At 41.2% G+C, this 144,179-nt stretch overlaps 5 protein-coding genes across 9 annotated transcripts; 2 read left to right on the top strand and 3 right to left on the bottom strand.

The window, feature by feature from the left end:
* Positions 1–4,883: 4,883 nt before the first annotated feature.
* Positions 4,884–30,735, bottom strand: sat2a.1 (spermidine/spermine N1-acetyltransferase family member 2a, tandem duplicate 1). Of its 3 annotated transcripts, none has more exons than XM_080051663.1 (7): positions 28,867–30,735; positions 28,520–28,571; positions 27,806–27,889; positions 19,136–19,237; positions 18,651–18,691; positions 18,343–18,541; positions 4,884–5,034 (listed from the first exon to the last, which is right to left on the bottom strand). In XM_080051663.1, the coding sequence occupies exons 1-6, from the start codon at positions 28,927–28,929 to the stop codon at positions 18,374–18,376; spliced, it is 510 nt and encodes a 169-aa protein (XP_079907789.1). In that variant the 5' UTR covers positions 28,930–30,735; the 3' UTR covers positions 4,884–5,034; positions 18,343–18,373. The 3 variants fall into 3 exon arrangements, with proteins under 3 accessions (XP_079907789.1, XP_079907788.1, XP_079907787.1); XM_080051662.1 differs by lacking the exon at positions 4,884–5,034 and having other exon boundaries at positions 16,598–18,541; positions 28,867–29,097; positions 30,062–30,735; XM_080051661.1 differs by lacking the exon at positions 4,884–5,034 and having other exon boundaries at positions 16,598–18,541.
* Positions 30,736–67,300: 36,565 nt separating this feature from the next.
* LOC307268914 (low density lipoprotein receptor adapter protein 1) lies at positions 67,301–72,833 on the top strand. Its single transcript, XM_080051713.1, has 3 exons — positions 67,301–67,668; positions 69,244–69,960; positions 70,481–72,833. Exons 1-3 carry the CDS (start codon positions 67,653–67,655, stop codon positions 70,558–70,560), a joined length of 813 nt encoding a protein of 270 aa, XP_079907839.1. The 5' UTR covers positions 67,301–67,652; the 3' UTR covers positions 70,561–72,833.
* A 2,561-nt stretch (positions 72,834–75,394) lies between these two features.
* Positions 75,395–80,155, bottom strand: LOC307269296 (uncharacterized protein). Of its 2 annotated transcripts, XM_080052224.1 has the most exons (8): positions 79,969–80,155; positions 79,545–79,616; positions 79,396–79,467; positions 79,036–79,220; positions 78,221–78,284; positions 77,959–78,124; positions 76,216–76,413; positions 75,395–76,066 (listed from the first exon to the last, which is right to left on the bottom strand). In XM_080052224.1, the coding sequence occupies exons 1-8, from the start codon at positions 79,975–79,977 to the stop codon at positions 75,963–75,965; spliced, it is 870 nt and encodes a 289-aa protein (XP_079908350.1). In that variant the 5' UTR covers positions 79,978–80,155; the 3' UTR covers positions 75,395–75,962. The 2 variants fall into 2 exon arrangements, with proteins under 2 accessions (XP_079908350.1, XP_079908351.1); XM_080052225.1 differs by lacking the exons at positions 79,396–79,467; positions 79,545–79,616.
* A 231-nt stretch (positions 80,156–80,386) lies between these two features.
* Positions 80,387–92,660, bottom strand: man2b2 (mannosidase, alpha, class 2B, member 2). 2 transcript variants are annotated; one of them, XM_080052527.1, is made up of 19 exons: positions 92,446–92,660; positions 91,853–91,999; positions 91,128–91,233; positions 90,875–91,047; positions 89,999–90,114; positions 88,641–88,818; positions 87,851–88,049; positions 87,557–87,747; positions 87,313–87,484; positions 86,914–87,050; positions 85,683–85,957; positions 85,339–85,530; positions 85,015–85,258; positions 84,825–84,935; positions 82,434–82,626; positions 81,761–81,907; positions 81,239–81,351; positions 81,010–81,127; positions 80,387–80,893 (listed from the first exon to the last, which is right to left on the bottom strand). In XM_080052527.1, exons 1-19 carry the CDS (start codon positions 92,578–92,580, stop codon positions 80,790–80,792), a joined length of 3,051 nt encoding a protein of 1,016 aa, XP_079908653.1. In that variant the 5' UTR covers positions 92,581–92,660; the 3' UTR covers positions 80,387–80,789. The 2 variants fall into 2 exon arrangements, with proteins under 2 accessions (XP_079908653.1, XP_079908654.1); XM_080052528.1 differs by lacking the exons at positions 91,853–91,999; positions 92,446–92,660 and having other exon boundaries at positions 90,875–91,045; positions 91,128–91,178.
* Positions 92,661–92,940: 280 nt separating this feature from the next.
* Positions 92,941–95,809, top strand: smim20 (small integral membrane protein 20). The gene is made up of 4 exons (XM_080052296.1): positions 92,941–93,325; positions 93,562–93,639; positions 94,376–94,432; positions 95,586–95,809. The coding sequence occupies exons 1-4, from the start codon at positions 93,217–93,219 to the stop codon at positions 95,627–95,629; spliced, it is 288 nt and encodes a 95-aa protein (XP_079908422.1). The 5' UTR covers positions 92,941–93,216; the 3' UTR covers positions 95,630–95,809.
* Positions 95,810–144,179: the final 48,370 nt, after the last annotated feature.

Raw genomic sequence — 144,179 nt, forward strand, 5'->3', positions numbered from 1 at the left:
AGCATATTGGAACTTCTTTTTATATTTAAAAACCAACCCATAAAACAACATAGGGTATATAAAACAAATTAGTATTAAGGCTAAAACTAATTAACTAGTAATGTTTAAAAAATTACATTTGATAACAGTTAATTAATGCTTATCATTATATTAATCAACTGTTGGTTCATGCTTAATTAATGTATTAACTAAGGTTAATATAGGATATTTATAAACATTAAATAATGTATTAATTAATACCTTAGTTAACATGAACATCATTAGTAAATGCTAACTAGACACATTAGTTAACAGTTAACTAATGGTTAGTTAACCCTTATTAAGCATTAACTAACTAAAGGTATCAATTCAGTAGCCCAATTTTCCGACAGCATTCCACTCTCTCCTTATTTGCAGTAAGAGTTTTTTTCCGGCTCTCTGTTTTCTGCTGTTCTGTGAACATTCAGACTGACAAACTCTTCCTCTTGAGTGAAGTCAGCGACGCACTTTTTTCTTTTTTTTTCCCTCAGCTGCTCGCAATCAGTCCGCTTGTGTAAAGTTAGCGGCACAAGATCAGTCCAGTCTGTGCGGAACAGAGTCAAATGACGGTTCAAACGCCCCCTTTCATGGGGACGCGCACAGAGCCTGAAGCTGAAACCCTCGTTCAACATAAGAGGTCGATATCTGCCTTCGTGATACCGGTTAGCTCTGAGCAAGGGTTTGTGTTATGTTGAACCAGATCAAGAAAAGAGAGCAAGGCTCTGTTGAGTTTGCTTCGTAGTATACCCCTCTGAGGGGTGTAGCCTACTACGAAACAAGATTAAGGGCTGAGCAAGGTCTGTTGAGTCTAAAGTCAGAGTTTTCAGTATCACGAAAGGTGTCTCTCTTTTTACCTGGCTAGATCACCGTGGTAACAGAGGCTGCATGGCAAACCTGCCCCGATCAGTTTTTGTTCAGAGTTTGAGCTTAAATTCGGCTCTTTGAGCGCTGCCCTTTAAGACCTGACAATATTGTCTGATTTATGTATCAACATTCTCACTGAGGAAACTCATTAAATCAGTAAACTTATTGATCAATGAGTCAATGAACGGAACCAAGCTGTGACGTTAGGTGTTAAATTAATGTGTTCTCATAATGTTATCTCTTTTGTTTTAAATGATATGCCCCTATATTATGAGGATTACGACCGACTTTTGTATCCAACTTTATTGTACACCAATGGTATTAGTCGTTTTATTTTGTTTTCTGTATTGAAGTGCATTCTGGGTCATTGACCGTTCAATTGTGGGAAAATTGTGTTGATGTTGTGAAAAAGATGTAGAGGTGATTCTTTATCAACATGACAGAAGAGAATGAAACCTCAACATTAGGTTTACAGCAGAGTGAACTGTAACATCGGGCTGCGGCTTTTTGCCACATGCATGCAGTTGTTGATGTAGAAAATATAAAAAAGCCTAGGCCACCGGGGTGAGATTGGTTTTATATTCGACATTCGTCTATTTTCTGGGGTTGTAACTGTAATAGCGTCACGAAAACCTTACCAATTTCCTCCAGAATGGTATTATTATGTACAGAAGACTAAGACTGATATTTCACAGGCTTTATCAACTCACCAAAATCAGCGAGTCTCGCGAAAGATCAAAGAAACCGCGCCGAATATACTTTTTAGTGCCATACGGCAGTGGACTGCTTAGGGACCGTCGCAAAAGTGCAACGTCTTTTTTTTCTATTCTTAATAACTCACTGGAAATTCATCCTATCAACACCAAACCACTTATGTTGTGTTAATGAACTTATTCTGTAGTTCCCACAACCCTTTGTTTTAAAGAAAAACCTTTGAATTTTTTTTAAAGGGGAAAGTATTCAGTGTGTATATTGCATCCATATTTAAGGCTCTTTTTTTCAATAGCTCACTAGTTTTTATAGTTATCAACACCAAACCAACTCTGATGTGTTCATGAACTCACTGTGGAGTTCCCACAGCCCTTTGTTTTCAAGAAAAAACTTTAAAAAAAACTTTAAAGGCAAAAGGAGTCAGATCATATATTTAATCAGTGTTTTTTAACATACAAGGTTGCAATTAATGCTGAACTACCTGATAGGTTGTATGTTTCATGCTTAAAGAAATATTTGCATGCTTGATCTAAATTAACAGCTGCAGATTTGGAAGAAGAAGTCAAAATAAAATTAGAAATGTATGTAAATGAGGCTCACTGTTATTATTCTGTCTAAGAATCTTGTACGTTTTTTAAAGGGAAGAAAGAAGCTGTGAAATCTTCAATGGGAGTTTATGAACACATCAGAAGTGTCTTGGTGTTGATGTCATTAAAAACAAGGGAGCTATTACAAAAATATGATTTAAATATCAATCAACTACACACTAATTACTGCAATATATGCACTGACTACTTCTGCCTGTTTAAAACTCTTTAAAGGTTGTTCTTTAAAAAAGAGGCTGTGGGAACTCCACAGTGAGTTCATGAACACATCAGAGTTGGTTTGGTGTTGATAACTATAAAAACCAGTGAGCTATTGAAAAAAGAGCCTTAAATATGGATTACATATATATGATCTGACTCCTTTTGCCTTTAAAAAAAAAGTTTAGTAACTTTGGCTAGAAGGCTGCAGGCTTTGCAGAGCGGCTGTCTAGCTGATGCCTGCTGGAGCTGCCTTTCTTTACTTCAGACTTCACCGACCGACCCCGTGCTGGTTGCCGATCATGTAAGTAACTTACCAGCTTAGCTGTACATTACATTTTACTGTCATTTTACTGTCTTTAACTAAAGCTATTTAGTTATGCTACTACAGTGTAGTTCACTTGTGGGTGTTGCTAACATTTAGCCCTATTCCCAGTGTTTGAAGCTAACGTAGCTAACGGTGTTATCATAGTAGCCTAATAACACATGTTTATTTTTAGCAGGTCATGCTAGCTACCTTGATGACAATCACACAAAATATGGCCACTGAATTAAAAATTATATTATACCCGAACAGAATATCTCTGTATTACAGCCTTACAGACAGCCTATGCCAGAGTGAATGCTAGTGTTGAGGGCTAATGCGACATTGAGCCTGAACCTCTCATCTCAACCCGGGACACTGGAGGATAGACGATGTGACCTACACATGCAGTAGTTAAAGAACCATGGAGAAGAAAAGGATCAGAGGTATGATGAAGAATCTACTCATGCTAATGTAGTTAAAGATATCATAAACTGCATAGAACTCTCTGCATATTCTATTTGATTGTTTCAGTTAATAAACAAGCACACTGCATTTATTCTTCTCATAAGGACTGTTTTCTTCAGTGTCATCATTGTAAATATATTCAATTTCTTCTTAAAAGCAGAAACAAGGTTTTACTCAAAGACATCTTGAAGCTCATATTCACAATCTCACAAAAGTATTCATACCCCTTGAACCTTTCCACATATGTTGAAATCACACGTACATTTATTTTATTGGGATTTCATGTAATAAACCAACACAGCATTGCTTATAATTGTGATGTGGAATCAAAATGATACATAGTTTTAATTTTTTTTTTAATAAAAACTATAAATAAAAAAACTGAAAAGTGTGGCTTGTAAAATAAGTTCAAGTGGTATGAATACTTTTGCAACCCACTGTAGATCATTTAACAACAGTTAGCCAGGCATATGTGTGTTAACCATAAGCAAACCTTTACCTATTTTCTGTCCCTGTGCTTTTGTTTTGCAGTTATCAAGAACTGGATGAAAAAGTGTTTTGAATACTGACTTCTAACTCTTTAAATAAAGCCTCACATATGTCTATTTATGAATTTTAAAAGATTTTATTTTATTTTTATTTTAATATAATTGAAGTGTAATAAATGATGAAGCATTTTCAAATAGTAGATACAGTATTATTGAAGAATGATGGATATTGAGTTATCTAGTAAGCTGCTTTCCCTCTCAAAGGCAGGGGTATAATATGCCCATACGTAGAGCAGCTTCTAAGGCATAAGGGTTGAGAAACATTTGGTTCAAGGCCTTGATGAAGCGTCCTGCACCTTGGAGGCTCCTGAAGCACCTCGTTCCTGACCTGGAGAAAGTATTATTGTACAGGGACATGCACTGGTACAGCAAAAATGTTTTTCATAGTAAAAGTAATTTAGTTTATGCTCCTTCAGCGAAGGTAAGCCATCACAGAATATAGATAAAGAGATTTGAGAGGTATAATACATTTATTATTTACTGCACACCAATGTTACAAACTGTGACATACAATTTCAACAGCTGTCGTCGTCTGGCACTCTCCACGGGAACACCTGCAAGTACAATATGTTGTTTGTTAATCGTTTATTGTGCATTTATTGAACATACACTATGAGATTAGCATATATATTCATAAGTACCTGATCTGCATCTAAAGTAAGAAAATTAGACAATCAGTGGACACTCCTGGACAACACCTTGAAGACTTCCAAGTTCTGGTACAGTGGGCTGAGCTTCAAGATGTCTTTGAGTAAAACCTTGTTTCTGCTTTTAAGAAGAAATTGAATATATTTACAATGATGACACTGAAGAAAACAGTCCTTATGAGAAGAATAAATGCAGTGTGCTTGTTCACCTAATAAGCTTATTAACTGAAACAATCAAATAGAAACTAAAGCTAATAAGACAGTAAAATGTAATGTACAGCTAAGCTGGTAAGTTACTTACATGATCGGCAATCAGCACAGGGTCGGTGAAGTCTGAAGTAAAGAAAGGCAGCTCCAGCAGGCATCAGCTAGACATAGCCGCTCTGCAAAGCCTGCAGCCTTCTAGCCAAAGTTACTAAACTCTTTTTTGGAGGAATGGACGCTGAAAATGCTGGAATTGTTGGTGACTCGTTTATGATTCACCAAAAACATGGTCCACTGCGGCAAAACAACTCCACGGCAGTTTTAAAAATAATGCATTGACGTTGAGCTCATTCAGTCGTGCCATGTACCGTACCGTCCTGTGTCTCTGGGCATGAGCGGACGCTTGGGACTGCGCTCCTGTGATTGGCTGAAAACGAGGAAGACATCCGATTGGATACAGGTAGTTCCTGGTTGAAAAAAACGCATTTGTGAATCCAGCGACGTCAGGGGAGTCTCATAATTATACACACAAATACAGACCAATTCACACATGAATGCAAGGAAGTTCACAAATTAAAAGCATTTTGTAAATTCAAATGTAACAGTTTGTATATAAATGTAACAACATCCAAACACATTTTTGATGAAAATTGCAAATCTTTTTTAAATTAATATATTTATGGATTTATATTACATTGATTTAAAACAACACATTTGTAAGTGGATCGGAAATGTGTTTGTGAAACTTTTTATTATAGATGGATTTATTTTACATTTTTATGTGACGGTATCCATTTGTGTGTGCATTGAAATGTATTTTTGAGAAGAGAGTCATTTATATATAAATCACAAAATACACTCAACAAAAATATAAACACAACACTTTTGTTTTTGCTCCCATTTTTCATGAGATGGACTTAAAGATCTAAAATTGATAGTGAGCACTTCTGCTTTGCTGAGATAATCCATCCCACCTCACAGGTGTGCCACATCAAGATGCTGATCTGACATCATGATTAGTGCACAGGTGTGCCTTAGACTGTCCACAATAAAAGGCCACCCTGAAATGTGCAGTTTTGTCTCACAGCAAAATGCCACAGATGCCACAAGCATTGAGGGAGCGTGCAATTGGCATGCTGACAGCAGGAATGTCAACCAGATCTGTTGCTCGTGAATTGAATGTTCATTTCTCCACCATAAGCCGTCTCCAGCAACTTCGCACAGCCATTGAAGAGGAGTGGACCAACATTCCACAGGCCACAATTGACAATCTGATAAACTCTATGCGAAGAAGATGTGTTGCACTGCATGAGGCAAATGGTGGTCACACCATATACTGACTGGTTCTGAGTCCCCAGACCCCCAATAAAGCAAAAAAATGCACATTTCAGAGTGGCCTTTTATTGTGGACAGTCTAAGGCACACCTGTGCACTAATCATGATGTCAGATCAGCATCTTGATGTGGCACACCTGTGAGGTGGGATGGATTATCTCAGCAAAGCAGAAGTGCTCACTATCACACATTAAGACAGATTTGTGAACAATGTTTGAGAGAAATGTTACAATTGTGTATCTGGAATTAATTTTAGATCTTTAAGTCCATCTCATGAAAAATGGGAGCAAAAACAAAAGTGTTGCGTTTATATTTTTGTTGAGTGTACAAGTGTGAACCCTTCTCTGTGCATTCATTAATATTGATACTGATTTCACTCCATAGATTTTGGTGAGTTGATCAAGCCTGTGAAATGTCAGTCTTAGTCTTCTGTACACAATAATACCATTCTGGAGGATATTGGTGCGGTTTTCGTGACGCTATTACAGTTAAAACCCCGGAAAATAGACGAATGTCAAATATAAAACCAATTTCACCGCGCCGCCTAGGCCTACTGTATGCAGCGCCACTCTATGCTCTCACCTCAAATGGTTTTACCTGGCGATGTACACACACTGGCTATTAATGAAGCATTCGTTTAACATCACATCCAAATAGCCTATCACTGGAACATCAGGGGAAGATGAGGGCTATTGAATTAGGAATAAACTGTTTGGGACATGACCGACTGGTGACAGCTGTCACAGTTCCAACATCGCTGCAGACTCGCAGGTTAAGCTTCTCACAGTAGATTATATTTGTCCGAAAAATACAGACTAAATGTTTTGTGTGGGCTATTCAATTTGTTGGTATTTGTAAGATGCAAATAAAAGGTTAAATATTGCCCAAATCAAAATTGTCTTCATTTTGATATCGCCCAAAACTATATTGATTTTCCATAGGCAATTCATTAGGGGACAGTGTCAGACTTGAATGACATTCTTACGTGTTGGACTATAGGCCTAGTGCTATAAATAGGCTGTAGCAAAGTAGCGTATTTACAGTCATAGTGCCAATCAATAAGGCTAAATGGTTTAGTGATTAATTCCGCTGAGTTCAACTTTTAATTTCTTTATAATGTTACGTTACGCACTGAGAGAACGATCTGTAAAATAAATGAATTCAGTAATTTTCTGACAGCATTCCACTCTCTTATTTGCAGTAAGTTTTTTCTCAGCTCTCTGTTTTCTGCTGTTCTGTGATAATTCAGAATGACAAACACATCCTCATGAATGAAGTCTGCGACACACTTTTTTTACTCAGCTGCTCGCAAACAGTCCGTTTGAAGTTAGCTGCGCAAGATTCATGTTCGGAAGCGGAGTCCAATGACGCATTCAACGCCCCCTTTCATGGACGCACAGAGCGTGAAGCTGAAACTCCAGTTCAGTTCAACAGGAGGTTGATAACCGCCTTAATGATACCAGTCAGCTCTGATTGAGGGTTTGTGTAATGTTGAACCAGATCAAGAAAAGAGAGCCAGGCTCTGTTGAGTTTGCTTCGTAGTATACCCCTCATGACACTGATGCATGTTGTCTGCTAAATGGGACATTTTCTAACATACGTAGGATTTCAGAATATGACACTGAAAATGTGTAAAAGGTGCTTTTTGTTGACACATTTCATTAACGTGATAATGTGATAACAAATGATTTTGATGTTTTGAATTCACTGGAGGAATTTCATGCTTCGTTGTGGACTGTATTAACCCATAGGGAGCCCTCTATACAATTGGTGAATGAAGTCTAAAAATTAAGATGACTTTTTGGAATCTCAATGTTTCACACAGCAATGGCCACATTTATTTTGAACTATTTCAGAGAGAATCAGACACATTACCACATTAAAACATACATCTCTAACAACGTCAACGCTCGACAATATCATTGAACACGCTGGGAGTATCTCAACATGTGAATGTGGAAATACACGTACATCAACATGGTTGTCTTTTCTACTGTTACAGTGTGTAGTACATCCTGTCCACTAAGATCTGACAAAACATACCAAACATTTAGCTATATTTACATGTCTCCTGTACCCAAAATTGCTCTGGAAAGTCTGATTTATTGCAAAGATTTGGAAAAGAAATACGTGTTGAACTGCCCCGGCATGGGTTTCTTAAACCATATATCAAGTATGAAGTTGTATATATTTATTGCTCTTGGGGCTGGCACTGATGGGAAGTTCCAGAAAAGGGGGGAGTAGTATCTGTTCGTGTTTACTAGGACTCTATATTGATTTTTGGGCTCTGTGAAAGCACCATATAACACACATTAAATGTCTTTTTCCACTTCGGCGAAGCCTTTAGATTTTGCACATCTAAGAATTATTTAGTAAACAAATAATGAAAAGAAATGCAAATTGCAAAAACAAAAGTGGGTGAATGGTTGCTTTTTGTTTAGAGTGAGAAAAAACAAACTAAATACTAGAACTGCAAGCAGTTGTGAACGGGGGCCAAGCCCACGCGACTCGCGATCGGGCGTCGTCGGCCGCTCGCTTCACGGAATCCGGGGATGTAAAGTTTTTGAATATGGGATGTTTGGTTTTGGAGTTATAGACCAAAAGGCAAAAAAATCGCAGAGAAAGATGCTCAAGTGTGTTTTTGGCGCCCCCTTTTGGAGCAATTTAAGGAAAAAGTAGAACCAACCTGAGAACCATAGGACAAACACATGTGTGAAGTTTGGTGTTAATAGGATGAATCGTTATGGATTTAGGAGCAGTTTGGTACAAGGTAGCTAATGTGCAAATCTTGAAAGCGCTACCGCTTGGTCTTCTGATGGTCGTAGAAAAATTCTTTACATAACTTTTGCTCGTGGGAGTCGGTAGAGCATAATGCTTTTGGTTTCGTCCAAATCGGGCGAAAACTGTAGGAGGAGTGTGTTTTGGTGACTGACAGTTTTTGCGATGTAGCGGAAAAAAAATCCCATACCCAAATGGGCGTGGCCTATCTCAAAAGATGCAGCTGACTTGTGGGCATCTGTGGATATAAAGTTTTTGACTGTCGGACTTTCGGTGTGGGAGTTATAGCCCAAAACGCATTTTCCTTTGTTGTAGCGCCACCTAGTGGTCGGCATGTCTGAATTTTTTTGTCTGCGTACCAGGCACGGACCTTGATCTAGTCATGCAAGTGGCATGTCCCAACCCTTTACGGTTTGGGCTGCAGCACCATTTTACATGAGAAACGTTCCAAATTGAAAAATCAAATCTTTAAATCGCTACCATTTGGTCTTCCGATGGTCGTAGAAAAAGTCTTTGACCAACTTTTGCTCGTGGGAGTCGGTAGAGCATAATGCTTTTGGTTTCGTCCAAATCGGGCAAAAACTGTAGGAGGAGTATGTTTCGGTGACTGACACAGTCTTTGCGATGTAGCGAAAAACCTATATATACGCAAATGGGCGTGGCCTATCTCAAAAGATGCAGCGGACTTGTGGGCATCTGTGGATATAAAGTATTTGACTGTCGGACTTTCGGTGCTGAAGTTATAGCCCCAAACGCGTTTTCCTTTGTTGTAGCGCCACCTAGTGGCCGGGATGTTTGCATTTTTTCGTCTGTGTACCAGGCACGGACCTGGATCTAGTCATGCAAGTGGCATGTCCCAGCCCTTTACGGTTTGGGCTGCAGCACCATTTTAAATAAAAATAAGAAGAAATGTTCCATATCGAAAAATCGAATCTTTAAAGCGCTAGCGTTTGGTCTTCCGATGGTCGTAGAAAAAGTCTTTGACCAACTTTTGCTCGTGGGAGTCGGTAGAGCATAATGCATTTGGTTTGGTCCAAATCGGGCGAAAACTGTAGGAGGAGTCAGGGTTTTTCCTGCATTCAAAAAATGTTGGCGTCCGCCAAAGGAATTTTAGCGCCACCCAAAGGAAAATCCTCAGCGCCAAAGTGTTTTTTTTTATAGGCCTATATATATAGATAAATAAATAAAAATCTACTTAAAACGGCTCCAAATGTGTTTCCATTTCCGCGCCATTCCAGTCATATTACTTGCAATCTCAGTTGTAAAAAAATAAATCAGGTCGGGGATAATCGTTATTAAACTATCATTGTTCTGCTCGCCGGGGCATGCAGGCTTATAAATGCAGCAAACCCTTTCAGCCGTGAGCTCCGCTCGGCCCCTCCCTCACCTGATAGTTTCGCTAACGGCTAGTCCAGAGAGTACGAGGGAGATGTTGCGCATTGCCGGGTGTTTTGAAAAACTTCTAGATGACGAGAATAAAGGTAAAACTAATTGTGTTGTCTGAAAACACTTCAGACTCACAACAAACTAAAATAATGTGCAAGATTTGTCACGTGCGGACACGCGAGTAACATTACATACGCGACCGAGAGACAGAGAGAGAGAAAGAAAAGTGATATACGACCTGATCTGCACCTTTAAACATCCCGACCAATTTGTTTATTCACTTTAAGTCGAGTCATAGTGGTCTATGACCAAGCAGTCAATGAATAAAAACACAGGAAGTTTAGAGCTCCTTAACTCCTGCCACCACAACTGTCAACACTACAATGCAACTGCCTATCCAGCCAGCTCCATGACATAAATAAATCATGCCCTTACATTCAATGCTAGCAAAAGACGTGCCCTATCAACACCATTTACAACTGGTTATTTTTATTTTGACATATTTTTATTAAATTATTAAAAATATGTTTCACTTATTTAGCCTATTTCTATTCTCCCTGTTTTCAGTTCAATTAGGCCTTTGTTTAAAGTCCAAAGTCATGCTGTTTTTAGAAAAAAACCTTGTTAAAAGTAAAATAAATGCATAATGTTCTTAAATCAATGATTAACTGTCTTTAATAATCGTGATAACACAATGTGATTACTCAAAATAATCACGATTATGATTTTTTCATAATCGAGCAGCCCTACCTTCTTCCATGGTTTAGATCAATTAGAAACAATTAAAGTATTAAACAGGTAGGCCTAGTCATTATTAGTATTTTGACTTCATATCTACAGGTTGTTTATTGTGATTTCATAAGCGTCAGTGAGCTCCATGGTAACGCAGTGATTGACAGGCTGACTGAAATGCTCTTGAGCTGGACAGAAACTCCCCTCTCCCAACCCCACACCCCTCTTAAAATACACAAACCGTTTGCCTTTACTGTCGCGACCCCAAAAAAAGTCGGTCGCGTACTGACCCCCCAAAGGCCCATTCTGAGCCAGGAAAAACCCTGGGAGTATGTTTTGGTGACTGACACAGTTTTTGCGATGTAGCGAAAAATCCATATATACGCAAATGGGCGTGGCCTATCTCAAAAGATTCAGCTGACTTGTGGGCATCTGTGGATATACAGTTTTTGACTGTCGGACTTTCGGTGTGGAAGTTAAACACGTTTTTCTTTTTTTGTACCGCCACCTAGTGGCCGGCATGTCTGAATTTTTGTGTCTGCGTACCAGGCACGGACCTGAGGGGTATACTACGAAGCAAACTCAACAGAGCCCGGCTCTCTTTTTTTGATCTGGTTCAACATAACACATACCCTCGCTCAGAGCTAACCGGTATCACGAAGGCAGTTATCAACCTCTTATGTTGAACGAGGGTTTCAGCTTCAGGCTCTGTGCGCGTCCCCATGAGAGGGGGCGTTTGACCGTCATTTGACTCTGCTTCCGCACAGACTGGACTGATCTTGTGCCGCTAACTTTACACAAACGGACTGATTGTGAGCAGCTGAGTAAAACAAAAGTGTGTCGCCAACTTCATTCAAGAGGAAGAGTTTGTCAGTCTGAATTATTACAGCAGAAAACAGAGAGCCGAAAAAAACTCTTACTGCAAATAGGCTAAGGAGAGTGGAATGCTGCCAGCATGGAAATTATTTATTTATCTTGCCGATCGTTCTCGCAGTGCGTAACGTGACATTATAAAACAATGAAACGTTGAACTCGGATTTAAACACTATACCATTTAGCCTAATAGGCTATATATAGGCTACTTTGCTATATTTATAGCACTACGCCTATAGTCCCATACTTAAGAATGTAATTTAAGTCTGACACTGTCCCCAAATGAATAGCCTATGGAAAATCATTTAATTTTGGGCCACATCATAATGAATACAATTTTGATTTAGACTATTAGCCTTTTATTTGAATCTTACAAATACCAATAGGCATACATTAAAAAACCTGTAGTCTGGAGGACAAATATGAACTGTGAGAAGCTTAACCTGCGAGTCTGCAACGATGTCCGAACTGTAACAGCTGTCACCTGTCACGTCCCAACTGTAATCGCTACTTATGAAAAGAAAGAAGCCTACAGTGAAATAATGTTGCAAACTGTGATTTTATAGAACGCTTTATTAAGAGCCAGTGTGTGTAGATCGCCAGGTAAAATCATTTGAGGTGAGAGCATAGAGTGGCGCTGCATACAGTAGGCTATAGGTGTGGGCTATTTTACATTTTCAATAACTGTATGCATGTGGCAAAAAGCCCCAGCGCGATGTTACAGTTCACTCTGCTGTAAGCCTAATGTCACGGCTTCGTTTCGTTCATTAACTTACTGATCAATACATTTAGATGTAACAGTTTCCTCAGTAAGAATGTAGCGCTCAGACAATATTGTCAGGTCCGCGCTCTAAGAGCCGAATTTAAGCTCAAACTCTGGAACAAAAACTGCTCTGAGCAGGTTAGCCGTGCAGCCTCTGTTACCACGGTGATCTAGCCAGGTAGAAAGAGAGCCACCTTTCGTGATACTGAAAATTCTGGCTTTAGACCGCTTTAGACTCAACAGAGCTCGCTCAGCCCTTAATCTCGCTTCGTAGTATACCCCTCTGGATCTAGTCATGCAAGTGGCATGTCCCTACCCTTTACGGTTTGGGCTGCAGCACCAGTTTTACGCGGAGAAGAATAATAATCCCAGCAAAAACAATAGGGTTCCCTGCCCAGCAGGGCTATGGAACCGCGTTGCTCTGCAAAACGCGGCCCCAGGCCCGTCTCGGGCTTGGCCCCCTAATAAATAATAAAAATCAAGAAAACAGTGCTAATACCAACATTGTGTTTTGGCTTTGTACTCCACATCTGGAAGTTAACTGACTCTTTGGCTACTGTTGTCACAAGATTATAATATATTTAAAGGGATACAACACCAAAAACTCACTCTTTTCCAACAGTCATACAGGGAAACTAATCTTGGCTTTGCAATGCATAAGGTTATTCAGGATTTTCTGTGCAAGATGATGATTGTTTAATTGTAGCCAATGTCAACAGTTCCTCTAAAAAATGTCACACCACTCACAGACACATTTGCACAGTCCTGCCAGACCTTTCTCATGGCCATATATTCTCAATGTGTCACGCTTGAAGTAGAGAGGTTAGGTTATTTGAACCATTTAACATCGAAAACGGGTCGTAACATGGAAAGAACACATGGGAAAACACAAAAAAACGTGCTTCAGTATCTCTGTCATGTACTATTTAAACATATTGCATTGGACCTATTCCAATACTTAAAACTGCATCCTTGACTATAATCTAAATAACAAGCTCTTTCTTCATAGGTCCATGATGCCACTACGTCCAGAAACGCACACTGCGCGTCATGCAGAAGGGCGTGGCAAGGCTCCCATGATGCGGAAGTAAATGCGGAAGAATTCCATCCTTGATGTTGCGCTGCGTCAATGAGCAGCTTTCATAGAAATGAATGTGCGCCATGTTTCAACGGTTTTCAATCCGCTGTCCATTTCTTTATAGGTCCATGGTCCAGACTACTCTAGAGAGCGAAATAGTCTCCGTAGCGTTCTCTCTTGTGATTGGATATTAATTTTGGGATCCGCCAAAAAGTTTATTTGCCTACTACATGCAGAGCAGCTGACTGAGAGATTGGCTTTATGAAACGCGCACATTATGTAAATCAGGGGTGCCCACTAGGTCGATCTAGTGTGGGTTTTTTCTTTAAAAAATAAAAATTTATTTAATTTTTTTTTTTTACTATGAAAGAGCGAACGAGCCGTGCGAGCATGCGCCGACGTTCGGTGGAGGGAGAGAGGACACCACTTTCTAATTTGACATACAGTACATATCAGTTTGTTAGCCAGTGAGGTAACCAAAGCTAATCCAAGTCAAGGAAGTGGAGAGGCTTCTGCACTGTGACAAATTCTACTATGTAAAATACAGCCAGAGAGAGGAAGACTGTTCAGACAAACAGACCACCACATATTCTAGTGGGACAGAAGTGATCATTGAGAAGGATTTTTTTTGTGACTATAATTCAGATTCAGATTCAGATTCAGAAAATCTTCTATGACGTGGCTCGACATACAAACACGATGATGTAATGATAGGCATTCATACAACAACATTGATTTCTGAGAGCACACACAGTGTGTATAGATCTTAAAACAAGTATAAATTCTGACTTTAAGATAAACCTAAATGCATTTGTGTATATTTCTTGCTCTTCTAGGCTAGGAAGGCTTAAGCAATTAGAATTGCTTAAGCCTTCCTAGCCTATACATAACATCACCACCAACAAAAGAATGTATAACAATTATGATATTGTATCGGACAGTATCGGTATCGACCGATATCCAAAACCCAGAAATCGGAATCGGATCGGAACTAAAAATAGTGGATCGGTGCATCCCTAGGTTCATGCAGTTATGCAAGGTACACCAACTTATATTGTACATTCATTTTCAATATGTTTAAATAAATATGTACAGGCTTGTTTGGTTTGCGGTGCAGAACTTTCACTTTTATTTAAGAAGTATTTTATTTATTGGAGACTTTGGTTGTATGCAGCAGTTTTTTCTTTTCTATACTGGAAAATACCTTTAGGCTGCAATTCTGCAGACATGTTTCCTCTTAACTGAGAACCGTACCGTACAGAACAGAACCGTGACTTAAAAACCGAGGTACGTACCAAACCGTGACTTTTGACCCCTAATAGTAGGTGGTAGCTCACTTTGACTTGGTCATTTTCAAAGTAGCTCACAAGCTGAAAAACAGTGGGCACCCCTGATGTAAATGATCACTGTATGAAGAAAGAGCGATTTAACACTTATATTAACATAAATAAACCGCTTACTTCACCTTTAAGGGGTAAAGTTAGCAAGTAATTATGTTTTTACATAAAATAGATTATTTTTTGTCATGTTAAAGGTTGACTATTCAACATTTTCATTAAAAATGAAGTTATAGTCACACAAAAGTAGTCCCCCCCCCACTGGCTGTATTTGCTTTGTTTTGGTTTCCTCGTTCTCCGTCAGGACATTTCTTGTTGTCAATCAATTGAGCAGTGCAAGTGGATTGTTGAACCCTTAACCAATGACAGCACAAGGGCGATCCACACTGCAGGCGATTCAGCTCATCCAGCTCTCCTGGGGCCTGTTTCAGGTAGCTGGTTTTACATACTCTGGGTTTAATCATACGCTCTGAGTTGGTTAACTCAGAGCGCAGGGTTGATAAGCAACTCTGGGTTTTCGGTTACAGAACAGTGGATCAGCGTTGGGTTAATCAACTCTGAGCGTGTTCACTCTGGGTGGAGCGTGTGCATAAAAGCCATCGTCAATGGATCGCTGATAACATGATTCACCATGGAAACAGAAGAAACAAATGCGTGATCCTCCCACTTCTCCACTTCTCAAAAAAAGAAAAAAAAACTTCTCCGCTCCTCCCACTGGAGTTAGAAATATTAACGAATGAGTTTATGGTAGCCTATGGAGAATAATTAACGGGTATATTGTCACATAACTCTGATCTAATCTCCTCGGCAATTCAGAAAAAAACAGAGCAATCATTTCGCTTCCGTATGAGAAGCCATAGTCTATTTTAAAAAGTTACGCATATCAGCAGTAAAGTAATAAAGCTGGCGCGGCACAGCATTTCTGACAGTGTTTTATATTCGCTGTATTTGGGAAGCTGTAGCCTAATAGCCCACTGTGCAGTAAACAGACTGTCGCTTCTTTTAAATGGGGAGTGAAAGACATTAACGTCTGACACATAAGGTGACAGTTTCCATTGAAGAGCCTGATTGATTTATTATCAGATCCATTTTCCTCAAGTGATCACAGTTTAAATTATTATATAATTATTTATATAATTTTTATATTCATATTAGGCTATAATATGAATATAAAAGGGCTCGTCTGTGACTTTAGGATCGCACAAGTGAACAGTAACAATCGCGTGCAGCCGCAGCGTTACATGAATCCACCTGACATAAATCTGTTCAGTGGCACAGACGTTAAAAAGCATACAATACAAATATGTTTATTAATCTGAATGTAGAGCATGTCACGATGTGTAAGGTGGCCGCCTATATGAACGGACCGAGGGCTGAGAACAAGGCTACTGATCAGATAAATGATCGGTCAAACGTAAAATCATCAGGAAATTATAAAAACATCCCGATGGAGATTTCTGTGGAGTGATTTTGCTTCAAACTGTACAGGGACGCGTGTGACAGTGACACTCCTTCTTCAGTCGGAGCTGCAGCGTAAAGTGAAAACAAACTCAGGGTAGGTCTAACCACCTATCCAGCAGGTTAGACCCACGGCGTATGTTGCCGCAGTAACTGACTCTCGGTTGCATTGAACCTGCTACCTGAAACGGAAAACCCAGAGTTTCCACCAACTCAGAGCGAACAAACTCCGGGTTGCCTCAAAACCAGCTACCTGAAACAGGCCCCTGGAGCAGAGCACAGAGCAGCAGCTTTCAGCTCTCTCTCCACTTCCTTTACTGGGGTTAGCATGGGTTAGCTCAGTGGCTAACACACTGATATGTTCTGTATTTCTAACTGGAAAGAGTCCTCCCTCCAGCAATTTACACCCGGGAGCCCGGCGAAGTAGCAGGGAGGAGCTTGGGTGGAGCTTAGACCTGAGACCATGGACATATTATAAAAAGGACAACATATGAAAACATGGCACCCTTTCATTCCTATGAAACCAACAACCAACACACTCTACTCTTCATCAATACCAATATTTGAGTTTATTTGATTTTTTGTGGAGAGCCTCTGTCACCAGATGTACAGTGGCGCTGAGCAACATCAAGGATAGAATTTCTTCTGCATCATGGGTGCCTAACACACCCCTAGCGCATGACGTTACGGATGTAGAAGTATTCTTGTTTTCTAGCATTGTAAACTAGAAGTCGTAGGCCCCACCCCTCCTCGGGCTAACGGCTAAAACTGAAAATAAAACGGCTAATAAAACGCGTTTTGAAAAGAGAAAACTTTAATTGTATTAGTAAATGGTCTAAAGATAAGTATAAGCCTTTGATGGATATCCAGAAAATGTTTGCGGCGACACATTCCTGTTTGGCGCTTGTATTGGAGGGGTCGTATGAATTAACCACCCGTCCACAGCCAAAAGAACCTCAGTGACAGGCTTGGCCACTCAGCACTGCTGGATTGCGGATTGAAGGCACTGCTCCTGGGGGCCTGCCTGAGGCCAACTCATTTTACAATATAAAATACAGCCAGATAAACACACCAACACATATTCTAATGGGGCAGAAGTGATCATTGAATAGGATTATTTTTTTGGGACTTTATATTCGACCCTTGGTGTGAGGGACTCTACTGTGGAGTCTGTTAAGTTGACGGATGTGATGTTTTATCATTTAGGCCGTCGTATCATTTCATATACGTGTGTGTGTGTGTGTGTGTGTGTGTGTGTGAGTGAGTGAGTGAGTGAGTGAGAGAGAGAGAGAAAGAGAGAGGACATTTTTTTTAAATCGGCTGTGCGTCCCCGTTTGTTGTTAATTGTTTTTGATTTAACAATATATATATATATATTTTTTTTTAAGATATTTTTTTGGCATTTTTATGCTTTATTGACAGTGTAGAGACAGAGTTGAAATGGGGCAGAGAGGGGAGTGACATGCAGAGAACGACTGCGGGCTGGAATCGAACCCGGGTCCGCTGCTGGCCGAGGGACACCCTAAACAATATATAGGTTTAGAGCAATTTGGCTTTCAGAACTCAGTGCCTTCCTACTCACTTACCGAACCACACGTCACTGGCCATTAAGTGTATGTTGAGTATGTTCAGCCAGAAACATAGTAACAAGTTGGCTGTAATCAAAGTTTTTAGGCAAGTTCATGAGTTAATGCCAGCAAATTAGCTAATATTAGCTAACTACAGCTAAACAAACTTAGGCTGACAAAATTTAGCCATTGACTCTAAATGAGGCTGCTTTTGTTTTTTGTGTTTACCTCAATGTGAAGTTGAAGACCCATTGTTACAGATTACAAAATATTTTTTGTAAAAGCGCCACTGTAATTGTAAACTGTGCTAACATGGAAACCCCCAATAGGGGTATTTACAGTAACCAATTTAGACGAGGCTTCATGGACAGTCAGTTATTTTAATAATCTTCTTTTTAAAAAAATGTCACTGTCAAGTTTTGGAATGGGGCCACTGAGTGTTACTCCATCCGTGCACTGTGATCTCACTGTTGCAAAGGTCAAAAGGTCACGTGTTGAGTTAGGGTTGGGCCAGTTTCTCCAGTGCCTCTCCATCGCAGCGCATGTAGTGGTAGCCCATGTTGGCCGTGACATCGAAGCAACCCTGATTGAAGTAAAAGTCCAGAGATGATTTGTTCCAGTCGAGGACGGTGAAGTTGAGCTGGTTGCAGCCGGCGGCCAGGCCAAGCTACGGGACAAAGGAACAAAGGTAGAGAGACACAGACATGAGTACTGCTGTAAACATTTCCATTCCTTAACATGTCACAGTTAAAAAAGTGGATTGATGTTTTGCCCACCTGCGCTACCTTGCTCATAAGTGCCTTACCGATGCCATTCCCTGAAACACAGATAAAAGATATTATTTGAAACTTCGTACCCAAAGAGACTTTATTTTTTTACTAATTACAATTACTCCACCACATCGATGTCTGGGTAAAATAGATTACATTTTCAACATATAGAATATTCTGAACATTAATAAACTTGTATGATAACAATAAGTTAATAATTCTAAACAAAATTAAAACAAAAGAAGTCCATAAGTGAACATCTCAACCAGGTTTTTAGAGACATGCTCACTTTCTACACATTTCTCTTCTAGTAAAAGTGGTTATGATGCAGGAATATTCTGAATATTAATATGTTAACATCCTGTGTGTTCTAGTTCCTTAGAACGGTATGACAGATAATGACGGTATTGAAACCACCTCATACGGTGGTATTCCTTGAAACCGGTTATCATCCCATGCCTTATTGTCAGTCTATTTTTGAGACACTGTACCTCTGAAATCAGGCATCACGTACAGGTCCTCCATATAAACAGCTCTGCCCGACCATGAGCTGTAGGAGTAGAAGTAAAGTGCATAGCCTATCTTTGTATGGCCTGAAAGAGAACAGTCAGAACAATTGAAATAAATACACCAGGAACGAAAAGGAAGTTGGATAAATCAAGTTAAAAAAGCAGCATAAAACTTTTTTATTCATTCTAGTGGTCTTTTCTACTGAATTAGTGACTGCAACTTCAGCAATGAGAAAATGAACTAAAACATCACAATTAAAATGACTCTAAATATACAGTGTGTACACCGATTATGTTATTTTGTATATACAGTCTTATGAAGTTATGGGTGAGGTTTGATAGCATTTTAAAACCCTTAGGTGCTCTTGGGGACGTTTTTGTCCTTTCGCACTTTTTTTACGCTCTTTTTTGTGTATAACTTTGGCTGTGCTTATGTTAACTGAAATATTTTTGGCCAGAGATTTTTTTTTTCAAATATTTTGTTTATTTCTACTCAGCAACTTTGTACCATCTATTATAAAGGCTGTACACTTTTTTGTTCCTCTCAGCTCCCTAAGGACGTTTTTGTCCCCTATTGACTCCCATTCAAAATGGCCTTTTTTCACCAATTTGATCCTGCTGTCATTACAGCATAAAATATTTTTTTCAATGATTTTATGCTTTCATCCTAGACACAAAGCATCAAAATTGATCATTTTCAACACCATCAAAATTTTGAGCCATTTCCCTATATTTGGCATAGGGTTGAATTACAAGCATTTTCCAGGTTTTCGGTCCTGCCCCCCACAGTGCAATAGAAAAAAAAAATTCAACCTAAATGGTGTGAGTGTGTTGGTAGGGATGCTAGTGTGAGGTGCATATGTGTGTATTGAGAAAATATAGTGTGTGTGTTTGTGTACACACAGCCAAACTTTACAAACTCAAACGTGTATGGAAAAAATGGCCCAATTTAAACTTTATTTTTTCAAACCATAGCCATGATGACAAACACATGTAAATTTGATGATATTAGGCAATAATCTAACACTTAAGACACCAAAATTGCTTTTTTAGCCTTATCTAGCTCAATCATTTATTTCCCCAGTTTTTTTTGAGGATCAAATATGCTCCCTAAAACCATTTTTGTACTTTTTTGTAATTTTTTAGAGTTGCAGGCCTAAACATAAGAAATATGAGAAATTAATGGAAAGTGTGGATCCATATGGATACCTTAGGGTTGTGTCTGTGTGTGTGTTGTGAAATTACTGTGTGTGTATGTGTGTGTGTCTTTGTGCGCATGCATATGTGTGCAGCTGTAATGTGCAATTTGTGGGTTTTCAGGTGGCTGCAGGTTTACTTTGTTACTTTGTTGACATCATCAAAGAAACTGGAATTAAAAGGTCAAAAGCAACTAACAATGAATGAATATTTGATATGTATGTGAAGAGGTCAAGTGGGTTGAAAGGTTTTAAAAAAAAATAGAAAAAAATATTACTGTATAATGTTTTTATGGCAGTTTATAGGGAGGTCATGAGAGGGAGTATTTATTTGCATCTGTGACTGCACAAATACTAAACATATATCAAAAGCAGTTTTATTGCAAATCATTAACATATCCTAGAGTCTAATTATCCCACTCAAAAAAATCCACTTTGCATCTATTATATGAGACATTTTTCAATTATTGTGTTTTTTTTAAATAAAAATGGCTCACGTCATCACATAAGCATGCATGTAAAGGGTTAAAAGCAATTACAAATGAATGAATATTTGATATGTATGTGAAGAGGTTAAGTGGGATAAAAGGTTTTAAAAAAAAAAAGTAGAAAAAAATATTAATGTATAATGTTTTTATGGCAGTTTATAGGGAGAGGACGTTTTTGTCCTCTAAGGTCAGGAGAGGGAGTATTTATTTGCATCTGTGACTGCACAAATACTAAACATATATCAAAAGCAGTTTTATTGCAAATCATTAACACATCCTAGAGTCTAATTATCCCACTAAAAAAAATCCACTTTGCATCTATTATATGAGAAATTTTTCAATTATTGTGTTTTTTTTAAATAAAAATGGCTCACGTCATCACATAAACTTGCATGTAAAGGGTTAAAAGCAATTACAAATGAATGAATATTTGATATGTATGTGAAGAGGTCAAGTGGGATAAAAGGTTTGTAAAAAAAAAAGTAGAAAAAAATATTAATGTATAATGTTTTTATGGCAGTTTATAGGGAGAGGACGTTTTTGTCCTCTAAGGTCATGAGAGGGAGTATTTATTTGCATCTGTGACTGCACAAATACTAAACATATATCAAAAGCAGTTTTATTGCAAATCATTAACATATCCTAGAGTCTAATTATCCCACTCAAAAAAATCCACTTTGCATCTATTATATGAGAAATTTTTCAATTATTGTGTTTTTTTTAAATAAAAATGGCTCACGTCATCACATAAACTTGCATGTAAAGGGTTAAAAGCAATTACAAATGAATGAATATTTGATATGTATGTGAAGAGGTTAAGTGGGATAAAAGGTTTTAAAAAAAAAAAGTAGAAAAAAATATTAATGTATAATGTTTTTTTGGCAGTTTATAGGGTGAGGACGTTTTTGTCCTCTAAGGTCATGAGAGGGAGTATTTATTTGCATCTGTGACTGCACAAATACTAAACATATATCAAAAGCAGTTTTATTGCAAATCATTAACACATCCTAGAGTCTAATTATCCCACTCAAAAAAATCCACTTTGCATCTATTATATGAGAAATTTTTCAATTATTGTGTTTTTTTTAAATAAAAATGGCTCACGTCATCACATAAACTTGCATGTAAAGGGTTAAAAGCAATTACAAATGAATGAATATTTGATATGTATGTGAAGAGGTCAAGTGGGATAAAAGGTTTGTAAAAAAAAAAGTAGAAAAAAATATTAATGTATAATGTTTTTATGGCAGTTTATAGGGAGAGGACGTTTTTGTCCTCTAAGGTCATGAGAGGGAGTATTTATTTGCATCTGTGACCGCACAAATACTAAACGTATATCAAAAGCAGTTTTATTGCAAATCATTAACATATCCTAGAGTCTAATTATCCCACTTAAAAAAATCCACTTTGCATCTATTATATGAGAAATTTTTCAATTATTGTGTTTTTTTTAAATAAAAATGGCTCACGTCATCACATAAACTTGCATGTAAAGGGCTAAAAGCAATTACAAATGAATGAATATTTGATATGTATGTGAAGAGGTCAAGTGAGATAAAAGGTTTGTAAAAAAAAAAAGTAGAAAAAAATATTAATGTATAATGTTTTTATGGCAGTTTATAGGGAGAGGACGTTTTTGTCCTCTAAGGTAACCAAGGCGTAGTAAAAGTTAAGGATACCCAAGGGTTAATTGGAATGTTAATGTGCTCCCTTATCAGTCACAGGATTCCAAAGTGTAGTAAATCAAAAGCTCAAACACGCACACCACATGTCTTATGATTTCATCAAAGTCCCACGCATGTGTGTACATGTGTACACGGTAATGGTAGTGCACTCTCAGAACACACACACAAGCGCAAGTTCACACGCATGTATGCATGAAGGAGTCACACGTATGTGTGTGCGTATGTCTGTGCATTCATTCTGACACACATCTTGCATGTGATTTGACAGTCCACTGACAGAGCACAGTGTATACTTTGAGTAACAGTAAAATTATTTATTTGATGAATTCAGGCGTCTCCATATATTATATAAATGTAGTTATTTAATAAAATGATGCACTACTTTCCTTTACTGTACCCAGACAATATCTGTGGAAGCATCAAACCCCGATAATATCAATAGAAAAGCAGCAATTTTCAAAATGTTTCAGATTGAGCACAGCGGAGTGTACCTGTTTCAAACATAATCCATCCTATAAACCCTTTGTGTGCCAAATGGTGACAAGATTGGGTTTTGATATTAAACAGTTTTGTCTGGATTATTTTTCCTGAGTCGTTCCTGCTCACGGAAAACACATGTACCAGCTACTTGTGTCTGGGTGTCGTTGTGAAAAGTATTTGGACCCCATGAAAAAACAGGTTAGGTACCTTTTGTAGCTCTTCTACATTCTTATAAAGAGGACAGGCTAGTTACTCTGTCATTTTCCTGAGTCAACAAAAACAGGTTTAAATTCTCTCTTTCCATAACATACATTTTACTGATAAAGAATTTCCCTTTGGGGACAATAACTTCTAAAGGCTTTGACATAAGTCTTCAGGTTGACACGACCAGCCAGGTCTGACCAGTTTTTCACAAACCTGGCCAATCGACCAACCAGCCCATACATCCACAAATATAAACAGAGATAGTAGTGCAGAGGTAAGATAGTTAATGGGGAGGAAAAACCAGGGTGTACAGATGGGTTTTGAGCCTTGATTTAAAGGCAGAAATGGAGGGGGAATCACATTTGTCAGGTGGCAGTCACAAGCACGGAGCAACTAGTGCGAAGTACATTTCTGAGAGTTGTGCCAGTGGCATGGCTGTATACTCTTGGTCACCAAAAAGAAAGTGTTTGTCTACAGTAGCTCAGAAGAGACTGACATCTCCATTCCACATAACGACACCACTGATGAGAGTTCAGATGGCCAGAAAGATGATGATGGTGACTTTGTCATTGTGAGCTTTGAAGGCAAACCACCTAGATCTGCTAGGCCTTGTTTAAGAAAATTGACCTTCAATCTTTGTAAAATATTCACTTTATTTACTTTAAATAAGCCTTAAATAAGTAATTGTCTTATGGATTTGTCTTGCATTACAGTTTATGAGATATATATCAATGGCACAATTTACCCCATGGTATTCTCTCTTGTGGCACAACTTACACCACACCGGGGGCAAGTTGTGCCACAAGACAACTTTTTTTCTGAAATCTATATTTCTTAAACAGTTTATTCCAGATCCAAAGTTTTTATTGCCAGGGATGCACAGCATCCTGAAATATATGTACATATTTGAGTTGGAGACATAACTGTCAAGGCCTCACTTTAAAATCACTTTGAGTAAAAAGTGGCACAACTTAGGCCACTCTCCCCTACTACAATGAAGCTGACGAGCAGCATTGATACTAGTAAAGCATGGGTAAGGGGGGCACATTGACTGGAGGTTTTCAGGGGCCCGCATTTGCATTGTATATTGTGTATGTATTGTTGTTTTTGCTTTGCATTTGTTTGACTCGACACCATTGTAAATGAGGGTCACCCCTCAATTGATCTCTCGGGTATAAATAAAGGTTAAATGAAATGAAATTACAAAAATTATGTAATCAATAGCTACCAAATAACTTGAATTGTGAATAGTGTATCTCGTAGCTGTTGGGCGGAAAAATTTATATTTATTGTATATTTATTGATTTTAGAAATTGATTTTAAGAAAGCCTACACAGGTGTTCCCAACCTTTTTGTTCCAAGAACCAGCATATTAATTAATTAAAAAAATCCAGGGCCCGGTTGCCAATCTTAATGCCAAAATTTTATTATGCAGCCTAGTATTTTGTACACATTCTTAAACTTATGCTGTACACTGTCGTTAGTTTACAATTTGTTTTTGTTGTTGTATATTATGCAGTAGGTGCAATGAAGGGCAAAAACATTTGACGCTTTACTTGCCTGCCTTTAGAAACATAGAAAATAGGGATTTTATTCCCAAGCAAAAGTATTTTTTTTTCATCCTTCCCCAGAAAAACTTGAGATTCTCATACATTGTTTCCCGCATTCTGGTGAATTACAATAAAATAACACAAAAATCAGTCTTACTTATCATGTTAAACTTTAACCTTAGCTGTTCCAAACAGGGAAAGGACATTTTGCTGACTTTTCATCTTTACTAGATTAGTGCTGCTATCAAACAGTCTTTGGCAACTATGTGTGTTTTCTTTCATGTTACTCAGTGCATTAGTTGACGTGGTGAATCAATCAAGAACCTTATATGACAATATGATAATTGACCGTTATGTTTGTTTTTTATCGTCAAAAGTGAATATGAATTAAATACTGATAATGCAAACCGAGAATATTCTTTTCTCCTCACTGGGAGAAAAAAAAGAGTCCCTTAGCGTTTCCGGTGCGCTCCGACAGCACCGTGCATGTCTGGCAGGGGGAGACTACTGAGCTGAATGTTGCGTCACAGTGCCAGTAATGTTGGGTTGGACATCGCCCTTTCTTTTACCCCAACAGTCCACAATGACGCGGGCCGTGGGGGTTTGCTGTGGCCTGCTTATCGCTGTACTATGGACGTATTACCTGCCACTCCTCACTACTAATGCTGTCCATCAGATACATAGCCAGTTTCCAGAACCAATGAGCTGCTAGGCGATCACAAGGCTTCTGCTCAAAGAAACACTTTTTGATCCATTTATTTTTTTATACATTACAGAGAAAAAAACTAAAATTCACAGAACGAAACATCTTGCTATATCCTGCTATTGTTTATCTTTCCTGCAGCTGATTTTAAAACGATCTTTATTCTATGTTTAGATATCTCCGGGTTGGTCGTTGTTATCATTGTCTCGGACTGGAGTTGTAGTGAGAGAAGATTTTCACAGACGGACGGAAGGACAATGCACGCACACTCACACAAACACACACACACACGCACAAACAGGTAGCCGCTCCTGGTATAGAGTCAAAAAACTGGGGGACAGCATAGAATGGAAAGTTGTAACTGAAAAAGGGCTGTGTGACGGAATGAAAAGGTCCAGTTGTGCAGCAGAGTGTTGCTAATGTTCTCATCACTGTGTTCTAAGGAAAATGCAGCATTTTACTTTGTTATGTAAGAGGTGTGTAAGGAGGGAAAGGTCACATCTGCATGCTGAACCGTTAACGTTAGGTAACGGAACTACTGCTAATAAATGTGTTACCACGAATCTGGTTACTGTTTGACGGCAGGTGTAAAATGCCCAACCTATTGTGTTTTCTCTGACATACTCCTGTGTCTGTCTGTTGTCTGTATATGTACATGACATAATCCTGTGTCTGTCTGTTGTCTGTATATGTACATTTTTGTTTAGTCTTGGAATTCTGAATTGAATTGCCCCCTGGGATAAATCGAGTTCTTGAACTTGAGAAAAAGAGAAGTTGATGAAATAATGCAATCGGCTGCTCACTATACCTACCCAGCGCCAAACAGCAAAAATACTATTATCTAACCATTTGTGAAAGACTGGAGCATTGAGCTGCTTAAGAGACAGATTTTTCCCTCATGATGTGGTGGAGACCAAAATAGAGCTAGATGAGAGAAAATGTAATTCGCCAGGTGGCCAGAAATATTATAAAAATGCAGAAAGCAACCATAAAAGATTAATACATTCCACATTTATACTCCTAAACTATCAGTCTTGGGGTTAAGGACACAATTATAGTATGTAGTAGAGGAACGACTCTCAATACATCCACAACAACCAGTTTAATTTAGCCTAAGCTTTACAAATACTTCATACTAAATACTAATCTGTTTTCTATACTGTATGTTATATGTTCAATAAAAAAAGGAAGTTCATATTATGTTTATATGCTGTTTCTAGGGGTGGGGGGATCCACATTGTGGGCTATTTGCACTGAATTGGAAATTATGATATTTTAGAAAAAATGCACTGAATTACAAGGGTGTAGAAAACAATGAGCTATTGCAGACTAACACACTATGGTTGTAATTAGGCCTTAATTATGTAGTTGGTTGTTGGTGAACTACAGTGAGCATTTTCTATTTTGGAGTATGCTTGGAAATTTGCATTTGAATAAAAGGAGTAAATAATGAAATGGGTAAATACTTCTTGTCGAGTATATAATTCAAAATGTAATAAGAGAAGAGCCTTCCCATGTGTAATTTATATGAAATATATTTATCAATTGAATTTACAGAAATCATGCTAAATCGACAAATGTAAAAGTTATCAGGATATGAAATTACCTATCGGGATAAGAGATTTTGGTCATATCGCCCAGCCCTACCTGACCCAGATCTCTCTAACCAAGCTAACCCAGTCTGAACCGCACTGACCTGAGCCCAGTCGCTCAGTGGAAACGAGGCATTATTTCAGATTGAACACGGGTCTGGAATCAGCGTTGTCATTTCTACATTTTGAAGAGGAGGGATAAACGGACGTAGATCAAATGCCTCTGTACGCAATTGGATAGACCTTCAACCAATCAGACCAATGATTGCGTTTGATTCACTGTCGTCATCGTGTTAAGCCCGCCTCTAGCATGCCTGGGGAAAAAGCCTGTTTGTGATTGGTGCCAGAATCTTTGGAGGAAGTAAACTGGGCCAAACAGGGGACTAGTCTGCAGAGCAAAATCAAGCCTTGGTTCACCCAGGCTAACATTAAGCATGGAATGCTAAAGGCCCGTTCAACTGTAATTTTCATATGATTAGAGAAAAACAGAAATTAAGCGGTTTATCAGCACTGAATTGCATAGTGTAGAAAAAAAGTGCTGGACAAATTAAACCACATTGCACTTCTAGCTACATTACCAACAGGCCATTTCCTTTTACTGAGATGGTAAAACGTACCTGCTTATTGTTGCATTGCTGACCCGAAAAATGCAACAAAGGAGCAGATTATGTCTCCGTGCTACTCCATGCACGACTGCTTACAAGTTTTTCTCATAGATCTAAGTGTAGGTGAACTATTGGTGGTTCTGCCTCACCTTGTTTGGTTCTGTGCTGTTCTGGTACCTCAGCAATGATCCCATGAAAGAAGGGGTTCTTGGAGAATCCATCCTGCTCCAGGTCTGTGTATAGAATACAAATGTTCTGTCACATACTGATGATAGTCTACCCCCCCCCCCCCCTCCTGAAATCATAAGTCACACTTTGCACAAATTCAAACTACTGCGGAAGTTGACTTAACAACCTCAACACAAGAGTCAATTTGGTTGCTTTTGCCCGCATCACAATCTCATTTCTGAATGTCACTGACTTTTTTGCATTGGCGTAAATATCTGGCCAGTGGCCACGAGATACACAGTACAAAGCTACATGATGATCATTTCAACTCAACAAATGTATAAATATGGAAACAGTTAAAAAATAGTCTAAAACAATGGCCTTGGATTTAATTTGAATGTGTAGCATTTTTGTATACTTTACTTTTGTTATACAAAGTGATGTATCCTTACACATAGTAGGCTCGTTTGAGTAGGAGACGTCTAGCTTAGACCTGCACAATTATAATTTGTGATGAAGTGAAATCTTTATACCATTAAGATTAAATCATAGCCTTATTTCCCTTACAACCCTAACCCCTAACCCTACTTTGCATACGAGCCGCAACTGACCTCAAACAAGCCAATAGCTACCAACAAGGAGCTGAACTGCACACTTCTTTCAGCACAGACAACAGTTACAGTTAGAATAGTTACCTTTTTGTGTGATTTTCACATGCTCTGAGATTTTCTCAAACTCAGCCAATTCCTGTGAACACACACAAAATTAAACCGGTTCTTATTTAGGCTACTGTCTTAAATATCACAATTCTTCAAATCGTAATGCAAATCAGTGAGTAGCATACTGAGCTCATGCCCAGCTGTTTCCACTGACTCATTTGACCCTGAATTGCAGATGCATGAACATCATCTGCTCAATAATCTTAAAACAGCAACGTTGTGTAAATGCAGTGGTCTTGTCTACAGTAAACTTGTGACGTCAGCCTCTTCTGAGGAAGAGCGCACGTGTCCTGTTTCTTTATATGTCCATGGTGTCCGCTCACCATGATCATACGCGCGATGTCCTTGCAGTCCTCCACGTTTGCCGCACGAATAGAGTACTCCATTGTGTGTTGGCCGGATTCCGCGATGAGATGGATGTTTACAGTGTGTGTTCGTGGTTCACCACCTTGGATCCTGACCGAGGTCACGTGACGAATAGTCTCGCACAACCAGACCAAACTATAGAGCTGTTAAGCGGAAGTGGCGGAATTACGGGGCATGGGACCTATCGGCTGAAAAAAAATTAATGGGAGTCTATGGAAAGTAATCTACTATTTTCTGGTCCCAGTCATTAAATGCCCTGGATTACATATATGTTTTGTATGGGTCTAAATGATAATTTTTCATGTGAAGAGTTTGACGGTATGTTGTATGATTATTCGTCTGACGGCTTTTGAAAAAATGTAACGAGAAAAAACTACACGTCTTGTCGCCTCTGTGACGCCGACAATCTCCCCACTCGAGAAAGTGAAACTCTCCACATGTCCACTTTTGTAGTGGTTTTCGCCACGCTGAAGACTTTTGTCTTGTCCTTGAATGAAGGCAGTAAAGTGCATTATTGACACAGCCATGTTTCGGAGCTAAACGGGTGCTAGTGGTGGTGACGTATATCATAAGCGTCAAGAGCAGCGAAGAGCTGTAGTCCACAAAAGCGCTCTGCACAAAACCTGACCGTATCCAGCTTCTACTCGCTAAATTGTTCCATTCTTTGCACGAAAAAATACCATCTAAATCCATACAAAACATATGTGTAATCGAAGGCATTTCATGACTGGGACCAGAAAATAATACATTTCTTTCCATTGACTACCGTTGTAATTTTTCGAGCCGAGAGGTCCCATGTCCCGGAAGTAAGGCACTTCCGCTTAACAGCTCTATAGGTAGAAGCATAGACATTATAAAGGATCCTTTATAATGTCTATGGGTAGAAGGTTACGTGACGAGGGACTGAGAGGGCTGTCACTACGCTGGTGCTGGTGCCGTTAAACCGACTCAACCTATGGAGATCTTCTATGACTCAACCTCCCACAAACAGCACGAGAGCGCCCTCCTCCTGGAAGGAAGTCAGCGGAACTAGCCTACTACTCCCCGCGTGGACCATGGCGTGGACTAATCCATGATTACGGATTACAAAGGACTACGGATCATACCATAGAAAGGGTTAACAAAGTGTACTATTACGGTACGTTCCAATACCCGTTCAACAGGCCCTCGTTCACTTTCCCTAGGCACTTGCCCTCGGGGGAATCCCCGCTGCCATCTTAAGTGTCGTTCCAATAGTCTGGAAACTGAAGTGAACTTCGTGAGATAGACCCTCGGAGGGCTGAGTGATCAAGTCAACATGGATGGTCACTCCGAGGTGGATATCACCCACAGTGCATTGCAGTTCGTCTTCTTCTTCTTCTCCTTTTATTTTCCGGTAGACTGTATGCTTTTAGGGACATCGCGGCCACCCGCAGGACAAATATATATATATATATAAATATATTCCAAAACGCCTCAATTAGGCTATCCTATTTCCATACGAACAATCCAGTGAATGTATTGCAGTTTACACATTGCTGCTATAACACCGATGACTGCCAATTAGAGGACTATTTAAAACAAATGTTTTTGGTTGAAAGTATAAATAAGAAAATATGTCGGAGCAAACTATTTACATGTGTAAGTAACAATATCTTGATAATCTGAGTTACCGTGTCGAAATTCAATGTTTGTTATGCTATGGAAATGGCTTTCTGCAACATAGGCTACCTTAGCAGAATGTTATAATTCTGTAATATTTGCATTCAGATTTACCTATGTAACTGACGGTCCATTGCGACTACAAGGGAAAGTGGGCAAGTGGGTTCCATTTAAATCCTCCGCTCCTCCCCCGCCCAGTCTCCCTCCGCTCTCCAAGTTCCCTCCGTGCAACGTATGCTGTTACGTCATGCCAAGGTATGCTGAGGGTAAATGAACAAGGGGAAGTGCAACTACTATTGGAATGCAGGCAGAATGCAGGGCTAGTTTACAAATCCCCTACGGAGCCCCGGAAGGGACATAAGGTGGGGGGGGGGGGGGGATAAATCGAAAGTTAAAACAATCATATTACCTTTTAACAACTGTAAACTTTGCAGAGTAATTGTGAAACCCTTATATTAATGATCCTGATTACAAAATGCTCCCTTATGTTTTAAAAGGTTTCAGTACCCTCATCATTGTGTTCTACTAATTAAGATAAAATAGGTTATTTAAAAAAAATCTGATTTAAATTGTAAAACTGGATTTAAATTAAAAAAAATGAAATGGCCCTAAACAGATAATCCTTCAAACAATGCCTTAAAGGTACACTTCTGATACATTTTCCAACAGACTTAACTGATGCTCTGTGGCCTAAGGGTGGCGCTGTCAGTCAGTCTGTTCAACATTGTGGGAAGGATTATTTGACTTGACCTTATGTGTAGTCCAGTCAAAGACCCCGTTTCCAACTGGCATTAACATGTGGTTTTTGTGATCCGATCAAATGAATACAGCTCTAACTACAGGTGAGAACACTCTCAAGACGCATTGAGATCGGATCACAAAAACCACATTCGGAGGTGGTTTACGTCGCTTGTGTTCGCATTCATTTGGTAGTGGAAACACCAATGTGACTCCTGTCCACTTTAGGGACCTCCTACTCAACTGCTGCCCCCTGCCTGGGCGGAAATACGTTGAAAATGCATCACTGGCGTTCATGCAACCTTTATAGAAGCCTCATGAACGAGTTGCAAATGACTCTGTTTTCATTTCACTGCGTAAATCTGAAAACACGTAAATCGCTGCTATTGACTGGAGAGCTGCAAGGCAACGACTTCCTGTTCTTATCTGCTTAAGAATAAAAGTCAACTCGCGTTTGGGTAGTAACAGGCTTTTAATGTGAAGGCGCACAGGAAATATTCTGTTCGCATACAGTAGCCTATCTTAACTTCATACAGAAAGCCGCCTGTGTATGCTACTGGTGTTGGTGACAAGAGTGTAGCAGACGTTAGAAAAGGCGCCCCGCAAACACACATCTTTCACCAGCCAAAGAGGTGTAATAACTTACTCGCCGAAGAGTTTTTACTTTTATATACTATCTATGATATTTCCTGCATTTGGCGAGAGCCCTCTAAGCAGTGTTGTGCATCGCGCCTCCTTGTCTAAATGAGACAGTAGCATATCTCGTCAACCTAGACAGGTAATTATCTTCGCATGTAATGCATTTTAATAGCAAATGCGATTAAAACTGTGGCACTGTACAGCCCTGTATGTTTACTTGTTTGAACCCCACCGGTTAAAAACACCAATGCAAACGGAAATGATGAACGTGTTGATTTAAATACAGCGCGGGTAAATGGAATCCGATCACAAGTAGACAGAGAAGTCACATTTGAAAATACAAGTGGGAACACACGGACTGAGAGCTGTCCACTTGTAACCAGATTCAAAAAGTCAGATGTTAATGCCAGGTGGAAACAGGGTCAACGTTTCCTCTTGTCCTGATACTCATGTGGTTGTTGAACCCGTGACCTTTCACCTATAGGGCCAGTAAAGATTGTTTGAATCATTTATCTTGGTGCAATTCACAGAGCACTTGTCAGAAGATTCACCTTTTCCATTTGAAGCACTCCATGATTTTACTTCTAGCGTCAACCCCAGTAATTGACAAAAATGTAGACAAAATGACTCTATTGAACACTGTAGGCTACACTGAGACTAGCCTAAACTGTTCCATTAGCCTCTGCACGTATGTGTGGGTGGTGTATTGTTTATGTTGGGTTCTTCAATAAATATAGAGAAGTTTGAAGAGAAGTTCTTTATATGTTAATGTTCACAAAGCATATCTACACGAGGAAACATTCACTCGCTTCTCACATTGACTTAACAGGGAACTAACGTTAACATGCAGTGCGCTAGTCCTACTGCGCATGCTCTGTCTGACAGTCTAATAACTGAATAGACAAACCACGTTGATATCATTACAGGCGGAAGGCTGTTGAATGTATATTCCACAGATGGAGTCAGTACTGGAAAATCTATATTTAATCAAAACTGCAACATGATGACGCAGGGTGTGGATATGTCATCCAACAGTGAACCCAAGATCCTGAAATAAATAAAGATCTCATGAATGTAGAGGGCTTTACACAGGCTTAACTCACAGTGCCTGACCAGTGCCTTGAGGAACAGAGAATGCATAAATGAATGAAGATGTTAAGACATTCATTTCATTTCATTTATTGTTTATTTAGCAGGGACAGTGCACAATATACAATTGAGCCAGATTATAGCCACATGGCTAATTTTCGTCTGTAGTCCCTGGACAGGAGTTGGTGTTAAGCTAAAAACAAAAAGGATTAAAATGAATAATAATACAAGAATTTGATAATACAATTAAAAGGTGCCCAATGTGCAAATATAGGCTCACAATATTGCATGACCAAAAAGGCATATCTAGTTAAAAGAATACACCAAAACAAGATGTATAATAAAGTAAACGTAAAACACCAACATTATCTCATCTTGTAAGATGTTCAAATTTTGACATGTCCTTCCTCCTTGAAGTCTGACAAATTCATTTCCTCATTGAAGGATCCAGGGAATCGGAAAAATTTGAGGACATATAATAAATAATAAATAAGCACCTTTTGGTCACTTTTTGTGACTTTTCAACTCTGAACGTTGTGATACATTCAGTTGCATCGTATACGCAAGAGTTGGCCTAAAAATGCCTTCTTTCAACTCCCAACTACGTTGTGAGACCCATATTATGAAGCTAATCAGCAGCACCTGCGCTCAAGAACCTTTGTGCTTACAAACAAACAAAAAACGTTTAACATTTTTACATCCACAACTCTTCCTAGAATAAAAAGGAAATGACGTACAACCATGATACAGTAGCAATGTACAAATATACCCTGGATAGGACACCCCATTAAATATTCAGTTATTCATTAAAAAAATTTCCAATATCAATGTCTAATCTTGTTTTTATTCATCTCTGGAAAATAAAGTGATCTAATTGCAGGTAAACAGCAAAAAAATTGCATTGTTTTACTCATTAAACAAAAGACATCAACATAAATGCATAATCTAACTGAGGAAAAAGTTAGGACACCCTGCCCCCTAATACCTAGTGTTACCCCCTTTGGCTGAAATAACTTCATTGAGACGCTTCTTGTAACCCTCTACCAGTCTCTGACATTGGTCTAAGGAAAGTTTGCCCCACTCAATGCAGAATGTTTGAACCTGTGTGATGTGTGAGGGGTTTCTTGCATAGAGCCCGTTTCAAGTGACCCCACAGCATCACAATGGGATTGAGTTTGGGCTTTGACTGGGCCATTCCAGGACTCACCATTTCTTAGTTTTCAGCCAGTCCTTGGTCGATTTACTAGTACGTTTAGGGTCATTGTCATGTTGGAGGGTCCAGTTCTGCTTCAGCTTTACTTTTCTGACAGATGGTCTCACATGTTGCTCAAGCACCCTCTGATACACTGTAGAATTCATGATGGATTCTATGATGGTGAGCTGAGCTGGCCAGGTTCTATTGAAGCAAAGCATCCCTAAACCATGGCACTTCCAGTTCCATTCTCCACAGATGGTATGAGGTTATTTTCCTGGAACACTGTATTTGGTGAGCGCCAAACATGCCCTCTGTTCTGGTGTCCAAATAATTCAATTTTAGACTCGTCTGTCAAAAGAACATTATTCCAGAAGTCCTGTTCTTTGTCTACGTTCTCTCTGGCAAACTTCAGTCTGGCCTTAATGTTTCACTTGGAGAGTAAAGGTTTCCTCCTTGCACACCTCCTGTGAAAGTTAAACTTGTGCAGTCTCTTTCTGATTGTAGATGCATGCACTTTCACATCAACAGTGGCCAGAGCCTGCTGTAGGTCCCGTGATGACATTTTAGGGGTTTTGGAGACTTCTTTTAGCATCGTGCGATCTGCTCTCGGGGTGAACTTGCTTGGACGGCCAGACCTGCCCATGTTTGCAGTTGTTTTAAATGTCCTCCAGTTGTGCACTATTTTCCAGACAGTGGAATGGCTCAGGCTGATTTGAAAATATTTTGAGATCTTTTTAAATCCCTTACCAGACTCATAAACTGCAAACATCTTCTTTCTGAAGGCCTCAGACATGCAGTGTTTCCCCCAGCGCTTTATAGCTAAGGCGGCCGCCTTAGCAACGCCAGCCCCCCGCCTTGACTACCAACCACCCCCCCAAAAAAAAAAAAAAAAAAAAATTATTTAATTTTTTTTTTTTTTTTTTTTTTTAAGTGCTGCACAATTAATGTACTAGCAAGCGCGATGTGTACTTATACATGGTCATAACTGCGCGAAAGGCCGCGATTTGCGGTAAAAAGCATGTCTCCAAGCGTTTCTCTATCATCTGCTGTGTCCACGGCTTTGTGCGCGCGACCGTACTGCACCGCGCGACTACGGCATGCACGCGGGAGAGTTAAATGAGCAGAAGCAAACCGACATTTAACTGGTGGTGATAATAAACGCGGTGCAGTTCTATGGGGATATTTAGCTGAACAGAAAGAAGTGCTCTGCAAAGCTAGAACAGTTTAAGACTCCACATCACTGTGGCAACACAACCTATCTATCAGCTCAGACAGCGCAGAGAAAAGTTTGATGAATGCATGAGAGTGATGGCCCAGCCAAGTTTCAGTAAGTGTTTACAGAAGTGCCACACTGTTACTGTCTTTGACCTTTGGAGAAATGTATTTAGTCATTTTAAGGGGAAAACACATTGTATTTATTATTTCAACTATTGAGTTATTTTTCAAACAGCATGCTACTGTAGGCCAAGAAGATTTATTTTCTGAATTTTCAATGCTGCTTTATTTTTACGTTTTAAATTTGGAAATACATGTTAGAAAACGACCAATAAACTCTGTATTTAAAAAGAAATCAAGCAAGTAGGCTAAAAACAACCATTAATGAATTATAGGCTATCGCATCACAATAGGCCTATTGTCCACAATAATCGCACAACAGCCCCCCATCCAAAAAGGAACTTTAAAGTTGAATTTTCACTTTTATGTGCATACACATGTTGAGTGTATGGTCCATTATTTGTATTTAGTGTGTCTGTATAGTATTGCACCAAAACAGTAGAAGTTTTCTTTAATTGTGCTTTGTACTGTCTGCATGTTTGCACATAATTTGTACCTGCACATAGCAAACAAAATTGCACAACTGTAAGGTCAGTGTCTGTTGTATTGAAATTAACAGTTTATTTCTTTACTGCGCATTGGCATCTTTGAGCAAAATACCCCCCAAATTTTCGCCGCGGCGCTAGGCGCCGCGCCTCCAATGACCCAGGGCAGTGACCACCTTGACTAAGCCATTTTCTGGGGGAAACACTGACATGTCTTTTGATCTCACCATGGTGTTCACTCTCACGTCAACAGTCAGGAGCACACCAAACTGAATGTATGAGGTTTAAATAGGGCAAACCTCCTTCAAAATGCTAAGTAACAATGTTCTTATCATGTGCACCTGATGTGATACACATTTTAAGTGGAAAAAATGTTGGGGTGTCCTAATTTATTCCACACCAGAAATTGCATGTTTATTTTATTACATTTTGCAGAAAGTTGCAAACAGTATTTTCTTCAGTTTTACTTGTTTAGTTATATTATTTGAATCTCTCATTATTGTTAAAATTGATATTAAATATCCATTTGTCTAAATATGTTAAAAACGACACGTGTTTTCAAAGGGTGTCCTCATTTTTTCACATGACTGTATACTGTATATAAATATAGTATATTTACAGTGCAACAGAGTTTATGAGCTTCTTCTTGATGCATTTTCTGAGTTGCATCTCTTCTCTTCACATAGCCAGTGAGCTTTAGTTTCAGTTTATCTTCTCTAAAGCTTTGGTTAAAGAATAGTTTGATGATTCTCAGTTGAAACCAGATTACACAAAAGCTGCAGCTGCTTTCACTGTGTGTGAAGTCTGGTTTGAGCTAATAATAAAAGAGGGATTCAGCAGTCAAATATTTCAGAGAGAGGATCACTGCCAATTCTCACACAAAGATTTACCACGTTTACCTCCTTGGTGTTTAAAGCTGTAGTGCGTAACTTCTGTTGTCCCCAGGAATTCTGAGTTATAACAACATCACTGTCTGCACACAGCGGCGGCTCGCCCATAGAGGGCGATAGGGCGACGCCCTCCTTGAGCCATACCAGCAAAAAACAAAAATATAATAATGATAATAATAATGATGATTTTTTATTATTTTTTGTATTTATAATCATAATTTATGATTTCAATACAGTTTTTACCTGCATCTAAGTCTGAATATCATTGTACAATCAGCGTCTGTGTTCTGTACCGTCACTCTGCGGCGATTTCGGGCTGGTTGAAAATCGCACCCAGCGCTCGCATAGACATCAATGTAAAACTTTTATTTTTTCAAACTGCAGGCCTCGCAATGCAATCTCTATGGGTTCCGGGGTTGATCGCCCTAACGTGTTGTCGTCATACGTACAGTAAACAATGAACCAATTACAGAGACTGATACAGTCACATGTCCGGTATGCAGCCCAGAGCGGTCATATTCAAGACCAACACAACTTTATATCAACTCAGGCTAGGCTGGCAAGCTACTTGATCATGTCATTAAAAGGACTAGGTCCTTTCCACACAAAATGTAACCATCAAGCAAGTATCTACCCAGATGGATTGGGGGATTGTATAAACGCGGATTTTCACGGGGCTCGTTTGAACGGATAACAAGGCTAGCAGGATGCTAAGGCGCTAACGCTCTGTTCTGCTGCCGCTGCATGATGATTATGGACTGTTTACTGGCTTTTCATCCATCATGATGGCAGCACAGACACCGCATGGATAACTTCGGGTGACACCCCTATGCATCATCTCTCAGAAAAGGTCAAACAAACATTAAACATCAATCTGCATATGGACGAGCCTGCGCCGTTCAACAGCTGATCCATAGACTGTTTACTCTGACAGCTGCTATCACCGTCCGACATAAACCTCGCCTACCAAGTGCTGTAGACAATAGTAACCCAAACCAATGTGATGATTAGCACTGTTAATGTTGCACATATGCTATGTCAGCATCCATTTTTGTTTAATCAGAACACAACTGTCAAGTCAATCAGATTATTGTGATTAATTGTAGAGCAGGTCTCTTATCTTTTAAAGGAAGCCTATCTGAGGAGCACACTGGTAGATGACAAGTTATCTGTGATGGCCACAGCCGGATAATTAAATAATTTTAGAGCTAAAATAATTTTATTCAAGAAATTAACTAACTTTATGTCCAAAAATACTGTACAGTACAATGCTTGTAATGTTGCCAGAGTGGTTATGCCAGATGAACATGAAAAACAAACTGTTAAATGCAATATGACATTGTCATATTAGCTATCTGATTTAGGTTCATTTTGGGTCATTTTACCCATCATGGCAACAATTGCCCCCCCTGAGATTATTGTCAGGAGCCGCCACTGTCTGCACATCTACATCAAGCATTCGGTAATTGTGTACAGATTGTATACCTTCTGCTCCACACCAGTTTTTTTCTAATCAACAACTTAAACATTTCTTGTGCTCCTCTTGAGACAACTGACACCAGTTTGTAAACCCTGCCAAACTGAGAAATGGGGAGTTTTGTGGAACTGATAGGCTTATTCAACTTTGTGTCAACTCATTTGGCGATGGCTTGAATGTAACCAACATTCATTCATATGAAAAAGTTACACACTAATGTTAATAATAATAACATGATAATATCTATGTGTACCTCGCCACCTTAATTCATTGATTCTCTCCTGAAGTCACAGTATAAAAAAGAAGAATGTGGTTGCTACGGGCTAAAAATACTTTCATGAGAGATTAGTCACAGCACACGACATTCTGGAGAAAGCAGGGTGGGGAGGAACTGAGAAGGGAACAGGGATTTTAGCCAATTTTCTCCTAAAAAGAAAATAAATAAGGCTGCCTGTGTGGTTATTATTAGCTCCAGCAAGACAGTGTGGCTCTTTAAGGGCTGACTATTGGCTTCTTTCATATAAACCACAAGCAGGGAAAAAAAAGCTAAGTGTATTCTCATAGTTTTTCATAAGCAGATTAAGCACCTTCTCCCAGGGACTGCTCATGACGTGCGCGAGAAGCCCCTGACAGGTTTTTACAGAGGTGCTAGAGGACTCGCAGGCGCAGAAACATTGTAGACAATATGAGTCAGGGGATTGTGAGTAAGAATGAGTGGGGCCTCGCACCCTGCTGTGAATATTAACAAATGCTGCTGCTGCTAAAAAAAAAAAGATGTGTGCCAAAGTGAGAGGGTCCATTTGGTAGCGTTAAAAATATATTTTTTGCTGAGTTATTTTTGAACACAGGCTTTTTTTAAAGTTAATTTAACACATTGTCACTGTTTTCTAAACTACAGCTTGTAGTATGGTCCGGAACCAAGCTATATCGTTTCGAGTATAGGGGGGGAAACTGGGCTGGCCTGTTTTTCTTTCTTCAAACCAATCACAATCGTCTTGGGCGGCGCTAAGCCCAGGAAGCCGCAACGTGTCCTTTCAAAATACAGTAGTGCAATTTGGTGCCGACAGCGAGGAAGAGGAGGAAGTTGATGCTGTTATCTAGCGGTAGCGCTATACTAGTTGTCGAAATCCGGTAAGCCAGACTACATACTGGCTAATGTCGGCTCCTTCCTGTTTAGTCTACATTCTGATTGGTCCCTGGGCTCAAAAGCATTTCCACAACAAGGCCGTCAACTACGAATTTATCAATTTAAAAAAAGAAAGAAAGAAAAAAGTAATCACCATTTTTGAAAAAAATGTGCTGTTAAAATAAGTGCCCCCTCCTGTGAATGAACAGGTAGATGGAATAACCTGCTAGGTATTGCTGCCGGTCGCACCTCCTTCGGTGCCCATGGGTCAGCTGCAGAGTCATCAGCCAGGAACATCAACGTTTCGCTCATTTAATCCTGGAACGTCTCCTGGTGGCGGAGCAGTGACAGGGACGTCTCCCTGCCACCCCCTGCAGATGATAGGTGTTATGCCTCGTTTCCACCAAGTAGAGTGGGACAGCTCACTTTTAAGAATCTCGGTGGTGTTTCCACCGCCGACCCTACCCTTACTGGTTGGGCGGGGTTTAGGCTGGACTGTGATAGCTGCCGCCAGAATGTGGGTCAAACTATCGGGCTGTGGAACAACTGTGGTCAAGCCAGCGGTCTCTCGTTTTTGCTTGGTCAAACCAGCCGCTTCTTTATTTATTCCCCCGTGTTGTTGTGAGCACAGAGAAGGCTCGGTGCAACTGATAGAGACAGTGAGTGAACAGCGCTGGCTGCGGCAGCTACGTGACATCGTAGCAGTGGGACACAGTGTAGCCAACTGATTCATTTAATGACGAAGAAAAACACCAAACAATAAACAGTGCTGTGCTCACATTTTCGCCAAAACACAAGACTCTCTTCACTCTAGCCGAGATGACTACACACGGCGGAAATGATTCTTTCGACCAACTGTGGTCAAGCCAGCGGTCTCTTGTTTTTGCTTGGTCAAACCAGCCGCTTCTTTATTTATTCCCCCCGTGTTGTTGTGAGCGTGTATTTACTACTATCTATGGCGTAAACACACAGAGCGCAACTCATAGAGACAGTGAGCGAACAGTGCTGGCTGCGGCAGCTACGTGACTAGCAGTGGGACACAGTGTAACCAACTGATTAATTTGTTGACGAGGAAAAACACCACACAATAAACAGTGCTGTGCTCACATTTTCGCCAAAACACAAGACTCTCTTCACTCTTGCCGAGATGACTACACATGGCGGAAATGATTCTTTTGACCAATCAAATGACGGCAGTGTGTAGCTCCGCCTTTTCGGCACCCTTTCAGGCGGCTAGTACCCCAACGGAGGAGTACTGAGATTAGGAGCGGCTCAGAGCGCTCCGATCCGACCCGCTCTACTCGGTGGAAACGAGGCATTACACTCTGCGACTGTTGTCAGGGTTAGTTGTTCTTTCCCCAGCGCGTGTCATTCCTCCTCAGCCAGAGCCAAAAGCTCCCCTTTTCTGCCTTCTCTGCCAGCTCTTTAGTTGCCTTCTTTATGTTCCCTCCGGTCACCCCTGCGTCTTTCAGAAGGCGTGTGGTTGACAGCCCCACACAGCCTCGGCATCCAACCTCCACTGGATAGATGGTGGTCTTCCAGCCAGCCTCCCGGCACTCAGCAGCCAGCTCTGAGTACTTTGCCTTCTTATGTTCGTATGCGGCCTCCACCCCCTCCTCTGCTGGTACTGTGAGCTCAATGAGGAGCACGGATTATGCACTGGTGGACCACACCACTATGTCGGGGCGGAGAGATGTAGCAGTGATCTTGACCGGGAACCGGAGCTGCCTGTCGAGGTCGACTCTCATGTCCCACTCATCATCTGGGGAAAAAGGCTGAGGTGTTTCTCTTGGCCTGATGTTTCTTCTCCCCCCATCTTCCGTGACAAAGCTGATGTAGTTTTGGTTCTCTGCCGGTGGTACCCTTTTGCTGCCCTGTCGACGTCCCTCTAGCACCTCAGCTATCTTTCTCAGGACCTGGTTGTGGCGCCATCTGTAGCGTCCCTGTTAAAGGAATTATTAAAACCCCAAGTGTTTGAATAAAAGGATTTGAGTCAAGGCAGGCTTCAGAGCAGGTGAAATTTACTTGCGGACAGCAGCAAGGGAATCAACAATGTATCTGGTTGGTACATGGTTGAATACAAAGAAATGAACAGTGTACATGGGATTATATGCAAGAGAAGGTGGTGTGTGCGCAAACACACACTAAGTTTGGTGTGTCCAGCCCTTGTTTTGCTGGCGAAAGCAGAAATGTTTTTAATTAGGTAGATATTCCCAGAAATTCATCTCAGCTGGTGTTATCCTTCATACAATGTCTGATAACAGAATACGGGGGAGTCATGTCTCCTCAACTACTGTGCACATGAATGCGTCATACCTCTGTATGTGCTAAAATCTTATTAGGCAGTTTTCTTCTTCAAGGCTAAACAACAACTTTTGTCTTAGCAAAACACTTTGGAGCTGTTAGTTTACTGGGACAAAGTTCAACAGGCAGAAAGCATGTATTGTGCATTAAAATATTATACAATCATAAGGCAAATTAAATTCTAGTAACAGTCCCTGGGAGAGCGCGATCTTGCAGCTTGACAGAATGTGCTGGAGGCTTGCGTTAGGGGTATTGCAGAGTGTACAGCATTCCTCACTCCCGAACCACTGGTGAATGTTCCGAGGACAGGGAAGCGTGTCGTAGGTTGAGCGGATGAGGAAACTGAGCCTTGCCTGCGGGATCTTCCACAGGTCTGACCAGGTGATGTTTCTGTTGGCAACTCCCTCCCAGGTTGTCCATCTTCCTTGTCGGCCCTGTAAAAATACACCGTAGTTGATCAGCTGGTGTGGGACTGATCCGTACGCATTAGCAAGATCGAGCCTTTATAATGAACTACTTCACCACATCTGTGCATCAAAAGCATTTTGTGATAAGAGCTATTCAACTGATTGACGCTTTCTACTCAGCTTGTCCCAAATAGCTCGCTAGACTACAAGAGAAAACATTTCCATAACTAGTTGGTCTTTCTTTAGCACAATGTTTCATGCTGCAAATGGCTGTAATAACAATACAAAAAAGTATTTATCAGAATGAAACAAATATTTGAAAATGGGCCTCATGATTAAAGGAATTTCCCCAGACAAACCTTTCCTCTTGTCTAGCCTCCTCGTGTTAATACATTAACCCAGAGAAGTTAGCCCAGTCAGACAGAGAGAAAAAGAAAAAAAGGAAATGAGCTCATCAGCAAGCTGACGCAACCCTCCTGTAAAGATAACTACAGGAGAATAAAGCAGACGTGCTGTCATTCCCTCAAATCCACATGGGCCCATTAACCTTCCATATTAGGACATGTGTGTGTAGAAGCGCCCAAGCCGCCAGATGTTGCTTTCCTGTCCGTTGTTTTTTTCCTTCCCACAGCTTCCCTGAGACAGTCACCATCATGTGATTCCTGTGAAGGTTAAATTCTTGAGCCGCTATCTCACTATGGACTCTGGCCTCTATAGAAAATGAAAGAATAACACTGCAGTACAGTGTCGCTAAAGTTAAATTGAGTTGCAGCATTCCATTCCATTCCATTCCAGTCCTATAGTTAGTCCGGTGTGCAAAGACCTTTAAGGACCTTGAGCTCTAATAATCTCTTGTGGGTGCCATATGCCATTTGCGCTATCCATGGTGAAACACCAAAACACACATATCATTGAAATGCCTGTAACATGTAGGCCTACGGACGTATTGATTACCTGAATGATTATCTCTAACCTTTATTTATACAGGTAAATCCCATTGAGACCAAAGACTCTTTTGCAAGGGAGACCTGTTTTCCTTTCCCACGTTACCATTCACACACACATTCGTACACAATTATGGGAGACTTACATCATTTTTATAATATTGTTTGTGTGATATAACCATTTCAGTTGCGTTGGTTTTTAATTTGCAGTTGCTTGTTAAGTTATGTATGACAGTTAACAATGTTGGTGTATTATAATTCGGTAACACTTTACAATAAGGTACACAAAATTGTAGTAGCTACTACATACCTACTACATAGGTTTTTTTTTTTGTGCTACCTATGTGTTAGGTAGCACAAAAAAAAAAACCCCTATGTGTTAGGTAGCACATAGGGGTTTTTTTTTTGTGCTACCTATGTGTTAGGTAGCACAAAAAAAAAAACCTTATGTGTTACCTACTACATAGTTTTTTTTTTGCGCTACCTATGTGTTAGGTAGCACAAAAAAAAAAAACCCTATGTGTTACCTACTACATAGTTTTTTTTTTTTTGCGCTACCTATGTGTTAGGTAGCACAACAAAAAAAAAACCCTATGTGTTAGGTAGCACATAGGGGTTTTTTTTTTGTGCTACCTATGTGTTAGGTAGCACAAAAAAAAAAAACCCTATGTGTTACCTACTACATCATTTTTTTTTTTTTTGCGCTACCTATGTGTTAGGTAGCACAAAAAAAAAACCCTATGTGTTAGGTAGCACATAGGGTTTTTTTTTTGTGCTACCTATGTGTTAGTTAGCACAAAAAAAAAAAACCCTATGTGTTACCTACTACATAGTTTTTTTTTTTTTGCGCTACCTATGTGTTAGGTAGCACAAAAAAAAAACCCTATGTGTTAGGTAGCACATAGGGGTTTTTTTTTTGTGCTACCTATGTGTTAGTTAGCACAAAAAAAAACCCCTATGTGTTACCTACTACATAGTTTTTTTTTTTTTGCGCTACCTATGTGTTAGGTAGCACAAAAAAAAAAAACCCTATGTGTTACCTACTACATAGTTTTTTTTTTTTGCGCTACCTATGTGTTAGGTAGCACAAAAAAAAAAACCCTATGTGTTAGGTAGCACATAGGGTTTTTTTTTTTGTGCTACCTATGTGTTAGGTAGCACAAAAAAAAAAAACCCTATGTGTTACCTACTACATAGTTTTTTTTTTTTTGCGCTACCTATGTGTTAGGTAGCACAAAAAAAAACCTTATGTGTTAGGTAGCACATAGGGTTTTTTTTTTTGTGCTACCTATGTGTTAGTTAGCACAAAAAAAAAAAACCTTATGTGTTACCTACTACATAGTTTTTTTTTTTTTGCGCTACCTATGTGTTAGGTAGCACAAAAAAAAAACCCTATGTGTTAGGTAGCACATAGGGTTTTTTTTTTTGTGCTACCTATGTGTTAGTTAGCACAAAAAAAAACCCCTATGTGTTACCTACTACATAGTTTTTTTTTTTTGCGCTACCTATGTGTTAGGTAGCACAAAAAAAAAAACCCTGTGTTACCTACTACATAGTTTTTTTTTTTTGCGCTACCTATGTGTTAGGTAGCACAAAAAAAAAAAACCCTATGTGTTAGGTAGCACATAGGGTTTTTTTTTTGTGCTACCTATGTGTTAGTTAGCACAAAAAAAAAAAACCCTATGTGTTACCTACTACATAGTTTTTTTTTTGCGCTACCTATGTGTTAGGTAGCACAAAAAAAAAACCCCTATGTGTTAGGTAGCACATAGGGTTTTTTTTTTGTGCTACCTATGTGCTACCTAACACATAGGTAGCGCAAAAAAAAAAAACTATGTAGTAGGTAACACATAGGGGTTTTTTTTTTTTGTGCTAACTAACACATAGGTAGCACAAAAAAAAAACCCTATGTGCTACCTAACACATAGGGTTTTTTTTGTGCTACCTAACACATAGGTAGCGCAAAAAAAAAAAACTATGTAGTAGGTAACACATAGGGTTTTTTTTTTGTGCTAACTAACACATAGGTAGCACAAAAAAAAACCCCTATGTGCTACCTAACACATAGGGTTTTTTTTTTTTGTGCTACCTAACACATAGGTAGCGCAAAAAAAAAAAAACTATGTAGTAGGTAACACATAGGGTTTTTTTTTTTTGTGCTACCTAACACATAGGTAGCGCAAAAAAAAACTATGTAGTAGGTAACACATAGGGTTTTTTTTTTTGTGCTAACTAACACATAGGTAGCACAAAAAAAAAAAACCCTATGTGCTACCTAACACATAGGGTTTTTTTTTTGTGCTACCTAACACATAGGTAGTGTGGTGGAAACAATGTGTTGTCATCGTGGCCGAGGGGCCCATTGTTCCACTACATTTGATATTACTAGAGAGAGAGGAGTCATCTCAACAGGCTTCAGATAGACACGGAGAAGTAGGAGATCGGTCTAAAGGGTACTTTATTCAAAGGTTGACATAACAGGATATCAGCTTAGTAGACAACTTCTACTATAGACACAAAGGTACTTATTCATTTCAAGATCAGATCTTTATCCTACCCTGCCCTACTCTTGACAATTGGGGGTACCGAGTTCCCATAAGCAGCTTTCTTTCCCCGGGCGTAAAAGCCGCCCCCCGCGGGCGCAAAGGCAAAGGCCCCGATCTAGTGAAGGCGGTTGGTTTAAATACACTATCTGTCTGGGTGTGTGTGTGTGTCTGTGTATCTGTGTGTGTGTGTGTGTATGTGTGTGTGTGTGTGTGTGTGTGTGTCTGTGTACGTGTGCATGTGTGTGTGTGTGTCTGTGTGAGTGTGTGTGTGTGTGTGTCTGTGTGTGCATGTGTGTGAGTGAGAGTGTGTGCATGTGTGTGAGTGAGTGAGTGTCTGTGTGAGTGTGTGTGTGTGCGTGCGTGTGTGTGTGTGTGTGTATGTGAGTGTGTGTGTGTGGGGGTGTGTGGGTGTTCGTGTGTGTGTGTGTGTGTGGCTGAGAGTGTAACATTTCTTAATGTCAAATGGCCTATTCGTAGGACAGATATTTCAACATGGGACCGGTGTCTGCTTACTACTCTGCTTGCAACTTTGTGAGCTGTGTCGCAGTTTGTGTGCTGTGTGTGTCAACAGTTGTTGTTGCAGTTTGTAAGGTCACTGTATGACCTGTGACTTTCTTGCCCTAAACTCTCATCAACTCAAAGTTCTGTGTTGACTTCTTTTAATATAAGATAACATAAATATGTTGGAATCCCACAGTAGCGCAAAAAAAAAAAAACTATGTAGTAGGTAACACATAGGGTTTTTTTTTTTGTGCTACCTAACACATAGGTAGCACAAAAAAAAAAAACCCTATGTGCTACCTAACACATAGGGTTTTTTTTTTGTGCTACCTAACACATAGGTAGCGCAAAAAAAAAAAACTATGTAGTAGGTAACACATAGGGGTTTTTTTTTTGTGCTACCTAACACATAGGTAGCACAAAAAAAAAAAACCCTATGTGCTACCTAACACATAGGGTTTTTTTTTTGTGCTACCTAACACATAGGTAGCGCAAAAAAAAAAACTATGTAGTAGGTAACACATAAGGTTTTTTTTTTGTGCTACCTAACACATAGGTAGCACAAAAAAAAAACCCCTATGTGCTACCTAACACATAGGTAGCACAAAAAAAAAAAACCTATGTAGTAGGTATGTAGTAGCTACTACAATTTTGTGTACCTTATTGTAAAGTGTTACCTATAATTCAACTCCAACTTCGTTGCTATATATGTAACCATTTATTTTTATCAAAATTATTGATTGCATTTTTCGTTAATAGTTAAATGGAAGGAATCCGTTTCTTAACCAATAACATTGATTGATAACAATAACATGATAACAGCAATAACATAGAACTGTATTGTTTCTATGATGTAGGCCTAATATGTTGGTGTTATTTGGAGCAACCGTGCAAATTAATTAAGTTCCCAGATCAATACAGTTCTCTTTTTAATTGAACTGCCTGTATGTCCCTTGATTAAAAAAAGTAAATAAGGTATAACAGTGTGTACGTTGGTTACCACATATCATGACATGGTGTAAGTGGCTGCTTGTGTAAGAAAAAGGATTTGAACAAAAAGTGTTACAATAAAAAAGCTTTTATTCATTTAACACACAAAAAAAATATCCCCAACCTCCAACTTTTTTTTTACTTTTGGGGGACAGCTACAAAGGCCATGGAGAGGAGAGAGCAAGTCAGTTTGGCTGAGGCGGAAGAGTGGAAAGGGGGGAAATTAAAGTCAAAGAAGAAGTAGGGAAAGGAATGAGAGGAAGAACAGGGAAATTAATGAACAGTGTGATAAACACAAATGATTACCAATCGTTTTAATTACTGATTTATCAAATGTGCAAAAAAGAGAATCACCGAATAAAGATTAAAGACCTGGATTATATTTTATTTACAGATGTAAACTCAGTTGAAATTACAATTCAGAGTGGGTGAAGGCTGAACGAAAACATCAGAAATCAGAAACAGAAAAATATATTATGCCTTTACCTGCCACTAGGCCCTGGGGCTGAGAGGTTTCGTAGGCCCCCCCGGGCGGCGGTCTTACAATACAGATGCGTTAAAGCCATGTTTGTCAACACCACAATATCTCTATTGATGAAATACAAAATCACTTAAGGTAACATGTACATAAACCCCCTCCTGGTCTAATGACTTTTAATGACCAAACACACATGGTTGGTTACAGTGTTTTTCCAAGTTATTGTGGAGACAGCGGTGGGGACCCAGGACATTCTAGGGGTGTCCGGGGGCATGCCCCCCCGTAAGAAAAATTTGAAACTTTTAAAGTAAAATGCATCAATCTGGTGCACTTTGAGAAGAAAACTAAGTCTAAATCAACTGTGTCCTATGTGAGCTATTTTCTGGAATCATTTGGAGACAGAAATTCCAAAAAGCAGAAACAAAAATAAACAGGTTTAAAAAATCCAGTCAGTCAGCATTCAATTTTTTTTTAAATAATCCCTTATCCCAAAGCTACTTCTGTCTTTGAATTCTTCGTTTTGTTTTTAATGGCTCAACTCAATATAGGCCATTGATCTGCGTTGCCCCGAACAATGTTATTTAAACAAAAATAACAAATTTACTTGTGAATGATAGCCCCCTTGATCTTCATAGGCCAAAAATAATGTGATTTTTTTTCCTTTTTTCTTTAATGCTTCCTTTTTCTTTAAAGGCCCCTGATCTCCGTACACCCCCCTACGAAGATTAGGGGCCTATCATGAGCCAGTCAATAATCTATTGTTTTAAATGACAATGTTCGGGGCCTTCTTAGATCAGGGGCCTATATTGAGACAGTAAAAAAAAATATATATATATATATTTTTTTTTTGAGAGGCCCCTGATCTTCGTAGGCCCTGGGGCTTCAGCCCAGGTAAACCCGTGCATAAAGGCGGCCCTGGATGGGGGTGTTAGTGACTTATAGCAACTGTGCTCGCAAAGACTAAAACCTTTAGCTTACAATGCTACAGAACCAGAATGAGGATTCTACATCCGCTACCAGTCCGCATACGCTTGCTGCCCCCTCTTACTTGATAGGTCGATGGCGCCGCTACGTCATACGGTAGGGCGTGCCAGGCTCTCATGAAAGCAGTATGGCCGCTTCCTTGTTGCTTCTCTGCGCCAATGAGCAGCTTTCATAGGAATGAATGGGCGCCATGTTTCAATACAGTGTCCATTTCTTTATATGTCCATGCTGCCATCAGGGCGCAGATACAAGCTGCCACTTTGCAGAATGAATCGGTTGAAAAAATCATTTAGGCCTGCTGCAATCAGTCTGGTCAATGACCACATACAATTGTGATCTGTTTTTTGTTATACGTTGTCTTATCTGGGGGGTATTTCAAGAAGCGGGTTCAGAGCAACTCAGAGTAATTTACTGCGGCAACATACGCCGTGACTCTAACCTGCTGTGGTCAGACCTACTCTGAGTTTTTTTTTTCACTTAACGCTGCAGCTCGGACTGAAGAAAGAAGCTATATCCCATTCCAGAGACCGTGTTCTATGAAGGCTATAGCTTGTGAAGGCCGATTCGAAGGCCGAACGAGCGTTGTTAAACGGGACGGTCTCCGCAGGTCTCCGTTTACGAGCATTTCCGGTTTGCGTGACAAGCCGTTACCTTGCGTGACGACTCGCCGCTCCTGTGCTGCCTAGCAGCCCTGATTGCTGCCAACGGAAACAGCCTTGTCAACGGAGGAAAAAAGAAAAAAAAGTTGCCTACCAGACGAAAACAAAAAAAAGTACAAGAAATAAAAGAAAAGACAAGAAAAAAAGAAAGGAAGATAAAGTTAAGAAGATGGAGCTGTTTTGTTATTTTTATTTTATGCCATCTCTGAAAAAACCGCAATGAATCTTGGGATATCTTGGGCCGCGAAGGATACATCTTTTGGACCCTTCAAAATCATGAAACGAAGGCTGCATTTCTCGGCCGCATATGAAGGAGCCTTCAAAATGGAACAAGCCTTTGCGCGCCGCTATGACGCAATCGGTCTTCAAATGCAGCCTTCCTAGGCTGCGACCCCTGAATTGGATTCACCCAGTGTCACTTTCACAACACATCCCTGCACAGTTTAAAGCAAAATCACTCCATAGAAATCTCAATCCGGATGTTTTTATCATTTCCTGATGATTTTTCGTTTGATCGATCATTTATCTGATCAGTAGTAGCCTAGTTGCGTGTTGTTCATATAGGCAGCCACCGCGGAGACAGTACCAGGTTAAGATGTTTGAATTTGTAGGAATAAGCTGGGGGTTAGGGCCGTGATCTGGGGGGAAGCTTGCTGGTATGGGGCTCCAGGAGGAGAGCAGTAGGGAAAGTCCAGGGAGCTGACAGGCAGGGGAGTCCGGGGGGAGTGCTGGCTGGCGAGGGCTGGAGCTGGTGGTTGGAGTCAGACCGGGAGAGCTGTGGCAGAGAGAACAGGAGTTAGCAATGACAAAATGCAGATGGAACTGAAACCAGGTAAGTGGCAGGAAAGTAACTGACTGAGCGAGCAAAGTCTACAATCTGGCAGTGTCTGGATGGTTGGGCCAGGTTTATGTAGAGCAGTTGATTGGTGATAGATGGTAGCTGTGGATGCTGGTGCCTGACTCCAACACACCTGACTCCAACCCTGCAATTAAACCAGACACAGACAGGGGCAAAGGGGAAAAAACAACACTAGGGCCAAAGGCCCAGGCAGGATCATAACACTGTGCCACTGAACAAATTTCTGGAGGGAGGCTTTTGACGTGTCTGGTAATACATTTTCAATGACATGCGAGTGGAGAGAGACGCACTACCGTTCTACAGACGTGGCGACAAGTGGCCGCACTAAACTGTTGTTACGTCTGTAACGCAGTTATTGACATGCGAGTGGAGAGAGAGTCTGCAGTTCTACAGACGGAGCGACAAGCGGCCGCACTACAACTAAACTGTCACGTCTGTGCTCCTCTCTCTCACACACACACACGCTCTGGCAGCCTGGCACAGCTGAACAGTGTTTTACTTTTCTCTCCTCAATGAGATGGTGATATTCACCATTCTTCTGTATTCAAGTCAAGATTGTATGATGAACATAAAGCAGCCTGTTTCTTTTGCTGCTTTCTCTTGTAGCGACATGAATCTAATGAGATGAAACAGCTGGAGCATGGCTGTTTGCCCCGTTCCTTCCACCAAACACTAAAGGGAAACCTAGACCTAATCCACAAAGTAGACATTTAAACCAAACCAAACTGAATAACTAATCCACTTATTAACAAATGTTAACAATATGAGTAGATATTTAACAGCAGCGACACAGGGTTGTAAACAAAAGTTGTTTCCATGGTTACCGCACGGCGTTTCCTCGCGGAGCCTCCTATCTCCGCCGGTCCGTGTCGGGTGCACCTGTAGACAGAACGTCTCCTCCCGTCTGAAAACGCCTTTAGATGACTTAACTTTTAATGCCCTTAGTTCATTCTAGAGTTAGCATCCAGTCTGCCCTGGGCTTATGAGGCTATAACGTGCCCAATAAACCACTCGGCCGAGTACGTGGGTACAAAATGAAGTATTAAAAAGGCACTTCCGGTTTAACTGGAATTCCCGGGATCTCCCGGGAGGAGGCTCTTTTTTCCCGGAATTTGAAAAGGGTCAATTCCGGGAATTTTCAGCAACCCTACCCCAAAGTCACAGACGAGCCTCGTTAAATAGCCTTATATGAATATAGAAATAATACAATAAATTAAACTGTGATCACTTGAGGACAAGGGATCTGGTAATAGCCTAAATCAATCAGGCTCTACAATGGAAACTGTTACCTAATGTGTGGATAAGTGGGAGGATCAAGCATTTGTTTATCCTGTTTCCATGGTGAATCATGTTATCAGCGATCCATTGACGATGGCTTTTACGCCTGCACTCAACCCAGAGTGAACACGCTCAGAGTTGATTGACCCAACGCTGATCAGCTGTTCTAATAATAATAATAATAATACATTTTATTTATATAGCGCTCTTCTCTCACTCAGAGCGCTTTACAAAAACAAAACAATAAACAAACAAAAATGTCATGTAGAGTTGGGTTGGTGGGTGAACTAGGGGTAGGCAGAGGAGAAGAGATGGGTCTTGAGTTTGGACTGGAAGATGGTGAGGGACTCAGAGTCACGGATATGTTGGGGGAGGCTGTTCCAGAGCCTGGGAGCTGCCCTGGAGAAAGCTCTGTCACCAAAGCTGCAGAGTTTAGATGTGTGGGTGGAGAGGAGACTGGCTGAGGAGGATCTGAGGGCCCGAGGGGGTTGATAGGGGGAGAGAAGGTCAGTGAGATATGGGGGGGCCAGATGGTTGAGGGCTTTGTAGGTGAGGACCAGGAGTTTGTAATTGATCCGGAAAGAAATGGGGAGCCAGTGGAGCTTTTTGAGGACTGGGGTGATGTGGTTCCACGAGTTGCTGTGAGTGAGGAGACGGGCAGCTGCATTCTGGACACGTTGGAGTCTGTTGATGGAGGTGGTGCTGATGCCGGCGAGGAGTGAATTACAATAGTCAAGGCGGGAGGAGATGAAGGCATGGATGAGTCTTTCAGCAGCATGGGGTGTGAGGGAGGATCTAATCTTTGCAATATTACGGAGGTGATAGAAGGAGGTTTTGACAGTGTGACGGATGTGGGGTTCAAGGGAGAGGGTGGGATCAAAAATTACGCCAAGATTGCGGGCCTGGGGGGAGGGGGAGACCATGGTGCCATCAATAGTGAGTGTGGGGGGGGGGTTGTAAATTTGCTGAGGGTGGATTTGGAGCCAATTAGGAGGAGTTCAGTTTTGTTGCTGTTGAGTTTGAGGAAGTTATTTTTCATCCAGAGTGTAAGGGAAGACAGGCAGGATTCAATGTGGGAGATGGGGGGGTTGTGGGGGGATTTGGTACTGAGGTAAATTTGGGTGTCATCAGCATAGCAGTGGAAGTCCATTGAGAAATGGCGAAGTAACTGACCAAGGGGGAGGAGGTAAATGATGAAGAGGAGGGGGCCGAGTACAGAACCTTGGGGAACACCTTGTGTGACGGTGACTGTAGCAGATGTGTGGTTATGGAGGGAGATGAAGTTAGATCTGTCAGAAAGATAAGAATGAAGCCAGCTGAGTGCAGTACCTTCGATACCGAGGTTGCTGAGTCTGGTGAGCAGGATGGTGTGGTTAACAGTATCGAAGGCTGCACTCAGGTCAAGGAGGATGAGGAAGTTGAGGGAACCAGCATCGGCAGAGGTGAGGAGGTCATTGAAGACTTTAAGGAGAGCGGTTTCTGTGCTGTGGAGAGGACGGAAGCCAGATTGGAGGGATTCAAAAAGGTTATTGGCGTGGAGATGGGATTGGAGTTGTTTGGTGACTATGCGTTCAAGGGTTTTGGAGAGGAAGGGGAGGTTGGAGATTGGGCGGTAGTTACAGAGGGAGGCGGGGTCGAGACCAGGTTTCTTGAGGGTGGGGGTGACAGCAGCAGATTTGAAAGCAGAGGGGACAATTCCATGGGACAGTGAGGAGTTAAAGAGGTTAGTGAGGTAGGGGCAGAGAACGGGGAGGCAGGACTTGAGCAGGGGAGTGGGGAGGGGGTCAAGGGAGCAGGTAGTAGGTTTGGAGGAGCTTATAAGTTTGGAGAGTGCAAGAGGGGTAACCAAGTCAAAGTGGGAGAGACGGCAATGGGGAGGAGGGGTTGGGAGGTCCAGAGAAATAGGTAGGGGAGGGGCCATTGAATGTGCAGGGGGTTCATGTACAGGGAAAAGTGAATGGTTGATGGTGGTGATTTTGTCAGCGAAAAACTGGAGGAATGAGTTACAGAGATCTGGGGAGGAGGTGGAGAGGGTGCTGGTCCGGGGTTTGAGGAGGTTGCTCACTGTGGAGAAGAGGGTTCTGGGGTTTTGGCAGGGGTCAGAGAAGATGGCAGAGAGGTAGGCAGACTTGGCAGCGGTGAGGGCGTCTTTGTAGGCAGTGAGGTGGAGTTTGTAGGCTTGGTGGTGGACTGTGAGTGAAGTTTTTTTGGAGAGTCGTTCAAGTTGGCGGCCAGTCTGTTTCAATTTGCGGAGTGCAGGTGTGAACCAGGGGGAAGAAGTATTAAAGGAGACAGTTTTGGTTTTTAGGGGGGCCAGGGTGTTGAGGGAGGAAGACAGGATATAATTAAGGTGGTTTGTAAGCTCATCAGGTGAGCTGAGGGTTGAGTCCAGGGGGAGGGTGGAGGAGAGCAGGTCACAGAGATGGTGGGGATCAATGGATTTGAGGTTACGGAAGGTGATTTCTCTGAGGGGGCGGGGGCAGGGGGTGGGGGAGAGGATGGTGAACAGTATAAGTTTGTGATCAGAGAGGGGAAAGGGGCATGGGTGAAGGCTGAGTATAGGGAGATTGATGGAGCAGACAAGGTCGAGGATGTGTCCTTTGTCATGGGTTGGGAAGGTGACATGTTGGGTGAGATCGAAATTGTCCAGTACAATGGTGAGTTCAGATGAGAGCTTGGAGGTGGGGGAGTCCATGTGGATATTAATGTCACCGAGTAACAGCAAGCGTGGAGAGAGGGTTAATGCTAATGTGATGAGTTCGGTGAAGTCAGAAAGGAAGGAGGGATTAGGTTTGGGTGGCCTGTAGATGAGGATAACTGTCGTGGAGGAGGGGGCTTTAAAAGCAATGAATTCAAATGATGATACTGAGGGGAGGGTGAGTTCTCTGATCAAATAATTATGTTTGTGGATGACGGCGAGGCCACCGCCACGGCGGCAAGGGCGGGGTTTGGCGATGTAGCTGAAACCAGGGGGAGATGCTTGGTTGAGGGAGAAAAAGTCATTGGGTTGTTGCCAGGTTTCAGTAAGTAATAGGAGGTCCAGATTATTGTCGAGGATGAGTTCATGTATGGCGGGGGCTTTATTGTTGAGTGAGCGGGTGTTGAGGAGGGCAAAGTTGGCACAGCCAGAGGGTGATGGGATAGGGGCAGGCTGGAGAGGTCTGAGGTTAGCCAGGTTAGCTGTGCAGAGGGGCGGAGGGGAGGGGGGGAAACTGGGTGGAGGGGTGGTGGTGGTTGAGTATATAAATGATTGGCCATTTGGTGAAGTGATGTGTGGGTGAGGGGAAAGGACAGCAGTGAAATCCAGTCCATGTTTTCTCTCCTGCCTGGTGAGCTGCTGCCTGACAGAAGCGATGAATGGTCCAATAGCGGCCGCGGGTGAGTCCTGATGACGTGGCAGAGGTGCGACGGAGCTTGCAGGTAACCGGACGAATGGGATGGAGTTTCCGTGCTGGGTCAAAACAAACCCACGGCGGGAGCCTCTGTGGATGTAGCGGCGGCGGCGTAGGAGTCCAAGTTGTTGAATGACTGAGATGGATGATGGGATGAGGTGGTGGTTGAAAAGTCCAAACAGCTGTGCAGGTGAATAGGTGATCATGATGAACCAGGGGAAGAGTCTGACTGAGGGGAGACCATGCGGAGTGAGGAGGATGGATGCGACCAGATGTAGCCGACGGAGCAGCGATCATTAGCCGCCACTCGGTAGCTGAGCGAGGGCGACCCGCTTGCAGTACACAACACAGTGCGATCAGAGAGACCAGGAGGCGGCTGAAGCGGGTGGGACCAACGATGATGGTCAGCAGGCACCCGGAGATTATCCGACTGCCCAGTGTTGGAGGACAGCGGCAGCAGGTGTAGTGGCGTGTGTCGTGTGTGGCGTGTGTGGCTATATGAGCAGTGGCGAGAAGCAGCGAACAATCAGCAGCAGCAACAGCGGCGGCCTCTGCCTACGGTTGGTATGTCCCCTTCAGTTGTCAACACACGAATGGTGTTATGAGATAAAAGTCCCCGTTCAATCATGAAGTAAGCTAGCATCCAATGAATCGTTGTTCCCACACAAGTAGTAATGCCAGCGGATTGAAAAAATATTCCAAGTGAAGCTAATCACACTGTCCGATTAGTTCATGGAAAATAAAATAAATAAAATTAAGTTATTGAAAGTTAAAAAGTTTCAAACAGTTCAAAGTTACCGGCGAGCAGCGGCAGCAAGTTGCCAGCGTTCACTCGTTGCCGTTGTCGTTCTGAAACCGATAACCCAGAGTTGACCATCTCTGAGTTGACCAACTCAGAGCGCAGGATTAAACTCAGAGTTTGTAAACCCTGCTACCTGAAACAGGCCTCAGGGAAACACATGGGAAAAACAACAGAGGAAGGAATGAAAAGGACTTTAATGACAAGACAGGGAGACGCATATGCACAGGTCCTTAAAATAGGACATCACCTACTGTCACCACTGGTGTTTACTTAGCCAACACCCTCTGTGTTCACAGACCAAACACTAAACAGACAGGGCTTAATTCCTGTATTTCCACAAAAACCAGCAGCTTCTGAAATGCATATGTCCTGTATATAAAGTCCAAACACTAGTGATGGGTCGGGCAACACCGATGCGTCGGCGCATGTGTCGAGCTCATAGAGCGAAGCCCCGTGTCGGTGCGCGTATCGCTTTAAGAAAGTCACGTGACGATACAGTTGCAGTATCGTTTGTCGATGCGGCTCGCCGGGCGCGCCAAACTGTGTTTAAAAGGAAGCGCATCTGTGAACGGGATGCTTCTGTGCCAAAACAATCACGCATCATTTCAAACGAAAACCTTGTCTGCAAGCCATAATGGAGCCAGAGAGAAAAATAAAAGTTTCCGCCGTGCGATCTTATATCCGCAAATAAGGTATTTGTTTTTATTTCCTTGTAATTTCATATGGTTCTTCCCAGTTCCCACTTGATCTATCAGAACTCAACACCCCAACTTTCACTACAATATCAAAGATATTCAAACTTTGATTAAGATATGAAATAATACAATATAAAATACAATAAGTTAAATTATATTATTGTATAGCCTATCATGGTCATTAAATCAGTTGAGTCTGTCGTTGGGTTGCCGGTAATGATTTTAAAGATCCAGCAGATGTCAGTATGGAGCAGCACAGTGACACAGTACCGACACAGTATCAATACAGTTTGGTAATGTGTCGAAACGCTTCACGAGGCCTCATCGACCCATCACTACCAAACACACAGAAGCATATACACTACTTTAACATCCTGAGGAAATGACTAGGGTTGCTGAAATTTCCCGAAATGGCCCCTTTTCAAATCCCGGGATTTCAGAGCTCCTCACGGGATTTCCCGGGATTTCCCGTTGAAACCATTATTGCCCTTTAATACTACTTTAATGGGACTAAATCAATGCAAATAGATAAATAAATGCAGCAGAACAATGCTATATTACATCACGTTTTATTTCTACTTAAATAACATGAAGAAAAGCCATTCAAATTAGGCAAAATATTTTCCAGAAGATGCCTATTGAAAACGGTGTTTTTATGAAGAAAATACGAAAAAAATTTCACAGAGGTTCAATATCAAAACATGGCCAAAAAACGGTGTTTGGCGAACAAATGTATTTCAAACAATCTATTTTTATTTCTATGAACGAAATCAGTTTTAATTGAATATTTTCCAAAGGATAGGCAAATAACAAAAAATGCACTACCGATTGCTCTTAACGTGAGAAATAAGACATGACAGAACTAACAGCCTATTCAAACTGACACGCTAAGCAAGATTACTTTCCAGCTTTCCTTTCTTTTACTTTCATGAAGTGTGACTTCAAGAAACACTGCTCAGCCTGTTTCTGAGCTTTGTCACGAACTGACCGCACACCGAGAACGCTCTTTCTTCCACGGACGTCGGCTGTATGGTGGAAAGTGCAGAGTAGAGCTGCTGCAGGTGTTTGGGTCGCTCTTTGGTTGCCTCGAAGAGCGCAAACTCGTTTGAAATTATTTTGTGCAGGTCATTCCCATACCTCTGGTCTGGCTCGGGACATTGCATGCAGTCATTAGCCTCGTTCGACTTGGAGCCGTCTTGCTCAGACCTGCGCAACTATGAAGCCCGTCTTGCTGAGCGCACAACAAAAATGCTGTGCGCTCAGCAAGCCGAGCGTCATAATTGCGCAGGTCTGAGCAAGACGGCGACATCTCTAACGAGGCTAATGACTGCCTGCTGCAGATGTGCAGTAAGGCTCTGGGTCATCGTCTGCTCGCTTGGCTCTGGCTGATACGCATATTCTTGGGTATCATCAGACTCTTCCTCGGACACAGCACTTTCAGTATTGTAGAGGCGCTGGTATTTCGTATGCCTGCCTGTCTAAATAATATTTAAAAATATATCCCCCCTCAAAAAAAACTAAAAAAAAAAAAAAAACGGGAGGACGGGTCCCGCGGCCAATTTCCGGTACTCCCGGACTGACTCATTTCACGGGAATCCCGAAATCCCGGGACCCGTCCAGCAACCCTAGAAATGACCCCTCCCTGAGATGCTTTACTATAACAAGGCATCAAAGCCTTGGCTGCAGCCCAAAGAAATGGGATGTGTACATGAGATTAAGTAGCTTTTTCAGTGGCAAAGAAGCCCTTGTAAACCTCTCTGTGGCTATAAACTCACAATTTATGTCGTAATTTGTAATTACCATGTTAACAAAGTTCAGTTCAGAGATAATGGCTGTTCAAGATGGTTGTATGGGAGAAAAACAACTGACACCCACTCAACTGCCACTTCACCATTATGCCCTCAGGACGCAGGTACAGGTCCCTGTTGTGCAGGAGGGCTCGCTATGGCAAAAGCCTGGTACCTGCAGCCATAGCAGCCCTCAACAAAAGGCCAAGATAAAACACCCCAGTCCCACTCTGTTTATATATTCTGTATGCGTGTTATTTGTTTCTGTCTATTGTCTGTCGGCGTGCGGCCCATAAATGTACCTGTGACATGAAGAAGAATTTCCCCTTGGGGACAATAAAGTCTAAAGTAAAGTAAAGTAAAGTAAAGTAAAAATACGCAAACAGACAAGGTTTAGTCAAATAAACACCTAAATGTATATTTTGGACCTTTTATTAAAGAAGAAGTGTTATGGAACTAAAACGTTAAAAAAATCTAAATTGACCAGTGTCTTTGTCTGAAATGTCTGTCCTTAAGACATTTACTCAGAATTATTTTAGACAAATGTAGACAAATAATAGGAACACCTGACTATGAGGCCAGCAGCTTATATGAAACCATAGTTTCCTGAAAAAGTCATTTGGGAATGGGATAAGGATTAACGTCACTTTCCCTGGAGGAGCTAGCCTGGAAATCCAGACCCACATCTAGAACGATATAGGGTCTGGCCACAATCGATATACCTTCCCAACTTAAGGGGCGGCACCTACACGTGCATTTCAAATACTACTGCACGCAATTGGATAGTACTACGACCAATCAGAGCAATGAACAAGGTGAAGTATTAAGCCCCATTTGTTTAGCGAACAGCGGGGTTAACTGGTAAAGTAAACTTCTGTCGAACGAAGCTGCGCACCATGGGTGATCAGGCCTTTTCTGCTGCTGCCTAAAGACTGTGGAACGACCTCCCTGACCACCTGAGGGCCCCACAGACTACAGCTGTTTTTAAACGAACCATTAAAACGCATCTTTTTAAAAGAGCATTTAGGGGCGCCTTTAGCTCAGTTGGGCGTCCCCCCCATGGGCCTCGGCCAGCAGCGGACCCGGGTTCGATTCCAGCCCGCGGTCGTTCTCTGCATGTCACTCCCCTCTCTGCCCCATTTCAACTCTGTCTCTACACTGTCAATAAAGCATAAAAATGCCCAAAAAATATCTTTAAAAGAGCATTTAGCTAAAATGTCTTTGAGGTTCCCCTTTTAATTGTTTTAAATGCTTTTATTCTCATTGATTTGTTTTTCTTAATTTATTTTACTTCTCTGTAGCACTTTGGGATTCTTGTAATATAAAGTGCTTTACAAATAAAATGTATTATTATTATTATTATTCATACTCTTGGGACAGTGAACAACTATACAAATTTTTGTCCCTGTCCATCCAATAGTTGCTGAAATATTTCTGTTTGGATCAATTGGTGGAAAAACTAAAAAGCCTACACAACAATCTAATCTACCAATGTGCCTAAAAGGTTATATAAGTGACGGTTTCCGTAACTATTATGTCAAGGTAAAAAGTCACAGCATTCTAATTATATCACTGCTTGTAATGGTGCCAACGACAGATTATTACGTCATTTTTCTGCAATGAGACTCTGAGATAGAAAACTGGAATGCTGCCTATTGTTGACAAGCGTACTGTAGCTAACCGTGGATTGTCATTTACACATCAGTAAATGAGAATAAAAGTTGATTTGCAGCTGTTTAGAAAAAGGGAACTGATCATAAAACATTTCTACCGCAAATGGATAATGTAATTTCACATCCTACTGTTTGCTCTGCCTCCAACAATAGCAGCTTCACATTCTTGTTGGAGACGCTGTATGAGAACCAGAAGCTCACCAAAGTATGTGCAACAGTTCAAAGAAACTATGTATTTTATTCCCAACTGTTTTTATAACCTCCCAGTTAGGCTCAGGTATTCACTCTTTTTACTATGAATTTGAAGCTTATCTCATCAACACACTTTTACTTTTCTCTTTTCCATGGTATTGCTCCCTTTTTGTTCAAAGTTAACTCTGTTATATTTGTTCCTTGAAATCCCCAAATTTCCAGCCGCAAAACTGGGAGCTGTGTCACTGTGCCACTTTCCTTTAGTGTGCCTCTTGCCCTGGGCAGAGATTGTCTTTGTTTCCCCCACAATGAGTTCTAATAACCTCCTGAGAGTGTTGAAAACTTGGTTTCTGTCAAGACATTTGAATGAATGTGTGCCAGTTAGTTTTCTGAACGACTGGGTGTGTCTGTCATAAGCCCCTTTTACACAGCCAGTGAAAGCCGGGAATATGCCGGCCTTTCGGCCCTCCGCCCTGCTGTATAAATGCGACAGTTGCGGAACGAGGGAAGAAAGGTGCGAGAGATTGTTCCGGGAATTTTACTACCTCGGGGGGTAGTAAGATTCCCGACACAATCAGTTCCGCCTCTCTGTTTAAATGCTCCAGCTTGTTGTTGCGGAACAGGAGGGCGTTTGACGTTCTATAGTCTATGTTCTAAACATGCGACCATGTTAGCAGTTGAAGGACGTGTGTAACCACGGCGGCCTGATGTCCCGTAAAAATCACCAAATAAAAGGAACGGTGTATAATCTAGCTGATCATAAGGTCCGTTGCTCAATCCAAACCCCCGCGCTTCATTTTGCAGAGTGTATGAGTCTATTTCTGCCCAGGAGAAGTTGTACAATGGGAAAGCTAGGCTAGGCTAAGTAAGGGATAAAGTATAGCGAACGGGTCACTTGCTAGAAATAAAGACCGACAAGCTGAAGCAGGAGCCCGACGCGCAGCGCAGGGCTCTTGTTCAGCTTGAATGTCGACCTAGTAACGGGGGAATAGTCTGCTTGCCCCGCTAGACTGTCTGCTTCAGCTGACTGAAGGCTCCGGCTCAGCTGTTAGCCACAGAGCTACTGTTTTGCTAACACATTCCGCCGCCGCTATTATTATCCTAAGTCTGAGCGTATATCCACACTTCATTTCTGTCTACAGTAACGTGACTTCACACACTGTGTGTATGTGTATGTTTATGTCTGATTGGCAGATCTCTGCCCTCACAAAGAGACTCGCTCACAACCAACCTGTCACACACACACACACACACACACACACACACACACACACACACACACACACACACACACACACACACACACACACACACACACACACACACACACACACACAGAGGTGAAGCGGTCGGATTGATTTAGTCAGTTTGGTTAACTGTCCCAGTGGTGTTGGACTCAGCGCGTAGCGAGATCAACTGGCACATCGTGGGGACAGTAAAATACGGCCCTCTTACTGCAAGCTCCAGCACTTCTGCTCTCAATTCACCGGCCAGTGTTGTTGTAAAGCAGCTGACCGGCGCGGCGCTAAATGTTTACGTCACACCTGACGCTGTTTACAAGCACCTCTTTCATTCCGGAGCGCTGTGTAAAAGGGACTACTGATGCGCCAGCAGGCCGGCGTTGCTTGGTTCTGTGTAAATAACACAGAAGCAAGCAAAGCCGGCATTTTGGAGTGATGTTGTTCCGTCAATATGCCACAATCTCTGTGTAAAAGGGGCTATAGTGGCACACCCGCTGATGTATGGTCTAGAAAAAAGACTCTGAAGCTCTCTGATTTGGATTTAACCTTCTGCTATACAAGCACCGTAATGCTATCAGTAGCCTAAAAGGCCCACAATCACACATACTTATGTTTAACAGATATTGCGTTAATGCTTTAACGTTCAATATCTTGGTTAAGCAAATTGGCGTACATGCTGAAGTTTTTTGGAAGGTATCATATTATGTTCACCTTTGTATTAGGGAATGTAAGCAGCATGCTAACATGAACACAATGTAAAGCTGACGCTAATGGTAATGCCATTAGCTTTATAGGCATTTTATCATAAACAAAATGAATATGGCCTAGCTAGTTTTACTTGAATTTACTTGACTTGAATATCAGGTCATATTCATTTTGTTTAAAGCTCACATATTATGCACTTTGCTGTCAATTTTATATGGTCTAAGTAGTCCCTAATACTTATTTTTTTAGATGTTTGCTGAAAAACCCGTTCAGATCATTTATTGTAGCAAGCCTCTATACCCTGATTGTCCTCTGGTCTCAGGATGACCTATATTTGTGCGATCTGGCTGGCCCCTCCCACCTCTCTGCCGGGCTTTCTTTATATGTCCATGAGGCTCTCTCACCGTCTCTGCCGTGCTCTCGCGATACTAGAGAGACACTGCGTGACTGCGAACAGTGTTTACCCGGAGCTAAGCCATAGCTGGTTGCTTGTCCCAAAGCTAATAGCTATACACCAGTCAGGCAAAACTACCAATAAAAACTATTATTTTAGTTTCACCGTTTAAAAAAAAGCACAGGTAGCTTCCTATCCGTTGTGTTATTAAAAACGAGGCATTATTAGACTGCAAGGGGAAAGCTAAGTTAGTGTATTAGGAGCAGTGGCGTTTTCTCCCGGAGGCCAAGGGAAGCCAGGCTTCCCTGTTTTTTAGGCTGTAGTTGTCATCCAATAAAAACATTTATATTAACAGTTTCGGTAATCTTTGGTGCTGTGTTGCTGTCATTTCTTCCCCATTTCTCTCCTCACGTTGAGCATTTCACAATGCGCGAAACAGCGCCCCTTTACATTTAGATTCTGAAGACGCGGCGAAACACGACACTGCACACTGTATGTCTGCGAGGAAGCCACATGGACATATAAAGAAATGGACACCGTATTGAAACATGGCGCCCATTCATTCCTATGAAAGCTGCTCATAGGCGCAGAGAAGCAACAAGGAAGTATAATCCGGAAATTCCATGCGGCCCAAAGCATTACGTAGCATGGACGTAGTGGCATTATGGACCTATCAAGAAAGAGGGCGGCAAGCGTAGCGGACTGGAGGCGGGTGTCTCGTTCTGTAGCATCTAGCCTGGCGAAAACAAACTGAAAGCCGTTAAAAGCCGTTGGGCTAATAAAACGCTTGAGGTGGCGTTTTGAAATGAGAAAACTTACATTTTAATAGTATATGGTCTAAAGATAAGTATGAGCCTATGATTGATATCCAGAAAAAATGTGCAGAGACACAATCTTGTTCGCTGCTTGTACTGTGTGGACAGGGACATCTGCCTACGGGCCGCATGAAAATAAGCTCCACCCCTTATCATGCAATACCAATGGGTTGGCCACATGTCCATGCTGGCTGCTCGGAGAAGGCAGCATCCTGGGGGCCTGGGAAGCCAAGGGAAGCCAGGCCGAGCTGGCTTCCCTTGGTAAAAAAAAAGAAAAAGAATTGACCAATCAGGTGAGGACACTGCCCTCCTGTGATTGGTCAGGAGGGTGTCAGGAGGGTGCCAAGGGAAGCCACTCGGCCTTTGGCTTCACACCAATCAAATCAAAGCATCATTATCAACGTCACTGAAATTTAACAACAATAACAATAGCGGGAGATTAGCATGTTTGCATTGTTATCATATTAGCAAGAACAGTTATGGAGGGTGGAGATTTTGAGTATTTAGTAACAAATTATTTTACCAAACTGCCAATTGAGAAGCCATTAAAAATCAAATCTGACGGCAGGCCAATGCGTGTGGAGAGAAAGAAAGTTTATCGCACTTTCCGTGAGGAGAACTATGTCTGCACCGAGTGGCTAGCTGGTAGCGGCAAACTTCAGCTAATGGCCTTCCTCTACAAATAGTGAGTAAAATACACACCTTCTCCCGGCGCGGGTTAGCTGTTCCCTTAACTGTCTGTGTAGCTATGTGTGTTGTGTTTTGTGTTATTTTATTGCTAAGTGTGCCTTGATTGCCTGGATTAAGTTGCATTGGTAGGCCTACTGTATATCCACTGAAGTTGTTCGGGGTTGTCTTAAGTAGGCTATAGTGTTGTAATGAATATTTGGCTTAAACGAAAAGGATGTCTCTAAAGTGTGTATGTCAAGCACCTACAACTGATTGTGTGAGTCGTGTCTCACGTGAACGTGAAACTTAAAATAGCCTAAAACGTCCCCTAATTATATTGTGAATGAATTCGAATCTGCATTGGGCATTAAGCGGCTAGTTGTGCATTCCGGTCGGGGTGGGGGGGTGCATTTATAATAAAATGTATAATTTAATAAGACGATAAGGAGGTGTGTGAGTGAGAGAGAGAGTGAGAGAGAGAGTGAGTGAGAGAGAGAGAGAGCGAACGAGTGGTGTCGGACAGATTACAGGCGTGTAAGTCCTGGTAAAGTGACCAGGCGCTATAATAGCTCTTGTAGTTACATTAAATATAAGCTGCGACGTAGCCTACCCTTTTCTGTCCCCCACCTTCCAATAAACATGTAGATTAAAGGTGTTGTCTCACTTGGCTTCCTCAAAAAAAATCCCCACGCCACGCCACTGATTAGGAGCAAAACTTGGTGCTACAACCGAAGCTACATGAGCGCTAACGTTAAAAATAAGACTCAGACGATTTAAACCAGTTAAAACAGTAGCTTCAAAGTGTGATTTCTACAGGAATATATTCCCATCCTTTGTCATGTTAAAAACGAGTCATTTTCAGACTGCTGTGGGGAATATAAACAGCGTGTTATGAGCAAATGCTGGTTGCTTGTCCCAAAGCTAATAGCTATACACCAGTCAGGCAAAACTACCAATAAAAACTATTATTTTAGTTTCACCGTTTAAAAAAAAGCACAGGTAGCTTCCTATCCGTTGTGTTATTAAAAACGAGGCATTAATAGACTGCTGTGGTTAAGATAAATTATTGGAGTATGAGCAAAAGCATTCTGTGTAGGTGTATGTAACATTCAGGCTGTACTAAGGGCATCTTGTCGCTTAGCGGGGAAAACAACATGGCTGTCGCTCGGAAAATTTTCCATCGGATCTCGGGGCCGTGGACCAATAAGAAATGGGGGGTGGGGTTATCATAGACTAGTGCACGGTGGACGTTTCTGGGGGGGGAAGCATGGACATATAAAGAAAATATGGGGATGTGGCTGTGCCGACTATTACGTAATAGTCGGCGAGAATTCTGACTGGAGTATATTGGGGGGAGGGGTGGGGGTTTCAGAAAGGGGGAGATTAAGAAAAGGAGAGATTGTTATTTTTTTAAATATTTTGGCAGTCTCTAGGCACACCGTGGACCCATGGATATGTTAGAACACATTTAAAAAGTGCATTTAGCATAATATGTGACCTTTAAGGCGCGGTGGCGAACGTGGGTCTTAAAAAGAGCAAAGTATTTACAAATTATAATGGAGTAGTTGCCTTATCGCCTTTCATTTCCCAAAAGCAGCAAAGCTGTTTGATTATGTCTTCTGGAATCTTATACCACATATCATGAAAAATCAAAATATCCCCAAGCTGACATTTTTAAAAGTGTCTTGGTTTGTCAAATCAGCATTTCAAACTGTAGTAACTGACTGTAATATAAAAAGTATATCGTACTTTGAAACTAGGAAACTAGGAGAAGCAGCAAATCTGTATAAAATCTGTCATTTCAGCACTAATCGAAAGGCTTCATTTGAATGAATTTTGATCAAACCTAATAATTTTGCATGAACACCACCAGTGACAATGTTTATATTCGTCTTCTTCTTTTCACAAGCCCTGGACACTATGGTTAAGCGTTTCATGTTCCTTTCTACACATACGTGTACAACACTGGGCTGAAGAAACTTTCATTAGCATCAACATTGCGCCATTGCCGACTCTAATGGGGTTCACTGGCCTCACTGCTTCTGAACCGTTTCAAGTGTTTATTCTGGGGGCATTATGAACAGTGGCAGAGGGAAAAGCTTAAACGGTTCCATGTGTGTACGCGTCTGTGTGTGTGTGTGTGTGTGTGTGTGTGTGTGTGTGTGTGTGTGTGGCTGGGTGTGCCTGACGAGGGGAAACAGTAAGGCCCCTGTTTCTTCAGGGTTTGGCCCGACAACAGTTAAGTTCTGGACGTCACACTCGCCTCAGTTCCTCGCGACACACACTGCAACTATTCTTGGGGCAGCGGTGACATAATGGAGCATCTCAGACAGGCATCCACCCTCATACGTATCCTGCAATGGGCAGCAAGAACAGGGTCAGCATCCAAACTGTGGCATAGGCAGGAACACAGCTGCGCTTCTTGTTGGGGCATGTGCCCTCGAGGTACAGGTTAGTCAGTTTGGTTCACCATTCCGTGAATGCAAATGTAGAGTGGGGTATTAAATTGGCCACTGGCGATCCTCTCCATTGTCAACCATGGACGAAACTACTTCAACTATCGCTGCTCTCTACCTGTTGTGTCCCCCGAGATGTGTGGGATACACACTGAATTCAATAAACACACCATCACTCGGAGGTGCAGTTCAGTGAATATCCCCATAGATTTCACTGTGATCTTGCTGCAATAAATGTGTGAAAAGTACGCAGAAATAACACCATCATAATGCCACCTTGTAAAAGGCATAAATTGATGCTTTGTCGGGTGTGTCGACATGACGACAGGCAAACTACTGTTAAAATGCTTGTTCCCTGAATGGAATTCGGAACGATAAGGGCTCGGTGAATATCTTCTTCTGGAAAAGACAGAGATTTCACTGTGATTTCACAGTAAGAAATGGGTTATCTTCAAGGTGTCATATTATGTTCACCTTCGTATTAGGGTGTGTAAGCAGCATGCTAACATGAACACAATGTAAAGCTGACGCTAATGGTAATGCCATTAGCTTTATAGGCATTTTATCATTAACCAAAGTGTTAAGACCTTGAGGAGCAGTGGCAAACTTCTCCTGTCAAACATTGTTCAAACGGACATAACTTTATTTCAACTTTAAAGTTTTACAAAGTTCCAAACATTATCAAATGTTACATTTAAGGGGGCAACTTTATATGAAAAATTATATGGTGTTAATATGTAGCTACTTAAAACACCCATGCCAGTTAAAGTAACAAAAGGTAGGCCAATGGTCAATTGTTATTCACTGTATTTCACTTCACCCCCCCCCCCCCCCCTGCTAACACACCCACCAGCCTCAGTCTTCCTCGCTGCTCGGACGTAAGCGCTCGTCCACGTGTGACGAGCTCGCGCCTACGCGGTTTTAAAACTGTCTTCCGATGTGCAGTCTGATTCACTCACCTCACACAGACAGACCAGCAGAGAGAGAGAGAGAGAGAGAGAGAGCGAGCGCGAGCGAGAGAGAGAGAGAGAGAGAGCGAGCGCGAGCGAGAGAGAGAGAGAGAGAGAGAGAGAGAGAGAGAGAGAGAGAGAGAGAGAGAGAGAGAGAGAGAGAAGAGCATGATTCAGTCCGTACATAAACTAGCTGGCGTCTCACTGCCACTCATGTGCGCAAGAGGAACCCTTGGCTCACGGGAAAAATTGATTTTTTTTAGAAAAATAGAGGAAGCGAAAGAGTGGAGGGCGTCGGTAGGCCTACTTAGTGAACGTGAAGGATAACAGACTTCCACCTGCCCAGCGTGTTTCAATAGAGATCTCGAGACTGCAGTTCAACTGTGGCACACGAGGACATCGTTTGCATGAAACTGTGGCCAGGTAAACGCATCATTGTTTCTTACCTATTCGTTATATCAACTAATCATGATTTCTGACGGTTTCGCGTGAAGTCCTGCGGGAAGCTTTCGAGTCTCGCCGACCCCTACTCTAAAATCTCTATATTCCTGAGACTTTACGCCGCACAGCAACGTATTTAGAGTTTTTGAAGAAAACAATGTGCTCTGCTGGATCATTCGGCTTGAAAAGAAGGACAACATAACCTGCAGTAAAAAGTGCTTTGCAATTGCGTTTTAGGACAGGCGAACCAAACATCTTGCAAATTCTGCCTTACTGGGCACACTGCATAGCACACTCAAAATAAGAAAGGAGGATCCACCTCTTATTTGACATTTTTCAGTACTTTTTTTTACTGTATTTGTATTTTCCTCACATTTAGAATACATCTAATAATAAAGATGGATAATCTCTTTATGATGATAAATCCACTTCCCAGATTAACTTTTTGGACGTGACATGTACTTACTTGTAGCCTATAGATTGAAGGTTGGTTTTAGGCAAATTCATATCACAAGAAGTTCTTTGATGCATCCCGCAAGGCCTTACCTGGAAGTAAATTTGGATCATATTTTGTTTTATTGAGCTTGACCTTGTGGCAGCCAGTTGATGGGGAAAACCAGTTTTGCCAAGTAGCCTTGGTTTAACGCAAATATAGTAAGCTCTGTTGGTGTGTTTCCAAGTTAAAATTGTGTGTCTAATGTCTATGAGTAGCCTTAGTACATGTTTGCAACCCCACACCTGTAACTGTACATGTCCAGGCACTGGCTCAACTAACTTACATCTCTTTCTCCTGTGATGTGACACACTCGCCGAGCATTCTATTGTTTTTGCCGGATGAATATTTAGGAGGGGGATGCAAAGCTATTTCCTGAACACCAGGGGTGGACTAACAATGGCCACCAACTTTGGAACAGTCTGCGGTTCTCTCATCGCAAGTCACTTCTGAGGAGGGAGCTAGGATGTTGACAGAAAGGCAGAGGAAAAAGAAGGGGGGGGGATAAAATGTCTTAACACAATGGCGTACGGGCTGCTCTACAGGGTTTGTAGGATGGAACACAATGGGGGTCCAGAAGTGGAGGTTACATAAGATTTGAGTTAACAAGGTCACAGAGACTTTGAAATGTTCCATTAAGTAATAATACAGTGATATGGGGTGTTGGTAACACTTGGCATGGGGTTGAGCTCAAATAAGGTTATGTACCTGTGACAGCCATGTAATCATGTAATCATGGCTGTCACTTCACTTGTGTGACCTTTTCATGTATTTTTTGGCTTGGTTCCAGATCATCCGTATCATTCTACGCCTCTCTGTGCGGTGACAACAAAGCCAAAGTCAAAACTACTTGTAAATATTTAATGGCTTGGCTGGTGTCTGTGGTGAATGAGTGTTCCTCACTGAGTGCGTCACCTTTGCAACCGATCCTATTTGGTTTGCAGTTTCGAAATAATCCATTTCCTAGCTGTAGACTATTTATCTCCTGACAAAGCTTAAAAGTATGTCTCTGTTAAAATATTCACGCTCTCGTCTCCAACGCCAATGTCTCTCTATCATTTCAGATAAAAGCAGTGGATGCAGCTACGCTCCAGTTGTAGAAGAAAGTCGGGAGAGAGGGAGAGGTTCAGAAGAGGACCAGCTGACCACCGGCAGATACTCCTCGGCTAAGAATTCCCCTAAACCCGGCCCGAAGCGCACCATGTCCCTGGGCACGTTCCACCTCATGCAGACCCTCAAGAACTCTCCAGCTGCACTGCGTCGGCGCTTTGGCCGTGACCGCACAGAGTCCCTGTCCCACGGCGACCCCCTCTTCAAGGTGCACTACCTGGGCACGGAGAAGATCTTCTCCCTGGACCGAGAGCAGGCCCAGGACGCCATCTCCCACCTGCTGGAAGGCATGGCCAAAGGGAAGAAGAAGCTGAGGAAAGATCATGCGCTGGTGGTGCGGCCCAGGTACGTGGAGGTCAAGGAGCTGAGCACGGGCCGGCAGCTCACCAAGACGTACCTTCAAGACATAGCGTACTGCGCCGCAGACGCCAACAGGCCCAATGTCTTCCTGTACATCTGCAAGCACCAGGGCCAGCAGCTGCAGTGCCGCGTCTTCTGGTGCAGCCGGGCGGAGCGGGCGCGCGACATGACAGCCTGCCTGGCACATTCCTTCCAGCGGGCGCTCAGCGACTGGCAGCAGGAGGGCTCGGCCACGCTGCCATTGGGAGAGGCCAGGGGGGAGATGCCACACTCTCCAGCCCTCACCAAGAGCTCTGCCAGTCTGGGAAAAGGTGAGACCATAATATTGCTCTGCCAAATGTTATTTAGAGGTGGAGTCAGTGATTCTGGAGAACTCTTGTTGTCAAAATCACTTTGTCAAAATCAATGAAGATCTCCTCACTATGACTTATGTCTATGCTCTGTAAACTGTTGTGTAAACAAAGGGGGCCCACCATAGCTAGCAACATGCCCGTTTTAAAGAGCCTAGACTGGGTATTAACACTGGATTTCTTTTCAGTGCACACAGTACAAACAGGTAGCTGATAGTGAGGAGATATTAATTGATCTTAACAAAGTGATTTTGACAACAAGCAGTTCCACTAATGAAACACACACATTAACCTCAAGTAAAGGACTAAAGTATGTTAATGTCGTAGTTGTAGTAAATGAAAGGCCTTGTAAGGACCCCGTAGATTTGAGGTTGGCAATCCATTAGGGCTGGTTAGATGTTCATGATTAACATTAAAACACTTCAAGTTTAATTTTCAGCTGTGCTAACACCACCGACTTTTTCCTTTTTCTTTTCCTCAGTTCGTTGGAAGAAGAGGGGCTCTGTGTCCCGCAGCCCACTCTGGGCCATCAGCAGAAGAGGATCGGCCTCCGACAGCTAGAACTGAACCTTTTAACCGTTAACTCCTTTGGAAAAGTGCGGGAACGCATTAACCTGACGACTGGAGCCTGGAGGGCCATAGCACTGACTGGGGAGAGGGAGCGATTACAGAAACAGAGGTGGGGGACACTCCACGTTTAGTATGGACACAAGAAGACTCTTTTGTAAGACAGTAATCAGTGGCCATATGGACTTGAAGGTTTTTTGATGCTACTAAGTTGAGCGTCCGTCGTAGCGCATAGTAACTGTGGACTGGTGCCCTTTGTTGACCGGTCAACAGCTACACAAGGACATGGTTCATTTGAGATGGCTTGTTTGTTTTTAAGAAGCCTACTTGATGCTTAAGCCACAAAAGGTTTTGGGATTGTTGGAAAAGTGACTATTAAATCAAGGACAATGATACCAGCTAGTTGGCAAAATGATCCACAGATGATGATAAAAAACTGGAAAAGACGATGATAGTCTTGATTTTTTGTTTGTTTCAAGGCTGATTTTTATTTAACTTATATTTGTGACTGGCCAGGATAAATCCTTATTTCATTTTTTTAATAACCATGTGGCACTAGCGAGTATTTTACTCTTCCTTATTTTGAAATTTGGATGGACCAAACCACACAATTCGTGTTGAGAGTTTTGGCCCAGATTACATGGATGTCAAGATAAGAGAAACGGAGGGAAAATACAAAATGTTGTGTCATACATAATAGGGTAAAAGTGATTTGTAATCTGTCATACACATGAATGCATTTAGTCATTTGAGCACTTTCTTAATATTCCAACTGTAAAATTTCACATCTGCACACATCAGTTTAAATAAGGTTTATAAGTTACTTAAAGTAGTTACAATCCTCTGATCATAAATGACAAACAAGACTATCAAGGCAAATAATTATTTTATTTTATATGCCTTTCTCATGTAGCCTGGCTCCGCCCGCCCAAATTTCATTTTCCCTTCAGTAGTCAGTCTGGGTGTACAGCGCATTTCCCAGATTCTCCGGAGAATCTACAATCGTCCAATCAGCGAACAGAGCGAGTGGCTGAGAACGCTCCAGTTTCAGTTGAATGCTGCGTTCCTTTATACTCGGAAGAAGGAGATTTCCGACTTGGTAGTTCCGACCTGTCTGTGTTCCAGTGCATCTGCTCGCGAAAGTATGGACGCCTAAAACCTTTCTTGTCCAAATAACTAAACATTAGGCTCTAACAAGTTACTGTTGCCAGGTACCGGTAGATTCATAGACTACAATATGTAGTGAAGTCGGAAATTTCCGAGTTCCCTGTCCAACTGGAACGCACCGTCAAAAGCCGGCTCATGACACACGTGATGCGATTGGTTGGCTAATCCAGAGTGGCACTGGGCAGATCCAATAGTTTTAAACTTCGACAGACACCCGCCTCCAAGTGAGTGAACGTTTGCCAATTACAGCACTTCCAGACCTTCTGTACAAATGAAATGAAGTACGATGGTCTGGTTGGACCAGGCTATTTCTCAAGGGTCCCTCTACCTGGAACTATAGCTGGCATAGTAAAAGCACTACCGCTTTTGTCCAAAGGGGGTGCAAGAATAAACAAAAACTGAAAGTTCTTGGAGCACCTTTTTTAAAGAGGTCAAAAGCTTCCATGAAAGCCCAGCACCTGCATTATAGATGGACCCAAGCAGAGCCTGCACCCTAAAAAATCCCACTCAAAAAAACAATTTGAACCTTCCACTCATGAATTATTTACATGCTTGTGGCAAAAACATCCTGCCGTGACTAGAAGAGTCTGTTTGTGTCCCAACACTGTGAACACTGTGTTCCCAGTTGGGGGGGCAAAATGTTTTGGCAAATCTTCTTAAAGGTTCCAAATTCTCCTCCTCTGGTCTGACCGTGACTCTGCATATTGAGCAGCCAGTCTGCGGTGCGTCTAACTCTGAGCCTCTATTCTTTCACATTGCCAAAGCCATAAAAGGTGTCCCAACTAACTTTGGTTCAAGTGACTGTTGTGGGCATTGATATGTGCAGTATTGCATAACATGCTCAAGTTTCTGTCTTAAGGTTTACAAATGAAAGACTTGATGAGTTGTAGCTGCCTGAGTCTTGTCATTATGTGTTTTCTGACCAAAACTAAGCTATAAAATGTTGCCTTTTTTAACCAAAAAAGGAGTTTTTGACTGACGTGCCACTAGGTTTTTATCAAGTTAAAATGTTTGTACTTGTGGTTTATCTTTTCAATTACAACAGCTCCTCTCTCAATGAAGGGGGGTTTAAGTGCCTGCTATAAGAATATTTGATCAATGTGCTGTTTTTAAGTAGTTGTACATATTTAATTAAATTTATTTTATGAAATATTAAAACTTTTTATACAACACTTTGTTTGTCCGTAGATGTTTTGCTCATACTGCTGTGACACATGTATGCATAATGACCATAGATAGTAAATGATAATGACCTATTGTCTGTGTGTCTGGTTCTCAAGCTGCACGGTGGCACAGAGGAAAAGGCTCCTGGGGGTCATAAAGGCAGCGCAGACAATCACCAGCTGCCCTATTCCCTCTCTGGACGAACTGCACAGCTCCCACTGCCTTATAAAGACAAACTCCATCCTGCAGGACTCATCACAAACGGTTTGAACTACTGCCATCAGGCAGGAGATACAGGTCCATGAAAACAAGAACAAACGGACTAACAACACAGTTTTTACCCAACAGCCATAACCTCACTAAATGTTGCTACCAAAGCAGCTGCGTATCACATTTCTGAATGTGAATGTTTGTGTGGGTGATTGAATATAGTTAACAATTTTTATAGTTTTAATTAATTAATTTATGCATACGTAGGGGAGAACGGGGTAAGTAGGCACACTTTTTACTCTAGTGAGAATTGCTCATCACCAAAACATCTGTCAATAGCCATTCCTACATTAAATTGAAGCTTAAGGTGTTGGCTAGAAATGTGTGTCTCTCTTTTTTTCCAACTTATTGTAATGAAGAAGTAATTTACCATCAAAGACACTCTGACACATTGTGACAACCAACCCCATCAAGGGGTCGGTTGTCACACACTATGGGGTTGTTTGTCACAATGTTATCTTAATGGGAAAAATCTTAAAAAGAAGGCAAGGAGGCAGAACCAAATTTGAATGTTTAATTGCATTGTCAAGTTGACAAATAGGCCTACATAACGTTCTGTAGCCTTGGCAGCTGGTCTAGTTTGGGATGCACTGGGTTGTTTTGATTTTGTTGCCCTTTTTTCTTTTGCTTGCTAGCTGCCTTTTCCTGCTCTATTCTTTCCTTCTCTGGGGTGTCAGTGAGGATACAGCTTGACAATTTCTTTCGTTATTGGGTTCCTTTTCTGGCTGCAGCCTTGAGATAACATGTGACAACCAACCCCCCAAAAAATTTGACGACCAACCCCAACTTGAATTTCTTGCTAGCATCAAGGCCAACAACCATCTGACAACTAATTAGCTTGCTAACCACAATCTAAACTATAGTTTACCCTTCACACTTTCTGAGGGTAACAAGTGTTTTGTTATAAACCCATTGTGTAAAAGCCTAGAAGAAAAATACTGAGAAGCAAAATATTTTGAATTTGACATGAAAAACACAAAACATCCTCTCACCTGAAATGCAGCTGTCTTCCTCCAAGGAAGTCTATGTATGTGACCTCTGATCCCAATTCTGGACCTTTTTTATATCAACATTTCAGAGCTAGCGCGCTCTGGTGGCGAGATATAACGAATGTGACATCCAACCCATGTGACAAATTACCCCGTTCTCCCCTACTACCTGAATGTGAGGTTTTTGCACTGAACAAGGACTGCACTTAATTTCGTTTTACTTGTTACAATGACAAAGATATTCTATTAACCAGCTTTTTAACTTCAGTAGCTCTGACCTTGACAAATGATTTTCATGCTTGAATGTTCCAGTTTTAAAATGTCATATTTTGCCGAAAGAATATCGAATTCCCGTGTGTGTGTGTGTGCGTTTCGTAGAATGGGATTGAACGGTTTTGGGTTTGGGAGGGCGAGCCCGCTCGGAGAGAGGTTTATGTGTCATTTGACTTATTTCCCAGGGCTATTTCAGTGTTTTAACATTTCAAACATAAAAAGAAATCTCCAATACATGTGACTATACCTTCCTGTGTAGTTAATACGCAGATACAGCTCCAGACTAGACTCTGCAGCTTTGAAACAAATGGATTTGTACAGTATGCAGCCTACCAGAGCTGATTCCAGATATTATGTCTACAGGTTGCACAATTTTTTCTTTCTTTTTTTTTTTTACAAATCTGAATAGTGTGACTTTTTCATATAAATGATTATTAGTTACACATTCAAGCCATCGCCAACAAGTTGACAAATTAATTAAGCCTATCGGCTCCACAAAAATTCTGTATTTCTCAGTATGGCAGTGTTTACAAACTGGTGTTACCCCCCGACACTAGCGCAGGGAGCTTAGAAAGAGCCCAAGAAATGTGTCAGTTGTTGATTCATTCTTCAGAAAGAACCTGGACATACAGGAATAAAATCCATGTGCCATCACCAAAGGCTTATCTTGTGTAGATGCACCGACAGTGTTGTTGTAATTACTAACAATTCTTCATGGGAGCAACAGAAGCTACGCACTATAGCTTTAAACACACATCATTAAATTCCAACCAAAAATACCTAAATGTTGCCCTTTTTAAATCTCAACCTAACTGCTTTAATATTATTTATTCTACAAGCCAGTCAAAGTGCATGGAGGGAATATCTCATTTTTATTATATATATATCGCAGAAGAACCCAGACCCATTTCTCCTTTAAGGAAAATTATGGAGGATATAACACAGACCAAGTGGACCACATAGAAAACATTTCTGATGTTTTATTTAACCCTAACCCTACTAGAAGAATAAAACAAATAGCATAAACATAAAACTGGGACCAGCATAGGACAGTAACATTGGGTTTGTTTTATTTACAGATATGCAAAAATAGTTTTGTAATATATTTTACACACATTTTTGTTATTGTGACAAATATGCGGATCAGGATTTCCATGACTATTATAAGGCTAAAGGCCAGATGAGACATATACGTCACAGCGATATTTTCCTAACTTGTTCTATATAAATGTGTTCATGAAATATGGTCAGACTAGGTTAAATGTAATACAAGACACACCTTTAGTAACAAAAAACAACCTTTTTAAAATGAGCTTATTCCTTCACTTGTGTGCACCTGTCACACTGCAAATGTTGGGAAGTCCCATCCTGTCAAAGTCACCTTACCACCACACCAGGATGTTGAGTATATGTCACTTAGGGACTTAATAAGTAAAAGTCAATAATAAAGCTGAATAAGGAAGATTGTACGAGATTTAAAGTGTGTGTTAAGTGGGTGTCACCATGGGTTCTTCTGTGATATAGTCATTCCAGTCATTCCTCTCCAGAGGGACTACTTGCTGAGTTCTGTCTGTGGCGCTGCATCTTCAGAAGAGCCTGGACATGGAGCCGCCTCAGAGGCTTCACCTCCTCTATCACTATGGAAGAGACAAAACATTTTACAGATACCCTCAACAAAGAGTGTAGAGTAGGAGAAAAGGCGGATTATGTCTGATCCTTTTTGTAATGTAGCTGAATAGCACCACCTGCTGGCTTAAGAAAAGCAGCATTCCTGTTTTTTTTCTACCTTTGTCATAATGCAACTCGTCCCGGTTCCCATAGACCACATACATCTCAAGGAAGTTGAGGAGAGCGCCTGTGACAAGGAAGCGCTCCGGGAGGGGAAGGCTTTTAATGTAACGCATGTCCAGGGCGAAAGGGTTAGAGGGAGAGGGAACAGTGCACAGGGACACCAGCTCACTGACAACATCCCATACACGGATACCTGGAGAAAAAAAAAGGCCTCAAAGACAGAAAAGCTTTTCATTCAAAACCTGGAATAAACATTTGTAGAAGTCTGGCAGTTTAGGGGTAATGTTTAGAACTAAAACACCAGGGGCCTCATTTATAAAGCTTGCTGCGCACAAAAACCTTGCGTAGACAGGCAGAATGTGCGGTCAAATGTGCGGTAGCAAACCGGTGGTATTTATAAAAGAATTCTTTGCGGAGAAGTGTGCGTATTCCCACGCCAACTTTTAACCATGCGTAGAGCTTCCGCAAGGTTTTCCTGACTCGGGGAATCAGCGACACTCAATGGCAACACCACGAAATAAAGCTCTGTCATCGAAAAACACACATCCTTGTGAAATGCATGGCACCCAATATATTTAATCAATTACATGTGCGTACCTATTGTTGCGAATATAGGCTACTGTTGTCTATGGTATACAGTAATGATGTAGGTTGATTTACTTATCAAGTAGGTCTATACATGTTTTGGTTATAGTTTTAAATTGAATCTTATAGTTCTACTCTATAATAATATCATATACGTCGGGAGGTGTGTCCGTGAGTGGCCAGCGGGAGAGCAAATAGTCTTTATTTTAGGCTGTGTAAAAAGTAGTTTTGTACAAAATTAAGGGAGGCCAAACATATTAATTAAAACTATATATTTTGTTAGATAAAATCATGTTATTAATTTAGCAAATTATTTTATGCATCTCTTTCCCATAACAATTCACCCTGGAAGTTTAAACTATTGTTGGAAATGTGTTGATCTCACGGAAGGGAAACAATGCTTTGGAATAGACTACAGGCTAATGCATTATTTCACTTCTCACAACACATTTTATATAGGCCTATATATAGTCCTACAGGTTAGCTAAAACGTGATATTTCATACAGTACAAAGTTGGGCAAAACATCTTAACAAATACTATAATGACTGTGCCAATCATGATATGTGATCAGCGCGTGCGTGTGTGTGTTTGTGTGGCAGTTACAGCAACGCATGGCACGGGCTTTCTTCCTTCCCAGTCGCTTTCTTTGCGGCAGGTTGCCTCCTTTTTTTCCTCATGTCAGTCAAAGGTCCGTGCTTATTAAGAGCGTCATCATATTCTGGAGCTATTTAGCATTCGCCATGTATGGTAGATTGTGGGATGAAACTGGGAGGTGTAGTGGGTGGACACGGGGTGGAGATCGTCTGCGCACATTTCACCGCAGGTGGGTAATTATAAAGGGAAGATTGCGTGCAACTGTGCGCCACACAGTTTTATAAATCTCAACTTTTTTTTTGCGCAGCACATTCTTGGCTTTGTGCGAACGCAATGTTTTGGGAAGGTTTCTACGCACACCTTTATAAATGAGGCCCCTGGAGTTTTTTCCACAAACCTAATCCACACACCACATTCTGGTCTCTCTCGCTCTTAGAGATGGTTAACTCCTGAGACATCTGCGTCTGATTTAGCTCATGGAAAACGGTGTAATTATTGAATGGGCGCTGTGAAAGAATAACTTTCTTCTGTTTGGAATGCTGGCATTCTTTCCGTACCTCGCGTCTGCCAGTCTGCGATGGACTTGAGCTTCATGGGCGTGTCCCTGACCATGGAGTCCGTTCCTCCGATGTTGACCAGGCGCTCGTGATTGGAGCGTATCCAGGCGTAGGGCCGGGCGTACCTGACATAGCCAGCCAGTAGGAACAGAGTGCAGTTCACCTCCTAATGAAAGAGGAACAGAGTAGGCGGAGTGTGGGGATTCTAGGGGGGTTAGAGGTGGAAAAGGGCTGTGTCTCAGTGTTAGACGGACACACTTACAGGTACTGCAATCTCTCTTTCACTGGGAGAGGCTGGAAGGAGATGCTCCTCACTGCTGGGCTCCCTAGGGACACAAAGATCAACCACCGTTTCTTTTCAAGGCCCAATTAATTGAGAGTACTGGTGTGTCCCATATAGACAAATGGAAAGAATGGAGGACACAAAAACTAAATTGATATAGAATTCAGTGGATCAACAAATCCTCACATTGTAAAATCAGCAAACACAAAATCTTTGTTTTTTTGCTCGACCAAATGTTAAAAAAATGAGTTGTACGATCAAAATTGCCCCAACAATTCAAAACTTCTCAAAGATTGTAGTTCAACTAGAAACCGTATAAATCAGCTTACCATAAAAACGTATGAGGATGACAGACAACATTTATTTGGACCCCAACCATGTTCTAAACAGTCTGATATATTGGGTTCCACAATTTAACAAGTTTGGACTGAAACACTCTTTTGTGCACTATCCAATCCTCAAAATTAATACAGTGCTTAATCCCAGATCAAATGCATGCTGATGACTCTGAAATGTTCTCTTCTGTTATGTTAAATGAATGGATTATTGTCCTCTCTTGATGTCTTAAGGGTGGAGACAGTGATTCTGGAGAATGATTGTTGTCAAAATCACTTTTTGTCAAAATCAGTGAATATCTCCTCATGATCCACTAGCTGTCCATACTGTGTGTGATGAAAAAAGATCCAGTGTTAATAATGTTGCTAGCTACGGTGAACCCCCTTGTTTTACATATCCTTTGTTTACACGCTAGTTTACAGAGCAGAGAAAAAAAATAAGTAGCATCAATCAGTCACCCTTGGGTCTGTTGTTGCATCTTGGTGTGTGAGTGGGTCTGGGGGTCCCACAGTGGGCATGGTTCCCCGGGGAGGGGAGAGCTGGACTGGCTGTCCAGGCTCGGGGAGCTGCTGATGGGGGAGACCTCGCTGCTGGAGGAGCAGGAGGAGGCTCTGGACACGGCAAAACCCGGGGAATGCCAACCCTGAAGGTAGGGAAGAGTGGGATGGGTCACTGAGGATAATAATATCATGATAAATACAAGAGGAAATGTGTAGGCTTTGCAAGTCAGTCAGTCAAACCAGTAAGCAGCTGTATTTAGGCTACTCAATTTGGGTGATGCACTGTATGTTGTTTTTCCTGTCTCTACTGACACTAACCAGATCCTCGTTAACAACCGTCAGCAGCAGCTCCTCTTTCCCTCTAAGCCAGCCCTGGAAGTATTTAAAGCCCTGCATACAGACACAAGATCAGTTGCAACACATAATTGTGAGTGTAAACCATATTTCTGCATTTTGCATCTGCCAACCTGCAAAGATCCAAGTAGAGCCAGGTCACTGAGGAAGTGCTGCAGCTTCTTCCTCTGCTCCCTCTCTCGTTTCTATTTGGATTGGGGGGGGGGGGGGGGCGTTCAAGTAAATGCAAAATACTAATGCCTTATATCTTCCAGCCACCCTCCTGGTCTAGTATCCTAGCAACACATGCAACGCCTCCGTACAGCATCATGTATGTATATCAACAAAGACGGACACTCGATAAAGGATGCGACAGCACAATGACATTAAACCTGACATACAATATTTTAGACTTAGCATACAATGCATCAGGCCGACTCGCTCTACCACCTGAGCTACAGTCGCCCCAACAGTCAAATTAAACCTGACATACAATACATCAGGCCGACCCGCCTCAAAAATTATCAGAATTATGATCTCATAAAGAAAAAAACTTACACTGCTCATCTTGTTGCAAATTGCAGAGAAAAATCCTCTCCTTGCCAAGTGATCATGACGTCTTATAGTTATTCTACAGGTCGACACCCACACCTTGTCTGTTTGCGCAGGTTTGCTTCTGCTGGAGGCGATAATACAATGTCAGACCGAGGTTTTGTTCTAATCGGGTGTTGCCCTTTTTTTTTCATGTTCACTGTTGCAGCGTGAAGTCGGTTTGGTAATGGTGTATGGAAGCCCCTAGCGGTCATGTTGGCGGACCACCGTTTAAAGCCGCAACCCGACATAAGAGATGAAAACCGGTTGTTGGGGCAGTTCATTAAGTATATTGAACTCAAATTTAAAAACTTTAAACACTTAAAAAAGCTTTTATTTGTCTTGTCACATTTGTTATTTTCACATATGAATGTCATGTAGCCAGGTTAGTTTGCCTGCAGCCAGGCTAAAGTGCACTTTCTCCTCCGTACTGAACATATAAAAACATATCGTAAGATTATTTTCGAGTCACTGAGGCCAATGTGATCAAAAGAATGGGCAACAGTGTTTGGACATTTCCATCAATAATATAATACAAATCCTCAACATCAGAAAGACCTTTACTTTAGAGGGGATTGGCCTGTGTTAGTGAAGTCAGTCACAGTAGGGTTTTATACAGTGATTAAGAAACACTCTTATCAACACATCAGTGCTTTTCAACACATTAGCATGATGTGCAAAGATATCATCAATTAACAGTGCAGTAAAAGGATCATGGTTTTAGAAACAAAAGCATTGTCACATTATAAAGATTGGCTATCTTCACAGAAGACAAAAGATAGCTCAGCCTAAAAGTTCCCGGGCGCAAAGTGAAGGAAAAAGGTCCTGATCTCTTTGGGTGAGATGGTCACAGTGAAGGGATCTTCTCCACAGCTCCTGCTCCTATTCTTGTCTGAGATAAAGAAAAGAAAAAGAATAGAAGAAACTCAGATTTCATAAAATGCAAAACTATGTTTGTTTGAATGTACTATGTTTTTTATTTCCTTTAATTTAAATTTAATTTCTAACTTGTTTCTAAGTAATCTGCAGTCTTCCACTTCCATCTCTGCAGGCTGCTGATATCCCAGGTTCCTGTCAGAGAACGCTCCTCCAGTACTTTTACTTCCCCTATGCCCCGCAGAGCTTCCTGTTTACATCAGCATTCAAACAGAAAAGATGATGTCATTCCTTTTTATAAAAATAATGAAAATCTTTCCTGTTAGAACACTTGGACTTAAAGTTGTATTTCTATGAACACCTTCAGGTTTACGGTGACTGGCATGGAAAGCTCTGTGTCTTGGTCCTCCTCGAAGAGATGCATGATTCTTAACAAGACCCGGTCATAGTCTGGCTCAGGGTGCAAACCCTTACCTAGAAGAATATCATACAAAATAAAAATATATATACACTCACCAGCCACTTCATTACACCTGAAAGTCAGATGGTAGGGTCAGAATTTGACGTAAACATCGTGAAAGCATGGCTCCATCCTGCCGTGCACCATCAACCATGCCACGTTCAAAGTCACTTAAACCCCCTTTCTTCCCCATTCTGATGCTAGGTTTGACTTCAGCATGTTGTCTTGACCACGTCTACATGCCTAAATGCATTGAGTTTCAGCCATGTGATTAGCTATTTGTTTTTATAAGCCATTGAACAGGTGTACCTAATAAAGTGGCCGGTGAGTGTATACACACACATACATATGTATACATCACTCTTTTCAGAATTAGTTTAAAAATATTAAAAGCATGCGCCCAGTATTTTTCTAATAGCTGACCTGAGTGTATGTGGCTGAGGTGAACACCGTGGTTAGAGCTGTAATTCCATCCGGGGATACTGAGGCTGAGCAGGTGGAGGTTTGGTGGCAGAACAACGGAACGCACAGGAGAACTTCCTCTGGGTTCCTTCTCCTGCCACGGCCTCTCTAGAAGAAGTTACAAGAAGAAAACATTAGAACTGCCAAGATAAACCCTTAGAAAGACGCCTTCATTCCCACTACCATTCATTCAGACATAAGAACTCCGGCTAGCCCATTAAGCTTCTTCTTCTCTTGCTTGAATGTGTTTGTGCAGAAACGTCATCATTTGTATTTTTGGGGGGGAAAATCAATCGTCCACTAGGTTGCAGGGTTCCCCGCTTCCCTGCCACATGTTGAAGTGTCCCTGGGCAAGACACTGAACTCTAAATTGCTCCTGTTACATATTGAACCTTTAAATAAAAGATTATGATCCACAAATCCTGATAAACACTATTCCACTTTACACACAGTACTACATTTACATTTTTATCCCGTCAAAATATATTATTTTAATAGGTATTTCTATTCTGTTTTTAGGGAGACATATTGTATGTTCATTATCCGAGTTACCGTCATGGCAGACAAAGTTTTCTGAAACTGAATCTGAAAAAGAAGCCCTATGCATATCTAAAAAATAACATGAAAGCCTCACGTGGTTGGTCTATGGGCATGATGACAGGCCTATGTTGCAGCTCTATTGCCTCCCTCTGGTAAAGCTTGGAGGTGGCGTTGATTGAAGCCAGCATCATCCACAATGTGGGCCTCACCACTGAGCTGTCGTTGAGGGTCAGGTTGTAGTTGAGCGTCCACGGTTGGTCGTTCCAAAGACGGCGATGGAGCATGACCTACAGATGGATTCACAGGATGTTAACATGTGTTACGTTTCTGACTTAAAAAGGTACAGTGTCTAATATCAGAATATTTAGCAACATATAGTGGTGAGATTCTACATTGCAACGCTCCCTTGTTAACCCCTTTCTTTGGGAGAATTTACAGAAGCTGAGGTGACCTTCAAGGATAAGAAGCTAGTTACTAAAGATGGTATCATCCACCACTGATTAAAGTCTTTTAAAAATCTCAGGTGATGAGGTGAAGATGTATTTAGTTATTTATTCTTTAGTACTTATTCTTCGACTTCAAACAGGTGCATTTTCGGCAAACGTCCACTATACAGTGCTGTGTGAAAGTTTGTGAACCCTTTGAGCCTTTTGGAATTTTATTTATTTTAACCATTATTAATTCATTTTTATCAATACCAGTATTTTTTATATGAAATAACAGATGTTTGTTTATCAATTCAACATTTTTCTTTTCCAGAAATCAACTGTTAAAACAGATAAAACAAATTATTTGACAAATTTTGTGAACCCTGAGCTGCATTGCTTAAATGGAGCAGGTAAACACAATCAGATGGGCCAAATTGAGTGATGAAATGGACCAATGTAGTGAGAGATCTTTAGGGAAGAAATTGGGCGCCACTAGATAAAACAGAGATCAAACCAGGTCAGTTTAGGCTCACCAAAGTGAACCCATACAGGTCAGACATGCTAAAAGCAAAATAAATCTCAGAGGATCTCAGGAATAGAGTTATAATGCTGCACATTTGTCTGCGGACAGCTATAAATTAATTAAAAAAAAGTTTGAGCTCCATCGGTCCACCGTGAGGCAAATCATCTACAAATGGAGAGCTTTAAGAGTGACTGAATATATGCCGAGAAGTAGACTTCCTTCAAAAATATCCATAAGCACCACAAAAAAAGTAATTTTTCAGTTAAAAGCCAACCCAAACATTACATCTAGTGATTTGCAGACCTCTCTTGCAGCATCTGGGACAGATGTGCATGGTTCCACAATAAGAATAAGTCAACATGGCTTTCAAGGGAGGGTTGCTGAAGAAGCCTCTACTCTCAAAAAAGAACAAAAGTGCTTGTCACAACTTTGCCAGAGAGCACCAGGAGATACCTGAAGTCTTTTCTGCGGACAGATTTGTCCAAAATTTAACTGTTTGGTCACAACCAAAACCGCCATGTTTGGGCAAAAACGCAACTCTGCCTACCACCAAGAGAACCTTCTCCCAAGTGAAGAACGGTGGTGGCAAATGGTCTGCAAATCTCAGATGTGATGTTTGGGTTGGCTTTTACCTGAAAAATCCCTTTTCTTGTGGCGCTTGAGGATATTGTTGAAGGAAGTCCACTTCTAGGCAGATGTTAAGTCACTCTTAAAGCTCTCCATTTGTAGATGATTTGCCTCACGGTGGACCGATGGAGCTCAAACTTTTTTATATGAATTTATAGCTGTCCCCAGACAAATGTGCAACATCAAAACTCTATTCCTGAGATCCTCTGAGATTTTTTCCCCTTTGAGCATGTCTGACCTGTATGGGTTCAGTTTGGTGGGCCTAAACTGACCTGGTTTTATCTTTGTTTTATCTAGTGCCGCCCAATTTCTTCCCTGAAGATCTCTCATTACATTGGTCTATTTCATCACTCGATTTGGCCCACCTGATTGTGTTTACCTTGCTCGATTTAAGCAATGCAGCTCAGGGTTCACAAACTTTTGCACATACAACATTTGTCAAATAATTTGTTTTATCTGTTTTAACAATTGATTTCTGGAAAAGAAAAATGTTGAATTGATAAACAAACATCTGTTATTTCATATAAAAAATACTAGTATTGATAAAAATGAATTAATAATGGTTAAAATAAATAAAATTCCAAAAGGCTCAAGGGGTTCACAAACTTTCACACTACACTGTATATAAAAAAGCATAGGGCTGTTAAGTTTGTCCCTTCTGTGCTACTTTAGAAACATGGAGGTGCAACATGTCGGCACATTTAACTCCTATGTAGATATAAAAGCTTATTCTAAGGTAATTTAAAAAAGCAATCAAACACTAATTAAGAAGCACTTACACACACTTTTTTATTCTATTTCTACCAAGTCTGTTCTGAAAAATACCCTTATAACTTCGAGACATGGAACTTATAACACAAAACTGAAACAGTAGTGAAACACGATCTTTAAAAACAATGATATATACCTCTAGTTGTCCGTCGGCTTGGCTGGACACACCATGAGCTCTGTTGCTTATCAGCACCAGTCTGCTGAGGTCATCCTCAATGTAGGCCGCCCGTACCATGGGGAAATAGTTCTAAATGCATATTGTATACTAGTTATTACATAATACTTTTATAAATGTCCTAAAGCGTCCACTTTATCCAAAGCCTTACTCTTGCCAAAGTGTTCTTAGTGAACTTCCTATGTGTCCTCTTCATCATCTGATAGCCGTTGTCATCTGTGTACAGGGTCTTGTTGTTCTTGAGCGAGGAGCTGCTGCGTAGCACCACCTCTGTGTTGAGCACAAGGGGCCCCAGTGAATAGGTCTGCTCCAGCCTGTGACACCGCGGCCTGCTCCCAAAGCATTCTGGGACACGGGTGGTGATGGAGTAGGCATAGTCTTTATCGCACTCCTCTCTAGAGTGTGTCAATTAGAAAATGTGTAAAAAACATGTTCGTTCAATAACAGAGCAAAACAACTGGTGACTTATGCCCACCTGTAGAAGTGCTGCCTTATCTCAGTCAAAATCTTGCCGGGGAGGATCTCCATTTCCACAGCCTTGTACGCCCGCACAGCCGAACTGTTAGTGCTGAAGATGTAGTTATCAGAGATGGGCCCCGATTTTACGTGTCCATTTGCGTGGTACTCCCAAAAATCCTGGCTTATCCTTACTTTCCTTTTTTCTTGACTGCAAAGAGCGACAGATAAGTCAGAGTTACAGTATTATTGTGATACTTTGTATTAACAAAATCTAAACTACTTCCTATGTATGGTGAAAATGCTACTTAAGTTTATTAGCACAGGGCATGACATTAGTGATAAAGAGGCTTAACATCTTACAGGTGAGTGATGCTGTGCAGTAGATTTGTATCCTGGTCAAACAATAGCTTGTAACATTCGTTCAAAACAGGCAGTAGCCTCTTGGTTTTCAACACGTCCCGGACATTGCGTCTGTCAAACAGAATCCCTTTGGCCTCATAGGTCCAGCCACACTTGGCCCACACAAAGCAGCGCTTCTCTGAGAATTTCAGTAGGTACTTCCTGTGCTGAAGGCCTCCCAGTTCCACCACCATGAAAAGATCGTAGGTTACATTGGACTGTGCTGACATCTGGATCTGGAACAGACAGAGGAGGTGACATTACAGTGAATTATAGTTATTGAGGATGACTGCTTCTGAAACTGGGGAAGTTCTATTTTTAAATGGCTGATTTTCAATACAAAACAGACTTTTTCCCTATTACTATCATGCTTCTAGTTTCTCGTTTCTCTTATAATAATAATAATAATAATAATAATAATAATAATAATAATAATAATAATAATAATAATAATAATAATAATAATAATACATTTTATTTAAAAGGCGCCTTTCAAGGCTCTCAAGGACACGGTGCCTACAAATCTGGTATACAATCAGAAACAGATACACAAGAAACAATAGAAATAAAGACATTTATAATAAAGTGGACAATGGGCGATGATGATGTGGGAAGAGAAGATCAGGAGGGTTATGCAGATTTGAAAAGGTGAGTCTTGAGCTTTGATTTAAACTGGGATATGGAGTCGGTGTTGTGGATGTCATGGGGTAGTGCATTCCAGAGCAGGGGAGCAGAGCGGCTGAAGGCTATGCTCCCCATCGTGGTGAGAAAAAAGGGGACAGTGAGGTGGCAATTTGAATGAGGTCTGTTAGGTATGTGTGGGCAAGATTATGGATGGCTTTGAAGGTGTAGAGGAGGACCTTAAATTGAATCTCATTTCAATACACTCTTATGAAAGGCGATGCTGATATAATTAGAATAAATCTCAATCTTTCTCAATTCAATACACTCAGGGGTTTTGCTGCTAAAGCCTTTCTTGGTCTGGTATATGACCAGTATCTTATAGTGGCTAATGCTAGCAAACTTTAGATAGATACTGTTGTGAGTCCATTTGCTCTAATTATGAGTCCTCTCTACATAATGCTACTGTTACAATATAATATACTTGATCCTGTAACTACCACATTCAACCATAGTTCAGCTAAGGTTACATGGTTTTTCCTTTAGTTGAAACATTTTAAAAACACACAACCTGTGCAGGCACTGGGTGTCCATCATCATCAAAGACAGCCGCGCTGGGGAAGGTCACAGTGATGTTGATAATAGTGCTGATGTTCCATGCTAACGGGTTGTAAACGATGACATGTTGCTCCAAAGCCTCATGAACACCTGCCATGAGGAGATTTAAGAGAAATGTATTTGAAAAAATTGTTGTAATTTTCAAGCTTATGTTACACAGTAGGTGAAATGACAGTAAGAAAGTATTTGGAAAACTATTCTTTAAAAAAAAAAAAAATCTCTCTCCACGAATTAATGGAGAAAGTTCAGACAAAATCAGCTTTTCTGTTGAAAAACAAAAAGGTGATTAGCTTAGCTTAGCATAAAGAAGGATAGCCGAGGGGAACAGTAAGCTACAGTCCCATGTTCACACTTTTTGGGTGGTAGCGGTTGCCTAAGATGCTGGGGATATGAAGGTTGTGGGGCAGCAGGATGAGTGCAGCCTGAAGCTCCTTAGCCCCCATCATAGCCTCTGTGAGATGCTGCAGGTACATATCCACCACCTTTGGAGACTCAGTGCCAGTGATGCCATCATGGTGCTGGACCTAAAAAACACACACATTGGTAAATTACATTTTGTATTAAAAAATTTAAATATATTATTTTGTGTTCATTACTTCTGACACAGCCCAGCGAAGTGCCCTCAGTTTGTCCAGAGCCCAGTCTTTAGCCACTGGGCCGTCAGAGAAGCTGATTCTGTATCGGGTGAAAAGAGTCTCCGTCGCATGCAGCTGGGAGCTAGCCTGCCTCGCCAGCCCTTTCAGGACGTTTCTGGAGGCGTAAAACCCTGTCCATGCCTGGTACGCTTCTAGGATATAAAGCCACAGACAGTACAATGATACAAGAAGATTGACTTTGGCTCATTTCCTTGTTTTCCAGTGAATATACAGATAAGTGATACCGATTCTCACCACTGGAATATGGTAGAAAATCTTCACTACCGCGACTCTCCCAGACAAGATTTGATTGGTAGATGGCTTGGAAGTATTCACTAAGTGTGGCATACTGGACCGTCAAGCCAAACTCTTTGCTGTTCTGGTTGATGTAATGCATCAGAGGATCCATGTTGTTGAACTGGACGGAGGAGTTGTAGAACTGTTTGTCACAACCCTGAAACGAAAGGAAGATTATTGTTACATTTAATTGCAGGATTCTTAAAGGTGCTGTAAGCGGATTGGTTCTTTTAGCTAACTTCCTGTCAGTTACTGCAGTTAGCAGTCCCCTCGCTCGTCCCTACGTCACCACATTAATGCACTGCGGCCTTCAAGCAGCGAGTTATCTAGCATAATCTCAGATCCATGAGTGTGATAAAACATGATAAAAACCACCAAAACAGAAATTGGGAAGGATTTGTACCTGCTCCGCCATTGTAGGCGCATAAACATTCACCCATCTGTTGCTCTGGCGTGCACCGGCAGTGAGACCATGAGTGAGACGGGTTTCGGTTTGTAGCGTTCTCTCTTGTGATTGGATAAAATTTTTGGAATCCTACAATACGTTTATTTGCCGATTACATGCAGAGCAGCTGACTGAGAGATCGGCTTTATGAAACGTGCACATTATGTAAGTGATCACTGTATGAATATAGAGCGATTTAACACTTATATTAACATAAATAAACCGCTTACTTCACCTTTAACATAAATGATTTAGGCTTTGACACCATATGAGAACAAAACTCACAAGATTCTATCAACTCACCCAGGGCCAAAGCACGTGGCTGGTCCTAAACCACGCAGCCCTCTGCTTGATGTTGGCCACCATAGTCTTGGCGTAGGCGTGAAGTGTCTCCTTGCTGACGGGCAGGCTCATGTTGGGGTAAACTCCATCTTTAGGGGGATTGGGGAACAGGGCAACTCCATTCCAATAGAAACCAGAGCTGAAAAGTAAGAATGTGTAAGAATGATGCGCTGGAACACAGACAGGTCAGAACTCGAAACTACCAAGTCAGAAATTTCCGAGTTCCGAGTATAAAGGAACGCAGCATTCAACTGAAACTGGTGCGCGACTTCGACGTCATTGTTCTCAGTCGCTCCTATCTTCGCTGATTGGACATCCAAAAATCTGGGCGTGCAGGAACAAATGAATGCACCGCAGCCCCAGACTGACTACTGAAGTGAAATGAAAATTGAGCAGAAGTAGGTAGGCGGGCGGTGCCAGGCTAGCAGACATGCAGATAACTGACCCAAATCAGATTGGAACCCAAGTCTGCTGCAAGGCCTGAGCCTCTATTAGGCCTTTCACACCGCCGCAAAATCGGCGCTAGTTCTGGGCTTGTTCGGAGTTAGAGCCAGTGTTTTGGTTTCACACCGCCAGAGAGCCTGCTCCGGGCCGTAAAAACCGGGGGAACTCATACCCCAGGATTGAGCTGGGCTTGATAAGAACTGCTTGCGCCAGCGGCTGGGGGAGGGATTATCCTGACCAACCAGAGCAACTCAAACCTCATGCCCGCCATATTTAAAAACACCGCTACTACGAGACGTAAACATAACATAATTACCGAACGAAGCGATCAAATTGACCGGCGAGAATACGCTGTATGGGTCCTGTTTGCTTAAGAAAGCAAAGCGAGAGCCAACACGTGTAAAAATAAGACGTATTCGCCGCTGTTGTTGTGCTTAAAGCTAGCGGTAGCTTTAGCGTTAGCCACAAGAGCAGCGGCGTCGGGTGACGTACACACACGTTTACAGTGACGTCATGACGTTGCTCTCTTGCCGGCTCCATGGCTGTCTCCGGTCGATGTGAAACCAACCGGTTTATAACTGGGATAAGGCTGTAACCAGTTTTGAACTGACCCCAACACCAGCCTGGAACTGACTCTTGGTTCATTTTGGTGTGAAAGGCCTATAGGGGGACGCCCTAACCCCCTCGAACGTGTTTCTCTAGTATGTCTATTGAATCACACTAATTTTAAGAATATGCATGTGTCTCGAGTAGAATGTAGCTTGCATCTTTGTAGTAGCATGCACTACCACACTAAATATACAGGAGTAGATGCTGAGTTATTGTAGAAATAGGGAACTATACATGAGCCAATAAAGAGTGTGAAGGAGGACTACCTGTTGGAGAATGGCAGGTGTGATGGGGTGCAATAGCTAAACTGGTCCATGGTGTGAGTGAAGATCTGCTGCTTCTCTTTCAGAGAGGGAGAACCTCTCCACACAAACTGGAGTTTCTGTACCAAGATAAGAGATAAACAACATGCAGAGAACGCTTACAGGCATTCTAAAAGGTTAGTTATAAAGATTATGTATTGATAGAGAACGGAAGAGGTAGAGAAGTGTTAATAATGTTAATTGTGTTCATAGTGTTTAAATAGTGTTAATAGCGTTAATAGTAATAGCCTGAGGGAGGACCATGGTCTTGGTTATCTGGGACTGAGTACTGTCCGGCCACTGCATAATTGTCCTGCCGACGCAAACACTATAACTGATTATAGAATATCTATTCATGCATTTCCCTAACATTACATGCTTCTCTGTCTATCTTCCATGATTGGCCGAGTGATCCTTTGGGGGTCCTCTCCCTCTGTGTACCAAGCTGCTGCTCTATTGACTCAGAGTTCTGTGCAGAATCAGCCGTCCTAGGAACGGACTGTCCCCTGCTGCTAGTGCCTCACATCAGCATTAACTCATCGCCCAGCAGGATAGTTCTCTTTTTACTCGCATGCCTGTTCATTCTTTATGTTCATTTTGCTTCTAAGGGTGTAAGGGCAAGGTGTCATACTGTATGGAATGTAAAGCCCACTGAGGTAAATGTCTATTTGTGATATTGGGCTTTACAAATAAAACTGATTTGATTTGATTAAATTACGTTATAAGAACAGCTCCAAAGGAAATGTGTTCTTCGGGTTGATCAAAGCTGACAATGGAAACAGTATTTTCCCTTCAACAGCGGCAGGACCATTTGGACTAGCGTCTTAACTGTGGTCATACCTTGTCTTTCTGCATGGTGTCCTTGAGGTCATAGTCGATGCGGGAGATAAGATGGGCATTGAACCCAGCCAGGGCAAAGAGGACTGGTGTGGTGGCAGAGGCTCCAAATGGATCCACCTGCCAGGAATACTGAGGACGCACCCCAAACGTCTGGTACAGGAAGCCATGTCCCTCTTAAACAACACAGAGACACACTAGAATACATGTCTCTTCTAGCAGACAGGGTCTAGCATTTATAGGCTCGGGACACTACCTGTCATCTGTGATATCTGGTCGTCTAGATCAGTAACAGCCTCGTCGTGCATCACTTGGCCCCCGATGATAAACTCCAGTCGGCCCTCTTCTACAAGCTTTCCCACCTAGCAAGCCAACCAAGCCAGAACATGTTCATTATTCGCTGGAGACACTTTTTTTATACCTGGAGATCAGTTTACTTTTCAAGGAGATAAAACGGCCAACCCAATTACACAAAGGTAATAGGCCCACTGTGTACCGGGGGTTATTTGAAGATGATTTAAAGGTATCAAAAATTGGATACCGCCCAACCATATAGTCTGGTTTGTAAATGAATATGTAAATAGGTATTCCTTTCTAAATAAGTGAATGTCATTGACTCATTGTTTATCAATAAATGGTTCACAAATCTTTGTTCGACTCATTTATTACTGAACCTGCGTCACCATCTGCACCACCACAAGTACATTCTCAACCTGTGGGAAACACTGTTGACTTAGAGGAATGATAAGAAAATAGATCTAGGAAATGAGAAGCAAGTCAGATATGTCCATGATACCACATCCACAATATAACAATAGTAGAATAACAAATAACACACAAAGAAATATGTTAAAACATGTAGGCCTACATCATCATAGCCTACATCGTAACAACAGTGTAATACATGCTGAAAAATTGGATGTGTTGAATGCACAAACAGTAATAGCAAAAAAACAATGCAATATTCAAGTGTCAAGTTACTTGTGTCTTGTGGGAGTCTGTTGCCTCAGTGTCCCACCACAGACGGAAGAACTCCTGCTCCACAGCAATGAACCTGCGCTCTTTTGCCTTGGACAGCTCCTCAGTCACACTACTGTACACGTTGGCAGCATAGGCGTGCATACTATCCTATAGAACAAATATGCACACTTTAATAGGCAAGCCTTTTAATAGATTGTATCCCTTTGATATTTTTTTGGATGTTTTGGATAGTTCATTCATTCGTCTCCTTCTGTAAATTTACTGTTAAATTTCTACTGCTTTTGCTCTTCCTATTTCTGTTTTCATTTCAATGCACTTCATACGGTTTTTGTCTGTCAATCCACTCTTATATATTGTAATTTGTTTTGTATTGTATGTTGCACACATTAATTTTGATGCCTTTTTACACTGTAAAGCACCCTGTAAGGGTCTGTTTTAAGTGCATTTGTAAACATTACTACTTAACTAAAATACACAGGTTCAGTCCACAGTTTAGGGGTGACAGTGGTTCACTGAAATAAACCAGGCTTTGCACTCTATGCATGTAAAGTCTAACACCTGATTCAGAATATGTTGATAGAATAAAAACTTACCTGTACAGTGTACACCCAGCCGACGTCCATGTGACTGTGAGGAATTACAAATGTCTGAATTCGCTCGTCTTCGCCTGTCGCTGCGAGCGTGTCACAACGACAGAGAAAAAACACAAAGACGGCAAAAAACCTCATCTTTCTTTCCAAGAGAAGCGCTTAATTACCTAAATTACTTCTCATCTCAACTCAACTTCCTTATTATTGTTTTGCAGTAGCACGTGACTTCATTTTCTTCTTCTTAATGGCGACTTGCAACCAGATGGAGCATTATCGCCACCTATCTTTGTTATATTTTACCTATATGTTGAGATATTGAGTCAAATTTTTTAAAGATAAGTGAAGTTGTGTCTTAACCTGCTCTTACACCATTTTTCCAGAGCTATTTGTTTAAAAAATAAATGTAAACAAGTACTTATGTCCAAGTGCCTCGCATTCATTTAGTACGGGAGCCCAGAAGCACCAAACCAGATGGACAACGACCAACGACCTGAGATGAGTTCCGAATGTCTCCCACCTGTGGCAAAACCAAACCCCTATGGGCAGAACATCGTCTGTTTGAAGATTTGAAGGTTTTGACACCACTTTTATTTCCATCCCATAGATAGTATATAAAATGCCAACCATGCCAACGACGCAGCTGTTTTGTTATCACGTGGTTTGTGGCGACCTTTGAACCGGAAATAATAATTGTATACACTGTATACATTTGGAGGTGAGAGCCTTAAAGGTCCATGGTGTGAGCTGAGTCTTGCACTCTGATACGTCGTTAACATGTCCAAAAATAGAAGAATAGCGCTGGTATTTGGAGGTTTTGTGACGGCGGTGGCGGCTGCGTTCTACCCCATTTTCTTCTACCCGCTGACGCACACAAACGAGTACAGTAAGTCAATAAGAGTAGGCCTATACATGAGCCATTAACTAGCCTGTAGTTTAATGGAGCTTATCGAACTAAGTTTCTAATAGAATATTTAGCGTGTGTACAGTTTTAATTTACTGTGTAATTTCAGTTTCCCAGTCTTGATCTTGTTAATTTAACTTTATTAACCAAGGGCTAGGTGTTGCCAAAAGACAAAGGAAGGTTGTTGCTCCCATGTTTTTTCTTCTTCTCATATGTAGGCTACTGCGCTGGAGCCTCAAAGTCGGAGAACGTACTTTTTTCATCATGGATTATATCATGCCAGTCTTCTAATGATGGTATGTCTAGTTTTAGCCCTTTCCATATGATTGCCTTCCTAGCAGCTATACTAAGAATTCCAAACGGGTATTTTGTTTGATATTTTGTAGATATTGAATGAAGTAAACCAAAACGTATTCGTCCCAATTAATATTAATTTTAGCCTCAAATACAGATTCTAGCTCTGTGTGGATCTTCTGCCAGAAAGTGAGGATTTTAGGATATTCCCAAAACAAGTGATAGTGATTGCCTTCCACAGAGCCACATTGCCTCCAGCAGCTGGAAGAGCCTGAGTGATGAGAGACTGGACAGGAGTAATGAAGAATCTTCTTAGACTCTTCCAGCCAAACATTCTCCATGAGACTGAGCCTGATATATCTTTAATTGGAAATCACAATATTGTAGCCAAACTTCTTCAGGGATACCTCTTGGTTTCCCTTTCCCATTTCTGTTTTATATAGGTGGTACCTTGCCTGTTTCATATCCTGAATGCCCTTATATATAATCTTGAGATTACTTTAAGCCCAGAGTCTGACCTTTAAGCACTGATAAAGACTTTCATTAAACAATGTTTAACTAACAGCAAACTATTTCTGTGATCACGTACCTGTAGAAACATAAAACAATTCCAATTGTTCAACCCGTGCAGTCTTTTTAAGGTTTGAAAGTGGCTCAATGTGCCCTTACTGAGGCGGCTGGGGTAGCAGGCTACTGCCACGTCTCCTAATGAGTTCACTGTAATCTTCTCTTTGCTAGGCGCAGTCCAGAAAGTGAACCGGACAGGAATCAACCAGGCAGATGTTCAACCTGTGGGTAAGAAGCACATAGTAGATTCATGTAGCATGTGTCAGTCTTTTTGTTTTTGTTTTGAGAGAGATTTTGGAGCTTGCTGAACTTTATTGTCAATTTCTGCAATATGTCGGATATGACAGGAATCGAAAATACAACCCAATACAATTGCGAAAAAAGTTGTTACTTTATGTAAAATTTAACAAAAAAGAATGGGATAATTTCCTAATCCTTTTCGACATGTATTCAATATACAAATATTTGTTTAAACTGATAAACATTATATATTTATATATTAAAAAAAGAAAAAACTCTTAAGTCTTTATATCCAATCAGTGCAATTCTGCTTCCCTTTGTTTTTGTACATTTGCAGCCGTACTTACCAACATAACTTAATTTTTTTTATTAGGGGAGCACCAAATGTAGAGTTTATCAAAATGGAACACTTCTGACTGTCATTCCCTCCAAATATACTAAAGTCGTCCTGAAATGAACCTGTTACGGCTAAGGCCACCCAAAATAAACTTCCTCTAAAACCTGAGCATTTTTTAAAAACAACCTCACAAAACCTGAGGTTTTTCTGAAAAACTGCACAGAATGTCAACGTTTACTAAATGATTTTTCTCTCAGCCTCTGTAGCAGATAGAGACATGAAATAAAAACAATTTAAAAGCTTAAACCCTTGATCTTAACTGTAAATCACTATCTCCGCCCTATAATTCATGGGGATTTTAAATAAACCAATAAAGATCATAAGAACATACAGTATATGAAGAATTATAAAATGTCTTAGCCTCTATAGCAGATGGAGACATGAAATGAAAACCAGTCTCTTCCATTGGCAATAATTCCTCACCTGAATCGCACACTTGTACTTTAGTGAATCAAGTTACATTTCATAAGTTATGTGTCTTAAAAGAGATGAGATCTGATTGATGAGACTTCTCATCACGTCTGAAAGGTAAGAACACGCGAACGTCTCATCAGGTCTTAATGGGTTGAACCTGTTTGGACTTTACTTATTGTCTTATAAGTGTGCCACAATCAGCTTGTACTTCAAGTATGGTAAATGGGAATTTGATTTAATTGCTTGTAATTCAGTACCTTAACACTGATGTAAGGCACATTTACATCCACATTAACAGTTTATTTTGTTGTATTTCTTTCTTTCTTAAAGGTGTGAAGATATGGTCTGATCCATTCAAGCCTGCAGACAAATGAAGAGCAGTGACGGCTAAACCTTCACTAAAGCTGATGAAGACTTTGAACAGAGAACTCCCTTTTTTTGATGAGTGCTTGGTGTGTGCGTGAGTGAATGCTTCCTGGAAAGTGTTTTTCTTTTCTTTTTTTGGTTAGTTGTAAAGTTTAAAATCCTGTGAATAAAACCAAATGCTCTTATAACTTAAATTTCATTCTTTAAATGACTTCTTAATGTGTTATGTATTGTGAAGAATGTGGTAGAAAGAAAGGATTTTCTACTCATCTCCCAAATTGCCATATATGTATGATGACATGCTGCTAGTTCTGTCTTGTCCACAAGGGGGAGCTCTTTGCCTGTTGATTTAAAATGCACTGCTCTGTGTAATGTTTTGCTTGTGCATATTCAATATTTTGGAAAATATTTTGCATTTCCAAAAGCTCTGCCCTGGTATGCAGCCTGTAGGAAATTATATCAAAAATACGATGGTTTGTTTAGCCATCCTATTCACTAGAATCTCTCAGGATATTTGATTTTGATTTTGTCACTATGAGAGGGGTTCAGTAGACAAGGGACAATGTCCAGATATGTGCACTATCATCTTCCATGATGGAAGAGGGAATAAATGAATTAATACTTTATTCCGGACTCAAAGTTCCATATAAAAAGACAATACAAATACATGACAACACAAATTAAAATTAAAATACATACAAGCATCGATTCCAATGTTTCCACAACACAGAGGAGAACCTTGTATCACTCTGTTTAGTGTCAGTGAGTGCAATTATTACTTTGTTTTTTGACTCTAAAAGTCGACACATAAATTTATACATTAAATTCCTCAACACAGCATGAAAGGTGGGGACATTACTAGTCACAAACAAAGAGCTAGCACTTGTCCATCTAGGAAGCTTAAGGAGGATCCTAAACGCATCGTTATACGCTACCTGTAACTTTTTCAGTTTTGCTGTTCTATATTTACACCAGAGGTGAGCTGTGTAAAATGGAGTACAGTAGGCTCTGAAGAGACTAACTTTAACATCATCCGTGCACATATGAAATTTGCGTGCCAATGTATTGGCCTGAGCATAAAGCTTACAGCACTGGCGCTGGACATCATCATCACATAGATCATCAGTGATGATGTGACCTAAATACCGTACCTTCTTAACCACCTCTAGAGTGCGGTCAGACAGTAAGAATGAAGGAAACGTTTGCTTTTGATCCTCCTTAGTTTTAGCAATCATAATAACGCTCTTCTTAGGATTGAACTTGATGTCATATTGAACTCCGTAGCTAGAGCACACTTTAAGCAGTTGCTGTAGCCCAGCACTATATGGAGACATGATGACCAAATCATCAGCGTAAATGAGGTGGTTTATAAGACTGTCTCCCACCATACAACCAGTCTTACATCCGTTAAGCTTCTTAGAAAGATCATCCATATACACATTGAAGAAGACAGGTGACAAGATGCCACCCTGTCTCACCCCATTGGTGACTTGAAAGGGTGCAGATAAACTACTGCCCCATCTAATTTGCATGGTTTGTTGTGTGTACCAGAACTGCAAAATCCTTATCTTGTAAGGTGGAACTCCTCGCTCTTGTAGTTTGGCAAACATCTTACCATGGTTAATCCTATCAAAGGCTTTTGATGCATCTAAGAAGCACATAAACATGGTAGAGTTCTGTCGTCTGTATTTACTTATGACTTCTTTAAGTGCATATATACAATGATCTGTTCCAAGTTTACTTTTAAAACCAAACTGGTTGTCAGTGGTTTCCACATACTCACTAATCCTATCCAAAATAATTATTTCTAAAACTTTAGATAGTATGCTAGCCAGAGCAATTGGCCTGTAGTTATCTATGCTGGAGATTTTCCCAGTTTTGACTTTAATCACTGGCACTAACAATACGGACAACATAGAGTCAGGTAGTATGCCATGCATCAACAAACCAGTAAAACACATAGCAAGCAAGACAGGTATTCTACCACAAGCATGTTTTAGATGTTCTGCTGTTATCTGGTCAAGACCACATGCACAAGAGACAGAGTTGTTCCAGGAAACATCCTTCTGTGTTATCATTTTCCCTGTCATAGACAGAGGCTTTAGTTGTTGCTTAGCTGTTTAATGGCATGTGACTCGGGCTGTGTTTTGCCCATAGGCTGAAAGGACGGGAGCAGAGCTCCACGGTTTTCTTGTTCAAAACCTCGCTCAATGCAATCCAGACTCCATGGTTGCTGTAAAAGCAGGGAATTCCAAAACTAAAAAATTTTCCCCCTGTACTTTTGTGGTTTCCTGACATTGACCAGCACTCTCCTTCCAGAGTTCTGTGCCATCAAAGTCCTTTTGGAGGAAAGCAAAAAACCCACTGCACGGGCCATCAACAGCCACTTTCCTTCTTATCCCCCACCCCCCAATCAACAAGCCCCATTGTTTATGAGAGCTTGTTATTGTTGGGCTAAGTTCAGAAACAAGAGAAAAGTCAAGAGCCCCGGGCAGTGCAGAGGCTTCCAAAGTCAAGAGAGCTAGGGGGTGAGGAGGAGGGGTTGCTTGGTTTGAGGTGGAGTAGAAAAAAAACCAAAAGCAGAATTCCTCTCATACCCCGCTGGTGTTTTCCAGATTCCTCAAGCGACAGCTCCTCTGCCGCGCAACAAGTGAAGTAAGCAAGTAGAGGGGAAGAGAAGCGCATTCTTGAGGGGACACGTCACCTACACACAGAATAGAACAATACTCAGTCTCTGTTAACTTTTTCCTGACAGAGTATGTAACAGGTTGTGCAGCAACGGCCTACGGCTTGCTTCACCTTGCCTCCGATGCTCCTCACATCTTAAAATCTGAACCAGGCTTTTATGGGTCAGTGTGTTCCAGTCCTCTTTATGTGCCCCTTGTCCCATTCAGCTGAATTGGTAGATATACACACATCTCCATAAAACATTCAACATGGGTCACGGCACACTATACACCAACATTGGGTCAACAATGTAGCCCTCCGGAACACTTTTACTATCCCAATATTAACCCATCACACAAATCTCTCCCTGCTATTGAGGAGGTTTGTGTTGTTGTTGTTTTTTCAGAGCGACAGAGGCAAGTCGTCACTCCGAGCTGTTTTGTTTGGCATGTGTTGAAGAGCGGCATTTAATTGGCCAAGGTTTCTCACTAATTGCCATGGGGACAAGGGGTTGACAGACCAGTCACAGGGGTTGGAGTGACACAGCAGAGCTCATGCGGAAAAAGGATGGAATGTACAAACCCGTTCTGTGTCAAGTAAGGTAAACAGCCACAGATGAAGGTGAAGGAACAGGAGATTTAGCAAGCTCCAGAGAGGTTTCTCCATGACACAGTGTCTGGACTTGAATGAAGAGACTTGGCATTCATCTCTATTCATTTTGTGTTATTTTTTATGTTTATTTGCTAAGTGCACATTTAATTTATGCTCACATGTTAACACCCCACTCATGTAAACATCCAACATCAAAGCATGCTATTCAAACATTCATCAAATGTTTATGGATTATTGCTTTGTTACACATTGCCCAAGTGTATGAGACTTTGGGCAGCTGCTGTTTCTGGACCAAAAAATACGACTTTCTAAAGTAAAAGACAGTATTCTGTGTCTGAATGATGCTACACATTTACTGTACTAAAACACTTAGTTTTCTCCCATAAAATAAGCGTCTTTGTTTACTATGAGAGACCGTATAGCTCATGTTTTACCTTACACATACACAAAAACGTATAAAGTTTGTTTTTTAAGATACAAAAAAAGTGTGTGTGATAGCAGAAGGCCTTTCGGTGTTCTGCTGTATTTAGTACCCCTGCCGAGTAGAGTCCAGCAGCAGCCGCAGAGAAAGCAACCCAGACGTGACGTGCTTCTGGTGTGACGGAAATAGTATTTAAAGAAGAACCACACAGCACAACACCAGAAGGCTTTCCGCTCTCGCACACTTTTTTTTTTTTACTGTTAAAGAAATATAGATTTAAGAAAACGTCAGAGGAAAGGGTATGAAAGTGTATGTGTGTTGCGTCATTCAGGAAAGAAAGCAAAGAGTTTCAGCTTAGAGGAACCCAGCGTCCCCACGACACTCCAATGTGGTTGTGGAACTTACTGGAACTCCAAACATCGTGTGTGTGCTTTTGTATTATGGTCATATTTGCCCGAAGCGGGACCACAAATAGATGATTATGGTTTATTCTAGGTTGCATCTCCGTTGCCCAGTCGTGAAGGCATTGCTGCGTGCGGTGTGTTGGTTCTTAGCTGACGCTGAGTGCACAGAGAGCGAATGTTGAAGGGCAGATGATGCAATGAGGGTTTGTCTGCTCTCTCCCTCCCTTTGGCTGGTCAGCTAGACCCTTACCAGGACATTCAGTTAGAAACTGTCTGTGTACTACCTATATTGTACTAAGTGTAGGAGAAAGTTTAAAGGCTTCGCTATTTTAAAGCTCCCCAAAACTGACGTCCGCCTGTAAATAAAAAAATAAACTGTGAAAAAAGACCCTTTCTTTCTTCTGGCTCTTCAAGCAGCCAGTGGATGTGATAAACAACACCTCTGAATGAGGTGAGTAGGAAATTCTCACATGTGGCTTGAAGAGTGCCAAAATCCTGTTCGCTGCTCGTGTCCACATATGGATCTGTAGAAGAAATGTTTAGGCAATTAGTATGGAGTTTAAGGTTGGAAAAAGTTAATAATTCCTCCATCCTCCTAACCCTTTTTTTATTTTTATAATGGGGAGGAAAATCTTTGTTATGGACAGACCTCATCATGACCATCTTTTCCTTTTGTCGTCCTGTGTTCCACTGATTCTGTGGAATCAAAATGTTAAAACCACAATTACCTTACCGATTTGATTAACAGAGTCCTACGAAACCACAGACACACAAACACACACACGTGCAAACACACTGATTGAAATATCATTGTCATCCATGCTAAACACATAGCATTACAGCACTGCTTGTGCACCATACTCCTCGACCGTCAATCATGTAATATAGCAGGTTTCCGTTTTACTGTTCCATTAAATTCTTAAAAAATGTCTTACTGCACTTAAATAGCAGGGCGGCTGTTGGTTTAGGCCGGGTAAATGACAAAGAGGGCCAGAGCTGTAAGCAATCATGCTTCTCTCCCAAACCTCTCAGAAAAGGCAAAGAACAGAGCGGAGCAGAAAGCGAGGGAGATTGATTTATAATGCACCTTAATACGATCTTTTAAACAGCTCTTTTTTTGTATCGATGGGCCAGTTTTCATTCATATTTTTCTTGCTCTGCCCTGAACTCCCCCTCAGTCCGAGGGACTATATCAAAATAAACAGTTCAACCCCACGACGCCGTTTAAAAATTATATTGTAGTGAACAATACAAAAGGAGGGGCGCCCTTAGCTCAGTTGGTAGGGCGTCCCCCCCATGGGCCTCGGCCAGCAGCGGACCCGGGTTCGATTCCAGCCCGCGTTCGTTCTCTGCATGTCACTCCCCTCTCTGCCCCATTTCAACTCTGTCTCTACACTATCAATAAAGCATAAAAATGCCAAAAAACAATACAAAAGGTATGCAGTTTCACAGAGCTGCACAACAGCAGGTCATTCGATAAAGATTGATAAAAAAATTGCAATATGATGATCTAATTTGACATACTGAGGCTTGTTTCAGTTGGACTCAATAACAATGGGCTGAATGATTCTCCGTGTTGAAAATACTCACAATAACCTGCTATTTTCAAGCAGCAAGATGCATCCTATTATCAGTGATAGACACCCAGAGCAAATTAAAGTCAAACCTACATCCTACGGTGGGTGAGCTGCAGTAAAGAATTAAATACTTTTTGAGAGATATTTAGCATCCACCACGGTGCTTGTGATGAGTCATATTCAGTGTGTGTGGGTTTTATTTTAGTGTGAATGGCGTGTGGGTGAAAGGACACTGTCTGCCTATTCGTTCTTCGTAGGTTTACATTAGGGCCTTGTGGATGACAACAGAATATATGACTTGGCCGGGTTGGGAATTTTGGATGCCTTGACAGAACACAGGCTGTCCGCTTTTTGCCAGTTCCTGACACAGAAGGAGGAGGAGGAGGAATTCTGCTCAAGTGTGTGGTTGGTTGGTGTGCGTGTGTGTGTGTGTGTGTGTGTATGTGTGTGTGTGTGCTGGTGGTGGGCCTTTGGGACCTCCATAGGGAGGTGACCCAGAACAATGATAGGTTTACAGCACAGCACTAAGCCATGGAGTCATGTGGCTGAAATCAAACAGAGACCATGGTTTGCTCTGAGCGCTGGAGCAGATTTGATCAGATGGTGCAGAATGATTATAAAGGGTTATCTGTATTTCCGCTAAGGCAAGGGAGAGTCTACTGTATCTGTTCAATGTATTTGCCTTCCTCATGTATTCTCTCAAGGCTCTTAAAAAGAAAAACTGATAGGAATCAATCACTCTCTTGTATTTTTGGAACCGCTACCTTTTTAGATTTTTGGCAGAGAACAATGCGGTAACACTTTACAATAAGGTACACAAAAAAAAACCTATGTAGTAGGTAACAAAAAAAAACCCTATATAGTAGGTAACACAAAAAAAACCCTATGTGTTAGGTTTTTTTTGTGCTACCTAACACATATGTTTTTTTTTGTGGTACCTAACACATAGGGTTTTTTTTGTGTTACCTACTACATAGGTTTTTTTTGTGCTACCTAACACATAGGTAGCACAAAAAAAAACCTGTGTTAGGTAGCACAAAAAAAACCTATGTAGTAGGTAACAAAAAAAAAACCTATATAGTAGGTAACACAAAAAAAAAACCCTGTTAGTTTTTTTTTGTGCTACCTAACACATAGGGTTTTTTTTTGTGCTACCTAACACATAGGGTTTTTTTGTGCCAACTATGTGTTAGGTAGCACAAAAAAAACCTATGTAGTAGGTAACACAAAAAAAAAACCTATGTAGTAGGTAACACAAAAAAAAAACCCTATGTGTTAGGTTTTTTTTTGTGCTACCTAACACATAGGGTTTTTTTTTGTGCTACCTAACACATAGGGGTTATTTTTTTGTGCTACCTAACACATAGGTAGCACAAAAAACCCTATGTGTTAGGTAGCACAAAAAAAAAAACCTAACACAGGGTTTTTTTTGTGTTACCTACTATATAGTTTTTTTTGTGTTACCTACTACATAGGTTTTTTTTGTGCTACCTAACTACAATTTTGTGTACCTTCAAACTGTTTCAAGAACTCCAGTCATATTTCTCCTGACAAGCCTTACCGATATGATTCACATGATTGATTTCAGAGTTGGAGACTTATAGTTGACAATGATTTTCTCAGTATTTTTGAAGTAAGGTTGTATGGGCTATTTATGGCGCTTTTCCACCGCATGGTATCAGCTCGACTCGACTCGACTCGCATTTTTGGCTTTTCCACCGCAATTTCATGGTACCTGGTACCACGTAGCGGCTGCTTTTTTGGTATCGCCTCGCTCTAGGTTCCAAGCGAGCTGAGCCGATGCTAAAAGGTGACGTCGGCAGACGGCCGGCCACTGATTGGCCAGAGACTATTGTCTGGCCAATCAGTGGCCAGAGACTACCGGCTTCATTCTGTTGTTTATTCTCGCCAACTCTCCGGGACTTTAGAGTGTATTTACGCCGCGTGCAGCCTTCTCTGGCTCTCTTTCATTTGATTTGCATCACAGATCCGAATTTATTTTCCATATATTCGCTAAGCTCACCCAGTGTTGGTTGTTGGGGAAGTTACTTACATACGAGAGGAGACATGTAGGGCAGCTAGCAGCTAGGCTAAATAGTAGCCAGCTGGGACAGACATGATAGCGAGCGATTACATTACAAGCCTCGCACTGAACTGATTACCTCAATAAAATATTCAGGCTGAGACACGGCTTGCATTTGAAAACACGTATCCTGAAACAAGCACTAAACAGTCAACTTTATCATGCCCGTGTTTACGTGCATAGGAATGTACGTGACGCATCCCTACAGCTGACTGTGTGTCAGAGTCACACATCGGGACAACAACCATCCCTTTTAATGGCCCGTAGCAATATTCTTCTACTTCTTTTAGCAAACAGATACAAGGGGGTATTTCTTAAACATTTTTCATCCGTGTTTTTGGCGGTTGGTTCAGTTAATAGTGCAACAACTGCTCGTAATTTCTGCTTTGCTACTTTGCTCCGGAGTAGGCTTTCAGCCCCTTACGACGACCCCGCCCACGTCCAGGAGGTACTATTTGCGGTGGAAAACGACCCGTGCTGCTACCAAACCAAGTTGAGTCGAGTCGAGTTGAGTCGAGTCGAGCTACATGTGCGGTGGAAAAGCGCCATTAGGCATAAAGTTCTCCTTGAAACTATGTGAAACTTTGAGCATTTTGGAGTTTAATTTATAAGCATTATTAATTAATTTGATCAATACCAGTATTTTTTTTTAATATAAATTACACGTTTGTCTTTATCAATTCCACATACTTTTTTTGAGGAAATCAATTTTGTAGTCAAAACTAAAATAAAAAAAAAATAAAAAAAAAAAAATATATATATATATATATATATATATATATATATATATATATATATATATATATATATATATATATATATATATATTTGATATATTTTTTTTTTGGCATTTTTATGCTTTATTGATAGTGTAGAGACAGAGTTGAAATGGGGCAGAGAGGGGAGTGACATGCAGAGAACGACCGCGGGCTGGAACCCGGGTCCGCTGCTGGCCGAGGCCCATGGGGGGGACGCCCTACCAACTGAGCTAAGGGCGCCCCCCATAAAATACATTTTTTGCCAACTTTTGCACGAGCAAAAGTTAGTGAACCCTAAACTCCATTGCTGAAATGGAGCAGGTAAAGACAATCAGGTGGGACAAATTGAGTGATGAAGAGGACCAATGAGAGATCTTTAAGGAAGAAATTGGGCGGCACTAATAGGAACCGGGGGAACATAGGGGTACGCTCCCATCTGGACCATAGTCTATGGTGGACTTGTCTTGAAAAACTTGCAACTTGACTGGGATTTAACCTCAAAAGACTATAAAATTAGCTCTTGCTTGTCTGGTTTTCACAATATCCAAGCTGCTAGGGACTTTATCGTATACATTAAAGTTAAGATTGTGAAAATTGTATTATTTTATTTTGTTTTGCAGCTCTATAAGCCTGGGAAAAATTTAGTTTTTTCACAACTGCTCAGGAAGTTCATTATTTCCTATTTGTTAGCCTCAGCTGTACGTACGTGCAATGGAGGGTCTAAAATAAACCATAGTCATGTCATGTGCATAACTCTAAACCTAACCACAGGATTAAATAGTGCCCATACGCACTGATGTCAGTAGGAAAAATGCAAAAACGATTGAATTGCATGCATTAACCTCATCCTCACATTCTGTCTTTGAAAGCCATCCACTTGAGAAAGCCACCCTGACATGAACGCAGAATCATATCCACCTGAGCTGCAGATGATCCCACCCTTTGGGCTACAAGCTTACTTTGTGGTCTCCCCTCTTTCCTGCTACCCTGCGCTCCTCATCCATCCATCCATCCACCCCCTACTGTTGCAGCTCTATTCAGAGAGAGAGAACAAACCACATGTTTTGGGGAGGAATCCTTAACAGGCAGCATCCCAGACCAAAGTACCTCCAGCTCTCCTGCTAACCCCCCCCCCACTGGCAACACTTAGCTCTACCCTGTCATTAGGGATAGGCTTGGATGATTTGTGTTGGAACGCAGTCCTTTATTCGAGTGGGATGGCTGAAGAAGGAGAGCTAGCAGGGATAAAGGGATGATGTCATCTCAGGTCGGCACTGGAAGCAGGCCGGGGACCTGCGGTGGCAGCATTGGTGTTGCCTTTGGGCTTTAGTGCAGGAAAAGGTGAATGGAGATGGAATGATGTGGAATATGGTGAACAAGAGTGTGTGTACTTTGGTGTGTGTGTGTGTATTCAATGTGTATCTGGATGAGTAAATGTCTGTCTTTTATTGTTTTGTACTGTGTGTACCACACATGCAAGCGCACAAAACCTTCAGTGTGTGTGTGTGTGTGTGTGTGTGAGCGCACAAAGGCATGTGGTTGGAAAAATGTAGGCTGTTTTATGTTGCATTTGCTCTTTGTTTTAGTGTTTCTTTAGTGGGTGGATGGGTGAATGATTAATTTGGACAGAGGCTGAGGTATCAGAAAGAGTGGTTTGGCTCGGGTTTGAAGGGGCGGGGGGACAAAAGAGAAGGAAAACCAACTTGTATTTGTGGTTTCTGGATTCCTAATGCACCCTACTGCACAGTGACTGTCTCCCTCTCGTTATCGTATGTAGCGTGGAACATATCTGATACACCACAGACTTATTATCCAAAGCCTTTTTGTTCAAGTACAGTTATGCATATTTAATATGACAAATACCATTATTTGTGCGTTCACTCAGTATTCCTGTCCAGTTTAGGATTATTTCCAGTATTTCAGGTTTGCCCACTTTCTGTTTTTCCTCTAAATAAAGTGGTCTAGATAAACTAGATTGTTGGCTTGTTTTTCTTTTTTTTACAACATTTGACATTCGTACATAAAATATTACTCATTTTTGACACAATATTTTCACAAATAAAAGGGTAATATTCACATAATGAGCAAAGATACCTTCCCCCCAAACCAAACCAAACCACCCCAACCCAGCTTGTCCCTTTAAGTCCAGATCTTCACAAGAATGACTGTCTATTGAAGTTTATGCCAAAACAAGGGTAACACAAGGAGCATATACAGTTTAGTACACTTTACATAGCCTACTGCCACATCCTTTTTTAATTTAAAGTGCTACTGAGATGGACTTGCTGTGCTACTCTAGGAATTATTTCACATATTTATTGCAATTTTTATTGTCTCTGCCTCCAATAATATTTGTATGGAAGGGGGCTGATAGGAGCAGAGTTCCAATAACAGAGATTAAGTGCACTGGGGGTGATTATGCAGAGTTTTTGAGGAGAGAGGCGTCTGCCTAAGTAAACTCGGCCCAACACTGAGGATTGGGCTCTGGAATGTGGTGGTGTAACTGGAGCACGGGTTTGGGAATAGCCCAGGGGAACTGGGCTCAGTTTTCCAAAAGCCTCTATCTCCTGCGATATGTAATGTGATTTGAGGAGAGGCGAGGATTTTGTGTGTGTGTGTGTGTGTGTGTGTGTGTGTGTGTGTGTGTGTGTGTGTGTGTGTGTGTGTGTGCGTGCGTGTGTGCGTGTGTGTGCATGTGTGCGTGTGTTGGTGTGTGTGTATGTGTGTGTCTATAACAGGGGAAGTGGATAGAGGGCTTACAGAATGGCTAAGTCAGGAAAACAAGTCTCAGGAAACCCTATACCTCACTGTGGCACCGACACAGACGTTCTTTCTTTTTCTCTTCTTTCGTCTCACTCTCTTTCTGTCTGACTCTCTCTTGCAGCAATCCTGTCTTACTGTATATCTCTTTCTATTCCCTCTCTGCCTGCTTGTACTTGGAGAGAAAAGAGGAGTGAAAGCAACAGCGGACAGAGCAACAACAACACAAGCTGACCTTGATACTCCATAACAGCAATGACCTCTCGTCTTTGCTGATATCTACATTTTCAGTTTCAAGACATAACAATATTATCATTAAGGCACATCCTCAGAAAATCATAAAAAATTAAACAAAGGAAAAAAAAATACACCGCAAGTTCAAGAAAAGAGCAAGAAATTGTACATTTTCCAAACCTAATGGCGTATGTCTTCAAACTGCTCATGCACATCATATTAGCTCTTATATTTTCCTTTTCTTGCCTTGCCCCCCACCCTCCTGCCTGCATTCCCTTTATCTTGACCCTTTTCCACTTTCCCAACTTTTCACTTTGCCCTTGTCTGTCTCTGTCACCCTCTTTCCTTTTAAAAACAAAAACTTAACAATTTTCCACTAATTTTTCTATCATTTTCTCCATAATTCTGCCCTCAGCCCTCTCTCCACATCTCTGGACCCCTAGCCCCACCTCCCACAACAAAAGGCACACCTACATACAACACACATGCCAATCATCTTCAACTCAATTCAACTTCAACTTTATTTGTCCCTGAAGGGAAATTGGTTTTGGAGCAGGTAAACAGAAACACAGATAAACGAGAAACATACAAAAACACCCTTAAATGCAGCAATCCTGGCTATCTTTTAGTTTGTGTGTTGCCACCCCCCCCCCCACCATCCCAGTCCTTCTCTTTCTGTTTTCCTCCATCTATCATTATCAGCCTGTTTCCGTGTCTCTCTTAGCCCCCCCCTCCCTCCCCCACCCCCCGATCTTATCAGCTTGTCCGCTCTCCCCTGCAGTCCTTCCTTCTCTCTCCTGCTCTTGCTCCTATTCCCTTTTCCATCTCTCTCTCTCTCTCTCTCCCTCTCTCTCTCTCTCTGCATCCTCGGTGTGTCTGTGAGGGCAGCGGTTGGTCAGGCCCCATGTGTGCATGTGTGTTTTTGCTAAATGTGTATGTGTCTGTGTGTGTGTGTGTGTGTTTGTGCTAAATGCGTATGTGTGTTTTTGTTTGTGCGTGTGTGTGTGTGTGTTTGTGTGTGTGTGTGTGTGTGTGTGTGCGTGCGTGTGTTTGTGTGCGTGTGTGTGTTTGTGTGCGTGTATGTTTGTGCATGTGCGAGGCAATGATTGGCACAGTGCCCATATCCACCTCCTGTGGTGAAACCCACTCTTTTGAGCAGTCTGGCCTACTGCCCGGACTGACCGGCACACACTCGCACGCACACACACACACACACACACACACACACACACACACACACACACACACACACACACACACACACGCAGATACATCTACTGTGTATCTTTCAATTGGCCTATATGAACAATATTGTTATATAGTTATAATTCCGGTGCCTCTGAATATTTCCAAGAAATATGTAGCAACCTAAATCTAACACAATTAGGCTTATAACTGAGCCCACAAGACCCAATCTAAAAAACAAAAAAACAAAATCAACTTTAATTGATTTAATCTTATCAAATAAAATCAATAAAATAGTTTCTGCTGGTGTCTTTGAGCTTGGGGTCAGTGATCACTGCCCAGTGGCCTGTATCTGAAGTATTCAGATACAGGCCTAAACATCATTATTAAGCGTAATTTAAAAGGTTTTAATCAGCAAGCATTTTTAAATGATCTCTGTCACAGTGACATTCATCTCACAACTCAAATTTCGATGTTGAGTTAGCCTTAGAATATTTTATCAATACTTTCACCTCAATTATAAACAAGAATGCGCCCCTTAAAAATAGATCAAATACATGGTTCACAAATTAATTACCCGACTTATTTTCTGAGAGAAACAAAGCCCGGTCTTTAGCTAGACGCTCTGGAATAAATTCAAATTGGACTGTTTTTAGACAACACAGAAATAGATTCACAACCATGGTTAGGAAAGCTAAATCTGACTATTATCTTGATTTAATCTCCTAGTGCTATTTAAACCCTGCACTATTTTGGAAGGCTGTGAATTATAATAAAAACAATTCAAGCACAGTCCCCATTCAGATCAAACTTAATAATCAGACACTCAATGATCAAAAAGAGATTGGCTTAGCTTTTAATAAGCATTTTGTAGCTGCTGGTCAACTCTTTCAGAATGGAGGATTTACGCCTTCTACCACCAGTAATAACCATAGATAGTAAATAATATGGATGTAGCATCCGGGCTGACCTCAGTTATTCACACAGCATCCAATAATCCTGGTTTGTGCGCGTCGCCATTTTGTGAGATTTTTACTCCGCCTCACTCCTCTTGCCGAAAAGGGGAATCGACGTCATGTCGGGGGGAGGGAGATAGCTGACGTATACCTCTGAGGCAAAGTGAGGGACAACGGGCGGAGAGCTGTCACTCAAGAGATCGCGCCAATACATTTTAATCTCCAAAAGAATAAAAACTAGCGTGGGCCAAAAAAATTCACCCCCCTCAGTGTTGTCATGGAGATATGACCTAAACATACAGACTAAAATGGTTTTGTGGCCCAGGCTGTACATATGTTTAATAAGACTTTGAAAACGGCCTATCTAACAAGTGAGTCAAAGAAAAACTGCTCGTCTTTGCACCACCCCCAGTGGCACTTTCTGGTTACTACAGTTGTAGGTCACTTCCTTATTGGATGCCGGTAAAAATCGCTGAGGTTGGGGCTTGGTAATAACGTACCGCCTGTCTCTTAAACTCCTCGTTTCACCATTGATCTTCTTCCCACAAGTGTTGTTGTAGATGCGCTCCTAGCCATCAACCCCAATAAGTACATGGGAGAGGACAATTTGGACCTGTTTTCGATCAAGCTCTCTACACATATATCAAAACAAATAACCTATATTTTTTAACTTTCCATCTCCTCTGGTATAGTTCCTAAAATTTTGAAAAAAGCACACATAATTCCTTTACATAAAGGTGGTGACACAAATAATCTTAATAGCTACAGGCCAATATCCAAACTCCCATGCCTTGCAAAAATTCTAGAATCACTTATTAATAATCACTTAAAAACATTTGTAGCTAGTGCTTCCATCTTGAGCCCATTCCAATCTGGTTTTAGGGCAGGCAACAGTACTGTCTCTGCTGTCACCTTGGTCTTAAACAACATTGTTACAGCATTAGACAAGAAAAAGCACTGTGCAGCACTTTTTATTGATCTTTCAAAGGCCTTTGATACTGTTGACCACAATTTGCTCTTACAGAGGCTGCATGACATTGGTTTGGATCATTCTGCATGTAGCTGGTTTAGGGATTATCTGTCTGATAGACAGCAGTCAGTTAAACTGGGAAGATACCAGTCTGAGTTTTTAACAGTTACAAATGGTGTCCCACAGAGCTCAATTTTGGGTCCAGTTCTATTCACAATTTATATAAATAACATTGTTTCATCGCTAAAAAACTGTCAGGCCCACCTATACGCTGACGACACAGTACTGTATTGCATTTCTGACTCGGTGAACCAATCTATTCAGAACCTACAGAGCTCTTTTAACACCCTGCAGGACTGCCTAGTGCAGTGCTTCTCAAATGGTGGGGCGCGCCCCCCTGGGGGGGCGCTGTGAGTTGTCAGGGGGGGGGGGGGCGCGGGCTGCCTTGATTTCCAACTGAAAAAAAAGTGCTAGCAAGCGCTATGTGTGCTTGTGTATGGTCATATCCGCGCGAAAGGCCGCGATTTGCAGTAAATAAATGTCCACATGTGTCTCCAAGTGTCTCTGTAGGTTATTTAAAAAGAAATCAAGCAAGTAGACTAATAATAGGCCTAACGTTAATGAATTATTGGTTATCGCATGACAGAAGGCCTATTGGCCTATAATAATAAAAAAACACCACCTTAACTATGTTTACAGTTTAAAAATGTGTTGAATGAAATGCAAACCTCAGTGAATCATTTGCTCTTGTTTCTCTGTCCTGAGATTCACACAGACTGTGCAGTCTTGTTTAAATGTTACAAATTGAGCTAATAAACTGAACTTTGAATGTTTTTGCTGCAGAAGTTATCTCAGCTAATTTTTGTTATCTAATTTGATAATAAGGTGATTGTATGCAGAATGCTCGTGCCAGAAACTCATACAGTGGTTTTGTACAGATAAATTCATTTTCATTTTTCATTTAACTTTTATTTATCCTCGAGAGATAAATAAATAAATATTGGCAGGTTCTCAATAGTATTTCAATTTAGCGAAAACATTTCTGTCCCCTAGGGGGGGCATGACAGAAAATAATTGAGAAGCACTGGTCTAGTGGACCTCAGGCTTGTTCTTAATACAGACAAAGCCTTACCAAATGTTCTTCTATATTATTGGTCAGCACATAAATTAACTTACTGGCTTCAATCTCCACCAGTATTATGGTTTAAGCTTGAGACCCAGTCGTGTTTCTCTTCTACACTCGCGAGTTTTCTCACATCTTCATTGCCCATTCTAGTTTCACTAAGAATCCTATTCTGAGGATTTGGTTCCAATTTAGGCGCCATTTTAAGTTTTCCTCTGCATCCACTCTGATGCCCACAGTGAACAATCACCTATTCCCCCATCTGTTGGGAATATCTTCTACATGTTATGGCAAGATCAAGGCATTTAAGTTTTTAGAGACCTTTATAAAGTTGGCATTTTAGCTACTTTTTCAGACTTGTCTAAGGAGTTAAATTTACCTACATCCCATTTATTTATGTACTTTCAAATTAGGCATTGTGCCTCTTCCCTTTTTTCAAGTTATCCTTCCCTCTCTATTAACCAACCATGGGAAGACCTTCTGACCTTAACTCTTTTTCTATTCTTTCTATTTTTATTTATTTTTTTATTTTGCTCTCTCTTTAATTTCTTTTAACTATTTATTTTGTACTCAAACAAAGTGTTAACAACTTAACGTCACATGTGAAACTGCTGTATGTATGTGGTTTGAACAGTGGAAGTGGAAGCATGTGGAGTGGAGTGCAATGTTTGTTGTTTATTTTATTTTGTAATTTGTTTTTGTATTTTATTTTTTTGTGTGTGTGTTTGTTCAAAAAAGAAAAAACCCATAAATAAAGTACTTACTGAAACTGCCTTGTCTTAAGGGATTGTTGTTAGGAGTGAAGCTTTCATTTAGTAAAAGCCTTTTTTATATACAGTCTATTGTAAAAATATGCTGTATTTTGGATATTCTGTTTGGAGCAATTTTTAATAAGCAAAATAGTTTCATTTTACAGATTGATCAAGGACATTTTTATTTATTTTATCCCTACTTTAAACTGAATTCATGCGAGGAGCAGTTGGTTGTTTTACTAGTCTTCTGGCACAGCCATGTCACTCTCTCCATGTACCACTCAACTAGCATGTGGCTGCTGGCCCTCAGAGTCTCGCATCTGCTCCTTGAGGCCTTTGCGCTAGACTCTAAAATGCAAAAAGCATTTGATAGACTTTTCTCACTGTCTGTTTGGCTCTTGTTGATTGCTGTATCTAATTTTCTTTTTCTTGTGTCTTCATCTTTTAATAACTGTATTTGTCTCTTAAAAACTCCCTGCTCATTTATAACTCCTTAGGGTAATAGATAGAAGATGGATAGATGGATCGAAAGACAGATATAAATGTCGGGTGGTGGTGTTACCACAATTTGTCCCAGATCCTTTCTCCAGATGTAATGCAAATGAAGGCCAGCGCCAGGCCAGCCACTTGTTCCCTGACACTTGGATGCCAGCTCCTCTGTGGTTTAATCTGATGAGCTCACCCTAGTGAAAATAACAGTGACATCACTGTCTTGGCCCATCACTGCACCCACCCAGTCAGGACTCAGAGGTAGCGAATGCAGAACCAGGCTAGAAATGAACGGATAGAAAAGGAGAAATGGGGGAAAGACCAGAAGATGTTTTTGTATTTAAAGGTAATAAGGTTGGCTTATAGGCAGAGGACGGGGAAGGAGAGGGTAAGGCATCAGGTATCTGTACACTGTGTGCAAAATGTTTAGGCAAGTTGTATTTTTGAGGATTAATTTTATTATTGAACAACTACAGTGCTCTCGGTCAATCCAAAATGTTAAAGAACCTAAACCTGAATGTTTACGAAAGTAAAAGTGAGGTTTTGTCTTTCCTATGAGAATATATATATGTTTTGCTATTATTAGGCAACTATTAGTATGCAGAATTATTCTGCAACTAAATAAAAAAACGAAAATTTTCCCATCACACTTGTTTATTTTCATCTGTTAAAGTGAGAATAATAAAACAACTCAAAATTTACAAATAAAAATTTCCGACATGTCAAAAAAAAAATCAGTGACCAATATAGCCCACCCTTCTTTTCAATAACTGTCACAAGCCTTCCATTCATGGAGTCTGTCAGTTTCTTGATCTGTTGACGATCAACTTTTTGTGCAGCAGCAACAAAAAGCCTAATAATAATAATAGCAAAACATATATATATTCTCGTAAGAAAGACAAAACCTCACTTTTACTTTCGTAAACATTCAGGTTTAGGTTCTTTAACATTTTGGATTGACCGAGAGCACTGTAGTTGTTCAATAATAAAATGAATCCTCAAAAATACAACTTGCCTAAACTTTTTTGCATACAGTGTATATATAAATAGATACAAAGTGGGGCCTGGCCTCGATCTTCATATATGTTTACTGACATATAACTTCTCTTGTATAGGTTTCAGTTAAGCCACAACTTCTGTCTTTCCCCCGCTTCCCTTTTTCCCTCGAGGTCACGCTGCTGATGTACCAGCTGATGTTGCAGGTACATCAGCTGAAACTGCAATGTGCAGATGATTGCACATTTGTTGCTAACTCTCCAGAAGAGCTCCAGTATGTCCTTAATGCTGCAGCCAGAGCATACATCAGGATGGGTTTAATCATCAACACCACCAAAACAGAGGTTATTTGTCAATGGAGTGCCAGCCCCCCTTCCACTTTGCCTGTCTTTACTGTTGCTGATGAACAGCTATCAGTAGTTCCGTCATTTAAATACCTGGGTAGTATGCTCTCCGATGACTGCAGCATTGATGAAGAGGTCCAGAACTGCATTAGGCAAGCGTCTGCTGCCTTTGGTAGACTGCGACACCTAACGGCCTCTGCACACATCCTACCTCTACTGCGCGTCTACCTTGCGTCTGCGTCTGACTTTTTGTCACTGACCGTGTAATCAACCTAGAGCGGGCACACATCCAACCTCAGACGCACTGCTGATGCGCGTCGGAGGCACGTCTGCAGCGAAGCTCCCCTTTACCTCAGGAGGCTCGCCTATTTTTTTCTGAGAGCCGCGCGTCTCTCTCGGGTCTCTCTGCTTTAACTGATAGAGAAATACTCTGCTGAGAGTCATATTGACTTCATACCGGCAGCTTTCGCTGTAGTTTCACCATTTCCCGGTGTGTCCCTTTCAAAATAAAACTTCCATGTGTGTCCGAGAAAAGTCCGAGAGACGCAGCAGTAAGGTAAGGCGACGCGCTCCAGAGGTAGACGCAGGATGTGTGCAGAGGCCGTAAGGCAGCAGACTTACGGCCTCTGCACACATCTCTGCGTCTCTCTGACTTTTCTCGGACACACATGGAACGTCTCAGCAGCTGCTGCTGCTGCAGCGCTGCTTCTAAAAGCCCTATCTTTCTACATGGAGTTTTCATAGATAATTCCCATTAAAAATGAAGTTCGTTCCTGTCATTTATGATGCATATGATTTATATTGAGTCTAATATTGAGTCTGGACAGTAATCCGTGCGCCCCATTGCCTTTTTCTTTTTGTTTTTTTGTTTTTAATTTTCGCTTGTTGGAAGTCTTATTTTGAAAGGGACACACCAGGAAATGGTGAAACTACAGCGAAATACGGTGGCCCTGAGAGCTCACGGCACTGCAACATCAGAAAACATATGCAAGAAGAGAAAACGCAAGCAAATTAAGAAAACACATGCAAGAAGAGAAAACGCAAGCAAATTAAGAAAACACAACGGAAGTGCTTCTGTAAGTGTTTCCAGAGGACACTTAAAAGTGATGCACATGTCCTACCGCAGATCACTTCAATAGGCTAATATCTGAATCATGCGATCACAATGTTAAAATAAATCAACACTTACTTTTTATGTAATTTTCCAACACCACTGACTGAAATCCGAAATCCGGTGCTTGCAAAAAGCCTGTCTGGACGTGTGCATCACTTTTAAGTGTCCTCTGGAAACACTTACAGCACTTCCGTCGTGTTTTCTTAATTTGCTTGCGTTTTCTCTTCTTGCATGTGTTTTCTTAATTTGCTTGCGTTTTCTCTTCTTGCATGTGTTTTCTAAATGGTGCGCATGTGTTGTCAAATTGATGAAGATGTTTTCTTAATTTGCTTGCGTTTTGTGTTCTTGCATGTGTTTTCTGATGTTGCAGTGCCGCGAGCTCTCAGGGCCACCGTAGCGAAAGCTGCCGGTATGAAGTCAATATGACTCGCAGCAGAGTATTTCTCTATCATTTAAAGCAGAGAGACCCGAGAGAGACGCGCAGCTCTCAGAAAAAAATGGGCGAGCCTCCTGAGGTAAAGGGGAGCGTCGCTGCAGGCATCGCTGCAGACGTGCCTCCGACGCGCATCAGCAGTGCGTCTGAGGTTGGATGTGTGCCCGCTCTAGGTTGATTACACGGTCAGTGACAAAAAGTCAGACGCAGACGCGAGGTAGACGCGAGGTAGACGCGCAGTAGAGGTAGGATGTGTGTGGAGGCCGTTAGCTGTCGCAAAACAAGGACTTAAACCTCCACACTAACGGCCACTGCACACATCCTACCTCTACTGCACGTCTACCTCGCGTCTGCGACTGACTTTTTGTCACTGATCGTGTAATCAACCTAGAGCGGACACACTCTATTTTTTTCTGAGAGCCGCGCGTCTCTCTCGGGTCTCTCTGCTTTAACTGAGAAATACTCTGCTGAGAGTCATATTGACTTCATACCGGCAGCTTTCGCTGTAGTTTCTGGTGTTTTCCTGGTGTGTCCCTTTCAAGATAAAACTTCAAACAAGCGAAAATGTGACAAAAAAAAAAAGGCAATGGGGCGCACGGATTACTGTCCAGACTCAATATTAGACTCAATATAAATCATATGCATCATAAATGACACAATAGAAATTAATTTTTAATGGGAATTATCTATGAAAACTCTATGTAGAAAGATAGGGCTTTTAGAAGCAGCGCTGCAGCAGCAGCTGCTGAGACGTTCCATGTGTGTCCGAGAAAAGTCCGAGAGACGCAGCAGTAAGGTAAGGCGACGCGCTCCAGAGGTAGACGCAGGATGTGTGCAGAGGCCGTAAGGCTGGAGAACATGCGCTGGTCACCCAGCACCTGCTGAGATGGCTTGGACATGTGGTGAGTATGCGCCAGTTAAGATATGGCCAACGCTCGGCTGGGGGGCAGAAGAAAGCTACAAGGACCAGATGAAGACAGAGTGTCTAATTTGTAATGTGTTAATGCTGCCATAGTGCATTCCGAGAGACTAAAGCAGGGGTGTCAAACATACGGCCCGGGCTGGAGATGATTTGCGACTAGAAGAGCAAAATGTCCGGGTACAGAGATAGCTTCATGGAACACACACACACACACACATAAACACATAGCACACAGTAACCCTGACTAATCAAGCCCTCTTGAATCCGTCCCCCTCTCCCTCCCTCGTTGCGGACCGGAAGCTGCGGGCGGGGCGCCTGCCGGCTGCGTACGCCCCCTGGTGCCTGGGCTGTGACACCTACCTTCCCATAAAGCCCTAACCCGTTCCTTTAATGTGCATTGTCTACGAGTCTTATTGTCTGTGGTGTTTATCATGTTGCTTATTTGTGCTAAGGTGGTTTTTCACTGATCACGCATAAGGAACGTAGTTCGAGATTTGCATTTTTTTGACCTATCTTCCCTGTTGTTCTCCTTTTCCTCCTATGAAAGAGGGGCGCGGCACCGCTGCGACCCTGCAGTTACACTATCTCCTGTCCACCCATGTTATTGTCACTGTCTTGTATGTTTCTTGGAGAGGTGTGTACTGAAAAGGCAAATTTCATTGTGCTGTAACGGTGCATATGACAATAAAGCTATCTATCTATCTATGTCAAAAAAAAGTAAGTCAAGCCCATTCCTGTGATCCCTCACCGATTTTGTAAATTTGCCCACTTACAAAGAAATGGGCAGTCTATAATTTTAAAGCTAGGTTTATTTTAACAGTGATAGACAGAATATCAAAAATAAAATCCAGAAAATCACATGAAAAAAAATATATAAATTATTTTGAATTTCATTGAGTAAAAATAAGTATTTGATCCCCTACCAACCATATAAAATTCTGGCTCCCACAGATTAATCCTTGTGCTTTAAAAGAGTATTCCTAATCTCAACTAGTTTCCTGTATAAAACACACCTGTCTCAATTTACCTGTATAAAAGACACCTGTCCACATGATCAATAAATCGAACTCCAACATCTCCATCATGGGCAAGACCAAAGAGCTGTCTAAGGACATCAGGGACAAGATTGTAGACCTGCACAAGGCCAGAATAGACAAGACCATTGGCGAGAAGCTGGGTGAGAAGGAGACAACTGTTGGTGCGATTTTTCGAAAATGAAAGAAACACAAAATGACCATCAATCTCCTTCGGTCTGGGGCTCCATGCAAGATCTCACCTCATGGTATCAATGATCATGAGAAAGGTGAGGGATCAGCCCAGATATACAGGGAAGGAGCTTGTTTATGATCCCAAGGCAGCTGGGACCACAGTCACCAAGAAAACCATTGGTAACACACTATAACACACTATGCCCGTAAGGTCCCCCTGCTCAAGAAGGGACATGTACAGAACCGTCTGAAGTTTGCCAATGAACACCTGAACGACTCAGAGAATGCTTGGGAGAAGGTGATGTGGTCAGATTAGAACAAAATCAAGTTCTTTGGTATCACAGCCACTCGCCATGCTTGGAGGAAGAGGAATTCTGACTATGACCCCAAGAACACCATCCACAGTCAAGCATGGAGGTTGAAGCATTATGCTTAGGGGGTGTTTCTCTTCTAAGGGGACAGGTAGACTTCACTGCATCGAGGGAACTATGGATGGGGCCATGTACCATGAAATACTGGGTGACAACCTCTTTCTCTCAGCCAGGTCCGTAAAAATGGGTCGTGGATGGGTCTTCCAGCAAGTCAATGACCCTAAAAATACAGCAAATGCAACAAAGGAGTGGCTCAAGAAGAAGCACATTTAGGTCATGGAGTGGCCTAGCCAGTCTCCGGACCTTAATCCAATAGATCTGTGGAGGGAACTGAAACTCAAGCGACAGCCTTGAAACCTTAAAGATTAGGAGAGGATCAGCAAAGAGGAGTGGTCCAAATATCCTCCTGAGATGTGTGCAAACCTGGTCATCAACTACAAGACACGTCTGACCTCTGTACTTGCCAACAGGGGTTTCTCCACCAAGTACTAAGCAATGTTTTGATAGGGGATCAAATACTTATTTCACTCAAAGAAATGCTAAATAATTTCTATCTTTTTTCATGTGATTTTCTGGATTTTCCTTTTGATATTCTGTCACTGTTAAAATAAACCTGGCATTACAATTATAGACCCTTCAAACTTACAAAATCAGTGAGGGATCAAATACGGTAACGCTTTATACTAAGGTTCTTGTAGTAAGCCTTAGTTAATTGGTAATAAGGACCTTATTAGATGCTTATTAACATTAATTTGTGTTAATAAGACTATATTTAAGTGTTAATAATAACATAATAAACACATTGACAGTGTGATTATAAGACTTTTATAAGCACTTATAAGAAACTTCTTAACTATTTATTGATTGCTTAATAGCATTAATAAAAGTCTTATGAGTTTCTGATAGCTGTTAATAAAAGCATTACAAACCTATTTATTGAGTCTTACTAACTTGCCTATTATGTCATTGTTAAACCTTTACTAAGCATTGTTTGTTGCTTTATGAAGGTAAACACATCTTTATTAATCAATTATTAGCAGTTAACTATGCTCTATGAACAATGCTTATTAAGGTTCATAAGTCCTTTTTAACAGTTACTAAGTACTATATCTTGTCAAGGTGGATACAATGAGAATTAGAAAAACGACATATACAATGATAGAGCGGTGAAGGTATTTGATTAGCTTTAATGTTTTTCTAGTTGAAGTACCTTCAAAAATTAGTTTTCTGAGTTTGGTTTGCAGCACCATATCTTAGTAAAGTCACTGATTTGTATCCCTCTTTCCAAAATGTTGTCTTTTGGCATCTAGCATAATGAGCATAATATATTTGTTTTTGCTCTGAAGTGATTATTTCATCTCTTTGTGTGCGCGCACATGTTGAGTGAGTGTTAAAATTAGATGCCCCGAGAACGTTGTACATTTTTCACAATCTATGATGAATATGACTCGTATGATCGGTTTTGTGCCTTATATCAGATCATTAAAGGCTTTTATTTTGAAGGTAGTTGTAAAACCGGAAGTTCCGTTTATGCAAGTCGCTGATGGCTTGACGCCAGCTTGACGCCCATGCATTTCTGTGTGTAAAAAGTAGTTTTGTACAAAGTTAAGGCCAAACATATTAATTAAAACTAAATATTTTGTTAGATAAAATCATGTTATGAATTTAGCAAATTATTTTATGCATCTCTTTCCCATAACAACTAACCCTGGAAGTTTAAATTATAATCTGACGTTGTTGTTGGAAATGTGTGGATCTCACGGAAAGGGAACAATGCTTTGGAATAGACTATAGGCTAATGCAGAGCCGGCCCGAGGCATAAGCGAACTAAGCGGCCGCTTAGGGCCCCCGACTGCCTGGGGGGCCCCCTCCCAAAAAAAAAAAAATTTTTTTTTTTTTTATTTTTTTTTTAGTTTGTGTGTTTGATATTAACATCATGTTATGCAAATGTGAGTTATACAAAAAAGGAATAAAATGTTTTGGTCTAGATAATTAATAGCCTAAAAATGTAATCAGTTCATCTGGGAGGAAATCCGAAATTATCTAATCATGTCACGTTCACATCCATGCACAGTGTGTATTGAGTTTATTTTAAAACAATTGGAAATGGGGCTGCCCTCAGTTGCCCATGCACTGTGTATAGTCTATAGTAGGGTTGCTGGACGGGTCCCGGGATTTCGGGATTCCCGTGAAATGAGTCAGTCCGGGAGTACCGGAAATTGGCCGCGGGACCCGTCCTCCCGTTTTTTTTTTTTTTGTTTTTTTTGAGGGGGGATATTTTTTTTAATAAGCTAAAATGAATAAAACAAAGGCTACACAATATTTTGTGTGAAATGTATTTTTTAGACAGGCAGGCATACGAAATACCAGCGCCTCTACAATAGGCTACTGAAAGTGCTGTGTCCGAGGAAGAGTCTGATGATACCCAAGAATATGCGTATCAGCCAGAGCCAAGCGAGCAGACAATGACCCAGAGCCTTACTGCACATCTGCAGCAGGCAGTCATTAGCCTCGTTAGAGATGTCGCCGTCTTGCTCAGACCTGCGCAATTATGACGCTCGGCTTGCTGAGCGCACAGCATTTTTGTTGTGCGCTCAGCAAGACGGGCTTCATAGTTGCGCAGGTCTGAGCAAGACGGCTCCAAGTCGAACGAGGCTAATGACTGCATGCAATGTCCCGAGCCAGACCAGAGGTATGGGAATGACCTCCACAAAATAATTTCAAAAGAGTTTGCGCTCTTCGAGGCAACCAAAGAGCGACCCAAACACCTGCAGCAGCTCTACTCTGCACTTTCCACCATACAGCCGACGTCCGTGGAAGAAAGAGCGTTCTCGGTGTGGTCAGTTCGTGACAAAGCTCAGAAACAGGCTGAGCAGTGTTTCTTGAAGTCACACTTCATGAAAGTAAAAGAAAGGAAAGCTGGAAAGTAATCTTGCTTAGCGTGTCAGTTTGAATAGGCTGTTAGTTCTGTCATGTCTTATTTCACACGTTAAGAGCAATCGGTAGCCTAGTGCATTTTTTGTTATTTGCCTATCCTTTGGAAAATATTCAATTTAAACTGATTTCGTTCATAGAAATAAAAATAGATTGTTTGAAATACATTTGTTCGCCAAACACCGTTTTTTGGCCATGTTTTGATATTGAACCTCTGTGAAACATTTTTCGTATTTTCTTCATAAAAACACCGTTTTCAATAGGCCTATTTAACTTCTGGAAAATATTTTGCCTAATTTGAATGGCTTTTCTTCATGTTATTTAAGTAGAAATAAAACGTGATGTAATATAGCCTTGTCCTGCTGCATTTATTTATCTATTGGCATTGATTTAGTCCCATTAAAGTAGTATTAAAGGGCAATAATGGTTTCAATGGGAAATCCCGGGAAATCCCGTGAGGAGCTCTGAAATCCCGGGATTTGAAAAGGGGCCATTTCGGGAAATTTCAGCAACCCTAGTCTATAGCCTATTTCAGCCTTGTCTGTGGAAAAAAAGATACAGTAGATGGACTACAGAGTTCTTCTGCTTAGTTCCTCTCACTGCATTTAAATGCATTCATTATATTACAGAGAAATATGTCCCGTAAAAGAAAAAGAGCTCCAAGCCCAACCCAGAGAACCCTCCATAATATTTTATTTTATATTAATATTTTTATGGAAAATCCATGTGTCCTTTTTCAATAGCTTCTAATTCATCTGACCCACTGTCTCCAAATTATTTGTTCACACAACATTTCTCAGATTTAGCCTCTTAATTTTCCTCTCAAAGTGCACCAGATTCATGCATTTCACTTTAAAAAGGTTAAAAAAATCTCCCGGGGGGGCATACCCCCGGACCCCCCTAGGAGGGTCTGACTCTCGGCTGTCTAATATTTTCGCACATGCTGCACAGTGGAGGCACTAGCGGAAAACACTGGGTGTGTGAATGATATTTAACAAAGATCTATAGTTTCAGCAGCGCTAACATCATACCCGTCGCTATGGGCGGGCCATAGGGGGCCGGGCCCGCCCCCAGAAATGCTTGTGCCCCCCCACTTGGGGCACAGATCTCTCAAAAAAAAAATACTTTAATTTTTATTTTATACTATCATAGTAGCTAATTTTGTGTTGATAAATACTAATGTTGCATTCTTTATCATCAAAACATTTAAAATATAAATAAACAATGGTGTGATTTTGTTTGATTGATGGGAGTCTATCTACACTGCAACAGCCTATCACGGCCTTACTGAAAAGAAAGTAGGCTACGTAACTACGTCAATGTAGCCGCTCAACAATTACCGCGCATTTTTGAGAGTGAAGCTGGATGAGTTTTCGCCAGCTTACTATTTCATTTCTAGTTCATCATAATCGATATTCGGTAATGGTTGAAAAGCCCACCAACAGTCTCCTCTGCCAAATCGGATCGTCAAACTGTTGTCACTTTTTGAGCCGCACAACAGACTACTACAAGCCGAAATTATGGACTTGTTCAGCGCGGTGACACTTCTGATTGCCTGAAGCCACAGTTTTGCACTGTGGGAACTCTGCGCTCCTCCAGCCACGGCCATCGAGGGCGAGGCTGTGCCGGAGACCGGCCGAGAAGACGCATAATTTACAAAAACCTCCGCGGATTTGCAGTTGTGGAAACAGTTGGTCCGTCACAAAGTGATATAGACGGAAAGACTGAGTTCAAGAGTATTTTACAGTGTTATTGATGCTGTGCAAGGAGAGATGGATGCGCGTTTTGGAGAGCGCAGTAGCGAGCTCATTGGCGCACTGGCTGCTTTGAACCCGGAGGCCGAAAGATATGTTGATGAGGAGGTTGAGCTCGGAGAAACGCCGCCTCCCGCTGTACTGATAGAAGGGACTGGAGAGAGCACAGCCCTGCCTCCACTCAAAGTGTGTGTGTGTGTGTGTGTGTGTGTGTGTGTGTGTGTGTGTGTGTGTGTGTGTGTGTGTGCGTGTGTGTGTATAATGGCAATGCATACCCCTCTGTTGACTGCTTTAAAATGCAATGTTTGAGATATGCGTCTGGTGTTAGGCTACATCTAATATGTTGAATAGTCAAGTGTTTTATGGATATTCATAACATTGCTTCTATGTTATGTAGGCCTATTGCTTTAAATTATGAGGACTGATGTTGTAGGCTATAGGCTACCACTGTTGGTTAGTTTAACGTGATGATTACGTGCTGCGCGACTAGAGTATAGGACTATTATAAATATACGTACTGTAGGCTAATAATAATTGTGCCCCCCTATGCATTTCATATGCCCCCCTTAAGACTGAGGTCTGGCGACGGGTCTGGCTAACATTGGAGAGGGGCCCCCTAATCATATTTCGCTTAGGGCCCCCTGAAGGCTTGGGCCGGCTCTGGGCTAATGCATTATTTCACTTCTCACAACACATTTTATATAGGCCTACATATAGTCCAACAGGTTCGCTAATACGTGATATTTCATACAGTACAAAGTTGGGCAAAACAGTTTACCAAAGACTATAACGACTGTACCAATCATGATAGCCTATGTGATCAGCGCGCGCGTGTGTTTGTGTTTTAGTGGCAGTTACAGCGACGCATGGCACGGGCTTTCTTCCTTCCCAGTCCCACTTCGCCATGTATGGTAGATTGTGGGATGAAACTGGGAGGTGAAGTGGGATGACACGGGCGGAGATCGTCTGCGCACAATTCACCGCAGGTGGATAATTATAAAGGGAAGATTGCGTGCAACAGTGCGCCGCACAGTTTTATAAATCTCAACTTTTTTTTTGCGCAGCACATTCTTGGCTTTGTGCGAACGCAATGTTTTGGGAAGGTTTCTACGCACACCTTTATAAATGAGGCCCCTGGTCTCTGAAAAATAAGAGGGTGAGGTCCTGGAGGATGGCTCTTCTGGTAAGTTTAAGAATGTAATGCTATAGTAACGTTAGCTGGTTCTAGCTAGCTAGTTGTTTGCCTGGTTTACATTACTTTCTTTCAGAAGCTTTGGTGAGCTTCCTTTTTGAGCTAAGTTTAGCTTACGCTATCATATAAAACTGAAACCAAACGTATCTGTTCTGCCCCCACAATTTGTTTTTGCTTTAGACAACTGGTGGTTAAAAACCACGGCATTGCATGTGTGATTTTTTATTTTTTTTACCCTCCTGGTTTACCTTAGTTTAGTTTGATGCAACCAGCAAGAGAGCACAGCATGTCAGTTAATTCTCAGCTTTTTTGTCCTGAGAAAGTCTCAGTCTGTGAGTATTTATGTTTAAAGCTTCTTAATCACTTGTGTGGCATAGCAACTATGTTTGTTTAATTTCTGAGTGTTTAATTTTAACTTAAATTTGGCGATGCTAATCTCGGCAGCATTTTACATTGAGAAAGCATTGTAAGCTAGCGGGACCTAAAAGCCTGGTTAATGGCTGCTCATTTGTTTTATGCTAGTGTTAAGCTAGTTGTAGCTTTTGTATAGTGTGTGTTCATTTGTATGAATATATTGTAAAGTCCGTTTTTTGTATGTTTTCTACAGTTTTACAAAACATCTGAAGTAATCGGAAACTTATCAAAGGCCTAAACCCTATCTTGTGTCCTGGGCTTTATTTCAAGGAACCAACTTCCTGTTAGCTATCTGCTAAGCTAAGCTAACCGAGAGCAAGAGCAGAATAGTATCTATTACAAACAGTTTTGTAATGCTACAAAATCGGTCTAGTCCATGATACAGATTCAAAATAATCCTGAATGGTTATTTCTGTGCTGACCCCAGGTGCTGCCCAAATGGCCCCAACTGCCAAACTGGGTTTACAGAAATATAAACCTGAGCTGGCCAGGTTTAAATTAGAATGCCAGGATGAAAAAATAAAAGACCTGACAACGGAGAGAGATTTCTTGAAGGGACAACTATCTGAATGAAAGAAAATAATTACTTTTTTCAACCATTTTCACCATTACAGACACAATTTACTTTGATACTGCACCCCCTTTTGCAGATTCCATGTCCAAATGGCTTAAATGCTTATTGTAACCTGTCTGCTATCTGTCTAATTGTGATCAATGTTTCTTTGTATTGTCTTTATACAGTAACAAGAAAGACCAGCCTGACTCAACCTTCCCCTGAGGCTACGGAAAAGTCCGACTCGGATTCGTCTGAGTCAAGTCCGTTGTCGTCTGACTCCTCCTCAGACGATGGGAAGAGGAAGTATAGCAGAAGTCAGCATTGTACTGTTGCAGAGGGGGCCAGCAGTAGAGGGCTTTTTTTTTTTACCACATACTGTATATAAAATGATCTGTTCAAATGTATGCATTAATAATTTCACAGCTTTAGTTTGCAACCAGACAGCCATTTATTTTTGCACTTCTTTTCGAGTGTAGTTCAGCCATGTATTAACACACGATCTCGTGTCGGTGCAGAGCATCGAATAATTCATAAAATTTTAGTTAAAGCAGCTGATTTACATAGTAATACATGACCGAACCAAACTGACAAAATCCTACATTTAGAGAACAATTGAATAGACTTGTATTTGTTAGGTTAACATATTATATATGTGGTGAAAAGGCACTTTTCTGCTTGTCCTATCTGCAACAGTATAATGCTGACTTCTGATACAGCAACGTCTCGCCTAAAGTCTTATAGTGATGATTGCCATCTCCATAAAGTTACATATATGCAGAAGCAACTCATAAAACCCCATGTCGTTTTATATTGTTTTCCCTACAATTTTTTTTTTTAAATTATTGTTTGATGGAAGTTTTTTTTGCTCTACTTGTTTAATTGTTTTGTTGTTCTTATTAATTTAATATTTTAAAATAATAGTCCAGTCTTAATCATTGGACACTTGAATAGATGTCAGGCAGCATTTTTATTTTACAAAAGTTTTTTTTTTTCACTTAGTAAAATGAAAGTTCTGGAAAAAAATCAGATTTTTACAAATGCACAGTTGTTATGTGATTTGTTTCCTTAATTATTGATTTTCAAGAATATTTTTCATTGAAGTTCTGAAGATTTTAAAGGAAAATAAAAATATATTTTTCAAAAGAGCTGTCTTAAAGTGTGTTTTTGTGCTTAAGCGCTCTAACATTGTATTTACATGTAGTTTTTCTAATTCTAAGTGTATTAAAGGACTTATTAACCTTAATAAGCAATGTTCTCGCTTTAGATCCAGTACCTTCAAAATGCATTATTACCTGTTTAATAAAGGACTTATTAACCTTAATAAGCATTGCTCTCGCTTTAGATCCAGTACCTTCAAAATGCATAGTTAACTGCAATAAAGGACTTATTACCTTAATAAGCATTGTTCATAGAGCATAGTTAACTGTTTAATAAAGGACTTATTAACCTTAATAAGCATTGTTCATAGAGCATAGTTAACTGGTATTAATTGATTAATAAAGATGTTTACCTTCATAAAGCAACAAACAATGCTTAGTAAAGGTTTAACAATGACATAATAGGCAAGTTAGTAAAACTCAATACATAGGTTTGTAATGCTTTTATTAACAGCTATCAGAAACTCATAAGACTTTTATTAATGCTATTAAGCAATCAATAAATAGTTAAGAAGTTTCTTATAAGTGCTTATAAAAGTCTTATAATCACACTGTCAAACGTGTTTATTATGTTATTATTAACACTTATAGTCTTATTAACACAAATTAATGTTAATAAGCATCTAATAAGGTCCTTATTACCTATTAACTAAGGCTTACTACAAGAACCTTAGTATAAAGCGTTATGTGGTGGCCGAATCCCCCATGGCGACCAAGACAAAGGGTGAGGCCTGGACAATCATCATTGTGTTTCAGAGAGGTTTATTTCAGGAGATTTCATCAGGACATTTACAGAGGATTTCATGGAGCATCGAAGCAGCGGGCTGGAGGCCGCAATGGCACTACTGATTAGTTACAGAACAGTGTCTTATATTCTCATGTGTGGGGGGTATCAAGTGTATTATATCTACAAATAGACAGATACACGTCCTTCTAGGGAGGTTCTCTACTCCTTCCCCGGGACCTTAACCTTTAAGACTATCTGCTCAGCAACTCTGGTGAATAGAAGCTATTCAAATATACCACATTCCTCCATTTTGATGAAACTTCATCAACCAAAAACGAGATGTAACCAAACATATTTGAATGGCCTAACAGAAACCTCCAACAAAACACAGAAACACTCTTTATGAGTTATGTAGAATACAATGCATAGGTGTAACCAGGGCCGCCTTAATGCACGGGCTTACCTGGGCTGAAGCCCCAGGGCCTACAAGGATCAGGGGCCTCTAAAAAAAAAAAAAAAAAAAAAAAAAAAAAAAAAAAAATTACTGTCTCAATATAGGCCCCTGATCTAAGAAGGCCCCGCACATTGTCATTTAAATAAATTATTGACTGGCTCATGATAGGCCCCTGATCTTAGGGGGGCGTAGAGAGATCAGGGGCCCATCATGAACCAGTAAAGAAAAAGAAAAAAAAATCACATTATTTTTGGCCTACGAAGATCAAGGGGCCTATCATTCACCAGTACATTTTTGTTATTTTTGTTTAAATAACATTGTTCGGGGCAACGCAGATCAAGGGCCTATATTGAGATGAGCCATTAAAAACAAAACGAAGAATTCAAAGAGAGAAGTAGCTTTGGGATAAGGGATTATAAAAAAAAAATTGGAATGCTGACTGACTGGATTTTTTAAACCTGTATATTTTTGTTTCTGCTTTTTGGTATTTCTGTGTCTCCAAATGATTTCAGAAAATAGCTCACATAGGACACAGTTGATTTAGCCTTAGTTTTCTTCTCAAAGTGCACCAGAGTGATGCATTTTACTTTAAAAGGTTCAAATTTTTCTTCCGGGGGGGCATGCCCCCGGACCCCCCTAGAAGGTCCTGGGTCCCCACCGCTGTTTCTTCAATAACTTGGAAAAACACAGTAACCAACCATGTGTGTTTGGTTATTAAAAGTCACTAGACCAGGAGGGGGTTTAAGTACATGGTACCTTAAGTGATTTTGTATTTCATCAATAGAGATATTGTGGTGTAGACTAACATGGCTTTAACGCATCTGTATTGTAAGACCGCCGCCCGGGGGGGCCTACAAAACCTCTCAGCCCCAGGGCCTAGTGGCAGGTAAAAGCAGCCCTGGGTGTAACACATTACTGCAGCAAACTACATATGAATACTTAAACACTGAACGAATGATAAAATGAGATTAGTGTTCAGAGTTCCCCCTGTAACGACGACAGCACATTAATAACAGCTGAGTCCCTCAGAGTCTCAAGTTCAGATATTTCGAAACGTGATCAGCTTGCATGGGAGATGCAGTCCATCCAACTTTGGCAAAGAGGATGGCTCCTCCATTTCATAATTGGCAGACTCCGCCAGACGTGGAATTTTGGTGGCCACCGGCCCAGGAAAGTCCAAGCTGGTATGCGGTTGGTATGCGCATGGCCTTCTCCTCTATCAGCATGATCACGGCCTTGCACTTGTGACTGCGCGGGGAGCAGTAACCCCAGCAGTCAGAATACTCGATGACATAGACGTTGGTCTCCAAACGTTGCATTTTTTCCTACAAGTCTTTTTCACTTTTTCTTAGCGTACATAAAGCACAGAGCGACGTAACAAGCTTGAAGCTTGAATCCAGTCCAGCCTTTTTCCCAAAGTCTTAGTCAATAAAACTGCACACGGTTTCTTTGTTATAACAGTGGAACTACGTGGATACCTGGCCATAACGGAGCCTCTGTGTCGTCCCCCAGACCGGACGCTCACGCCGTGACCTTGAACTTGGCACAGAGCACTATCAGCCGTTTACACATCATCTCCCGTAGCAGTTCTCAGTTATTTTTAGATACTGGAACAGACATGAACCTTTCAACTTGGGCGTTCATCTGGGATTCCCACTTTGTTCTGCATTTCTCTTTTCATCAGATGATTTCCGTCCAAGTACAGGTAGATACATTATGTTCCTGTTATATCCGTCATCGTGACGCCAAATGTGGTGGCCGAATTCCCCATGGCATTGACGAAGACAAAGGCGGCAGACTGGACTTTTCATCAGTGATCAGGTTTATTCAGAGGAGATTTCATCAGGACATTTACAGAGGATTTCATGGAGCATCGAAGCAGCGGGCTGGAGGCCGCAATGGCACTACTGATTAGTTACAGAACAGTGTCTTATATTCTCATGTGTGGGGGGTATCAAGTGTATTATATCTACAAATAGACAGATACTCGTCCTTCTAGGGAGGTTCTCTACTCCTTCCCCGGGACCTTAACCTTTAAGACTATCTGCTCAGCAACTCTGGTGAATAGAAGCTATTCAAATATACCACAGTTACCAAATACTTATTTCCTCCTCTGTATATATATATATTTTTTTAGTACTAGCAAGCAGGATGTATGCTTGTGCATGGTCATAACTGCGCGAAAAGACAAAAGGTGAAAACCACCAAACCGGTTCTGAAGCAGGAACGTGTGTGGCCAGAGGGGGCCTCTGCTGCTCTTCAGGACTGTTCTGAGACCGCTGACTGGGAGATGTTTAAACATGCTGCCACCTACCATAGCCCCATAGACATCGATGAGCATTCCGACACTGTCACATCCTACATTAGCAAATGCATTGCTGATGTACACCAACAGAACCATCACCACCCGGGCTAAGCCATGGCTGACAGGAGAGGTATGTGGGCTACTGAGGGCCAGGAACACCGCCTTCAGAACTGGGGACGTAGCCAGCCTGAGAACTGCTGGGGCCAACCTGTCCTGTGGCATCAGGAAAGCCAAAAGCAGCTTCACCTCAAAAATAACCAACCACTTCAAAGACAGCAGAGACGTGCTGAGCCTGTGGCGAGTTACCTAGACCATCACGGACTACAAACCCTCGCCACAGACCTGTGACAGCAACACCTCTCTGCTGAAAGACCTCAACAGCTTCTTTGCCAGCTTCTTTGAAGCACACAACAGCGCACCTCTACAGAAGACCACCCCCCCTCCCCACGACCAGACCTTGTACCTGACTGCAGCCAGAGTGAAGAGAACCCTCTCTAAGATCAACACCTGCAAGGCTGCAGGTCCAGGCAACATCCCTGGTCTTGTGCTGAAGGACTGTGCAGAGGAACTCAAAGATGTCTTCACAGACATTTTCAACGCTTCTCTGAGTCAGGCTGTTGTTCCGTCGTGCTTGAAAGCCACCAAAATTATACCTGTTCCGAAAAAGCCCTCACCATCCACTTTCAATGACTGTCGACCCGTTGCAATGTCCCCGATCGTCATGAAGTGCTTTGACAGGTTAGTCATGGTCCACATTAAATCCACCATTATGGACCCCCACCAGTATGCATACAGAGGTAACAGATGTACAGAGGATGCTATCTGCTCAGCTCTTCACCCAGCCCTCACCCACCTGGACACCAAAAACTTATACGTCAGAATGCTGTTCATAGACTTCAGTTCAGCATTCTACACCATCATTCCTCAGCAGCTGATCGGCAAACTGTACCAGCTGGGGCTCAGCACTTACTGGTACAGGTTAGGAATCGCACTCTGACAAATAGCTTGTCAGGATTTTTTCCAAGAAGTCAGCCAATCCTCATTTGAATCACCAGCCCTGTGGTCACAACCTCAATTCATTAACCTTGAGCGGGTTAATGTCACCCCCTCCTCCCAGTGATGTCATGTTTAGTGATGGGATTTACTGGCAGAGGGGAGGAGGAAGACAAGGGAGGATCCTATTTGTTTGTTTTGCCCTCCAGACGTGTCCAAGAGCAGATTAAGGGATTTATCTGGGGCAGAGGGTGGGTGGCACAGGGGGGGGGATTTAGACTCCTCATCTACATCCCTGGTTCATGGGAACACACACACACACACACACACACACACACACGCGCACATACACACACATACACACACACGCAAATGCATTTCAAGAGGTCAAACTAAACAAGAGGTTTTCTTTCGTTTAAGATAAAAGCGAAGGTAGCAATGGATGGATGGGTTGGAGAAATGGTTGAAGGTAAAAGAAACCCGGACATCATGTGTTGATACAGTGATACCACTTCCAGTCGTCTGATCTTCTCTTGTTTTAGGGCTAATCCCAACTTTAAGCACCAACAGAATTAGGGACCCCAAATCTCATAGCTTTACCAGCTCTTGCACGCAATGGCTTTACAGTATATAATAGGAACTTCTCTGTGAGCAGAGACCTTTTTCATATCACTGCACCACTCTACTTGTTTTTACTATTGTAAAATGTCAAAATGATTACGTATGTATAGTGTCCTTTTGCCACTAAACAAAACTGTCATTATTCCATTATGGCTCCAACAATAAGTTTCCACTTTTAAATGCAGACCAAAAATGCCTGTTGTGGATTTTACTGAAGTACAAATTTGAGTTACTTTTTCTCTGCCACCTTTCAATAAGCAACATGGTGTTTTTTTCACTACATTTATAGTAACTTTGAAAAATAAGATTTTACTTACAAAACATAATACATTTTTGACGTAGGTTGCGCTATTATATATTAAACTGCCCAATAGAATATAAACTATAATAATGGATAAATCCAGGCCAGTTAAGATGTAAATTCATCACTAATTAAATGAGTATGCCTTCTGCATAAAGAGTACTTTTATGTGAGAACTTAAAGACGAGGTAAGCAATTCTGGAGAAAATTGATGTGCTGTGAGTGCGCTGAAAAAAGATCTGGTTTTAATAGACAGCCTAGGCTCTGTGAACTGGTACAGACAGTACGGACAAGAAGCAGATTGTGGGGGGCGCCCTTAGCTCGGTTGGTAGGGCGTCCCCCCCAGGGGCCTCGGCCAACAGAGGACCCGGGTTCGATTCCAGCCCGCGGTCGTCCTCTGCATGTCACTCCTCACTCTGCCCCATTTCAACTCTGTCTCTACACTATCAATAAAGCATAAAAATGCCAAAAAATATCTTAAAAAAAAAAAAGCAGATTGTGACATATTATTCACTGATTTGCCAAAAAGCTATTTTTTCAACCAGCATTCTCCAGAATTGCTTATCTTCTATACTTTTAAGCTGACACAGGTTCACTATTACAAGGTAAGAATACTCTTTTCCATATATTCCCTAAATTGATGTATAGTCTATTGTACAAAATCAAGGAATATGAAATAAATTCTCTGAATTTCCTTTGTCCAAAGCCATAGTATTTTACATGTACAAACCTTAAAAATGTTGAGTCGTCTAACTATGCACAACACACCACCACCGCTGCCTCACACCAGCATGCTAGGGGGGGTGTTACTGCAAACAAACGCCAAGCTCAAACTCAAACTGGGGCTGGCCGTGGTGTGGCTCTTTTGTAATGTATATCAAGTTCACCAAGGCCTTTTCATCTGACAAGCCATTGTTAAAGGGAGGCTAGCCGGCGTTCCACTCCCCTCTTAACCCCACCTCGGCACGGGAGCAGGTTGGCTTTCAATTGTCTTATGGAAATGTACGCGGGCCTGGCTGGGTGTCTGCCAGGCGAGATCGAGGGGGGGGGGGGATTCTATGTGTGGGTGTGACGCCGACCCCTTCGGACGCCCCTGACCCTGAGCAGATGGCGAGGCAGGGTCTCTCCACTGAACCAGAATTAATAGCGTGTGCACATATGCCTGTCGCATACATCCAGATTGGTGCTCACACCCCCACCCCTCCCTACCTCCCACCATCTCTCTCTCTCTCTCTCGTACCCACCTTTCTTTTATCTCTCCTTCACCATTTCTGCCTGCTTTTCTTCTTCTTCTGAGCCTTTTTACCTCCCATTCATCACACCACTTCTCTCTTCCTACCCCCCTGCACCCGTCCCCTGATCCCCCACTACATCCACAATCTCCTCATCAAGCTTCCCTGCAGAGTGCTTACTCTTCCAGGAAATCGTTTGCTTTTTCACTCACCCATTCATTTATTCACGTGCCTCATTCATAGCCCACTTTAACACACACGCTTTCACAGGTTGGTCCACTCGCCAAGGCTTTATTGAAGGACAATTAAGGCACCTGCGTTTCTAAAGCTCCCCTGCTGAATGCCTGCCACCCCATTTCCTCACCCGTCTGTTCACACTATACTACTACTGTTCACCCTCTCAATGTTCTCGTATCAGGCCTCGCTCATACAGGCTGCTGGCTCAGCCCAATCACTCTGTGTCACTCAGCCACGCCACATGAATGTGGACAGGTCTGTAAACGTGTCTTTTTGAATAGGTTTTGGTGTTCATACAAAGAGCTTTTCAATATGAATATGAAAACCCTAGTCTCACATTGCAGTATGGATTGGGATTTTCTTCAAGTGGGGATTGACAATTGTCATGTGATGCATTTAAACACAAACTAAAATCCCTCTGCAGAAATGGGTATAAGTGCAGTTGCAGGTTCAATAATGTGATAACCTTTTGCAGTGTTTGTAGAACACACATTATGTATTTCAGCCAATTAAAGACAATATAACACCATATCAATATACAATATATATATATATATATATATATATATATATATATATATATATATATATATATATATATATATACAGTATCTCACAAAAGTGAGTACACCCCTCACATTTCTTCAAATATTTTATTATATCTTTCCATGGGACAACACTGAAGAAATGACACTTTGATACAATGTAAAGTAGCGTGTGTACAGCTTATATAACTGTGTAAATTTACTGTCGCCTCAAAATAACTCGACACACAGCCATTAATGTCTAAACTGAAGGCAACAAAAGTGAGTACACCCCTGAGTGAAAATGTCCAAATTGGGCACAAAGTGTCAATATTTTGTGTGGCCACCATTATTTTCCAGCACTACCTTAACCCTCTTGGGCATGGAGTTCACCAGAGCTTCACAGGTTCCCACTGCAACCCTCTTCCACCTATTCATGATGACATCACAGAGCTGGTCGATATTAGAGACCTCGCGCTCCTCCATCTCCCGTTTTAAGAAGCCCCAAAGATGCTCAATAGGGTTTATGGCTGGAGACATGCTTGGCCAGTCCATAACCTTTAACCTGAGCTTCTTTAGCAAGCCACTGGTCGTCTTGGAGGTGTGTTTGGGGTCGTTATCATGTTGCAATACTGCCCTGCGGCCCAGTTTAAGAAGGTTGAGTGCACGTTTTCAGTGTCATACCGAGAGGTTGGCTTTGGAAAATAGACGTATGAATACTGCCAGCATTGCCGCAGGGCTTGAAGTGGTGGGGGGTCAACCTGTCAGTGCTCAGACCAAACGCCGCACTTTGCATCATACTGGTCTGCATGGCTGTCGTCCCAGAAGGAAACCTATTCTAAAGATGATACACAAGAAACCCCACAAAAAGTTTGCTGAAGACAAGCAGACTAAGGACATGGATCACTGCAACCATGTCCTGTGGTCTGATGAGACCAAGATAAACTTATTTGGTTCAGATGGTGTTAAGAGTATGGGGCAGCAACCAGGTGAGGAGTACAAAGACAAGTGTGTCTTGCCTATAGTCAAGCATGGTGGTTGGAGTGTCATGGTCTGGGGCTGCATGAGTGCTGCCAGCACTGGGGATTTACAGTTCATTGAATTCTAACATGTACTGTGACATACTGAAGCAGAACATGATCCCCTCCCTCCATAAACTGGGCCGCAGGGCAGTACTGCAAAATGATAACGAACCCAAACACACTTCCAAGACGACCACTGGCTTGCTAAACAAGCTGAGGGTAAAGGTTATGGACTGGCCAAGCATGTCCCCAGACCTAAACCCTATTGAGCATCTTTGGGGCTTCTTAAAACAGGAGATGGAGGAGCGCAAGGTCTCCAGTATCCACCAGCTCTGTGATGTTGTCATGAATGAGGGGAAGAGGATTCCAGTGGCAACCTGTGAAGCTCTGGTGAACTCCATGCCCAAGAGGGTTAAGGTAGTACTGGAAAATAATGGTGGCCACACAAAATATTGACACTTTGGGCCCAATTTGGACATTTTAACTCAGGGGTGTACTCACTTTTGTAACCGGCAGTTTAGACATTAATGGCTGTGTGTTGAGTTATTTTGAGGGGACAGTAAATTTACACTGTTATATAAGCTGTACACACGCTACTTTACATTGTATCAAAGTGTCATTTATTCAGTGTTGTCCCATGAAAAGATATAATGAAATATTTGAAGAAATGTGAGGGGTGTACTCACTTTTGTGAGATACTGTATATATATATATATATATATATATATATATATATATATATTAGGGCTGTCAAGCGATTAAAATTAATCAAAATTAATCGCATACTTATATGACACTTTTATACCTGTTTGTAAACAGCTGTATAGCCTACTACAGTTTGTTTCTCTGTGTCTCTCTCTCGCGCACGCTCGCTCTCCGTCTCTCGTAACTTCTGTCTCCTCCCCTCAGCCAGCTTTATACATGAACTAGCGCCGAATTTTCTCCAAAAAACAAGCAGACAAAATTACGACTTTCCATCTCCCACAACAGACTATGGAGGACGATACCTGTCATATGTATAAATAAATAAATAAATGAATAAATAAATGAATAAATAAATAAATAATTAAATAATTAAATACACAAATAAATACATAAATAAATAATTAAATACATTAATAAATAAATAAAAGAAGGAATAAATAAATACATAAATAAATAATTAAATGTCATTTATTTATTTATTTATAGATTTATTTATTTACACATTTATTTATTTATACATGTATTTAATTATTCCTTATTTTATTTATTTATTTGTGTATTTAATTATTTATTTATGCATTTCTGTGTCCATATGCTAATGAGGTAGGAGGGACTTGCCTCAGTCTCATACAGGATTGGTCACAGGGTACGGATCTAAAGAACCAATCACAAGCCTGCGCGTTCTCTCCCCTCTGTGTACGAGCCTGAGCGCATTCACGGAGGGCAGAGAAAGCGTTGTTGCCATGGTAGTGCGTGACAGTGGACTAGACCTAGCCTAACAAGCTTGCACAATGGAAGAGAAACAAACCGGTAGACATAAGTTACCACTGCCACCGTTACTTGCCCCTGCTCACCGTTTACAAAAGGCAAAGAAAAGAAAGCCAGAAGCTGAAAAGGCATCAAGAAAAGAGCAGTTATGCCTACATACAGCTCGAGGACAAACGCCAGTCAACATTGGAATCACTGTTCAATGATGGCAACAGCTGAGGAAGTTGAATGGCTTGACAAGTGACGCCATGGTTGCCGTCTTTCTCTTGTTGGACAGGTAAGCCTTTGTTTCGTTTCCTGTAAAATGTGTGTTATGGCGAAGTCTAGCCAAGGCAGCTATTTATGTTGCGTTAGCCATATTATCCCGATGCTAACGTTAGCTCCCCAGTCGTTCTAGGCTAGTAGGCACATTACAAGCTGCATTAGCTAACGTTGCCATACTATATGATTAGTCTAATGTTATGTGGTCGTCAGCGTCTGAACATGTGTCATTTTAGTATTGGCTTTTCAAAATGTGCTGATGCAGTGTGTGTTTTAATTATTGTTTTATAGTTATGACAACAAGGCTAATTCCTCAACACTTGAAACACCGATCGATGAGACCACCTCGCCTTTGTCAAGTATTTATCCAGAGTCTCTCGGTGAGTAAAGCTTGATGTAGAAGTGAATATGTGTGCTACAATACTGTTCTGTTATTGTTGATGGGCAATACTAGGCCTAGACAATGCGTTATAAATGATATAGGTATCAAATATATGTGCAGACAGTGGGTACATGTCAGTTAGTGTATACTCTGTGTAAATGGGGGAAAAGAGAAACAAACATGCCAACATACATTTTTAACCATCTTTGGGTATCCTGCCTCGAATTGTCCTCCTGTAAAAGCTCCCCTATATAATGTATACACAGTCTAAACCGAAATTATTCATACCCCTGGCACATTTTGACTTTAAGTTAATTTTATGAAACCAGCAAGCTTTTTCTTGATTGGAAATGACACAGGCTTCTCCCCGGCGTGGTGAAATTGGTTTTATATTCGACATTCGTCTATTTTCCGGGGTTGTAACTGTAATAGCGTCACGAAAACCGCACCAATTTCCTCCAGAATGGTATTATTATGTACAGAAGACTAAGACTGACATTTCACAGGCTTGATCAACTCACCAAAATCAGCGAGTCTCGCGAAAGATCAAAGAAACCGCACCGAATATAGTTTTTAGTGCCATACGGCAGCGGACTGCTTAGGGACCGTCGCAAAAGTGCAACGTCTTTTTTCTATTCTTAAAGGATGATTTCACCGGTGGAAATATGAATGTACCTATGTAGAGCAAAACCTGTGTGTTATAAATGTGCAAAAAATTTAGAAATCGGTTCACCCTAGCCTGAGAAACGGCAAAAAGAGTGTTTTTATGGTCTCTCTGCCGGTCTCTGCCTCTAAAGTCAGAAATCCTCCGACTACCACAATGCACTGCGCTAGCAGCACTCCAAGGCCCCGCCCACATTTCCATAGTCTCGTCTCGTCTGACCTCTGACTCCGATGAGAGTTTGTAAACGCACTACTTCCCATTCCCATTACAGTTCTTGGCGATACCTCGACCAATACAGACTCTATGTAGATTCCACAATGAATAATTTTTTCTAAAATATGAATGTATTAGTTTCCGGTTTCACTGTAAAACGGAGGGAAGGAAATGCGCACTAGTTAACTTTTCTTCAGTTTACAAGATAGTGAGCTGTTTTCAACAATGCCTGCGGCTAAAAAAAAAACTAGCCTAGCCTTCAAACCAAACCGGAGGACTGAAACTAAATATTCTAGCCTGGGCGTGAAGAGGACAATCTGGACGGGACTGACGTATCTTCGTTGTGGACAGGTTGTGTGGACCGGGCCTGCAAAACGCACTCGTGTCCAGGTAAGACTTTCAACGCATTTGACTATATTTCTGTTCACACAGTATGCAATTATAGCTGCTGTCAGGGGGGCCTTGCTAAACTCTTTCAGAAACAAACTAATACTGCAACCATTTGGTGTGTTTGTAATGCAACTAAAGAAAAAAAAATTCATCAAACTATCATTTTTAGTGAGTGCTCACAGCTAACGTTTCACTTGAAGCCTAACTGTTGTATTGTTTGGTGACATTTCAGAATCCGATGTCTACACCCTCAATATCAGCTGTGATAGTGGGGTAAAAAGTTGATCAATGGCTGTCTCCCCTTCAACTGCAACCAAGGCAGCTGCAGTGACGCTTCTGAGAGGAAATATGTCCCCTACATCAAATTCAGGAGCATCCCAGCTCTGCTAATATGTCCTCACACCTCAACCTGTGCCTTATCAGCCACTCATTTAAGGCTAAATTGTAAATATTTTTTGTTTATAGCTCATCTTTTGTATCTTATATTTATCATGTTCGTATATTGGACAGTTTATTTTTAAGAATTGTTTCATTGTTTGTTACCTGGTTTATTTAGCATTACCTGGTTTATTTAACATTCAGCATGATGCCACAATATTTTCCTTTGTAAACAATAAAACATCTTATGTTGTTGTTACCTTACCTTGGACTCCTGTCTACACCCATGTTCACCAGTACAGACTTGTTGGCTGAACTGATTTTGATGCACAGATTACTGTATGTATTGTTTTTAAAATACAATTTATGAGGTAAATGTTATAAATTCACAAGGATGCAAGGTAGGTTCATCATACTGAAGCACAGGAAAAACAGATACACAGAAAAATAACTAAGCTATCAGTTTTTCTACCAAAGCTAGCCAGAATATATTTCAATTGAGTACTTCAGGTCACATTTCTATATTGATAGCATAAAAAATATTTGCTTATTTATTAAATACAGTAGCTCAGCATCTGAAGTCTGTCCTCAACCTTTTTCCCCAGTAGAAATTTGTATTTTTCTAATAGTACTCCAGTTGAAAAGCATTCTGGTTAGTAGACAAACCACATCAACCAACTTGAGTTCAAAGTTTTAATCCAAACATATGAACAACTATTTATAAAAATAAAATGTGTAGTGTGTTGGCTCAGGTCATTCTGGTCACAGCTGCTCGATCTTGTTTATTGATAGCCACGGTACTGCTCATCACGTGCATGGTCAGGTGCTGGGTCTCTCTCTTTGCAGGATTCACGCCAGGAAACTGCATGAATCAGCGATATTGTCTATAAAACATAGAGCAAAACATTAGTAAGGCCAGCTAATTTTAGCCTGCAGTAGCTCACATAGCCTACATGAAAAAGAACGGCAAGGTTACGTCACGTTAGCTTTGCTGCGCATGTTACCAAAACTAGGAAAACATAGTGCCAATAAGACATTTTAGAACAGGATTCAAAACTGCAATAAGATATAACACTTGTGCCGTGTTTACGCCCGGGTCACATCCTAGTATGTGCAGTGTATCTAGCTCGCAGTTCCCCCCCCCCCCCCCCCCCCCACACAGTCAGTGTCTCACTGCTACAGCGCTGCTTTTACCAGCCTGTTGCTACATGAGTTTTTCTTTGATAATTCACATTAATAAAGTGCTGTGTAGCTGCTCTGATCTGCTAACACAAGCGCCAGGGGAAAAAAAAAAGGCAGACGCAAATGCAAGAAGTGTGGCGGTGATGAATGAGTAAAAATAAAAACTTACTGTGTTGTGGTCGACGTCCGTCTCTCCCCGCGGCCTGTGGCTGGCGCCTACAGTTCACCGTCTCAATACTGAAATATGTCTCCGGGGTCCCTCTTTCCATATGTGGAGTAAAGCTACAGTGAAGTTTCTAACAGTGAACACCGCAAACACACCAGGCACAGCGGCGGGGCTCCTCTTCAGCATGGAGTAGCTGCTAGTGTAGCTACAGCTAGCTCCTCTTCCTCCTTACGACTATCACCTCTCTTCCTCGCTGTAATCCGGTTTATACAGGTTGACACGAATGTCCGTTCACTAGAGTAAACATTAAAAATCCCCTTCAGGCGTTACAAATGGAAAATATCCTTCTGCCATGGTCGGAGTTTTTCGGGACTCTGCTTCTTCGCTAAGCGGAGGAGAAACATGGCGGACGCTGTGTTTACATCTCGGCCGTGAGCTCCCGCCTCCCTCATTCCTTATTGGTGGGCATACAAATGTGCGGAAGGGATGGCCTGTAGTTCTTGGCGCTTCTAGGCTGGTGGGCCGTATGAAGCGTTTTGCGTCACGCGGCCCACTACCATGTAAAATGTGGGGTGTGGATTTTCGGGAAAGCTGGACCAAGGGAATACTGAGTCAGGACAAACCTCTTTCATTATATTATAATAGTGATTTTATAATGATAGAACGCCGGTTCAGTATGGGTGAAGTATTCCTTTAAATATATGATCTGACTCCTTTTGCCTTTTAACATTTTTTTTAAAGTTTTTTTCTTGATAATAAAGGGCTGTGGGAATTCCACAGTCAGTTCATGAACACACCAGAGTTGGTTTGGTGTTGGTAGCTATACAAACCAGTGAGCTATTGAAAAAAGAGCCTTAAATATGGATTAAATATATGATTTGACTCCTTTTGCCTTTAAAAAAGAAATTAAAGTTTTTCCTTGAAAATAAAGGGCTGTGGGAACTCCACAGTGAGTTCATGAACACATCAGAGTTGGTTTGGTGTTGATTACTTTAAAAAACAGTGAGCTATTGAAAAAAGAGCCTTAAATATGGATTAAATATATGATCTGACTCCTTTTGCCTTTAAAATAATTTTAAAGTTTTTTCTTGAAAATAAAGGGCTGTGGGAATTCCACAGTGAGTTCATGAACACATCAGAGTTGGTTTGGTGTTGATAGCTATGCAAACCAGTGAGCTATTGAAAAAAGAGCCTTAAATATGGATTAAATATATGATCTGACTCCTTTTGCATTTACATTTTTTTTTAAAGTTTTTTTCTTGAAAATAAAGGGTTGTGGGAACTCCACAGTGAGTACATGAACACATCAGAGTTGGTTTGGTTTGATAACTTTAAAAACCAGTGAGCTATTGAAAAAAGAGCCTTAAATATGGATTAAATATATGATCTGACTCCTTTTGCCTTTAAAAAAAAAGTAAAGTTTTTTCTTGAAAATAAAGGGCTGTGGGAACTCCACAGTAAGTTCATGAACACATCAGAGTCGGTTTGGTGTTGATAACTATAAAAACCAGTGAGCTATTGAAAAAAGAGCCTTAAATATGGATTAAATATATGATCTGACTCCTTTTGCCTTTACATTTTTTTTTAAAGTTTTTTCTTGAAAATAAAGGGTTGTGGGAACTCCACAGTGAGTCCATGAACACATCAGAGTTGGTTTGGTGTTGATAACTTTAAAAACCAGTGAGCTATTGAAAAAAGAGCCTTAAATATGGATTAAATATATGATCTGACTCCGTTTGCCTTTAAAAAAATTAAAGTTTTTTCTTGAAAATAAAGGGCTGTGGGAACTCCACAGTGAGTTCATGAACACATCAGAGTTGGTTTGGTGTTGATAACTATAAAAACCAGTGAGCTATTGAAAAAAGAGCCTTAAATATGGATTAAATATATGATCTGACTCCTTTTGCCTTTAAAATTTTTTTTAAGTTTTTTCTTCAAAATAAAGGGCTGTGGGAACTCCACAGTGAGTTCATGAACACATCAGAGTTGGTTTGGTGTTGATAACTATAAAAACCAGTGAGCTATTGAAAAAAGAGCCTTAAATATGGATTAAATATATGATCTGACTCCTTTTGCCTTTAAAATTTTTTTTAAGTTTTTTCTTCAAAATAAAGGGCTGTGGGAACTCCACAATGAGTCCATGAACACATCAGAGTTGGTTTGGTGTTGATAACTTTAAAAACCAGTGAGCTATTGAAAAAAGAGCCTTAAATATGGATTAAATATATGATCTGACTCCTTTTGCCTTTAAAATAATTTTAAAGTTTTTTCTTGAAAATAAAGGGCTGTGGGAATTCCACAGTGAGTTCATGAACACATCAGAGTTGGTTTGGTGTTGATAGCTATGCAAACCAGTGAGCTATTGAAAAAAGAGCCTTAAATATGGATTAAATATATGATCTGACTCCTTTTGCATTTACATTTTTTTTAAAAGTTTTTTTCTTGAAAATAAAGGGTTGTGGGAACTCCACAGTGAGTACATGAACACATCAGAGTTGGTTTGGTTTGATAACTTTAAAAACCAGTGAGCTATTGAAAAAAGAGCCTTAAATATGGATTAAATATATGATCTGACTCCTTTTGCCTTTAAAAAAAAAGTAAAGTTTTTTCTTGAAAATAAAGGGCTGTGGGAACTCCACAGTAAGTTCATGAACACATCAGAGTCGGTTTGGTGTTGATAACTATAAAAACCAGTGAGCTATTGAAAAAAGAGCCTTAAATATGGATTAAATATATGATCTGACTCCTTTTGCCTTTACATTTTTTTTTAAAGTTTTTTCTTGAAAATAAAGGGTTGTGGGAACTCCACAGTGAGTCCATGAACACATCAGAGTTGGTTTGGTGTTGATAACTTTAAAAACCAGTGAGCTATTGAAAAAAGAGCCTTAAATATGGATTAAATATATGATCTGACTCCGTTTGCCTTTAAAAAAATTAAAGTTTTTTCTTGAAAATAAAGGGCTGTGGGAACTCCACAGTGAGTTCATGAACACATCAGAGTTGGTTTGGTGTTGATAGCTATAAAAACCAGTGAGCTATTGAAAAAAGAGCCTTAAATATGGATTAAATATATGATCTGACTCCTTTTGCCTTTAAAATTTTTGAAAACATTTCCTTGAAAATAAAGGGTTGTGGGAACTCCACAGTCAGTTCATGAACACACCAGAGTTGGTTTGGTGTTGATAACTATAAAAACCAGTGAGCTATTGAAAAAAGAGCCTTAAATATGGATGCAATATACACACTGAATAATTTTCCCTTTTAAAAAAAAAAATCTAAGGTTTTTCTTTAAAACAAAGGGTTGTGGTAACTACAAAATGAGTTCATAAGCACAATAGAAGTGGTTTGGTGTTGATAGGATGAATTTCCAGTGAGTTATTAAGAATAGAAAAAAGACGTTGCAATTTTGCGACGGTCCCTAAGCAGTCCGCTGCCGTGTGGCACTAAAAACTATATTCGGCGCGGCTTCTTTGATCTTTCGCGAGACTCGCTGATTTTGGTGAGTTGATCAAGCCTGTGAAATGTCAGTCTTAGTCTTCTGTACATAATAATACCATTCTGGAGGAAATTGGTGTTGTTTTCGTGACGCTATTACAGTTACAACCCCGGAAAATAGACGAATGTCGAATATAAAACCAATCTCACCCCAGTCTAAAGGCGATTGTGGAAAAGTTGAGTTGAGAGTTGGAGCTCATTGCTAAAGATGAATGGGCAAAAATACTAGTGGAGACAGGGGCGCAACTACCCACTTTCTGGGGTGTATGCAGACACTTGCCAGGCCAGTTGTGCGCTGGAACGGTGCAAAATATGATAATAGTGGGAAACAGGTGAGTGTGTTGTTTGGGCGCTGACCTGCTATAATCACTACACTACCAGTCAAAAACTGTGAAACAGCAATAGTCAAAAACTTGAGGTGACACGTTAATCTGCAGTGACAATCCGCGAGTCGCGGCCGATAATCAGTTTGCATTAATCAATACAATCGGCCATATAAACAAAGGTTGGCAAATTCCGTGTAGGCTAGGTGTAGGCTATTTATTCTTTCAACCACTTTGAAAAACTTTTTTTTTCATCCACGCAATATTTCTCCTTCTCAATCTTCCCGTTTTCTGTTTTGTGCCCCGAGAGCTTTTGTTTCTGCCTCTCCATCTGTAGTTCCCTGTCACCATGAAAGCTCTCGCGCTCCAGCGCGTGCTCGAGGGGGCACTGGAGCGCCTTGTGGGGAGGAGGAGGCGAATGAGCAGGGGGCGCCTCATCAGTGACATGCCTCTGTTATTGATCATATAATTTACACAAACGCTGTTAAATACAGAAAAATGCCGACTCCGAACAATTTTCCCCCGATCGCTTTGGCGCCCCTCTTGTGCGGCGCCCCTATGCGCCGCATATAGCGCATACCCCCTTTTTGCGCCACTGAGTGGAGACATACTAAAAGCTGGTCGGCAATTATAGGAAGCGTTTGATTGCTGTAATAGCAAATAAAGGCTTTTCTATTGATTATTGAGAAGGGTATGAATCATTTTGGACATAATTTTTTCAAAGTTTTTTCCACAATGACGCCTCTTGTACATCGTCTTATTATCTTTTGGGAGAAGCCTGTGTCATTTCCAATCAAGAAAAAGCTTGCTGGTTTCATAAAAGTTACTA

The sequence above is a fragment of the Ammodytes marinus genome (genome assembly GCF_949987685.1).
Source record: "Ammodytes marinus genome assembly, chromosome: 23".
Lineage (NCBI taxonomy): Eukaryota > Metazoa > Chordata > Actinopteri > Uranoscopiformes > Ammodytidae > Ammodytes > Ammodytes marinus.

What these genes read in the sequence shown, in the direction of transcription:
- sat2a.1 (XM_080051663.1), bottom strand. Translation starts at nt 28,929, where the DNA reads ATGGAGTACTCTATTCGTGCGGCAAACGTGGAGGACTGCAAGGACATC. An exon ending in ACAGCACAGAACCAAACAAG is followed by an intron (nt 19,238 to 27,805) that starts GTGAGGCAGAAC and finishes GTTCTCTTTCAG; the next exon opens with GCCATACAAAGATAGGCTAT. An exon ending in TTATGAGCAAGGTAGCGCAG is followed by an intron (nt 18,542 to 18,650) that starts GTGGGCAAAACA and finishes TTTGTCCCGTAG; the next exon opens with CTTGGCCTGGCCGCCGGCTG.
- LOC307268914 (XM_080051713.1), top strand. An exon ending in CTCTGCCAGTCTGGGAAAAG is followed by an intron (nt 69,961 to 70,480) that starts GTGAGACCATAA and finishes TCTTTTCCTCAG; the next exon opens with TTCGTTGGAAGAAGAGGGGC.
- LOC307269296 (XM_080052224.1), bottom strand. An exon ending in ATGCAACAACAGACCCAAGG is followed by an intron (nt 78,285 to 79,035) that starts GTGACTGATTGA and finishes TTGTGTCCCTAG; the next exon opens with GGAGCCCAGCAGTGAGGAGC. An exon ending in AAAGAGAGATTGCAGTACCT is followed by an intron (nt 78,125 to 78,220) that starts GTAAGTGTGTCC and finishes CTCTTTCATTAG; the next exon opens with GAGGTGAACTGCACTCTGTT.
- man2b2 (XM_080052527.1), bottom strand. Translation starts at nt 92,580, where the DNA reads ATGAGGTTTTTTGCCGTCTTTGTGTTTTTTCTCTGTCGTTGTGACACG. An exon ending in GACACCCAGTGCCTGCACAG is followed by an intron (nt 85,958 to 86,913) that starts GTTGTGTGTTTT and finishes TGTCTGTTCCAG; the next exon opens with ATCCAGATGTCAGCACAGTC. An exon ending in CTGCACAGCATCACTCACCT is followed by an intron (nt 85,531 to 85,682) that starts GTAAGATGTTAA and finishes CGCTCTTTGCAG; the next exon opens with TCAAGAAAAAAGGAAAGTAA.
- smim20 (XM_080052296.1), top strand. Translation starts at nt 93,217, where the DNA reads ATGTCCAAAAATAGAAGAATAGCGCTGGTATTTGGAGGTTTTGTGACG. An exon ending in GACGCACACAAACGAGTACA is followed by an intron (nt 93,326 to 93,561) that starts GTAAGTCAATAA and finishes TCTCATATGTAG; the next exon opens with GCTACTGCGCTGGAGCCTCA. An exon ending in ATGCCAGTCTTCTAATGATG is followed by an intron (nt 93,640 to 94,375) that starts GTATGTCTAGTT and finishes TCTCTTTGCTAG; the next exon opens with GCGCAGTCCAGAAAGTGAAC.